At 36.4% G+C, this 142,210-nt stretch overlaps 13 protein-coding genes and 1 pseudogene across 24 annotated transcripts; 10 read left to right on the top strand and 4 right to left on the bottom strand.

Annotated features, from left to right (window-relative positions):
* Positions 1-3,097: 3,097 nt before the first annotated feature.
* LOC127804799 (LRR receptor-like serine/threonine-protein kinase HSL2) lies at positions 3,098-6,808 on the top strand. Its single transcript, XM_052341826.1, has 2 exons — positions 3,098-5,862; positions 5,965-6,808. The coding sequence occupies exons 1-2, from the start codon at positions 3,270-3,272 to the stop codon at positions 6,336-6,338; spliced, it is 2,967 nt and encodes a 988-aa protein (XP_052197786.1). The 5' UTR covers positions 3,098-3,269; the 3' UTR covers positions 6,339-6,808.
* Positions 6,809-23,396: 16,588 nt separating this feature from the next.
* Positions 23,397-29,445, top strand: LOC127804853 (tubulin alpha chain-like; annotated as a pseudogene).
* Positions 29,446-31,156: 1,711 nt separating this feature from the next.
* On the top strand, positions 31,157-34,381 carry LOC127803299 (uncharacterized). The gene is made up of 4 exons (XM_052339423.1): positions 31,157-31,453; positions 31,762-32,245; positions 32,746-32,948; positions 33,074-34,381. The coding sequence occupies exons 1-4, from the start codon at positions 31,379-31,381 to the stop codon at positions 33,920-33,922; spliced, it is 1,611 nt and encodes a 536-aa protein (XP_052195383.1). The 5' UTR covers positions 31,157-31,378; the 3' UTR covers positions 33,923-34,381.
* Positions 34,382-40,277: 5,896 nt separating this feature from the next.
* Positions 40,278-47,981, top strand: LOC127804646 (pentatricopeptide repeat-containing protein At1g05600). Of its 2 annotated transcripts, none has more exons than XM_052341547.1 (2): positions 40,278-40,627; positions 45,742-47,981. In XM_052341547.1, exon 2 carries the CDS (start codon positions 45,761-45,763, stop codon positions 47,270-47,272), a length of 1,512 nt encoding a protein of 503 aa, XP_052197507.1. In that variant the 5' UTR covers positions 40,278-40,627; positions 45,742-45,760; the 3' UTR covers positions 47,273-47,981. The 2 variants fall into 2 exon arrangements, with proteins under 2 accessions (XP_052197507.1, XP_052197506.1); XM_052341546.1 differs by having other exon boundaries at positions 40,279-40,627; positions 45,736-47,981.
* A 4-nt stretch (positions 47,982-47,985) lies between these two features.
* LOC127804645 (uncharacterized) lies at positions 47,986-51,723 on the bottom strand. The gene is given in 3 exon segments (XM_052341545.1): positions 47,986-48,252; positions 48,254-50,370; positions 51,480-51,723. Coding segments are annotated over 2 exon segments (2,127 nt in total). The 5' UTR covers positions 50,311-50,370; positions 51,480-51,723; the 3' UTR covers positions 47,986-48,182.
* A 3,742-nt stretch (positions 51,724-55,465) lies between these two features.
* LOC127804227 (cysteine desulfurase, mitochondrial) lies at positions 55,466-65,320 on the top strand. Of its 5 annotated transcripts, none has more exons than XM_052341042.1 (3): positions 55,466-57,041; positions 58,084-58,168; positions 64,928-65,320. In XM_052341042.1, exon 1 carries the CDS (start codon positions 55,596-55,598, stop codon positions 56,955-56,957), a length of 1,362 nt encoding a protein of 453 aa, XP_052197002.1. In that variant the 5' UTR covers positions 55,466-55,595; the 3' UTR covers positions 56,958-57,041; positions 58,084-58,168; positions 64,928-65,320. The 5 variants fall into 5 exon arrangements, with proteins under 5 accessions (XP_052197002.1, XP_052197001.1, XP_052197005.1 ...); XM_052341041.1 differs by having other exon boundaries at positions 64,992-65,320; XM_052341045.1 differs by lacking the exon at positions 58,084-58,168.
* Positions 65,321-65,675: 355 nt separating this feature from the next.
* Positions 65,676-66,656, bottom strand: LOC127804233 (EPIDERMAL PATTERNING FACTOR-like protein 2). The gene is made up of 3 exons (XM_052341055.1): positions 66,302-66,656; positions 66,152-66,198; positions 65,676-66,058 (listed from the first exon to the last, which is right to left on the bottom strand). The coding sequence occupies exons 1-3, from the start codon at positions 66,402-66,404 to the stop codon at positions 65,816-65,818; spliced, it is 393 nt and encodes a 130-aa protein (XP_052197015.1). The 5' UTR covers positions 66,405-66,656; the 3' UTR covers positions 65,676-65,815.
* A 4,472-nt stretch (positions 66,657-71,128) lies between these two features.
* Positions 71,129-73,101, top strand: LOC127804231 (probable xyloglucan endotransglucosylase/hydrolase protein 6). The gene is made up of 4 exons (XM_052341052.1): positions 71,129-71,394; positions 71,622-71,722; positions 72,007-72,203; positions 72,375-73,101. Exons 1-4 carry the CDS (start codon positions 71,202-71,204, stop codon positions 72,763-72,765), a joined length of 882 nt encoding a protein of 293 aa, XP_052197012.1. The 5' UTR covers positions 71,129-71,201; the 3' UTR covers positions 72,766-73,101.
* A 704-nt stretch (positions 73,102-73,805) lies between these two features.
* On the bottom strand, positions 73,806-79,793 carry LOC127804229 (uncharacterized). 5 transcript variants are annotated; one of them, XM_052341047.1, is made up of 11 exons: positions 79,721-79,793; positions 78,755-78,826; positions 78,318-78,388; positions 77,590-77,668; positions 77,444-77,518; positions 77,225-77,339; positions 77,086-77,143; positions 76,930-77,001; positions 75,260-75,390; positions 75,062-75,185; positions 73,808-74,518 (listed from the first exon to the last, which is right to left on the bottom strand). In XM_052341047.1, the coding sequence occupies exons 1-11, from the start codon at positions 79,775-79,777 to the stop codon at positions 74,443-74,445; spliced, it is 930 nt and encodes a 309-aa protein (XP_052197007.1). In that variant the 5' UTR covers positions 79,778-79,793; the 3' UTR covers positions 73,808-74,442. The 5 variants fall into 5 exon arrangements, with proteins under 5 accessions (XP_052197011.1, XP_052197007.1, XP_052197008.1 ...); XM_052341048.1 differs by having other exon boundaries at positions 73,809-74,518; positions 78,755-79,640; positions 79,721-79,789; XM_052341049.1 differs by lacking the exon at positions 79,721-79,793 and adding an exon at positions 79,455-79,714 and having other exon boundaries at positions 73,809-74,518.
* Positions 79,794-84,288: 4,495 nt separating this feature from the next.
* On the bottom strand, positions 84,289-85,786 carry LOC127804232 (homeobox-leucine zipper protein HAT22-like). The gene is made up of 3 exons (XM_052341054.1): positions 85,160-85,786; positions 84,937-85,016; positions 84,289-84,803 (listed from the first exon to the last, which is right to left on the bottom strand). Exons 1-3 carry the CDS (start codon positions 85,625-85,627, stop codon positions 84,515-84,517), a joined length of 837 nt encoding a protein of 278 aa, XP_052197014.1. The 5' UTR covers positions 85,628-85,786; the 3' UTR covers positions 84,289-84,514.
* Positions 85,787-93,608: 7,822 nt separating this feature from the next.
* Positions 93,609-100,434, top strand: LOC127804226 (uncharacterized). 2 transcript variants are annotated; one of them, XM_052341040.1, is made up of 11 exons: positions 93,609-94,157; positions 94,370-94,556; positions 94,697-94,830; positions 94,929-95,041; positions 95,169-95,292; positions 95,999-96,148; positions 96,286-96,441; positions 97,408-97,487; positions 97,575-97,624; positions 99,160-99,203; positions 100,216-100,434. In XM_052341040.1, exons 1-10 carry the CDS (start codon positions 93,759-93,761, stop codon positions 99,171-99,173), a joined length of 1,407 nt encoding a protein of 468 aa, XP_052197000.1. In that variant the 5' UTR covers positions 93,609-93,758; the 3' UTR covers positions 99,174-99,203; positions 100,216-100,434. The 2 variants fall into 2 exon arrangements, with proteins under 2 accessions (XP_052197000.1, XP_052196998.1); XM_052341038.1 differs by lacking the exon at positions 99,160-99,203 and having other exon boundaries at positions 93,610-94,157.
* A 512-nt stretch (positions 100,435-100,946) lies between these two features.
* LOC127804225 (protein CROWDED NUCLEI 4) lies at positions 100,947-107,667 on the top strand. 2 transcript variants are annotated; one of them, XM_052341036.1, is made up of 7 exons: positions 100,947-101,416; positions 101,909-102,118; positions 102,204-102,457; positions 103,118-103,388; positions 103,519-103,602; positions 103,820-105,439; positions 107,167-107,667. In XM_052341036.1, exons 1-7 carry the CDS (start codon positions 101,228-101,230, stop codon positions 107,296-107,298), a joined length of 2,760 nt encoding a protein of 919 aa, XP_052196996.1. In that variant the 5' UTR covers positions 100,947-101,227; the 3' UTR covers positions 107,299-107,667. The 2 variants fall into 2 exon arrangements, with proteins under 2 accessions (XP_052196996.1, XP_052196997.1); XM_052341037.1 differs by lacking the exon at positions 107,167-107,667 and adding an exon at positions 105,777-106,301.
* A 3,037-nt stretch (positions 107,668-110,704) lies between these two features.
* On the top strand, positions 110,705-132,455 carry LOC127804228 (branched-chain amino acid aminotransferase 2, chloroplastic-like). The gene is made up of 10 exons (XM_052341046.1): positions 110,705-110,983; positions 111,112-111,197; positions 113,399-113,576; positions 122,809-122,985; positions 123,086-123,217; positions 128,115-128,213; positions 128,996-129,112; positions 130,673-130,768; positions 131,890-132,002; positions 132,172-132,455. The coding sequence occupies exons 1-10, from the start codon at positions 110,840-110,842 to the stop codon at positions 132,284-132,286; spliced, it is 1,257 nt and encodes a 418-aa protein (XP_052197006.1). The 5' UTR covers positions 110,705-110,839; the 3' UTR covers positions 132,287-132,455.
* A 4,623-nt stretch (positions 132,456-137,078) lies between these two features.
* LOC127804202 (transcription factor RAX3-like) lies at positions 137,079-138,722 on the top strand. The gene is made up of 3 exons (XM_052341007.1): positions 137,079-137,296; positions 137,454-137,583; positions 137,767-138,722. The coding sequence occupies exons 1-3, from the start codon at positions 137,161-137,163 to the stop codon at positions 138,491-138,493; spliced, it is 993 nt and encodes a 330-aa protein (XP_052196967.1). The 5' UTR covers positions 137,079-137,160; the 3' UTR covers positions 138,494-138,722.
* Positions 138,723-142,210: the final 3,488 nt, after the last annotated feature.

The raw sequence follows: 142,210 nt of genomic DNA on the forward strand, positions 1-142,210 counted from the left end.
ACTTTTAATAATTTTCTTTTATTAAATTCTTGTATATAGAACTATCAATTTATATATCGTTTATTAAAATGAACAAAATAAGATTATGTTAGATATCGTTTTTATTTTTAAAAAAAATTAAAATTTTTATCAGAATGTTTGTTAAATTTTTTAGAATACATTAGGGTGGGGCCATATGGGTCATTTTTTCTTATTTGTAAGATACAAAATAAATTTATTTAAAGGAAAAAAAATAAATTTATCTAGATAATCTAAAATAAGAAGTCGCGTGACTTCTTTTTTAAAAAATATTAGGGCCTGTTTGATTGGCCATATTTTTCACAAAAAATAGTCATTTTCCATTTAAATTCCTATTTTGGTGGTGTTTGATAGACCATATTTTTTAGGTAATTCAAATTGCCATTTTTGCTCACGTGATGCCCAATTCTAACTTTTACTGGAAAACCAATTCTTAGGGGAGGTTAAAAAAGAAATTCCAAGTATTTGGGAAAAGAAGAAGAAGAAGAAGAAGCTAAGCAGCAGAGGAGCGGAAGCACAAAGGAGAAGAAGAGGGGAAGCACGACCAACAGTCGCGATGAGAAGGGGAAGCGTAGCCGGCGATCGCGATGAGGAGGGGAAGCGTGGTCGGCGGTCGCGAGGAGCAGGGGAAGCGCGGTTGACGATTGGGCATGGCAGCCACGACTAGTGATGGCAGCGACGGACTGAGAGAGAGAGAAATGGCAAGGACGATGAAAGCATTTCGAAGCATCGGAAGTGCTCTGATCAACGCCGCTAGGCTCTTGCCTCGCGCTGTTCTGCTGGAACTTACTTGGTTGAAGACGATGCTGCCATCATCGCCTTTTCCCTCTTCTCGGCTATGCTCCTATGTATGTATGTATGTATATTTGTGTATATACATACACACACAAAGCTGGGTGTGTGTATGTATGGGTATGTGTGAAGTGCTCTAATCGACGCTGTCAGGCTCTCGACCTCGCGCTGTTCCGTTGGAACTTGTTCGATTGAAAACGATGCTGCCATCATTGCCTCTTCCTTCTTCTCGGCTCTGCTCCTATGTATGGGTGTGTGTATGTATATTTGTGTATATATATTTTATTTTTTGAATATTTTGTATAGTATATTTGGTTTTTTGAATATTTTGTATAATATATTTGATTTATTTTTATAATTTCTAGGTAGAAAATTAAGTCAATCAAACGCCTTCAATTGATATTTTCTCTAAAATTTAATTCTAGATAATTTAATTTTCTGGAATTCATTTTCTTTCTGTCCAAATTCCACCCTTACAATCAAACGCATCGTTAGATAAATTTAACAAATACAATAGAAAGTGTTTTTGTCTTGAATGTTTTCCATATTTCACTTTTTTCAACTCATATTTTAGTTAACAAATACTTCCATGTACATTTTTTCTAAAGATTTTTATTAATTTAGATAGTATTTTTTAATCAAAATACATAATGAAAAATATAAGATATAAAAGACATTTAAGACTTTTTGTCATTTTTAATGTATTTGTTAAATTTATCTGACGATTTATGAAAAAAAAGTCATGTGAGTTCTTATATAGTATTTTCTAAATATGCTTATCTCTTCCATCTCTATATAAGCATATTTGAACCTTACTGATAAAAAAAATTACACATATATCATTCAGCACATTTTAAAAAATTTAATATACAGTTTGATAAAAATATTGAAATATTTCTCAACCTTATTTTAATCATTCCATATTTTGTTCTGAAAAATATTATAACCTTATTTTGATATAATTTTATCTTTCTCATTTTAACAAACAATACCTTAAAATATTATATAACTTAGAATAATTTTAAAAAATTTAAAACCAAAGAAAACCTTAAACTCTTTTTAAAAATAGACCTAACATTTGTTAAGATAATATTTGTTAACTAAAATAAAGACCGAAAAAAGTGAGATTTAAAAAACATTCCAGATAAAAATACTTTTAATTATATTTGTTAAATTAATTTGATGACCATTAAAAAATAAGTCACACGATTTTTCATTTGAGTTTTTCTAAATAAATTCATTTTAATCTTTACAGATAAAAAAAAATTATCCATATGTCTCTCAATACATTCTAAAAAATTTAACAAATAATTTAATAAAAATTATAGAATGCTTCTCAATCTTATATTGATCATTGCATATTTTGGTTTAAAAAATATTCAAATCTTATTTTGATACAATTATAAAGTCTAAAATAAATTTATATAGAAAGAAAGAGATAAATTTATTAGAATAATTTAAAATAAAAAGTTACGTGATATTTTTTTTAGAGAGTTGTTAAATAAGTTTAATAAATATAATAAAAAATATTTTTATCTGTAATATTTTTTATATCTTATTTTTTTCAACACAAATCTTAATTAATAAATACAAACTTAATAAAATCTGAAATAAATGACTGCATTTACTTAATTTTTAAAATACAAATAAAATGATAACCCCCACGCAGTTCCCAGATACCCCACATGCACAAGTGCGCCAAAAGATAGCCAAGCCAAACTCGCCTGTGTCTTTCTCTCATTCCAAGGAGCAGGTACCCCACATGCACAAGTGCGCCAAAAGACAGCCAAACCAAACTCGCCTCTCTCTCTCTCTCATTCTAAGGAGCCCTTGCATTGTACTTGCTATATAGTCCGTGAGGTCCGTGTTTGAATTCTTGGTCCTAAGTTCTATCATTAATCTCTTTCGTAGAAATTTTGAGACTGAGCACCCTTAAGATGAAGAATTTCACCATTTTAAAATCTAAGAAGCCAAAAGGCGCATGTAAAGTACTTAAAATTTTGCACAAAATATCAGAATTTAAATTAATATAATAATTTAAAAAATAAAATTATTATTAAAAGACAATGATAAGACAAGTTTTACATGAAATATTGTAAATGTTCAATTTTAAATATATATAGAATATCATCATATCTAAATTTATCTCAAAATACGTCAAAGAAAAGTCATCTGTCCAAGATTAATCTAGTTTCGCGAAACTGAGACATCTCAGATAAATAAATAAATAAATAAACAAAAAAAATTCTGTTCACGAGCAGTCCCTGTAATTATAATTCCTTTATTGATCTCTTCTTTCTCGCGAACCACAATAATCATTTCCATGCGAACCACAATAATCACTTCTCGCTCCTGCTTCACGCTCACGCTCACTCCTCATCTGTTACTCTGTCCCTGTCTCTGCACAGGATGCTTCTTCTCCTTCTTTAACAGTTTGTGTTTCTCTTTCTGACAAAGGAATGGCTTCTCAGATATTGTCCCTCGTTGGTCTGGTTCTTACGTTCTTCTTGCTTGCGGCTTGTGTTTCGGTGGCGAGCTCATCGAAAAGGGACGTCGCCGTTTTGCTCCGGGTTAAGAATGAAGATCTCGAGGACGAGGACGGTCTACTCGCCGACTGGGTCGAGACGAGTCAATCTGCTCCTTGCGATTGGACCGGCGTTACCTGCGATCTGCAGAACGGCGTCGTCGTGTCGATCGACCTCAGCAACTTGAACCTCGCCGGGAAGTTTCCGGCGGGTTTCTGCCGGATTTCGACGCTCCGGAACCTCTCCCTCGGCAATAACTATTTCGGCGGTTCTCTGTCTTCGTCGTCCATTTCTTTCTGCTCTCATCTTCAAGTGCTGAATATCTCTTCCAACCTCTTCGTGGGCAACCTTCCGGAGTTTGTTCCAGAATTCATCAATTTGGCCACGCTTGATCTCTCTTCCAACAATTTCACCGGCGGAATCCCAGCGAGTTTCGGCCGGTTTCCGGCTCTCCAAGTTCTCACGCTGTCCCAGAACTTTCTCAATGGCTCAATCCCCGAGTATCTGTCCAATCTCACGGAGTTGACTCGGTTCGAACTCGGTTTCAATCCTTACAAGCCAGGTCCACTGCCTCAGGAAATCGGAAACCTGAGAAAGCTTGAAAATCTATGGGTTCCAAACGCGAAACTCATCGGAAACATTCCAGACTCGATTGGAAATCTCGTTGCTCTCAAAAATCTCGATCTCTCCACTAACAATCTCTCCGGCAAAATTCCAAATACCATTGGTGGATTGAGAAGCGTAGAACAAATCGAGCTCTACGGCAACCAATTATCAGGCGAATTGCCTGATAGTTTATCAAACTTGACTTCTCTGCTCCGACTCGATGTCTCGCTGAATTATCTGACCGGGAATTTGCCTGATACTGTCGCCGGTATGCCTCTCTTTTCACTCAACCTCAACGACAACCGTTTCGAAGGCGAAATTCCCAGGAGTCTGACGTCCAATCCCAATCTGTCACAACTGAAGTTGTTTAATAACAAGTTTTCTGGTACATTGCCGGCGGATTTTGGTTGGAACTCCGGTGTAGTAGACTTTGATGTCTCTGGCAACGAACTTGAAGGTCCATTGCCCGCGAATCTCTGTCACAGAAACAAACTTGAACGCCTAATCATCTTCAAGAACAGATTCTCGGGTCCTATTCCCAAGTCGTATGGTGACTGCAATTCTCTTAGTTACGTCCGTATTGAATATAACGAATTCTCTGGACCATTACCTGTTCGTTTCTGGAGCTTATCCGGAGTTAAATTTCTTCGACTGGATAATAACAAATTCGAAGGTTCGATTTCTCCGACCATTTCAACTGCTCGAGGTTTAACGGACTTATTGATTTCCGGTAACAACTTATCTGGCGAACTTCCATTGGAAATTTGTCGATTGAAAGATCTTGTAGTTTTTGATGCAAGTAGAAATCAATTTTCCGGAGAATTGCCTGCTTGTATAACTGAATTGAGTAAGTTAGAGATTCTGGAACTGCAAGAGAATAAGTTCACAGGTGAAATTCCAAAAACTGTTGTTTCCTGGAAAGATCTTACTGATCTGAACTTGTCCAGAAACAATTTGAATGGTGAAATTCCTAGTGAACTGGGAAGTTTGCCAGCGTTATTGTACTTGGATCTCGAAGGAAATTCACTTTCCGGTGAGATTCCAGTAGAATTGACAAAGCTGAAGCTCCACCTCTTCAATGTCTCCAACAACAAACTCGAAGGTCAAGTGCCTCACGGTTTCAATAATGAGTTATTTCTCCAGAGCCTAATGGGAAACCCGGGTCTCTGTAGTCCAAATCTCAAACCACTCCCTCCATGCCGGAAGCTCAGACCCATTAGCATTTACTTGATAGGATTTCTCGTGGCCTTGGCCTTGGTATTAATTGTATCACTTATCTGGCTCCTCAAGTCCAAAACTTTCAGAATAATCTTCACCAGAAAACAGCCAACATTAAAGATTACCTCATTCCAACGTGTTGGGTTTAGGGAGGAAGACTTATTGGTTTCACTGACAGAGGAAAACCTAATTGGATCAGGTGGGTCAGGCCAGGTTTACAAGGTCAAGCTCAAGAGCGGACAGACGGTAGCAGTTAAGAGGTTGTGGGGAGGTAACCAGCAAGTAAACACTGAGGCTGTGTTCCAATCAGAAGTGGAGACTTTGGGAAGAATCCGGCATGCTAATGTGATAAAACTTTTGCTGAGTTGCATTGGAGAGCACTTCAGAATCCTAGTTTACGAGTACATGGAGAATGGGAGTTTGGGAGACATATTGCACGGAGAGAAGGATGAGGTGGTATTAGATTGGCCTAAGAGGTTTTCAATTGCTGTTGGGGCTGCTCAAGGGCTAGCCTACTTGCATCATGACTGTGTGCCACCAATCATTCACCGGGATGTTAAGTCAAACAATATTTTAGTGGATGAAGATTTTAGGCCACGGGTGGCTGATTTTGGTCTGGCAAAGACTCTGCAGCAAGACCAAAATGAAAGCTTCAATGGAGCAATGTCAGGTGTTGCCGGATCCTATGGCTACATTGCACCTGGTAAGTTTTGCACAGTGTTCCTGTCTTCTACTATTTGTGCTTAATCAGTTTTACCATGTATTTTACATCTTGTTAAAGTTCATCTTGTTTTGCTGAATGCAGAATATGCCTATACCCTCAAAGTGAATGAGAAGAGTGATGTTTTTAGTTTTGGTGTGGTCCTCCTGGAGCTCATAACTGGTAGGAGGCCCAACGACCACTCATTTGGAGAGAGCAAGGACATCATCAAGTGGGTAACAGAGGTTGCAATATCACCTCCAGAAGACAGAACTGGGGTAGCTGACAATCTTTTCATAGATTGGGGACAGCTTTTAAGTTCAAGGTTGAAACCATCAAGAAGTGAATATAGAGAGATTGAGAAAGTTTTGAATGTTGCACTTCTTTGCACTTCAGCCCTTCCCATGAACAGACCCTCCATGAGAAGAGTTGTTGAATTGCTAAAGGCTATAAAAGTTAGCTCGTCTAGAAGTGATTAGTGTTCTCAGATCATACCACTTGCTAGGTCTTTGCCTCTTTTTGGGTGGCATCCAATTTTCTTGCGATAGAATTATGCTAATTTGGCTACTAGAAGCTCAGGGGAAGCTGTTTTTGTGGTTTTTGACGGACGGAAGATTGAATAGCTTAAAGCTCTTTGTGTCTTGTTCACATTACATTTAAGGAATGTATAACACCCCAGTAGTCCAGTTATGACAACTACACACTTGTTCTTTTAAGGGTTCTTATATGTATACACATGATGTAATTTCTTATGCATATCATGGATATTTAGTTGCACATAGAATGTATGTATAGTGGTGTAGAATCATTTGACTGGCACGAGTGACAAAAATCTCACATTCTAATTGTAGCGCAGAAGATCTAAAATGCACCCCGATTTGGATGCATCCATGACATCATGTAGTTTAATTTTTCAATGATAATGCCATTTTCTCTAATGATTGAACCACACACTGGGACTTGCAGCGGTTGATCAAGTAATGGTTCTGGAAGTTCCCTCCTTGGGAGAAACCATATTTTCTAATTCATGAATTTTATGTGCAAGATTTTCTACGTCTAAGCAGGCATTGTTCATGACCACAACAAACTTACATGGTTTAGTTGCATGAAGTCTTACCTGGACCAGATTGCTTTTTCTCTAGTGAATTCAATAAGCAATTTCGCAGTCCTCATTTTGATCCCCCCTCCCAAGGAGCAAGTTATGCCATGACGCGGGTATGTTCCAGTTGCATCTAATAAATTTGAAACATCTTACAGTAGCTTTGGACGTGAACTACCCTAATTAATATCGAAGCAAGCATTGTTATATTTGCCGCTATTGTGGTTTCAATCTCACTGAATGGTGCAGAGATTTGCAAACTGTTATTTTTAATGCCTTGCATCAACCATTTGCGTATCGTGTTGTGGCCTATAATTCAATACCTTTTTTTTTCACCTTAGTTTAGAATGTCTTTTTCAGTTTAAATACTTATGTTGAATGGTTAATCTACATGAGGCACATCCCCAGTTGTATGTGTATCATGTTGTTTTTCATCAAAATGGGTATTTATTAGGTGGGTTTTCCTTTAATGTCGTTGTGGCAAGCGAAGTGACTTTTTCTTAAGACTAGGGAAGTCTTGGCTATTAAATCCAGAGTTCAGTTAACCAGTGTGAAAAATTATGATAACTGGAAGTATTTCAAGTATGAGACAAAAGCTTAACTACATTCTTTCCATTTGTTTTGCTTCATGTTTATTCTTTTCATTTTTATATCTGCCGTTCTGTTCTTCTGTTTGAAATATTGAAAGTCAATTGAGGTTTAAGGATTGTAGTTTTCTACCAGTCGATTATATTATTTGAATTGTGACTTCATATAGTTTGATGAATGACTTATTATTCACTACTTAATTTAACTGCACACTAGTGGACCACCCATGCGATGCATGCGTGAATGGATATCGTAAAAAAAAAAAAAAATTATTAAAGTGAAAATTATATAATTTAGTAGTTACAATAAATGAAAATTACAATAAATAAGTAAAAAATAAATAAAATAATTATGTTACAATCATGAAAATACAACAAAAAGATTATAGATTTTAAAAGATTTCCTTATATGCATTCAAGGGTAGACAAATAATTAAAAACACATAACTTTATCTCGAAATCATGTAAAAATAAACCTAAATTAACATGTAATACAATAAGTAATGCATAAAAAATAAAAAAATTACACAATAATAGGAAAAAAAAAACGATAACCAACCTCTTTATTTTGAAATATGCATTCAAGGGTAGACGCTTTTTTGGGGAGAATTTTTACGTGTATTTGTCTCATATGTGCATATCACACGATCTCTCGAGGTTTAATTTTTCTTAGTTGCATTCACATCACTCACTTGATAGAATAGTGGTGCTATGTTACACCAGAAGACCAAACTAGGTAAAAAAATACGATTAAAATTTACTAAATAAAAGTAAAGAAGAAGAGAAAATTTGAGAAGAATAATCGAGAAAGGAGAAGAGAAGAAATGAAAGGGTTGAACGGGAATGGAGAGGAAGAAGAGAGAGAGATATTTATTTTCTTTTATTAATTTCTCTTTCTTCAAATTCTCCTATTTCTCTCAATTTATCAAATCACATGCCACTATTAAGTTTCTCTTTTTTCCCACGCTTTGCCACACAATTTGAATCTTACTCACTTAACATAATTTTCAAAATACAAATTTAATTTGTATTTAATTTCTCCAAGTCCAACATATAACACATATTCAGTGTAGACTAATGGGAAAAAGGAGAATTAAATAAATGACAATAATCAATTAAGTTAAAAAAAAAAATTATGACATTTAAAATTATAAAAAATAAATTTAAATTAATTAAATTGTATGTAAAATAAAGATAATTTAAATAATTAATTAATTATATAAAATAATAATAATCAAATTTTCAAAATTGATTATCCATACATGACTTTACATATTTCTCCTAACAATAAATTATCACATTTAAGATAGGTCAAATTTTTAAGGAAATAAAAAAAATTAAAAATAAAATTATAACATTTAAGTTATATATGAAATTATAATATTTAAAATTATAAGAAAAATAATTTAAATTATTTATAAAATAAAGATAATTTAAATAATCAATTAATTATATAAATGATTATAATCAAATTTTCAAAATTGATTATCAATGACTTTACATATTTCTCCTGGCAATCAATTACTACATTTAAAATAGGTCAAATTTTTAAGAAAGTAACAAAAAAAAGTTAAAAAAATAAAATTATAATATTTAAATTATATTTAAAATTATAACATTTAAAAATATAAAAAATAAATTTAAATTAATTAAACTATATATAAAATAAGAGTAATTTAAATAATCAATTAATTATATAAATGATAATAATCAAATTTTTAAAATTAATTATCCATACATGACTTTACATATTTCTTCTGACAATCAATTATTATATTTAAGACATATCAAATTTTTAAGAAAGCAACAAAAAAAAAATAAAGTTACAAAATAAAATTATAACATTTAAGTTATATATAAAATTATAACATTTAAAATTATAATTTAATTAAATTTAAATTAATTAAACTATATAAAATAAAGATAATTTAAATAATTAATTAATTATATAAATGATAATAATCAATTTTTCAAAATTAATTATACATACATGACTTTACATATTTCTCCTGCAATCAATTACCACATTGAAGACATGTCACATTTTTAAGAAAGCAACAAACAAAAATAAAGTTAAAAAATAAAATTATAACATTTAAGTTATATATAAAATTATAACATTTAAAATTATAAAAAAAATAAATTTTAAATAATTAAACTATATATAAAATAAAGACAATTTAAATAATTAATTAATTATATAAATAATAATAATCAAAATTTTAAAATTGATTATCTATACATGACTTTACATATTTCTCCTAACAATCAATTATCACATTTAAGACATATCACATTTTTAAAAAAGTAACGAAAAAAATAAAGTTAAAAAATAAAATTATAACATTTAATTTATATATAAAATTATAACATTTAAAATTATAAAAAAATAAATTTAAATTAATTAAACTATATATAAATAAAAATAAAATAAAAAATTTACTTGACAGTCGGTATTCAACAGTATTACCTAATATCTCAAGATTTTTCCTGATTTAAAAAAGTCTCATTTTTCTGTAATTTATTTTAATTAAAATTTTATGCTAATATTTAAAAATGAATAATATGAATAAATTAATAATATTTATCTTGACTTTTCATATACCAGCATGATTACACATTCTCCAAACACTATTTAGTTATGAAAAAAACCATTTACATGTTCCAAGAACTACATCTCCAAGACTTAATTAATGACCTATAAAAATTCTATTTCGGGTAAGCAAAAAAATTAAAAAAACATAATAAAATATCAAAATAGTAACTGGAAATGAACAGGAAAAAATTTGACGGCTGTTTTGTTATAATATATATATAGATTTGTGGTGTAATGTCTAGAATTGAGGGGAGTGTTGCATATTTACATTGAAGGAATAAATTTATGGGTCCACTGCTACTTTGATTTTGGCCTGGTGTTATTTTCTCAACAATTGTTGTGGTTTGTGGACATTAAATTACAGATGTAGCTATATTGAAATATACTTTTCAACATCTTTTTTGTGCCCATATCCCCTTTTTCTTCTCAAATCACCAAGTCTTTATCTTGTATATGCACCTGTCTACACATTTGTATCCTTGCTTTTATGACAGCATGAACATTATAGAATTATCCTATTTAGATTGGTGAACGTAGTAAAATAATAGCCAGATATTGTAGATGAACTCTAGCAATTTGGTTGTTAACAAATCATCTTCTGTTATGGAAGTGTTCAGACTGCAAATGAAGCCATCTCAATATATAAAAAATGGCACAACTCTGATATGATATTTTAGAATAATGCCAAAATTATTTCCTACTTCCTTTTGGTTAATGTGGGTAGAAATTTTCAGGCTTAGGGTATTTGTCCATGTAGTCCAAATTGTCCAATGAGACCATGAAAACTGTAACTCAGCATATTTAGGTTGCGGAAGAAGCTATTGAGTTGTCCAATGTCTAAGTGGAAGTAAACGTAACGAACAGAGCATCCTGCATGAATGGTTTTGAGTTACTATGCTTCTTGTGTGGTATATTTTATCGTTTACAATAACACATTCTAACCACAGAAATACACTAGATTTGCAGTTCTACACAAGTTTGACTATAATATGCATCACGCTTTCGTGCTATTTGTCCTTAATACTTCTATGGTTCCTTTCTTGACCTGATCTTTTCTGCCTTGTGATCATTTATATTGTTATTTTTAGGTGAGAACAACACTAATTCTCGTTATAATTTGTTTGTTAATTTGAATGAATTCTCTTTACAGATGGATAGGACTTCTTTACTGGGAGACCTGCTAGAGAAGCTCTACAGGAGGCTCTGGGCCTTGAGATTCTGTGTCATTAGTTGGTTCAATGAATTTGGAATGCAAACTTCCCGCTCGAGGTACATTGAAAAGTGAGATAAATTCTTATAAAATTTTTATATAAAATGATCCAACTCTTCCCTTGATCTCTTTCATCTTACATCTTCACTTATACCTTTATTCTGCTCTTTCTGTTTCTGCTAATTCTTTTCACCACTGCTGGGCGAAATTTTTGGTGGTTGACTACTAATCACTCAAAATACTATTTTTGCACGTTTATAATGTTGACAAGTTTGCTTCATGATTAGTGTTAGTGCGTGAAGTCTAATTATCACCTTAGCGCATATTATTCCTACGCAAAATCAGTATGTAGAGCAATTTTGAGTTTTCGCATGTATTTGTGTTGTCCTAATTTTGCTTATATTAGGGTGATTATTAGAGAGTGTTGATGTGGATTTTTATAATCTTCAATTCGATTATAGTAAAAAATTTACAGTGAACCACAAAAAACCTTGTCTGTTCTTTGTGATTGTTTTGATTATTTTCTCTTCTACTATTTAGGAATAGGACTTAAATCCTAACAATTACTTGCTTTGAGGGGGCTAGGTAGGGTCTTGGATTAATGGCAGATTTATATAATTATATTTTTCTTATCTTTTGATTAACATGTGACGAAGTGTGGAAGTTGTAATTTGATCATCGGATTGTATGAAGAGCCAAGACTAGTTTGTACTAATTTAGGTATTAACCTTTTATAATGAAACATGTACTTTTGACATTTTGCTTCTATTTAAAGATTGGTGCTATTTGTAGATACTTTTGGAAAGTTTGTATGTTGAATCAATTTTCAAGTGCTTATTTTTTGCATTATAGCACTAGCATCACAATTATTTTAATAATTCAAAAATATTAATACACTAAATTAAAATCACTATAAAAATAGCCATCATTAATAACAAATTTAATTAACTTTAAATACATAAAAAACAATATTTGTTGGCCATATTTTATATTATAGCATTTTTTGCCTTAATGTGAAAAATTAAGGACAAAATAATTTGTCTCAAAAAGTATCAATAGGAATCGATTCATTTGACAGTAAAAGTGTAACTAGACACATTAAAAGTCACAAATAAAATTATAAGACTAATATAATTATTAGTGACAATTTAATATGCCTCTAATGATTTTTGTTGCTGAAAAGCATTTGCAACTAATAGTACTTTTTGTGGCAAATTTATTAATACTTTTTTCAACAGAATTTTTTGTTTATATATATGTATTTGTGTGTTTACCGTTTGATATAAATTTGTCAGCCGGTATATATTCTTTTTGTGTCAGATTTATTAATCGATGTATATACTTCTTGCAATAGATTTTCCAGTTGGTATATATAATTTTTGCAATGACAAATTATTATTAAAGATACAACTATAGATGTTAACATTGTGGGTGCATATAATTATCTCTATAACTTTTATTACAACGTAATAAAATTATATGATGTGTCTCCCTACATTTATACAAGTAGCACTTGAACAAATATCACATATGTTATGTTGTCTTTCAAAAATTTTGGTGCACGCAATTTCTTGTATTTTAATTAAAACTGACTACGATAGTCACATGTCAAGTCTTAATTTTATTATATGAAGTTAGCACTACATGAATCATTTTCTTTTTGTAAGGATATTTTAACTCATATGATACATAAGAGTCCCCTGCTGAGTTTTTGTTTTGGCTAGATTTCTTTTGCTAAGTTTTTCTTGATATACAAACCACTTTTGCTAAACATTTGTTCTATTCTATCTACTTCTCTAATAGCCTCTGTCCATATACTTTTTATATGACTTAACTGTCATAAATACATCTCTCGCAATCTAGTTAAAGGTTATTAGATGGAAGAAAATTGCCAATTTTCCCCCTCAGCTCAAGAAATTAAATGATTATTTGTCTTAAAGATATGTCATATGTACATCTTAGTTTTAATAAATGAAATTAAATTATTCGTCATCCAGTAACTGATGTAGGCTGTGGTATAATTCAGAGATGATGGTAACTCAGTGGTAAGGTTCTAAAAGTTGGAACATTTGCCAGCCTCAAACATAGTCAATCAGAATAGAACCCCTGTCAAGTGGCCGAGGACTTTATATTTTAGGTAGGGAATGACGTCCACTGGAAGTACCATTGACACCAGAATCATGAGGTATAGGGAAGGGTCGTTGAAAGCACAGGAATGGAGACCTTGTCCTTGAAAGTTTGATTTGTCATAAGAACTTCACGAGAGCACGAGCATTTTTAGTGATCAGGAAATTCTGGAATAGAACAGAAATCTGCAAGTAGTTGAATGGAGTTTTAGAGGACAAATGCAACGGCACGTGACTGACGGCAACCCATTAGTTTGGGATGTCAAAGATTTTCTGTTGATGAGGTGCCTCTTAGGTACAACATAATTTCTCCACATTTAGCTAGCTCAGCCTGCTGCTCGCTAAGCTGTTGTAGACGAGCCTGATCTGGTGTATATTTTATTTTGCAGAATTTTTCAGCAAAGTTTACCCCAGGTTAGCTCGGAGTTCAAAAAGGAATATTGCGTGAGCCGTAGCCAAGCGAAGATCAAAACTTCAGATCTGGAAACAGAGGACAAAGACACATCATGGGTTGACCCTGCATTTGAAGAAATGGAATATATTCTTTAGAGGCAGATAAAGGAGTGGAAGAGAAAGAAGAATATGATACGAGAGAGCATAGGAGGAAATGATAGATGAAGTGGCTGCTGTTGTATGAATCCGACCCTGTTCCTGCCCGGAGTGGCTATAAATAGAGGCTTGAGATCAAATGGGATTGGCATATAGAGGAATGGAGAAGAGGCCTTGCATGACTACGAGAGTCTAGCTTGTTGGCCAAGAATGACTTGCCTGCATCACGCTTCGCTCAAATTAAGGGGACTGACTACTAATTCACGCAATGCATGCATACCCCTTTCTTGGCTCGCGTTGCGGGCAAGTGCTTGGCCTGCTCGACGGGCTCTGGATCTCTCGTGCAAGGCCCCTCTCTCTCTCTCTCTCAGCAAATTACGGAATGCACACTGTTCCGGGCTGCTAGTTATTTCTTTCTGAGGCTAGCGTTCAGTTAATTTGACTTGGCCTGCGGATGAGGATGGCATTGGCCATTGGCTACCACTTCTTAATCCTCTTCCGTGTTGTTCTTGTTACAGTGCCAATGCGGATTTAAGACATTGCTGGCTTTAGTTCCTAATTCACGAGCATGACAGCCACAAAAAAATTATGTTGCATTCTTATATGCGCAAGGCAACGGCAGGTTGTTAATATGTTATAATTGTAATCTGAAATTTAAATTTGATTGTAATTAAAATTTTAAATTTAATTGTGATTGAAATGTCAAATTTGACCGTAATTGAAACTACATTTATAATTGAAAATTTATCTTCTTCGACTCCCACCAAAATTTATTTTCTTTGTAACTCATTTTATTTAACTCATTTATAAATTTTTTGTAACTCAGTGTCTTCTGCCAATCACCTTAGCAACGACCGTGGAACAGGTTCCACCATCGCCTCGCGACAGTTGGTTCTTCTCCCATCGTCGGCTTTCAGGTCGCCATCGCCGTCAGCCCTCCACCATTGACGTATGGTTCAAGCTTCAAGCTTTGCCCAAATTGCCTCTGCCCAGATCCGGTCCAAACTAGACTCGTCCAGTCCGATCCACTTTAGATCTATTCAGCTCTTGACCCAACAGACCATATTCCACCCCTCAGATCTATCTAGTCCAGATTCACCCAGATTTACTACACATATCCACTATCATGGTGTCTTAAGGTTTTATTTATCAATTATTTGGTATTATTTGGGATTGTTTGATTTTTGTAATAAGTATGATATTTCATTGTTAGATTAAAATATTATGTTTTTATCATGATAAGTTAAGATGCATGCAATTTTTACACAAATAAATTTATATGAAGATTGAATCATTAAGGTAGATTTATATTAGTGAACATGGAGTTATTAAGATCAATAAAGATATATTGAGATTGATCTTGTTATCTATACTTTGAATATAGTTGGAGATATCGGGCCTGTTTGTTGCAGCTTAAAAGCTGTAACTTTTAGCTTCTAGCTTCAAAAAAGTTGGGATGTAGTGTTTATTTTAGTTTATAGAATTCTAACTTATAGCTTCTACTAGCTTTTAGAAGGGGTAGAAGCTGGCTTTTTCAAAGTTGGGGTACCCCAGCTTTTACAACTTCTGCTTAAATGATTACATTTTTATGACAATTTTGTCCTTATTTTTAACAAAGAATTACCTTCTTGTCTACGCAATTATGGGTTTTTCTTTTCTACCACCATCTCCATTTTTAAATCTCTTCCTCTCTCTCGCCATCTTCCTCTCTCTCTATACTTTAATTAATTTTTTTATAACACTTGAAACTTATACATATACACTAATTAATTTTTAAATTATCATTCTATAACTACTAAAGGTATTATGGACAATTATACAAAAATAAGTTATTTTACAGTTTATGGTATTAAACACCACAACTACTTAACTACAACTTCTAAGAAGTTGCAACAAACAGGTTCACAACTTATTCTAAGTTTTAGAAACTATAATCTAAGAAGTTAGAAGCTATAATTTCTTTAATTAAGCTGCAACAAATGGGGCCATCCACTATAGTGAACATTATGTGGATTTAGTTGATATTATTCATGGTGTGGATTTTGGTTGGTATTCATCTAAAAAGATTAATTCTTCTTGATTTTATTAGAAAAGAGAATTATGAATAATTTTATATTTAAATTTTGTGTGAATGTAGAGTTTGTTATAATTGTGATCTATGATTCAAATTTGACTACGATTGAAAATCAAATTTAATTGTGATTGAAAGTACATCTCAAATTTGACTACGATTGAAAATCAAATTTAATTGTGATTGAAAGTACATCTACACTTGAAAATTTTTCTTTTTTGAAACTCATCAAGATTTATTTTTTTTGTAGCTCATCTTCTAATTAGAATATGGATTTGTTTAAATATTTTTTTTCTTGTATAAAGTGGTAGATCTATAAATAGGTACTCAATACCCGAAAATTAAGATAATTATATAACTATTATTGTACCAATATCATTATAATAATATTTTATTCTTTTTATTCGTAATTTTTTCACATTAAAGATTGTATTCGTTTGTGTGGTTATTGGTTAATGTAATACCCCAAATCAAAATAAGTAATATCCCATATTTCGTAATGTTATGAGAGTTAAGTTCATAGATTTAAAAGGTAATTTAATAATTTTAAATAGCCGAATCAATGGAAGAGAGTAGCCTGGGAATGTAAATGTCTAAAAAAATGGTATATCATTGACAAATGTCTTGAGACAAGATTTATAATGCTGGAAGCAATTAAAATGGGGACAATTTTCAGTACAGTTAAGACACAATTTGAAAAATTGAATGGTTGTAAGAGATTTTTGAAAAGTCAACAAAATTCTAAAGGAGCTCCGATTTTATGTAAGAATCAACCCTGAAGTAATAACATGATGAAACAAAGGTCATGTGAAGACATTGGGACAAAAATGTACTTACTGAGTAATTTGGAGTTATTAATATTAGATTTTAAGTATTTTGATGATTATTTTAATATTTGCATATTGTGCAATGTCTAAAATAGGATTATGAAATTAATTAAGATTGATTGTGAGGGTATGACCTTGGTTAATTATGATGAGTAATGAAGTGAGATGTTAAGAATGAAAAAAAGTAAGAGATAATGAGGAGTAATGAGATAAAGTGTTAGAAATGAGAAAAAATAAATTAGTTCAAGTAATGATGGCATAAAGGTATGGTGAGGTGAGGTATTAGGAATGAGAAAAAGTAAGAGGTATGGTTGAGGATTTAAAAAGTTATTCTATTATAATTTTGAATTATTTTGGAGTCCAAGCCTATAAATAGGGTCACGGGATTGTTCTAAAAATCATTACATTTGATATCCACTTGAGAGGTTGAGGTGAGGGAATTGTGCTAGAGAAATATGAGAGAAATCTACAAAAGGAAAGAGAAAGGTTGGAGCAAAATCAAGGGAGAACGAGTTTCGCTGGAGTTTTTGAATTATCGCTCGAGTTTGTGCCAAATAGTTAGAAAAATGGCGAGATAAATTCTATTTCTTGTTATATTCCTGTAAAAGGGGAAGAGAGGGACTTGTAGGTTCAAACGGGTTGAATTGGAGTTAAAACGATGGAGTTATGGCCGAAATACGAAAATTGCGCAAAGCTATGCGTTTTTAAAGGGAGGCGCGTGTAGTTCACGTGTAGGGAAGGGGCTACGCGTGAAGGCGCGTGGGTCACTTTCCCAAGGCACATGTGAGGCCTCATTGCCTTGTAATTTTTCAGTTATGTCCCTCATTTAATGCTCTTCAACCCTATATAAAAATATTTGAGATTTGGTTTACCGAAACTAGTATCTTCTGTATAAACCTAGGCTCGCGTGCGACGAAATAGTAGCTTGCAAGGGTAAACCTTCAAGGTAAGTGCTTCAACCTAAAAAACAAATTTTATATAAATAATTTTATCATGTTATCATGACTTGATGTGAATATGTCATGTAGATTGCATTTACATATTATGATGAAATGTGCATATGTTCACGATGATATTGTTGATCATGCATTATATCTGTTTGAGAGTACGAGTCGACATCACTGCTCTACTAAGGATGCATCCATACACCTTAGCTTAGTAAGGAGGTCATAAAAATGGGGAGTAGCATTAAGGTGTGGTCGGGCCAAACGAAATGAAAAGGAATAAGGACATTTTGCATATTGCATCAATACACGAAATATGAATTTTATACCCTTACCTAGATGATTCATCATCTAACATGGGTTTTGCATCAATACAAGAAATATTGTTGAAATATTTTAGATGGAGATTGTAGCAAAAATGAGGATGAAAGAGACATATAATGGCACTTAGCAAAAGTGCATGATATAATGGCTATGTATTTAAGTTTTGCTATTTCATTCTAAACGTTTGACGTATAATGATGTATAACCTTATATTATGGTTAATGTTAAAAGATTAAGATTCGATTATTAGCTTTCGCATATGATATTTATGATGATTCTCATTCGAGATAGATGAATGAAAATTTTATGATAAATATAAGGAATGATATGGTTAATATTAATTTTGAATAAAATAAATTTATTATCACAGAATTATCCAAAATAATAACACTTCTAAAAAACAAGATGTTACAATTAATACTTTCTTTTTGATTTATTTTTAATCCAAAATCCCAACAAACGATTAAGAGGCTATGCATTGTCAAAGGGTGCAAAGTTCGGCTTTTGAGAATGCTCAAATGGTAAAATTACATATAAACTGAATCAAAATCGAGCACCTCAAATGGTATCTCAATCAATCAAGTCTCTTTTTCTCTCTCTTAATTTGCCTACATTTTGCTAATCAACTAAACCAATTATATTTATCGAGAAGGTTACGTCATTCAAGCCATCTCCAACGCACAACCAACATCCTCCCCAAGTCAAAATTTGGAGAGCATTTGTAATATTCTAGTATTTTGAGAATAATAATAATTAATTTTATATTTTAAATATTTTTGACATCAATTAGAGATCATAATTGAGAAAACTAATGGTCTTAGGGTTAGTGGACTAAGTTGAAAAAAAATAAAAGCTAAGTAAATGGGTTTAGAGTTAATGGGCTAAGCTAAGTAAATGAGCTTAGAGTTAGTGAGCTAAATTGAAAAAAATAAAAGACTAAGTAAATGGACTAATTGGTAAGCTAAGAAAGTAGATTTAAAATTAATGAATTAAATAAAAGAATAATCTATTTAGAAAAAGATTTTGTGAAAAATAATTAAGGTAACAAAATAATTAAAGATAGTAGGTAAAATAATTGAGAAATGTTGGAGACAAAGTAGGGTGTGGACAAATAATTAAAGATTATGAGTGAGATTTAGTGAAAAATAATTAAGAAATATGACAAAATAATTAAAGATAATAGGTGAAATAATTGAGAAATGTTGGAGACAAATTAAGGTGTGAACAAATAATCAAAAATAATGAGTGAAATAATTGAGAAATGTTGGAGATAAAGTAGGGTGTGGACAAATAATTAAAGATTATAAGTAAAATTTAGTGAAAAATAATTAAGAAATATGACAAAATAATTAAAGATGATAAGTGAAATAATTGAGAAATGTGGGAGACAAAGTAAGGTGTGGACAAATAATCAAAGATAATGGATGAAATAATTGAGAAATATGGGAGACAAAGTAAGGTGTGAATAAATAATTAAAGATTTTTAGTGAGATTTAGTGAAAAATAATTAAGAAAGGTTACAAAATAATTAAAGATAGTGGGACACTACAATTATGCTAAGTTTAACTCAACCATCTATAAATAGAGGAAACTTAAAAGGTTTGAGCACTTAGATTAGAAGGAGAAATGTTGTAAAAAAGAAAGATTTAAGAGTGAGAGAGAGATTGAAAAAAAAGAAAAAAAAATAGAGAGAGAAAAATACCAAAAAAATTCATAGAAAAATCCTATAGGTTGAGTTTAGTAGTTTGTGTGAAAATTTGTGGCAAGAGGCATTGTTGGATACACAAATCGAGATTTTATCTCAATATTGAAGAATACCGAATCGCTCTGCGGGAAAGTGAATTATCTTCAAAAATTGATTCAAAAATTTCAAAAATATGAGAATGATATTTTAGAATTTTTGATGATGAAATTGGAAGAGAAATGCATGATTAGTATTTATTATGGATTTTTTAGGCAATAGATGCTTGAAAATCAAAGAGAAAATGAGAAATAAATAGAACATGGATTCTAAAAATTATGAGAAAATTTATGAGGTTTAGGAATATTGTTTTGGGAATTATTGAGAAGATAAATTGAGAAAATTTTATGAGGAAGTATTTATTTCATAATCTTGAGGAAATAATAGAAGGAAATGAGAGAAATTAGGAAAAATAGAGAAAATTAGAAATCTGATTTTCTTAAATAATTATGATGCCCAGAGTACGTCAAGGTTCATAATTGAGTAAAATTGGAAGTCCGACGCGAATTTTGAGGCAAAATTACACTAGGGGCAAAATTGTCTTTTTGCAAGGTGAGTGGTACTTCCCGACTGAATTTAGTTTTATAAAAATATTTGGTTTGTAAGTGGTTCTATCCAAAACCTGATATTACGTAAATAATTTTATCATGTTGTCATGCCTTGATGTGAGTATGTCATATAGATTGCATTTACATGTTTGATTTATGAAATATACATATGAGCATGATGAGATTCACGATCATACGTTACATGAGTTTGGGATTAGGTACTGGCTCCGTTACTCTGCCAAGGGTGCACCCATACACCTCGGTCTGGCAGGAAGACTGAAAAAATGACGGGTAATCTTAAGATGCAGTCGACTCAAACATGAGAGTTATGATGTTATGTGCATTGCATACATACATGAGCATTAAATGTTTTGTATCCTTACTTAGATGATTCATCATCTAACCTGGGCTTTACCCCTGGAAAATTCAAACGTTCCAGATGAAGATAGTAGCAGAAACAATGATGAATGAAGCATGTAATGGCACTTAGCAAAGTGCATGATGAGTTATATGATCAGTTGAACGTATGTTATGTTGCTCATGTATTTAAGTTCTGTTACTTCGAATTCTAAATGTTTGAGAAATGATGATGTAAAACCTTATTTAGAGTTAATGTTAGTTGGGAACTTATAATTAAGTCATGTTGAATAATTTATATTCTCGTGATGTAAGAGTTGATTTTTTATTAATGTTATGATATTAGATTCGATTATAGATTTCGCATTTAATGTTTATGATAATTCTCCTTGGAGATAAATGAATGGAAATTTTGGAACGTATAAGAGTAATGATATGGTTTAGTCTTAGTTTTAGTAGTATAAAAAAAAAAATTATCCTAGAATTGTCCTGAGTTATAACGTGCTCGAAAAACGGGGCGTTACAGTATTTCTCAAAAATGTTGCTCCAACGCTACTCCCTATTTGTCAAATCACTTCTCAAATTTTTGTGGAACTTGAAATGGCTCTCTACAATTGATGAGCCATATTTTGCTCTTGATATTTCTCAACGGCTCTATTTGTTTTTAAAATTTGAAGATCAATGGTTGTGTTCATTTGAAGAAGAGCAACAGCAGCGGAGAAAACCAGAGTCGGCAGCGGTGAGGAGCAGTAGCGGCGAGGCGCGAAGAAGAAGGAGCAGGTGGCAGTGCGTGGAGAAGAAGGAGCCGGTGGCGATGTGCGAAGAAGAAAGCGTAGCGGCGGCGCACGGAGAAGAAGGCACAGTTGCGACGAAGAAGTTGAAGTAGGCCACTAGATCCGCCTACCAGCGGTGGCGCTTCCTTCCTATTGTAGCGATGATAGTGGTGGCTTTTCCTCCTGTAGCGGCCACGACGACGCTTTCTCCTCTAGCAGCGACGACTAGTCCTTCTCCCCTATTTGTGGGTGGGTTTGTGATTTGTGGGTGGGTTTGGATTTGTGGGTTTGTGGAATTGTATTGTTTATATAGTGAGTTATATAAATTATTTTTTATTATTTTTGTTTTATTTATTTAGCTTCTATTATTAAGAATATTTTGGATAATTTTTAATTGTTCATTCCCTTGCTTGATTTTAAATTAAGACGTGTTTGGTCTACTAGAAGAATGCTTAGATTTTGTGTGTGATGTATTTTTTTTTTGTGTATTTTATTATTTATTTTGTATGTATATTTAATTATTTTATATATTTAATTATTAATTATGAATATGTGTATTGCACAATTTCAATGGATATCTAAATTACTTAATTAGATTATTTAACGTTGTATTTAAAATAATATTTATTATATCACATTGAGAGTATTTATTAAATTATAAAATAATTAATAAAATTTATAGTAATAAAAATTATAAGTAAAGTAAAATAAATAGAATTGAAATTTATAAATAAATAAGTGAGATAAGGGGCGGGATAAGGAGTGTGGTTGGAGCACGCATAATTTTTTAGGCAAAAATTAGAATAGGAAATAAATTATTTATAATATAACAGAGAGTAAGATAAAGAGTGTGGTTGGAGATGGCCCAATAATAAAAATACTGAGCATAGAGCTTTTGAATTGCCTAATATATTTAGTTTTTTTTAATACATAACTAAAAATTATGTTAAATAATACACAAATCATAAATAAAAATAACATAATGTTGATATAAATAAGGTGCAATTTGTATGTACAAAATTCTATTACCTTTTACAATAATTTACGTAAACTAATTATTTTGTTTCTTTCAACAATTACACCCAAAGCAACTGAACTTTAAATTGGGGAAAGGGATTTGAAATTAGTTCATATAAAATTTGAATCTCAATTCTACAGTTTCAGTGATTCTAACATAATTAACAGTTTAATATAATATAATGAATTAAATTTAATAAAACAATTTATAGCTATTGCATACAATTAACTGTTATTATAGCATATTATTAACATTACAATATTTTTTTTATAAATGATATTATTACTCTCTAAATTATATATTTTATAACAAATTAATTTTTATACTTTATTTTGTCTTATAACAACTATTAAATTCTTAATCTCGTTATAATTTAATTCTTTGTTAAAAATTTCATCAAAAAATTATAACGTGATAAATATATATAATAAAAAATAAAAATATAAGCATAAATATAAAAATAACGATTGTCATTGATGCTACAGAGCTAGTTGATAGGAGAATCCATGTTGGGTACTTACTCTATTTGTCTATTAAAATTTTATTATAAATTTCATACATGATATTATGTATATATATTTATATAAAAAATTTAAAATATTAATATAAAATTACGTATATATATATATATATATTTGTATGGAATCATTAAAATTGTTAAGAACCGGCGGACGGCGGTTAACCCAGCTCGTCCCTAAGATATTTTCTAATTGCTTCACCACCTTCACTCTTATTTAAACCCAACCAACAGCCTTCGCATCCTGATTCTCAGGGTTTTGAATTTGGGGGCGTCTTTATACACGCCACCAAATTTATATTATTCCCTTCGTCTGTCAGCTTTTCGATTAATCGTTCTTGGGTTTCACTTTAAATCTGTAGCAAAAACAAGAGAGTGCATTTCGATTCACATCGGTCAGGCCGGTATTCAGGTCGGGAATGCCTGCTGGGAACTCTACTGCCTCGAACATGGCATTCAGGTATATTTTGATCTTTTTCTATATTACCTAGTTGTCACTACCGTATACGTTTGTTTGCGTGTCAATATACGGGGCGTAATGAGTATTGGTATGCATGTGTAGCTCCAGTTTTATGCTACAATTTAGCCAGATATAGCTTTTCGATGAGTTGTTTGCGCACACTTTCTTGATATCATCTTCTAGATCTGAGACATCTGAGAAATATCCTTGTTCGTTTTCGTTGTTCACTTTGATTAGTTTGTCCGATGATTTCTCAACCTTCCGGCCTGATTTAGGGGTTTCTTGACGCGTGTCATTTGATCGGAATGAACAGCAGGCGGGATTTCTCATAAATTTTTGTATCAGTTCTGCGATCTGTTCAGTATGAAATCTTTTGTTATTGCTGCATTTTCGTTAGATAGAGTGAGATTTTCATTACTTCCATGGAACTTTCATCTGCCTACTGCGGTTGCACAACGATCCTTGTCATCGATGCATGATAGAGGGTTGGCAATCTGGCAGATCTAGGATTCTGGATGCATGCTAACTGGCAAGTCCTTGTATGTCTTCCAAACGAACAAGTTCTTAAAGACTTTGGTGTTGAGATAGGGTTTTATATCCATGTTCCTATTCCTGTTTGTATCCAATATAGAATTTAGAGGTCTGGGCTTTTGATGTGTTACTGCTATGCATGATGGTTAGAGCTATGATACCGTTAAAAATGTAAGTGCCTGTTCTATTTGATGTTTTTAACTCATTTTGAGTTTTTCAGTTTTTCAAAATATTGAAAACGCGTTTTCTTTTCTGTTTTCAAAAACACATTTTTAAAAACAAAGCAAAAATTTGTAAAGAAAATCCAAAACAACATTTTGTTATTTTGGGTGTTTCCTGTGAAAACACACACAAAAATTGAAAACACAAAAAACGCACGCACAACACCCCTACCCCCAACCCTCTAGTCTCGCATCTCTTCTTTCTCTTTCTGTAACAGCCGGGGTCTACATAACAACGTATTGTCCGGTTCAGGTCGCAACCAATCCTCGGTTTTATCGCTCTGAGATTTAATCCCAAAATGTGTGTCACTATGTAGAACACTCTCTGCACTTATATGTCCAGTTCCCCCCATTTGCATGGCTAATGTGGGATTCGCCTAAGGTGCTTACACACACACTCTCTCTCAAGCCTCGGCCAAACATTGTGTTCGCCATCTCCATCGCTGCCGAGCCGCCGTAGACCTCGCCCACCACCGTCAACCGCTCGCCTCCCCCCGCCATTCGATCTCTCAACCGCCGTCGACTGCTCCTCTCATGTCTCATCTTTTCTTTCAACTGCCCCCCGCCATCTCTGTCACCACCGCGAGCCGCCATCAACCATGCTTGCCTAAAGCCACCGTCGACCACTCCCCTCCCCCCACCATTAGATCTTGCTGGTTCGATCATTTCTTATCTTTTCTCTCAACCGCTCTCTGCCATTAGATCTAAGGAGATTTGGTCATTGGATCTTGCTGGATTTTGGGTATGTTGGTCGATGGGGCCTTGGGTGTCAGGTGGTTGCCTCTGATCGTCGGAAACCATCGGCCACGGTGGTCAGTGGCGATTAACAGTGTTGAAGATGTAGGGCGCCAGAGGAGAAGAAGAACAAGAACAGAGAGAAAAAAGAGAAGGAAAAAAAGAAAAAAAAAATAAAAGGAAAAAAAATCAAAGAAGGGAAAAAAGAATTAAAAAATTTATTATTAAATTTAAAAAATGAAATTATATATTTATTTAAAATTTTAAAAATATAATATATCTATATTATAATTAAAAACATAAGATAGGATATATTATATTATTAAGTGTATAATTTAATATAAATTATTGTTAAGATGTATGTTAATAATTTATCAATTAAATTTATTAATTTATTTTAATAATAAAATTTTATTCAAAAGAGTTAATTTTATTATTTAATAATTAAATGCATTGAATAAAATATCATAATAATAAAAAAGAAACAATTTTTTAAAATTTCAAAACAAACGCGTTTTTTAGTTTTTTTGTTTTGTGAAATAGTTTTTCAAAATGATAAAAAGAATACGTTTTTAAAAATCTCAAAACAAACACTTAAAACACAAAACTAAAAATAAATTGAAAATTCAAAACTCAAAATTGAAATACAAAGAGAACACCATCTAATTGTTTCAGGAATAGATTATTTTTGTCCCACTATGTTTGAGCCCTACTATCAACGAAAGAACATTGAAATAAAAAAAAAAAAAAAGGTCAATTTAACCCATGAACTTCTCAATTTTGGTCAATTTAGTTCCTGAACTGTTTTTCAGCTCAAATTCACCTTTGAGCTTTTCAAATGATTTAATTCAAGGGTGAATTTGAGCTAAAATAACTAGCATTTTAGGGTTAAAGTGGGCAGAGCGAGCGCAACAAAGTTAGGAGCCTTAGGCGAAAGGATTTATTGAGACCTTTGAGTACTAATTTTTTTTATAAAATAAAATGCATTTTTTTACACAAATATTTTATTATTTTATTAAATAAAAAAAAATTAAAATTCAATCAACTACAAAATATAATAATCTCTTAATGATAATAAATTTTCAACTAAAATATAATGTCTTATAGATAAGAAAAAAAAGCCAAACAACTTATAACAATAAACAAAACTAATTTTTCTTGAAACTCTAAGAAGGTTAATGCGAACAAAAAATTATACATTCATGATTCTCTTATAGAAATAAACAAAACAAAATATTAAACTGATAGCATTAAAAAGATAAAATTCACCAATAATGAGTAACTTTTCATTTTATAAATATGTGGGTTTTATGGGATATTGGAATTTGGGAACACCACAACAACGGTTAAAAATTGAAAAATTGTGAAGGGAAGTTAAAAAAAATTATAATGTTTTGTATTTAATTTTTTTAATAAAATATTAATTATTAAAAAAATAAAAAAATATATATACATAAATATTACAAAATTTGGGGCCTTATAATTTTGGGGGTCTAATGCCATGGCATACATGGCTTAAGAGTTGGGCCGACCTTGAAAGTGGGCCAAAACCTAGCTTTGCAGGGGCAAAGTGAACCATTTTGAAAGTTCAGGGATGAATTTGAGCTTAAAAACAAGTCTGGGGACTAAATTGACCAAATTTGAAAAGTTGAGGGACCAATAAAAATAGAGAAGTCAAAGAATGGAATGGAAAGTCAATGTTGTTTAGCTCTTCTGGAAAATTAGAGGAAAAATTTAATTAAAGGTTTTAAAGAAGAATTGATCTCTGTTAATTATTTAAAGATGGAAAATAAATAATTTTTCTCACAATACCCAATTTTATTTTCATAATGCTTTAAGAGTAGTAAAGCTTCTTTGTACATGACACGTGCAAGTTTGTTATTCATTCTAAACAGTTTTTGTTTAGAGCAATTCTTCTTGGTGGGTTTGATATAAAATAATCAAATAAGTAACTCAAATCAAATAAACTCAATAATAAAGTGAGAGCAGCATACCAATAGATAGCGGGAAATTTGCATATTCCAATTTGTGCTTTAAATTTAGCTATCCGTGCAAGATGGATCTGTACAGTGTAAGTTGATTTCTCCAAAATAATTTAGCAGTTTTTTTTTTATATATATATATGCATTGTTTAACATTTCACTGTGTCAATAATCTAAAGTGTGTCTCTGCCTGTTCCTGATGGTGCCCTTTGTGTTTTGAGGAGATTATGTGTGGAAATGTATGAGACTTGTTTAGGACCTTGTGAGTGCTTCTGGTTCTTTCCTTTATACATGGCTATAGTGACATTGGACCATCGCGAGGGAGATTTGGGCAGGTGTATTGCAGGTGTAGAAGTATATTTTAAGAAGTGTTTATATTTGTGTTTATGTCTTGGGACTTGTTTCTTTAATTTCTTGTATTTGTGGGTAGTTTTTATTATATGTTGGATGTATAAATATATATGTATATATATGTATGTTTGTTTTTTCAATTCGAAGGCAGTTAATGGTCAGTTTCTCAGTATTTCTGCTCTTAATTGCTTTCCTCTGTCTCAATTTTCTCTGTTCTTCCTTATTTTTCTCCTCTGTTTCTTCTACTTCCTTCTTCTTCTCCTCTCTGTTTCTTCTAGTTCTTTCACTCATCTTCTTCTCTCCTTCTCTTCTTCATTATCTTCTGTCCTACATCATATAGACCTCTTAACTTCTTTTCCACATTTCTTGTGATTTTTTGAATTTGTATTCTTGTTTTCTCTAGCCTTGATGGTCAGATGCCAAGTGACAAGACCGTTGGGGGAGGTGATGATGCTTTCAACACCTTTTTCAATGAAACTGATGCAGGAAGGCATGTTCCCCGCGCGGTTTTTGTAGATCTTGAGCCCACTGTCATTGATGAGGTGAGGACTGGAACATACCGCCAGCTCTTCCACCCAGAACAGCTCATTAGTGGGAAGGAAGATGCAGCAAACAACTTTGCCCGTGGACACTATACAAGTAATTTTGTAGTCCTTAATTCCATTTCTGTATTTTGAGCTAATTTTTCTAGGAGTCAAATACTGATACCATCTATTATTGTTTCAGTTGGGAAAGAGATAGTTGATCTCTGCTTGGATCGTATCAGAAAGCTTGCAGACGACTGCACTGGTCTCCAGGGTTTCCTGGTCTTCAATGCTGTAGGTGGAGGCACCGGTTCTGGTCTTGGTTCACTTCTGTTGGAACGATTGTCCGTTGACTATGGGAAGAAATCCAAGCTTGGATTTACAGTCTATCCCTCACCACAGGTTTCAACTTCTGTTGTTGAGCCCTACAATTGTGTCCTCTCTCCCCACTCACTTCTTGAGCACACTGATGTTGCTGTGTTGCTCGATAATGAAGCAATCTATGATATTTGCAGGCGCCCCCTAGATATTGAGCGCCCAACCTACACCAACCTTAACCGTTTGGTTTCTCAGGTACCACGTATGGCCTTTCTTGGCTTCTGTTATTCTTGGCTGAAGCATGCTTTTTGATAATCTTCTACCTCAATATGCAGGTGATTTCATCCTTGACTGCTTCTTTAAGGTTTGATGGTGCATTGAATGTGGATGTGACAGAGTTTCAAACCAACCTTGTCCCATACCCCCAGGATCCATTTCATGCTTTCATCTTATGCTCCTGTAATTTCTGCTGAGAAAGCCTATCATGAGCAACTTTCAGTTGCAGAGATTACCAACTCTGCATTTGAACCTTCATCAATGATGGCAAAGTGTGATCCCCGCCATGGCAAGTACATGGCTTGCTGTTTGATGTACAGAGGAGATGTTGTTCCCAAAGATGTGAATGCTGCTGTGACCACCATTAAGACGAAGTGCACCATTCAATTTGTTGACTGGTGCCCTACTGGATTCAAGTGTGGCATTAACTACCAGCCGCCAACTGTTGTTCCTGGTGGTGATCTTGCCAAGGTGCAAAGGGCTATTTGCATGATATCAAACTCCACCAGTGTTGCTGAGGTGTTCTCCCGCATTGACCATAAGTTTGATCTTATGTATGCCAAGAGGGCTTTTGTGCACTGGTATGTTGGTGAAGGGATGGAGGAAGGTGAGTTTTCTGAAGCCCGGGAAGACCTTGCTGCCCTTGAAAAGGACTATGAGGAGGTTGGAGCTGAGTCTAATGAGGATGACGATGATGTGGAGGGAGATGACTACTGATAAGGTGAATGCGATTGTTGCCTGCGCCCTATGGTTCTAATGTTGTGCTCTGTGGTTGGTTTATTGTTCTCATTGTTTCTGTTAGTATTTGTGTTGCTTAACAATCTTTGGTGGTGTTGGCTTGTTAAGGATGTTCTTGTACTGGACTTACTGATGATACATGATTGTGGGCTTGCTTGTTTTCTGTTGTGGCACGTATATTTTGAATCGATATTTTTGAAGATTTTTAGGTGGCATGGTGGTGGGAAATTCACAATCACACAACGGGAATGCTTGTTTTTTCCTTTTTGGTCTATACGAAGAACTCCATCCCCCTCCTTCAATGAAGAAAAAGATACGTATGATTTGTACTGAGTGCAATTTTGTTCACCCTCAAAAACGGGGGTGACTATCATCCCCAGTGTTTTTGAGGGTAAAAATAACGGAACGGTTCGAGAATAAAAATAACGGAACGGATTGTTCTATTATTTTTATCCTCAAAAACACTAGGGGTGATGGTCACCCCCATTTTTTAGGGTGAACAAAATCGCACTCATTTATACTTATCTGGTTTATGGGGTTTCATATGTTTACGGCAGGGAGTTATCTTCTAATAAAGTAGAATTTCATTAACTATAGTTGATTTTTTTTTTTTTTTTGGGGGGGGGGGGGGTCAATGGATATTTACACATTCTAAGAGGTTATATATCCTTGAAGTGGTTGCGTCTTCTTGTGGATGGTTCAAGAACGTACGTACATTCACATGACATTCCATCCCGTTAGAGGCTTCCTGTTGTGTGACGTTACTACTGACGTTGAAGCGGGATTTTTGTGCGTTTGATCCCCCTCATATTATTTAAAAGCATAGTTGATAGTTCTCACCCGACAGGCATTAGCTTTAGGATAGGGCAGATAATTATTCAAAATATATTTGTAATATACATTTTTTTTTTTTGTTGCTGAACTCGGTCCCCGAGCAAATGGTACTATTTATCTGTGTTTTTTTGTTTTCTTTCTTGAATTGTTTGGCATCTCAGAGAGACTGATAGTGAAAGTGAAGTCCCACTAGTGCAGTTTGAGTTTCCAATCGGGTACACCTCTCCATTTACTTATTGGGAATGGAGCGTCCGAATGGGAAATTAGTCAGCAGTTGTCAGCACGTGGCTTTACACGTGCGGTTCAATTAGATGGATGGAAACGTTGTTGGAGAAAGGAATAATAAAAAATTATTATTATTATTTGTATTTATATGGTGATGTATACGGATTATATTACAGAAGGAATACAGTTAAGTAGTAATAATAATAAAATTAAAAAAAGGAGAGCAGAGAGGGAGGGAGGGAGGGAAGGCGTACGTAGAGGATGGGTTGGTCTTCTTCCAAGCATTATAATACGTTGGTTCGTTTCCATGGTCTTGCACTTGCACTTGCTCCCCTCTCCTCTCGCCTCCAGAATTGCCATTTTCTTTAGTTATCTACACATCAAATTCTCCAATAAAGTCAGTTATGTCAGTTAACCACTACATCAATTTATTTTATATTTAAATTTGTTTGAAATATGTATATATTATATTTTTTTTATGTAAAAACGGATGGAGCATTATTGAAAGAAGACCATGCTTGATAATAAAGTTGATGAGGCACATTACTGTTGTTAAGGATATTATCGTCCTTCCACCAACTCTTGACCGTACACTCTATAGGAGGGGTCTGCACGCACGGCGTGATTTGTAAGGTAATACAGCGTCGTCGGATTTCTTCATTATTATATGCGTATGCATTGTTGTTCTCTTTCCGTTTATTTTTGAAGCTTTGGCATAAACTAAAATAAATATAAATATATAATAATACCGAGGAAGATTTGACTTGACTCCAAACATGAACCAGGAACAAGAAGGGAACAGAAACAGCTATCAAACAGAGAGACTGACAGAGAGATTTAAATATAAATAAATCGAAATTCCTTGTAAGGGGTCTTTATTCTTTAATGGCGTCTCTCTCTCTCTCTCTCTCTCTCTCTCTCTCTCTCCGCGCTCTGCATAATATGTCCTCCTCTTTCTAGGATGATGTAGCTACTTTGCTTCAAAGAGAGGAGAAAGGAAGAGATTAAAGGGTGGGTAGCTCTGGAAAGCCAAGGCCATGGAAAAGAAGAGGAAGGATTGCAAGCTTGTTTTTGCTGCATCCGAAGAAGCGAATGGGCCCAATGAAATCTTGGTGAGAGCCCCTTTTGATTCTTTACTTATATTTTCTAAAGATGGGCTCGTCTCAAAAGTTCTCCTATTTGTTCGATTTCTGCTCAACTCTGGTCGTTGCAAAAGCAGCCAAATATCCCAATCTGCTTTGTTGGGTTTTCTTGTGTTTTCTGAATAAACATCAGAGATATTTTTCATCGAACAAACTCTTAAAGCATATATCACAACTGGAAAAAAAAAAAAATAGTTGAAACTCGTTTATCTGCTCTATTGAGAAGCAAGCTGAAAAGTGAAAACCATTTTCAAGTAGTTTTCTGTGTGTTTCTATAGAGAAAGGAAGATCTGAATCAATCTAGTGTTGTACATGCTGCCGGGAAAAATGTGATCACCGCTAGCTCTTCACAGGACAATGCACCGTCCTTGAACAATCAACCCCAACCGGTTGTTCAATGGCAACATACAGCCCAATGTGTAATGGACCACCAATTCAATTTGATCCCAAACCCTTGTTTGCCTACCCAATCACCCTCACCTACATTCATAAGCCAATGGCAGCCACCACATCCACATTATCAGCAACAGAATCCCTCAACCCATCAGGTCCAACACAGCCAGTTTTCCCCACATTTAGCACAACCTGTGGTGCCTTTCTTGCTGGCTCAGCGGCCTGGGTATCATTCAGTTGCACCTGTTGGAACAACGGAGATTAGTTGGCAAGGTCCTACAACAGCTGGAGGAGGAATTTCATCCGGCAACCAGCCCCAGATTCCAAGCTTTTGTTACCATGTTAATTATCCGTATCCAGGCTTTCCAGGTAAGTTCATGGGTTTTATCTTCAGTGCTCTATGAGTTTTTCTGCTCAAACATGTCAATTTTTTCATATGCTAAAATGTCTGAGCATTATTCAATTTCTTTAAACTTTGTTTAAGATAGACATTATCACTTCATTGTATGTATTTTGATGGTTAACTTTGTATATTACCGATCCTTCATGGTAGAACTAATAATTTGGCCAGCAATGATTCGACTCTTTCTGAGCAATTTTTAGCATAGTGGGACCAAAAAGACTGGCAAGGTAGAATTCATTTAGCCGGGCCTGTATAGTGGAATAAAGGATTGATATTTTGTTGAACAATTTTTGAACATCACAAATTGCGGAGAACCCTCTAAAACTTTTCCCCCCCAGTTGGCCTGTTATCTCAACAGACCTTGTGAAAAGTGTAGGTACTTAGCTCTTACTTTACCACTATACAGCAAAGTTTATTTAACTTGAGTCGTATGATCTTGAATGGTTGAGGTTCTTCTCGGTAACAGGTCCTTGGGATCCAACATCTTGGTGGGCTCATGCTCAACTGCCCGCTTGCACCTATGCTATTCCAGGAGGATGTGGCTATATCTCTTCATTACCATCATTGATGCCTGGTTGCTCAGCTCCCTCAAGTCAGCTCTCACAGAGGGGAATCATTCAGCCACCAGAAAAGCTTTCACAGAAGCACCAGCGGCTGTGGGAAGCTCAAGTAAGATTCTTTTCTTTCTTTCTCCCATCTTAGTTTTACCTTAAGATATTCCATTCTATGCACTACCATTTTAGAGACTTCACATTGTGGAAATAACAGTGAGATTTATGCTGTTGAGGATGCAGTCAGCAGAGAATATTCAGTTATGGGCTGTGGTTGGTCGGTTGCAATCAGAATTGGCAGATTACAAGAGCCGCTTAATGAAGCTTGAATCAGAGGTCTTCTTATCTGTTAAACCAACAGTTGCAGAGTCCAAGGCTCTTGGCACTGGTACTCACTTAGCTGGACGATCATCAAAGAGGGGTAGACCAAAGAAACCAATTGCTTCTGCTGATGCTGTTTGTTCCCCGGATGACTCTCGTCCTCGAGCTCGTGGTCGAAAGCCTGCGGTGCGCAATGTTGCATTGGAGATAAAAGAAATAAATTTGAGGAAGGAGAGCATAATAAAACACAAAGAGAATCAGTGTCACTCTTCCATCCAGCACCAAAATGACATAAACATTGAAAACAACTTGACAAACTGTTGCTGCGGGATGGAGATTTCTGGAACAATCCCCACATTTGACAGTCGAATTCACCAGCATGTTCCCGGGCTCAACCCTTGTTCGTCCTCCATTTTCAATAACAAGATTGGAGACCCCGGGCCTGAATTTTCAATTTTGCCTCACCGTGTTAAAGGGGTTGAAAGAAAAGGTGCTCTTCTCGATGTCCCAGGGACCATGGGTAGTGAAAGTTTCGTATGGACCTCAAATATCTCCTCTGAAAACTGTAGAAGAGATCCGGTAAACGTTGGCACTCGTGATTGTTACAATGAGGTTAATGTCGTGGGAGAAGGAAGGAATTTCATGGTAGGATGGAATTTTAGGAATGAAGAAGGTGCTTCTGCAGCTACTCAAAATGCTGCAGCAGAATCTCCCAAAGATGAAGAAGAGATGGAGGATGATGGCAGCTCAGCGGCTGAAGATGCTGCTTGACGGATTGGATTCTCCTACTGGTTTTAGGCTTAGAGTCTGTTTTCAGTTTGGTTGAAAAGCTGGTGTGAAATTTCAGTTTTTCTTGGCGCATCAGCCGGGTGTTGCTTTCCTCATTTTTGGATGATCACATTGAATGCCTAGCTAGGAGCTAGCTCAGTTGGGCTCTTGCTGTAAAAGGGGGAAGAAACCAACCCAAATTTTGCAAGGCTGCAGGGTGCATAAAGAGATATTTATATCAAAATTTCTAAGGCAGCAGGGTGTATAAAGAGATATTTAGATCAAAATTTCTAAGGTAATGCAAGAATCGCCTTTGTTCATCTTTGCTTTCATTTACTGTCGAGGAAAATTGTCGACAATTTGTCATGTTTGCGTTTGCAACCACTTCATCCAATCCAAAGCCTCAAAACTCTGCTAAAAGGCAATGTTGAGGCAAGATTTTGACCAAACATAGATGACATAAAATAATTAAGGTAGTGGGATGAATTGAACCAACTTGGTATAGTGTCACAACGAGATGATCCGGTCCAAACTGTGTAAATGAGTTTTTTTTTTTTTTTTTTAAGATTATGCATTATCACTCGAGTCTTTATCGAACCCGCCCTAACGTCGTGTAAATGAGTTACTTGCGTTGAGATGAAATGGTTCTGCAAAAGTTACATTAAATATTTTCTAATTTTAGACCAAATCCTTGACTGTTGTTGGTAACAAAATAATACACGTTTTTCTTTATGATTGTTAGTATGCTAGGCCGGGCCAACACTCCAACACTTAAAATCAGGAATATGTTTGTCAGTACCTAGGCTGGACCATTTGTCCCTTTATTATTATTATTATTATTATTATTATTGTAGAAGAATTATCATTAAGTTTTGAGAAGAAGATTTGGGGGTTTGTAATTAGTTTTATATGTAATGAGTGCCATATAAATAAAAATAAAAATTACCAGTGATTATATGAAAAGACTATAATAATAATAATAAGTTTATCAATTATTTGATACAAAATGAAATGATGAAACAATAAAATATTATACTACTTTGATATGAAATCCTTTTTCTTCATGTATTTGTCCAGTCAGCAACTTGATTGTAATCTGCCCGTGCCTGCCATATGGTGAATTAACACTCGCATGGAAGTTGGAACAGTGTATGCCAACTGAACAGCTATTTCACAAACTCAACATATTAATTAAAATATTGAAATTAATTATTTATGTAATTTATTTATAATTACGTACGTAATTTACCTAACAACACACTCCTTCTTAATGTTTGATCGCAAAACTTGTTAGTCAAATTAGAACTCCAATCCCTCTCCTCCATCATCCAAACGTTACTTTGATCTCTCGTTGGGTCCAAGCAGTTTGGAAGGGCATGCTTGAATCATTCTCGCAGAATCCGCAACCAATCTCTACAACCTTTCACACCCCCCAATGTATATACGCACACACTATTTTCTGGTTCTGTCCTTGAATCTGAAATGGCTTCACCACGAGCTGAACCATCCATCGATAACCGGCGCCGGCGCCGCCTCAAACCAAGGCGAGTCTGCTTCTCGTTCGCGGCTTATGCCAAGAGCATTATAGACCAGCTCAGGGAATGCAACGTCCCCGTTGAAGCCGGTCTCACCGACGACGAATTCGCCGCCGTCGAGTCGGCGTTGAACTTCAAATTCCCTCCGGACATCCGCTCCATCCTCCAAGAAGGCCTCCCACTTGGTCCGGGCTTTCCCAACTGGCGATCGTCGTCGTCCCAACAGCTTGAAATCCTCACCAACCTCCCAATCCTGGGCATTTCCAAAGAAATCTCGCGGAACAAGTTCTGGGTCGAGTCTTGGGGCAACATGCCTCCAGACGCCGACGAGGCGGTGGGATTGGCGAGAGAGTTCTTGAAGAAAGCTCCGGTTCTAATTCCCATATACCGGCGGTGTTACATCCCTTCGGCCCCGGAATTGGCGGGAAACCCAGTGTTCTACGTTCGGGGCAGCGAGGTAAGGCTGGCGAGCTTTGACGTGGCAGGGTTCTTCCAGAACGTAGATGTCCGGTCGAAGGAGGGGGTGAAGAGGGGGGTGAGCGGAAGTTTGTGGAATTTGATGAATGCGCCGGCGTGGGCGGCGACGGAGGCGCGGAGGATAGAGTTTTGGACGAAGATGGCGGAGAGAGAGGGGACTGGCGGCGAGGGGCGGTGGTGGTCGAGTGGGGTATTGAGGAGCACAATGGAGGAGGCGTGTGGGAAGCTTAGGGAGGGAGGGTGGAAGGAAGAAGAGGTGAGAGAGATGACCGGCGGCGTTGGGGGGAAGGGGCGGAAGGCGGTTAGAGACAGGGAGGCGGTGGCGTGGCAGGTGAGGATATTGTCGATGAGGATGTTGCGTGCGGGGTGGAGCAGGGAAGATGTGGTGGACTCTCTTGGTTGTCAGATTGAGGTTGCTGCTCCTCTTCCTTCGTCGTGATCATCATCATCATGGAGACGAATGGCTCTACTATGATATACCTTGGAACTAATGCCGTATATACCCAATTAATTAATTATCCATAACAGATCCAATTCGACTTTTCTTGTGCCTAATTATTCATACATATATATATATTCCAATTAATGACTTGTAAGGCCCATTTATTAATTCAAGAACTCTTTGGTGATGTTATGAACTCTTTGCGATAAAATTTTAAGCAGTTGGTTCCATTAATATCAATCGCCCGCCTGCGCCTGCGCCTGCCTCATCATAAACTACAAACAAATTGCTGTATGTATGTATGTATGTGATCTTGGCTTGTTGGGCGGGTCGCCATTACCATTACCATGACATTAGATTAGGTCTGCATCAACTCAATAGTCAAGACCATTGAAAAAGTCACACCCGTCACTGCCGAGGTCGCATAGAAAGAAATAGCTCCTCCTCCTCCTCCTCCTCCTCCTCCTCTGACCTTTTCCTCTTCTTTTAGACTTACACTTGGAACGCTGTCCTTTGCTTGCTTTTGCTCCCTTACCAATTGTCTATTCGTTCTTACTGCCCCGTGATTTACTATTACGAAAAAATATTCAATGTAACTGTTGACATGATATTATTATTTAATAACAATTTATATTTTAAATACATTACTGTAACGAGGTGGTAATTACCGTTTTTACCATCCATATTTACTGTTTTTCTTATGAAATTATTATATTGTTAGTTCATTATAATTTAATACATCATACTCAAAGGTACATATTTCAATTCAGTATGATCTCAAAAGTACTGAAATATGTGAAGACATCAGACATGCGAGTGTACGTAAGAGAGCTACATAAGTGTACATGAAAATAAAAACACAAATGTCATGTAATGCATGGTAACAAATGCTATCAAGTATCAACTCATTGTGGTAGTTTGAGCATAAAGTTACAGAAATGTTACCTGGACCCCAACAATCAACTTCTTCATCTATCCCTCTGTCTCTAGGCCCTTTCTTCGACAGATTCCTCGCCAGTTCGTCTCTAGCCTCTCTCGCCTCACAAGTCCAGGGCCGGACCTATAGTGGGGCCTAAGAGGTGGTTGTCTCAAGGCTCATAAATTTTGTCATTCTTGGGGGCCTATAAATTTTTTCCAAGCCCACCCCCCAATCAGTGCCTTCTGCAAACCCTTCTCCCTCTCTAGCTCTCTCGCCCTCGCCCTCACCCTCGCTCGCTGCCTCGCCCTTGCTCTGGCCCCTCACCCTCACCCTTGCCCTCGCTCGCGGCTAGCCCTCGCCCTCATTTTAGCCTCTCGCTCGCGGCTCGCCCTCGCTTCTCGGTCGGTAGCTGGGGAGGTTGCATCTGTGGCTACTGGATCTGGCTCTACTCTTGCTCTCGCTGGGTGACTGGGTCGCTCGCTTCTCTGCATTGCCATTGGGACACTTTGGTTCAATCTTTTGAGGTTTGGTTCAATCTTTGGTGTTGTGTTCTGTTCGGGTTCAAATTCAATACCAGCGACAAAAAAATCTTTTGGTTCAATCTTTGCTTTGGCGTTGTGTTCTTGTTCTTCGCAGGCAGGCAGGCAGGCAATGGCTACTGGCCAGTTGGTGGGCATCTCTTCATACTCCAGAGACCAAGAGACTAGAGGTAAGTTAATTTATTTGATTATGTTCTATTTAATGTGTATTTTATTTTATTTTAGGTAATTTAACATCTATAATGAGTTTAGGAATTATGACTTTAGGTTTTTTGCTAATTGTTATTTGACTACTTCATTTAGTTATGAATTGTTGTGGCTGAGATGTGTTAATTGTGATTGAATATTTGAATTGTCCATGCTAAAATTGTTAATTTTTTTATTTTATTTTTTGATATGATATGAATATTTATTTACTTTTTAATGTTTTATTATAAAAAAATAAAATTTAAATGTATGTACATTATGATTTAGGGGCTTATTTTTACATTTAGACTCAAGGCTTCAAAATCTCAGGTATGCACAAGTCACAACAGCTTCTGAGTTTAGTGCCCACAGCATCTCCTTCTCTTCTTTGTTGATCACTCGTTAGCCCTCCTCTCGCCCCTTGTCTCTTGTCACTTATGGGTTTTGCTCAGATCAGTGCTCACCATCTCACAGCATCTCCCTCTCTTCATCACTCGTCAATTTGTTCCCTCTCTCACCCCTCGCCGCTCATCAGTTTGTCCCTCAATTCAAGGCTCACAGTTTCAGGTAAGGTTTGTTCATATTGTTATTTATTTGATTTAGATTTTTTTAATTTTTTTTAGGGATTTTTCTGATTTTATTTTAATTTTGATGGAAAAATACATATTTTAACTTGTACATACATGTTTTTTTCATTTAAACACTCAAAATTTTTGTTATTTCAATTACACTTTTGAAGTATACAACTTCGAGTCAATTGCTCACCTTGTCACAATTGATCTAGTGTGTGCAATGCATGTGCACTAAAATACCAAAATTACCTCTCCTAACCACCATCACCGCCATAGTTTTTGGTCGATGACAAGGCAAGTGTAAGTTGTTGGGAGGTGGTAGGCGAAGGTGGAAGACAAAGGGCTAATGGTAGGTAGAGGCAAAGAAAGACGGGACGCGTCGACGACAAACAAAGGCAAAAGGCAAAACGCAAAAGGTTGACAGTAGGCTAAGGCGGATGGCAAGAATTGATGGCCGACAAATGAAGCCATTATCGGTAATAGAAAATAGAAGGCAAAGAGGCAACTTCGTCAATGACTTCGCTTTTTTTCTTTTTGTCTTCCTTGATCGACGATAGCTTCGTCTGTTGGTTGTCAGTGCCTATTGTCGACGCTTTCGCTTATCGCTTCTTGGTGGCTTTCATCTACCTCGTCGTCAACTAGAAGTTGTGCCTGAGGGGTAATTTTGGTATTTTAGCACGTGTGCATTGCATGCATTAGGTCAATTGTGGCAAGATGTGCAATTAATTCAAAATTATATAGTTAAAACAACAAAAACTCTTGAGTGTAAAAAGTGCAAGTACATGCATTAAAATATGTATTTAGTCGACTTTGCTTTCTTTCTTTACAGTTCACATTGGTTTTGCAAGTTCAATTACTTCAGTCAATCTACATTTGATTTCAGCAAGTTTTTGTGCCTAGATTTGATTACGAGTTCTAGTTCAAATCGTAGTCAGGATATAATAATAAATTTGTAACTGCGAGAGAATGTTCATTTTTAGTCTCTAATATCAAGAAGACATAAAATAGAAGAATGTCAAAGACACGAGATGTCTCTCTCGCGTGCTCTTTGATACTTAAGTCAATATTAGTTGAAAATTAGAGAAATATTCAAGTAGTTTATGTACAAGTTCTTGCATATTTCGATCGAAAAGATTACCAATATTTATAGAGATTAAGACTATCAAGTGAATGACTCATTCATGTTTTTTGAGATCGCCTATTATAGATTTTCAAGATCTCAGAGCTTGATGTATTCTTGTACCACGAACATGAGAAAGGCTCCTGAGAGGGTTTCTTGAGGCCACTCAAGAAAGGACCCTGGGAGGGTCTCCCAAGAGGTAACCATTAAAGGCTCTTGGGAGAGTCTCGTGGAAACAACCCTATCAAGAAATTTTCTGAGCCTCTTCTTTGGGCTTTTTCCTCTCAAGCCTATTTTTTTTGGGCACGATAATAATTAGTATTTTTGCCAAGAGGATTATTTATGTTAATCTAGTAATTGGTCTAATTTATAATTAAAGACAGTTTTAAAGTGAACATTTATTAGTGAATTTTTAATCCAGCACTTTAGCTAAATTGATTCCAATAAATTGTTATTTTATTTTTTGATTTGGGTTGAAGCTTCTATTGTGTTGGACCAATTTACATTCTCTTTTGAAATGGGCCCAAAATTGAAAAATGGGTTCAACTTCTTACAGCTGAAAGAAAAGCCTCCTATTACCACATTTCTGCTTGCATTCCCGGTTTGAGGTGCTTGGGCATTGCTGAGTAAACGAAGATATGCTGGAGGAGAAAAGGGTTCCAGCGGTCGCGCTTTCCTAAGCATCTGCAAGTCAGTTGTCGCAGGCAGGGTGATTCTATTCACAACTCCGATTGCTTGGTGCCGCCATCAATTTACAAACACGAAGGGCTTGGCTGAGTTGGCTATTCGACCGGCGACCGGCGGCGACCATCCAGCTTCTCTCTCTGATGGGCAACCAGCGACGGCACTTGAATAAAGAGGATGGAATGGCATTTTTCACATTTCTTGATGGGCAAGAAGCAACTCTTAAGTAAAGAGGTTAAATCTCGAGTATTTCTTTCTTGATTCCTTTGATTTTGATTGTATTTGCATATCTGTCTTCTATTTTTATTCTGCATCGAGTTTTTTCTCCACTTCTAGAGCTTTGTGGTTCTGTGTCATTTTATACATTTATTCAAATATATTATAAACTCTTTTATGTTTATAAATTTTACTCTTTTGAATACTTTTTGCACCTCCAACCATGTTGCTTGTCGAATTTATATATATTTTTGCTTCATTTCTGATATATCCTCATGGCAATATTTCGGCTACCGGCAATCCTCGGCCTCTAATACCATTTCTTAACTATATATTCCTTTTCTCAGCTCTATTTATTGAATAAGGTAGTGTTTTTGTTAGGGGTGAAAAATGTTAAATATGAAAATATTTGTCCTTTTCAATGTGGTTGTTAAACTTATCAGGCCTTCCTCCGAAAAGCCCTCATGTGACTTTTTACAGATAAATTTATCTAACCCTCTCCAGATAAATTTATCCGATATTTTATAGATAAACTTAAAATATCTATATGCCCCTTGTAGAATTATTAATGTCATATATTTTTAAATTTTAAATTTCTCTCTCTATATATATTTTATTATCTAATATAAATTCCTTTCACTGATTTTTTAAATTATTTTATTTAATTTTATATTTTGTTATCTATTATGAAAATATATTTTGACAATTTTTAATTATCTAAGTGGAATTATTGTAATTCCACCAATAATTATTTCTACTTTTTGAGTCTTTTTAAAATTCATTTTTGAACATGGATTTAGAAAATAATACACTATTTTTAATTTTTATTTTTTGACAATTCACATTGATCATAAAACACTATTTTAATTATAAATTTATTGTTGATGTTAACATACAGTATTGAATGAATTTGGTAATAGAGATTTTGGTAAAAAAAACATTTATATCAGTACTTATCTTTACATTTAACAAATATATAGAAAAAAAATTATAATTCTTAATGTATTCCAAAAAATTTAACATAGTCTGATAGAAATCTTATAATGCTTCCCAACCTTATCTTGACCATTCCATATCTTTGTCCGAAAAACATTTTAACCTTATATTGATACTCTTTTATCTTTCTCATTTTAACAAACGCCACATGAATAAACATGATGGATCTTTAGAAAATATTCTATTCCAGTCTCTTTCTTCTCTATTTATGTATGTTTTTTAGTAATTATATTTTCAATCTTCCATGGTCTGAGGCTATGAAACTTCAAGTTTTATTTAATGTTACATATTATGTTCAGTCTCCAATAGAAATATGTATATGTTCCTTCTTTCTTTCTTTTATTTTGATGCGGCAATGGTATTAGGATGGTAGGCCATAGCTCTCACCTGTCTCATCTTCTTATAGAGTAGCACTTTTTTGGTCATTGTATTTGGAATAGGTGAAAACATACTAGGTATTTGAAGAATCAGAATGGTTTTTAATTGAATCACAGAAAAATAATATGACCCAGAACTTGTTCCACGAATTTTTTTTTTGGAAAAGCGGGATGGGGGGAGGAACTAAATGCAATAAAAGCCCATATAATAGGTCCTCGTTTATTAACAGGTCAATAAAGCTGTTGTCTTATGGACAGGTTATAGCTTCTTTCATTTGTTAAAATTTGTAAGAGTAATATTTGATTTGTCCCAGTAGAATTTTCCAAATAAATTCTTAGAAGCCAGAGCTGTATCAAAACTGCCCTTCTCAAGACCCTGCAGATACGCTATCCGGATCCTATGTGTTTCGTACAGTAATTTGCAAGTGCTTTTCATTAGGTTCCATACAGCTATTCTTTATTCCCTTAAGTTTTAATTAGCCACCAAAAATGTTCTATACATTTGCATTCAATTTAGGGGTGGAACTAGATATTTTAATTTCCTTGCCCAATTATCAAAAACATTTACATTAGAAACAAGAATAAGTAGTTAATGAATAAAAAACAATATCAAAGTTACAAAAAATTTTTATCACGGACTTACAAAATACATAAACAAAAAATCTACTGTGCTCATGAATGAGAGTTAACGGCTACCTCTAGACTTGAAATAGACCCATTAATTTGGAAGAATGTTTGGGAGAGACAGAGAGAAAAGAAGGAGAGAGAGAGAGAGAGAGAGAGAAGTAGTGAGGGGGATTCTGATTTTGCATATTCGATCAGGAGTCATCATTCCCAGCTGAGGCCACATATATAGCTACCAGCTGCCATGACTAACTGGGAATGTACACCCGGTACAGCAAGGCTCTAAGCAACTAGGTACAATCAGCTCATATACTATAGCTATAATTACTATTCTGCCCTTAGGAATGTGACAGTCGTCTTTACCAAAACAAATAATGACCTGATTACCACTTCAACCCTACCACATGAAAACTTAATTACAAGCATCGTGTGTTAAACTATTGTGATAATGCGACAGCATAAATGAAAGGAAACCCGAAAATAAGATACCTTAAAAGGCAATTTATAGAAGTAGCAAATCTATTAGAAATGACTCAAAAAAGGAACATAATTAATTGTTGCAAAATCATAAAGAACAAAATGAATTACCATTGTACTGCCCTCAGTAAGGCTTAGAGAATCCCCACGGAACTCCTTGTTTTGAATGTGCAGAGATGGGCATGGCTGCATTCACAGCTATAACTAGTAAGAAATTAGAGCACATAAAAGAAGAAGCATTGAAAGAAGTAACAAAACCCTCAATGCTCAATAGGCTATATGGGCAATGGAGAGATCATTTTATATAAAGGAAATGAAGCATCAAGTACAGAACTCTAGATGGGACAAAAGAAAGCTTACAGGAGGCTCTTTTTGATGATGATGACCCTTTGAAAGATTGTAGATTGCCAAAGTAGTGCTTGTGGCAATGCCAGCATAAGTAATCTTCTCCCATTCTGCTGTTTCATCTGAGCAGAAAACAATTTATCAACAACTTTCAGAATCAAGCTTTTTTTCATGCTAGAATTTTTATTTTTTTTTTGGGGGGGTGGGGTTTACCCGCCCCGCCGTAAGGTTGACTGCCTAATTTGTTGATGCCATACGGAATATTTTGAGGTAACATTTTGTAAGCACAAGAAAATATTTATGCTACTCTTGATGTATTGAAGAGAAGTTTTAAAAAAGTAAAGGAAAATAATATGAAACTTAATTAATTTATGAAAATAATTTAAGAATTTGATATTCTCATCATAGATGTTGAAGGTGCGCCTTAAGGCGCCAATTCGGCTCCTCTCTTGGGCCAAGGCGACGTGATTTATGGGAGACCCTCACCTTGCACGGTGAGACGTCGGGGCGTGAGGTGCGCTTCATGAAACCTAGGTTTTATTTAAAACTTGGACAGCCCAATTCGCTCCTCACTCCATCTTCCTCTCCTCTTCAACTGCGCCCGCCTCCTCTCTTCCTCTCCTCTCCAGCCGCGCCTGCCTCCTCTCTTCTTCTCTACTCACGCTCTTCTCCTCTCTTCCTCTCCTCTGCTTTTCAAGCTGTCAAGCAGCCTGCTGCCCCACCAAAACCAGCTGCCATTCTCGATTCCAGCCTCCCCTCTTCTCGGTCCCAGCTCACGCTCTTCTCCTCTCTTCCTCTCCTCTGCTTTTCAAGCTGTCAAGCAGCCCGCTGCCCACCAAAACCAGCTGCCATTCTCGATTCCAGCCTCCCCTCTTCTCGGTCCTAGCCTACTCTCATGAGTTCTTTACTTGTTTTATTTTATTATTTCTTGCCTACTTGATCTCCTTGATGATGATTGATTAAAACTTCTTTATTGATTATGGACTTATAGTGTTTATTGATTGTGGACTTGTAGTGTTTATGTGTTTGTTTAGAACTTTGCATGATGATTGGTACTTGTTTGAGTTTGAGACTTTGAGTTTGAACTTTGATGATGTTTCTAGTTTAGAATTTGCATGATGAATGAATCAACTTTGATGTTGTTAGTTTAGAATTTGAAGATGATGAATCATGAATGATATGCATGTGTTATTATTGATAATTTGATAGTTGTTTATGATTTTACAAGATTTTGAGTTTTTTTTCTAAAAAGCGCGCCTTATTTCGTACATCTCGTGCCTCAGACTCCAGGACCCTTTGCTCCTCGATGCGCCTATCGCCTCTCAGAACTATGATTCTCATTAATTGTCATGTTATTGTTTAAGTTTCAGTTTATTATCTACTCTAATCTATTAAAGTATTTGCAGTAAGGATATCAGTTACAGTATAACACTTTAATTACTCAAAAAAAGATCCTATTTATCAACTAAAAAAACGAAAATCTATTGAAGTATTTGAGTAAAATTTGCTAAAATTTTTATTCACTAAGGCAGTAGTTCCCTTGGGATAATTTTTGTTTTATCTAATTTTGTTCACCTTAGTTGAGTTATAGTGACAACTATATATTGACCTAATCTAATTAATTTGGAGAAGAATTATGATATTCCTATAGCTTAATTTATGTATATATGTATATAATTATGGGAAAATGATTCTTGGTCCAAGTCAGTGTGGAAAGCAAGGGTGGGAATTCATTCTTGTCTGACTCAGACCAAGAATCACTTTCCATAATTTTATCTTTAGATGGCACAGATGATAATAAGAAAAAATTTAGAGTATATGTACAATTTATATTTTGAGCACTCAAGTTTATTTAGGTATGTACATAGTTATATGAGGTTTTAGTAATTGTTTCATTGTAAACTATGCTGTCATAGTGAAATTTTCTACGCTTTCAATTTTGGATATGTTGACACTTGACGTGAAATAAAATTACACAAATCTGTCTTTCTGTTTCTTTAATGCATTTATTTATACAATCTTCCTACCAGTCATTTTTGTTTTAATTCCTACTAATGAATTAGTTTCCACTTGCTATTTCTTGTCTTTTTTTTTTTCTTTTTTCTTAATAGCATTTAATTGCAAAAGATCTATATTAGGATGCATGACCTTCATTGGATCAGCTAACAAAAGATCTATTTTTACGTTATTATTGCCACCTGGAAATATTTTTTAAGGTTCTCCTACACATTGACATATACTAGTTGTACATAGATATGCTTATCATTTTTGTGGTGGCAGTTCATATAGACACACTGTTTGTTTCAGCTGCAGGCTAAACAGTTTTGAAGCTATGAACATTATATGGCCAAGGCTTCTGGCTCCTACACAACTCATTCAGCTCATTAGGAGACAGAAAAACCCATTGATATCTCTCCGAATCTTCAATGAAGCAAAAACAAAATTCCCCGAGTACCATCACAATGGTCCTGCCTATGCCACCATGATCAGTATCCTTGGAAGCTCTGGCCACATAGCTGAAATGAAAGAAGTCATTGGGCTAATGAAAAATGACTCCTGTGAGTGCAGAGATTTGGTCTTTGCAGGTGCGATCAAGACCTATGCAAAAGCTGGGTTGTTGGATGAAGCCATCTCCCTTTTTAGAAGCCTTCCCCAATTTAATTGTGTAAATTGGACGGTGTCTTTCAATACCCTTTTGCAGATAATGTTGAAAGAATCTGACTTAGAAACTGCTTGCCATCTTTTCTTAGAGAATTCTCATGGATGGGAAGTGAAGTCACAGATCCGTTCCTTGAATTTACTTATAGAGGCTCTCTGTCGGAGGAATCGTTCTGATCTTGCATTGCAAGTTTTCCAGGAAATGAATGACATATGCTGCTATCCAGATCGAGAAACTTACCAGATTCTGATGAGAGGTTTGTGTGAGGATGGGAGGCTAAATGAAGCCATCCATTTGTTGTACTCCATGTTTTGGAGAATCTCCCAGAAGGGCAGTGGTGAGGATGTTACAGTTTATAGAATCCTGTTAGATGCTTTATGTGATCATGAACAAGGCCAAGAAGCTATGAAAATTCTTGACAAGGTTCTAAGGAAAGGCCTGAAGGCCCGTAAAAGATGCCGCATAAAGCTTGATCTCAACGGGTGCTATGGTGACTTGGAGATCCAAGATGCTAAGGTTTTGATCCACGAAGCTTTGATTAAAGGCCTGGTTCCCAACTCTGCTTCTTACAGTGCAATGGCTGTTGATCTGTACTCTGAAGGTAAGATGGCGGAGGCCAATAAAGTGATCTCTGAAATGAATGAGAAAGGCTTTAGACCGTCGATTGTGATTTACAAAGCTAAGCTAGCTGCCCTGTGCAGAGAAGGCAAGGTCGATGAAGCAATAGAAGTGATTGAAAGGAGCATGGGAGAGAGCAACTGTGTTCCCACGGTTGAGCTATACAACATGGTGATGAAAGGCCTGTGTGATGAAAGGAAATCTGGTTTGGCTGTGAAGTACTTGGAGAAGATGGCCAGGCAAGTAGGCTGCGTTCCTAACAAGGCGACTTACACTATTCTTGTGAATGGCCTATGTCATGAAGGTAGATTTGTGGAAGCCAGCCGCATTCTGGAAGAGATGTTGGTCAAATCATATTGGCCCAGTCTTGCCACTTATGACGTGCTTATTCACGGTCTTTGCAACATGGGGAGGCCATACGAAGCGGTTGCATGGTTGGAAGAGATGGTTAGCCAGGGTCAGATGCCGAAAGGGTGTGTCTGGGATTCATTGGTGACTTCCATTTGTTCCGGTGGCGTTGTTAGTGACTTCTTCTCTGCCATGCTTGAGCAACTAAGGGGACCTTGAGGGTTGCTCTGGAGCAGTCGTGCTCATTTTTGTTTTTTCTTCTTGTGAAATGGAACATGCTCACATAATCATACAATATATGAGAAGAGGGAATAGACATGCCCTGTTTTCACCTTCTTTCAGATTTAGTGAGTTTCTTTTCTTTCTTTCTTTTTTTTTTTTTTTTGGTTCTTTCTTAACGTTTTGGATATATACTGGGTAAATTTGTGGAACGAGTAATAATAGCTCATAAATTACTTGCATTAGGTAAGCATATAGAGTCTATGTGTGGGTTGGCCGTCACACAAGGTTTTGCAACTAACCCTTGAGAGGGATGTCTTGTGAATAGTTGTCTAAGCCAACTTAAGATAAAAGAGTAGAATGTTCAGTCTTCATCTTGTCTTGAGAGGGATGTCTTGTGAATAGTGTTGTAGAGCCTTGATCTTTGTATTGCATGTTCAGTCTTCATCTTGTGTTGTATCTTCTTATTATTAGATTGTTTCCTAATGGGCAAGTAGCCGTGGTTCCTTGATTGTAGCCTGCCATTCCTATATCTATGATAAGATTGTTTCCTGTACTTGGCCGTGCTAGGCACAACCAAGTACCCATGGCCCAGCGTGGCCCGCATCTGCAGCCTAGGCTTCAAGTGCAATGAGATGTCCCTTAAAAAATGCTGTATCAGATTGGTAAACAGAATTCACAAATTAACTAATTGAATCATATGAAAACTAGTGGTTTCTTAATTTATTGCTCATGTCAAAACTCGATGACTGTTATAGACTGGTGTTGCAAAATGGAACAGAAACACAGAACAAGCCACAAAGCTTATATTTGCTTGTCCGCGTGTGTTAAAAAATAAGAAAATAGTTAGGTTGGGAAAAAATAACTGAAAATGATAATGCAACTAATGTTGACTAGCTCATAAAAGATGTCACTTAGCAACTGCATCATCTTCATTGTGTCTGTCAGTTTTCATCTCTGGCAGGGTTCCCAGATCCATGCGAGTCTCTCTCTTCCTGTGGTATTGAAGAATCAGAAGAATCAAGTGGATCGTGCTGAATGCCACTAGCTTTATCATCTGTGTCTGATATGGCCTTTTTCTTGTCTTGAGAGACCGAAGAATCAGAAGGATCAAGTGGATCATTCTGAGTGTTGCCACCGTTTTCATCTGTTTTTGAGGAAGCCTCTTTCTCCTTTTGAGAGACCGAAGATTTAACTGCATCCTGCCTATCATCAGTTCCTCCATCGTCGCTAGAGATTGTGGCATTTTCATCTGCTCCTGCTCCAGACCTATTATCAGATTGTTTCCTTTGAACATGTTGATTATTCTTATTTGTCTCTGTCCGTGCAGATGTACTCAATGGAACATTTTGTTCCCCTGAACCTGAGGCAACAGACTCATCATTGTTACTAGACGAACCTGTAGCATCTCCATGTCCTTTATCCATTTTCTCAACTGTTGTGGAAGTTGAATCAGAATATGATGTTTCTCTTGCATTCTCATTTTTCCTGGAAGGAGTTGCATTTGAATCAGATGCTTCTGTTGTTTCTGTTCTCTCCCTCAACACAGATTGCGTCTTATCTCCACTAGAAATTGAATCGTCTATTGTCTCATTTTGATGTGAAGTAAAATTGGATCCTTTGTCTATTCCATTATGTTCGTGTAGACTGGCAGTTCCCTGACTAGATGCTGAAGTGCTGTTGTCCTCTTGCTGGTTTTCATCAGATCGTTTTCCTGTTGAACTGGAATTAAGGATGTCCCCTGTCTGCCAGCGATTGATCTCGTTACTGTTCTCATCATTCACCATAACATCCGAAGAATTATTATTTTGAACTGCTTCGCTTTCTGCTGTTCTATCAGTGTCTGATCCATTCTGATTTACATTGGTCAGGTCGGATTTATTGTCGATGCTCTCCAATGATTTGTTCTGCTCTTTGTTCTTAATCTGCTCATCCGCATTTGAGCTTTCAAGTTCTCCTTCAGTTGCAGTTTTGCTTCGAGTGTCTTTGACTACTTCACTGGAAGCAGCATCATCCTCCCTGTGATCTTCCGCTCCTGCTCCCACCTTGGATCCATCAGTTTCATCATGGCTCTGATCCTCTGATGAACCTGAATCCTCAAGCTTTTGTTCTTCTTTTTGGTCATTTTCGTTCACCTCTTCTTCGTTCTCCAGCTTCTTGCTCTCTTCCATCGCTTTTTCAGCACTTCCCGTCCCACTGTTCTCATCCTTCTCTTCCTTATTGATCCTTTCTTCTCCATCTCCTTTTGTCCCCTCAATTTCATTATCCTGGGCTTTCTCCTCTTCCTTTTCATTATCATTCTCTTCCCTTTCATTTAATTGTTTGTTTTCTCCATTCTCTTCCTTCGATTCCTTCTGCTCACTCTCCTCTAGACTCTCCCCCTCTTTCTTTTGTCTCTCCTCTCCAGCTTGTTTTTCTGTATTTTCTTCTCTCTCTTCCTCTTTGGTTTCCTGTTCTTCACCTACACTCTGTTCATTGTCCTTTTCTTTGCTCTCTTCTATCTCTTCCATTTTCACTTCATTCTCTTCACCTTCCTCCTTTTCGCCACCGTCACTCTCCTCTTTGCTATCATTCTTTATGGTTTCCTCCCTCTCCTCAGCTGCTCCATTCTCATTGCTCTCTTCTATTGCCTTTTCCATATCCAGAAAATTCCCCCTGTGCTCAGTTTCCTCTCCTGCTGTTTCTTTATTACTTTCACGTATTTCATCATCTGTAACCCCTTTGTCTTCACCGTCACCCTCAATCTTGGTTTCTTCATGGAATTGTTTGTTCCCTGCTACTTCTTCCTTGTGTCCCTGATCCTCAATGGTTGTCTCCTCCACTAGAGGATGGAGGTCCTTTCTCCCTAGCTTTATAATTCTATTCCCTACCTGACCCATGAGTTCTGCATTTTCCGCAAGTGAAGCCTTTTTGTTATTGGAGTGCTTGACCTGGTAAACCAGCCATATACAAACACCAAGCAGCAGGCATATCTGTAGAACATGCTTCACCTTGAAACCTTTAGATCTTTGGTGCCTACGCGGTGATGTCTTGAACATGATAACTTTGCTTAAAATCTTAACAAGAGCCGTACACAAGTTTTGTGAACTCTGCAGCTTCTGTTCAAGAAGGGTAAAAAGAAAAAAATAACAAGATGTATTAGAGAACCTCAAAATTCTAATAATGTTCACACTGAAGAAATAAATATCATGAAACTATTTGTCAAGTAAGAACGAGGAAAAACCAAAGCCACCTCACAGATAATCATTCTTATTGATAGTATTATCTCCATTAGATCATCTTTGCAAAAGAAGGGGAGGAGGAGGGGGGGGGGGGGGGGGGGACCAAATCCAAAAAAAAAAAAGAAAGAAAACCTAGAACTGTTCTCAGTAGGCGAAACATAAAGAAGTCCAGATATTGAAAGTTACAGCCTTAATTCCAGAACTGAGGTACACCTATGAGATAGAAGGTAATTGAGGACAAGACCTCCCTCCCTGCTTGAGATACCGGAAAAGGGGTAACAAGAAGAAGATATTAACATGATACTGAAAAAACAAATGAAAATTTCAAGAATGAAAAATTCTATTTGCTATTGAAATAATTTAGATCTTATTTAATGTTTTATGACGTCAAATAATTTTCTTGAATGCAAATATGTCAGCGCCTCAGCCTGATCCATAATGTATGATCAGTAGAAATCATAACAAAAAGTTACTGAACTAAATGCGAATCTACCGTCAGGCCTCAGCAATAAATATATATATATATATATATATTCACACAAAATAGGGAAGGTAAAGGTCCCATCGTCTGAACTGGAAACCATATCAAGCAGTTGTGATAGCATAGCATCTATTTCCAGAGGAAATGAGGAAAAACAACTAAACAGCAGACATGCAATGTAAATTTCCCTCGGGTTGTATAGGGTACAAGACCTTCAAATCTTGAGTTCATCCAGCGAACATCATCATCTCAGCATAATCACAAGATAAAAAGCTTAACCTAATCACGTAGCTTGTATCATTCTGGAGCGAACCGAGGATGGAAAATCAACATTGCGTGATCATAAATCGCGATAACAGTATAATGCACACAAACAGAACACAGAGTAAAGCCATAGAGAATGGATCGAGACAAGTGCACAAAAAAGTTGAGGATTGGATCGAAGCCGCATACCAGAGAACGAATATTGATATTGTGAATGACAAAAGAGTTCTGAAGAAGGTACCTCGTACAAATCCCGAAATTGTGAGAAATTTTGCCGTTTAAACCAACGAAAAACACAGTTAGGGAAAATCAGAAATAGTTGCTTCCCTGGTAATTCAGATAAGATTTTCTTTGGATATCAATCAGGAAGGTGAATCAAAATTGTCAAGAGCGAGCGAGCGAAAAATGCAGTTTGTTTCTCTCTCTCTCTCTCTCTCTCTCTCAAGATCGGATCTGCAAATTGTTCAAGTCTTCCACGTGTGTCAACCCGGTTCCCACTCAGCCGTCTAAGACTAAGAAGAGTCGGCCACCTTCCATTGCATTTTATTTATTTATTAAAATAGAACCTTCCATTTGCTTCAAAATTCAAATGCAGCTCCGCTTTGGAATTGGGGCGCATTGAAAATGGAATGGAATCTATCAATTTTCATCTTCAGGCTTACATTTTTCCCTCCTCGATGACAATTAATTTTGTATTTTTATGAATATTTTTTTTGAGGATTTAAATTTGTCAGGCATTTTTATGTTTTTATTAAAAGGTATAATGAAAATTTGATTACTGAAAAATAATATTTTATATTTTATTCCTCTCATTTCATTTCATTTAAATTTATTTTATTTAGTAATGTTCCTGGGCCAAGGAATTGAAGTGCTCTATGGGCCCTCTCTGTGAGCTTGTTTTTTATGAGCTTAGTGGGTATCCTAATGGGCCCCATTGCTGGTTAATCCTCCATGCATCTCGATCTATATTCTTCTTTCTTTTTCTTTTTTTTATTTATATTTTTAAAATAAAATAATCAAATTTATTATTTTAAGGGGTTAAAAATTTAATAACAATAATAATAAACAATAGCGTATAATACCTCTTACATGCTATTCTCGCATCATTCCTTATAGGCCAAGCTCAGTTCAATGGGCTGGCCCAATCGCCCAGAACCCAGAACAGCGCAGGCGATCTCGTTAAAGAAATTTCATAAACCACCGAAATTCGAAGCTCATAAAGCAAGTATTCCGCGAGCTCCCGGTGAGCCCCCCAACGAGCTCTTAACGATCGTCTGACGAGCTCTCAGCAAAACACTTAGTTCGTTGGATCGTCTAGGTCGCTGGCCTAAAACCGCCAGCTCGCATAAGTGATAAAACTGTTGAGAAGTCAGAGATATAGACTATTCACTTTATCTACAACAGCCCATGTCCCTCGTAATGAGGATCTCACTCTCGATTTTATGTAGACGATAAGGGTTGTTTGTCCCCCATTATGTAATCATTGTATTTCTATATGTTATCTAAATTGTAAAGGCCTCTCAGTATAAATAAGAATCAGAAATATCATGAGGGGCAGAGATAGACAGAATAATCAGACATCGCCATTCTGATAAAATAATCAGAGTGCGGTCGTGAATTAGGTATCATTCTGGCCGAACTACGTAAAAATTCTGGTGTTGACTCACGTCTAAAATCTTTGTATTTTTTTTCTTGACACTTTGGACTTACTCACCGCAGCTCAAAACAAATCAAGGTCGGTTGAAGTTGAACGTCGACAATACCATAATAAAATAATGTCAACTAAAATGTTCAGCTTTATTGAATTTTTTTTTTTTTTTTTTTTTTGGGGGGGGGGGGGGGGGGCGGCGGCTAGAATGTACAGAATGTACAGTTTTTAATAAAAAAAATAATTCCTCATTAAAGAGTTTCCATGATCTGAATCCTTGCTATTCGTTCTAATTAAGCAATTTGTTGAAGAGCTAATAGATTGTTGTTTCCAACTGTTTGAATGCAATGAACACAGAAAACAAATGGCTCGGTGAAGCTTGAGGTGAGGAACCAATTTGTTCTCAATGTAGTGTGTACAATAATGAATTTTGAATTGAATAAATTTTATTTTATTTTTACATTTCTTTTTCTTTTTCTAAATGATAATTATTGTAAAATATAAAAACATAAAATATTTTCTTTATATCAAACAACGTTTTTAAATAATATTTTGCATGCAAATTAAAATTTGAAAAATAAAATATTTATATTATTTCACATTTGTATGCAGGAAATTTGTAAAGATAGGAATTCTGATAAAGAACTTTGCAAAAATAAAAATTTTAATTTTTTTTTGTAAAATTATGACTTTTGAGAGTTTAATGAATAAAAATGCCCTCGCTTTAAATTGGCTCTAAGATCTTTTCGTCTTCCTCTCGCACGCACATCCCACCAGAACATCTTTCCCGCTCATCCTCTGTTATCTGCATCTAGGGTTGCTGCTTCTTCATCGATCGTCACCTTCAAAACCATTACAAGTATGTATTTGTTTTCTTATTTTTGAAAACCTTTAGTCAAAGACGATTGGTATTCCCTTTGGGTGATTTCAATCTCTTTCCTTCTTCAATGTGATTCTTTAAATGACTACGTAATGGATTTACAAATGAATGTAGCTCTGGTTCCGCATTCTAAAATTCGATTGAGTGACGGGTATGTACTTCACTGGTTTGAACATATATCGGTTGATGTACCGGTTAGATATCGATATATATCAACCGATATATATTCAAACCAGAAGCATCCCAAAAAATGTTTTATATCAGTTCGGTTCATATATTGATTGTGGAAAGATATATAAGGATATGTATGTATGTACCGACATCCTATATCGAAATATTTGTATCGATTTTAATTTAATGTAAACCAATATATAGTAATCGATATACATCCTATAACAAATGCTATATCGGTATACTTGTATCGGTTTTAATATTACGTAAACTAATATATAGTAATCGATATATCCTTGGGCGACCGATATTATGAAATCGAATTTTGCTACAAGAGTGCAAATAAGGAAGGCTTTTGCTTCAATGTCTTCTTAATGCCTTCAACAGTGTGACATGGTAAAACTTTTTGATCTCCACGTTATCATCTAATTAATGATCCCTAAAAGTCGATTGTCTTCGCCCCTCTCCCACCTTTTTTATCTATCATTAGAAGTAGGGCGGTCGTTGATCGATGAATTGAGAAAAATATGATCGGGGATTCCATTTTAATAGAGAAAGCTATCAATGGTCACATTGGGACGGGAACAAATGGGAAGTGTGCCCTCGGTTCTATTCATGTTTGGATGAGATGACAATAATTAGATGATAACGTGAAGATCAAGAAGTCTTACCACGTCACACTGTTGAAGGCATTAAGAAGACACTGAAGCAGAAGCCATCCTTATCTGCACTCTTGTAGTAGAGTTCGATTTCTTAATATTAATCACGCAAGGATATGTCAGTTACTATATATCGGTTTACGTAAAATTATAACCGATACAAGTATACCAATATAGCATTTGTCATAGGATGTATATCGGTTACTATATATCGGATTACATTAAATTAAAATCGAGACAAGTATACTGATATAAGATGTCGGTACATACATACATACATATGCTTATATATATTTTCATAACCGATATATGAACCGAACAGATATAAAATATTTTTGAGGATGCTTATGGTTTGAACCTATATCGATATCTAATCGGTACATTAACCGATATATGTTCAAACTAGTGAAATGCATACCTTTCACTCAATCAAGTTTTATAATGCATAATCAGAGCGACGTTCATTTGTATACCCATTAAGTAATCATTCAAAAAATCACATTAAAGAGAATAAAAGACTCTGAAATCACCTAAAGAAAATACCAATCGTCTTTGGACAGAGATAAAAAAATAAATACATGCCTACAATAACTTTGAAGGTAACGACCGATGAAGAAATAGTAGCCCTAGATGCAGATAATAGAGGACGAGCGAGAGAGATGTTTTGATTGGTGAGAGATTGGGGATGTGTGTCCGATAGGAAGACAAAGGGATCCTAAAGTCAATTTAAAGTAAAGATATTTTTATCTATTCAATTCTTAAAAATCTTAATTTTATCGAGATTTTATAAGAGCCTTATTTTTACAAAATTCTTTTTCAGAAGTCCTATTTTTACAAATTTCCCTTTGTATGTAGTCGGCAGTCGCAACGGGGCCTTATTATTTGGCTTTGTTGTACGCTCATTTTGGACTGTTTGCTCTTTTGGGAACTCATCAATCCATCGCTGATTTACACCGCCGCATCAGCTGAGACTACAGCCGCGGGAGACGATAAGCCTCCATGGCCTCGAAGCTTATGGCCGCTATACTTTGCCGCCGGGCCTCCCATCTCCGAGCCCTCTCCTCTGCTCCAGCAGCCCTAACTACTCCTCCGCCTGCAGCGGAACCCTACGAGGACGCCACCGGCATCTCGACGAAAGGAGTAAAGATCTCCGGCCGGCCGCTCTACCTCGACGTGCAAGCCACCTCGCCGGTGGACCCTAGGGTTCTGGACGCGATGCTTCCCTACTACCTATCTCGGTTCGGAAACCCCCATTCTCGGACCCACCTCTACGGCTGGGAGTCTGATGACGCAGTGGAGCGTGGACGCGCTCAAGTGGCCGCCCTAATCAACGCCTCCCCCAAGGAGATCGTCTTCACCTCCGGCGCCACGGAGTCCAACAACATCTCAATCAAGGGCGTCTTGCACTTCTACAAGGATAAGAAGCGCCACGTCATCACCACCCAAACGGAGCACAAGTGCGTGCTCGACTCGTGCCGGCATCTTCAACAAGAGGGTTTCGAAGTTACCTACCTCCCTGTCCACTCCGACGGCCTCGTCGACCTAAATCAGCTCCGTGCCGCCATTCGCCCGGACACGGGACTGGTCTCCGTGATGATGGTCAACAACGAGATTGGCGTGATCCAACCGATGGAAGAAATTGGGAAAATCTGCAAGGAATTCAACGTTCCACTCCACACTGATGCGGCGCAAGCTTTAGGGAAAATTCCGATTGACGTGGAGAAGATAAACGTGAGTTTGATGTCGTTGAGTGGACACAAAATCTATGGACCTAAAGGTATTGGGGCCTTGTATATGCGTCGTAGGCCGAGGATTAGGGTTGAGCCCCAAATGAACGGAGGTGGACAAGAGAGAGGAATTCGAAGCGGGACCGTTCCGACCCCATTGGTTGTGGGGATGGGCGCGGCGTGCGAGCTGGCGATGAAAGAGATGGAATACGATGAGAAGAGGATCAATAAGCTGCAAGAGAGATTGTTTAATGGGATAAAAGCTAAGCTCGATGGTGTAGTGGTAAACGGAAGTACTGAGAAGCGGTATGCCGGGAATTTGAACTTGTCTTTCGCTTATGTCGAGGGGGAGAGCTTGTTGATGGGGTTGAAGGAGGTGGCCGTGTCGAGTGGAAGTGCCTGCACGAGCGCCAGTTTGGAGCCTTCTTATGTGTTGAGGGCATTGGGAGTGGACGAGGACATGGCACACACGTCAATTAGGTTTGGGATTGGGAGGTTCACTACCGAGGCAGAGATTGATAGGGCGATTGAGCTCACCGTGCAGCAGGTGGAGAAGTTGAGAGACATGAGTCCGCTTTATGAGATGGTGAAGGAGGGAATTGATATTAAAAACATCCAATGGACACAGCACTGATTGGTTGGATGCCTGTTCTGGTTGTGACGACTATTGAAGATGAGCTTGTGCTGTTTAAACATGTGGAATGTTTGCCAAGATACGGTCAGGTTTTCTCTTTAGTTCTCCTTGTGCATGCTTTTGAGTGGCAACGGTTGTTCTGATATTCAAGGAGATGAATGTCTTCTGTACTTTTATTATTTTGACAGTTTAGTAGTGCGTTCTACATGCATTATCCTGTTATAGGTGCGGGTACTGTATACAGCAATCTGAATTAATAACTTATGTTTTTTTGTGATATAGCTGGCTGTTGAATAATTATGTAAATAGAAGAGAATCAAACTGAAGAATTGCAGCGATTGGTGTCCCATTAACAGAAGTACTGGCTGGAGAGTAAACTGGGAGGCTAAATGCTGTGTGATTACTCTTATTGTGATTTGTTTGGTCTGGCAACACATTTCTAGACTCTTTATCTTCTAAACAATATAACTTTGAGCCTCTCATGCCCTGCCCCAATTCACTACTTGACTTATTTCGAACGACTTGTTAATATAGTGGAATGTTAAACATGCAAGAGATTTGGTTGAACTAACTCTTGATCTTATTATCATTCTATAACATAGTTTGTTATGAAACGCTTCTAGAGGAATATAATTTTGTCCACTTGGTGAACATGATGGGACATCTTTATTGGTTATATAAGACAGGAACTTTGTGCGAGACTTTTTATGTATTGTACAAGTTACATGGGTCTTACAGTAGAGAAGGCTATATATAGAGAAATAATTAACAAGTTAGAATTTATCTAACCGATCCCACATAGTAGGATTAAGGCTTGATAGGTTGTTGTATATGCCAAACCCATATATGTTGTAATATTTATATTGATGATAAGTTCATTATTAAATTAATAAAGCAAAGATCATGAACTTAATTCCAAAGTAATACTATTCCCTGTATAACTAAAGTTGCACATCTGAGTGAGGTTAAGGGTAGGAAGAGCATACATGTGTCTCATTCAGTATTTTCTCCATTGTTTGAAGTTCTTGATGAAAGCTAGCAGATGAATGGTGAGCATGCATTCAGTTGAGAATGGTGAATGATTATAAGGCAGAAGGTGATTAGTTTCTTTGGCTTGGGATTACAGGATCAAACCAATGTTGTGGGCACGACATTGTACAAAGTAGCAGAGTATTCCCAACAAAATTTATAAAAGAGTATGAGGTTTCGAGGTAAGAGAATACGTCTATTTGCATCGTTATTGTATTAGGAGATTAGGAGAATTTATTATTTAAGAACTCTATGACAAAATATGGTTGTAGGAAGTCAGAAGGCTGGAAAATTTGTGTCACATAGAGATTGTGTCTTCTTGGCAAGATATTAAGGCATAGAGTGGGATGAGCCCTCTTCAAAATAAAAACTTTCACTGCTTTATTTTTTCCATTGTTATTTCAAATGATGATATAGGTTCTTTATTCGTCAGTTGTTATTATCTCCTTTGTAGAGGAGGTTCATATTTCTAGAAATCTCAAGTATTGGTGTTCTGAAATGTTGTTCTTGATAGGATACTTGGCTGATTTATCTCTATCTTTTAGTTAGTTTTATCTTTTATTTATTTTGTTAATTGTAATTAGGATATTATATTTTAGGATAGGATTTCAGCTGATGTAATCAGAAATTCACACTTTCGATATTGAATATAGAAATGATTGATTATCCCCCACCCTCCCCACCCCAAAAAAAAAATAAAAAAATCTTTAGCATGGTATATTTTTTGTTTCTTTGTTAATTCATGATTATCATTATTTACTTCACTCTTTTAATGAAGCATATATCTATTCTCCTACTTAGTCTAATGTTGATGGATCACCTTGAGAGATAGTTCACTTGGAGGTCTTTTTTTCCCAGGGATGACCAGGGGGGTGATAATTTTCTTTCCCTTGGACAAGATAAAAACATGTCAATAACAGTATATCATGCCTCATCCTTGGACTGCCCTTTAGGTGGGGTTGACTGCATAAATTCTAGCTTGCCAATCATCTCATTTATCTAGAATTCGTGATTTTTGATGTTTGATGATTGATTTGACAAGTTTTACACTACCAATTGACTACCTGACTGTTGAGTTATATAGTTATAGTCTAGGGTTAATTCTATGTTAGAGCCCATGGCCCATTGTATTTGTGTATATATATATATATAGGTGTATAGTTTATGAATTTAATTAAGTGGTATATACATATTAAAAACTAGGTTTTCTTCCTAAGTTTCACATGGTATCAGAGCCAAAATACAAACCCTAGCTTTTAATACAAACCCTAGCCACCGCCGTTGCTGTTGCTGTCGCCGCCGCCCACATCACCAACGACCACTGTCAGTCGCGTCGCCACCAACCGCCGCAGCCTGCCATGCCACCACCGTCGCCACCCACTGCGTTTCACCCACGCGCGCGCTATTGGTCAGCAGCGGGTCTTCACCGTCCGGCCACCGATCACGCACACCACCACCACCGTTGCGTTCGCCGGCCTCTGATCTGTTGACCCCCGGAGGACTGTCGCCGTTGCCACCGCCACGCGCCGCCTCTCTTACACTGTTCACGAAGGCGTTTTTGCTCTGATCTCTCTCACCAGTGCTCCGATCGCAACGCCGTCTTCACCATTGGACTCGCCTCCTTCAGTCCATCCTAGCCCTGGTGGTTTTGTCGCCATCCGCGGTTGCTGGTCACCGGCATCCGCCATCTGCCGTCGCTCCAGCGCGCCTGTTCTCTATGCTGGATCATCCAGCCTTTATTTTTTGGCTTATTTAACCCTTTTGTTTCAGATCATTTGATCTTGTAGGGCTCCCTGGCTGGTACTTGTAAATCTGGCTCATTCTCTGGTATTTTGTCTCCTTCTCTAGCCATTGCTACTGAGAAGTTGATGGACAATTCCAATTATATCTCTTGGTCCAAGGCGGTTGAACTATGGTGTATGGGTCAAGGTTTACAGGATTATTTAACTACCAAGGCCGAGAATGTGACCACAAATAAACCGGAGTGACAAAGAGTTGATGCTCTGTTGTGCAGTCTCCTATGGCAGTCAATTGATCTTTCTCTTCATCCGATCTATACTAACTATACCGCGTGCTTTGAATTGTGGGCTCAGGCCAAGGCGTTATACACTAATGACATTCAACGCCTGTATTCAATGGTGTCTAATCTACTCAGTTTATGACAACAGGGTTTGACTCTTCCTGATTTTCTTGGTCGGATGACCTCTATTAAAGCTGAATTTAACTCCTTGTTACCTGCTGGTAAGACTGTTCTAGAGGATCTAGCTCAGCGGGATAAGTTCTTCATGGTGTGTATTTTTGCTACCATTGGTCCTGAGTTTGCTCCTGTTCGTGATCAGATTCTTGCTAGTCCTATTATAGCTACTATGGATGAAGTGTATTCTCGTCTTCTTCGGGTTTCATCTGTTCCTACAGTGCCTCCCTCTTCTGCAGGTGATCATTCAGTCATGGCTTCACAGGTTCAGAGTAGTGGTGAACATGGAGGAGATCGTGGTAATCGGGGCAAATGCCCCAAGTGTAAATACTGTCACAAGTGGGGGCATACTAAAGAACAATGTTATAAGTTGCATGGACGCCCTCCTCGTGTTAATGTTGCTCATGCTGATAGTTCTTGATTTGATGGTCATCCACCATAATCTATCCTTCTTACTGGGGCTGACTATGATGAGTATCTCAAGTATAAGACGTCCCTGAAAACCTCATCCACAGTTGCTTCTGTCGCCTACTCTGGTGATTCCACTGCCTGTTTCGCTCAGTCATCCTCTTTGGGACCATGGGTCCTGGACTCAAGTGCTTCTAACTATATCTCTGGTAATCCCTATTTGTTCTCTCATTTTACTAATTCTATTTCTTTACCTTCTGTAATATTAGCCAATGGGTCCAAAGCGGTTGCTAAAGCTATTGGCATTGCCAAACCCTTACCTTCTCTGCCTTTAGATTCTGTCATTTATCTTCCTTATTGTCCCTTTAATCTTGTCTCTGTTACTAAACTTACGTGTGCCTTAAATTGTTCTATCACCTTTGATGATCATTCTGTTACTATCCAAGATCGCGGTACAGGACAGATGATTGGCGTCGAATGTGAGTCGTAGGGTCTCTATCATCTCAACCTTCTTGCATCGCCTATTGCTTGCTCGGTGACTGAGTCTCCTGCTCTTCTCCACAATTGTTTGGGACATCCTAGTTTGGCTAAGTTTCAAAAGATGATCCCCAATTTATCTAGTTTGTCGTCTTTTCATTGTGAGTTTTGTCAACTTGGAAAACAGTCTCGCACTTCTTTTCCAAAGCGTGTCAATAATCGGGCTGTGTCCTCGTTTGCTTTAGTTCATTCCAATGTCTGGGGTCCTAGTCGTGTCGTGTCTGTTTTGGGTTTTCAATATTTTGTAATGTTTATCGACGATTATTCTCGTTGCACATTGTTATATTTAATGAAAAATTGTTCTGAGTTATTCTCAATTTTTGAATCCTTTTGTACTGAAATCAAAACGCAATTTCATACCTCTGTCAAAGTATTGCGCAGTGACAATGCCTCTGAATATTTTTCTATTCCCTTGACTACCTTTATGTCTTCTAAGGGGATCTTGCATAAGTCGTTTTGTGCATATACACCACAGCAGAATGGGGTTGCTGAGCGTTTGTGCATATACACCACAACAGAATAGGGTTGCTGAGCGTAAAAACAAACATTTGATTGAAACTGCTCGCACTCTTATTCTACATCATGTCCCCTTTCGCTTTTGGGCTGAAGCTATCCTTGCTGCTTGCTATCTCATTAACAGGATGCCCTCCTCGGTTTTTCAACACCAGATTCCTCACTCTCTCTTGTTTCCTGATCAACCATTATATATTCTTCCTCCCCGTGTCTTTGGTTGCACCTGTTTTGTCCATAACCTGTTTCCCAGTCAAGATAAATTGTCTGCTCGGTCCATCAAGTGTATTTTCCTTGGTTACTCTCGCCTTTAGAAGGGTTATCAGTGTTATTTTCCTGACACCCGCCGCTATTTTCTTTCGGCAGATGTTACCTTCTTTGAGTCGTCTTCTTTCTACCCTTCGCCTCATTCCGAGTGTCAACCCATTTCTGAGGCAATCCCTCTTCCTGTGAGTCCTCCTGCTCCTATTCTCCTTGTTCCTTCTTCCACCCCATTGCAGGTTTATCATTGACGTCATCAGCCTCGGTCTCCTCCCGATGGAGATGTTGTTCTTGCGCCTTCTCCCGTATCTCTTACTACTTCAGCAACTCCTGCTGCCTCACATCCTGCTCTAGTCTCTCCACCTGCTGCAGTCTTGCCTTCTGAGGATCTGCTTCCTATTGTCCTTCGGAAAGGTACCCATTCTTCTTGCAATCCTCACCCCATTTATAATTTTATTAGCTATCACCGTCTCTTGTCTCCTTTTTGTGCTTTTGTGTCTTCCTTATCCTATGTTTCAGTACCTAAGACTATTAGTGAGGCACTTTCTGATTCGGGGTGGCGACAAGCAATGGTGGATGAGATGACTGCTTTGCATTCCAATGGTACTTGGGATTTGGTTCATTTACCCTCAGGGAAATCTCTTGTCGGCTATCGGTGGATCTATACTGTCAAGGTGGGTCGTGATGGGCAGGTTGATCGCCTTATGGCCCGTTTGGTTGCCAAAGGGTATACTCAGGTTTATGGCCTTGACTACTATGGTGACACTTTTTTCCCTGTTGTTAAGATGTCTTTTGTGTGTTTGTTTCTCTCTATAGCAGCTATGCGCCATTGACCGTTGTATCAATTGGACATTAAGAATGCCTCTTACATGGTGAGCTTCTGGAAGAGATTTATATGGAACAACCTCCTAGGTTTGTTTCTCAGGGGAGCCTGAGTAGGTTTGTAAACTCCGTCGCTCACTATATGCGTTAATGCAGTCTCCTCGAGCCTGGTTTGGTCGTTTCAGTGCTGTCATTCAAGACTTTAATATGACTCGTAGTAAGTTTGATCATTCGGTTTTTTATAAACACACATCACAGGGGAGGTGTATATACTTGGTTGTCTATGTAGATGATATTGTTATTACAGGTGATGATCAGGATGGTGTTATTCAGTTGAAGAAACATCTTTTCCATCATTTTCAGACTAAAAACTTGGGGTTACTTAAATACTTTATTGGCATAGAAGTTACTCAGTCCAGTTCTGGTATTATTATCTCTCAACGAAAGTATGTGTTAGACATTCTGAAAGAAACTAGGATGCTTGATTGTAAACCTATAGATTCTCCTATGGACCCTAATGTAAAGCTCTTACCAGGATAGGGGGAGCCTCTTGCTGATCCTGAAAGATACTGCAAGCTAGTCGGAAAACTTAATTATCTCACTATTATTCGCCTAGATATTTCTTTCTCAGTGTTATCAGTCAGTTTTTACAGTCTCTTTGCGATGGCCACTGGGATGCGGTAGTCCGGATTCTCATGTATATTAAGGGAGCTCCAGATAGAGGACTATTGTATGAGGATAGAGGTCATACTCAAGTAGTCGGATATTCTGATGTTAATTGGGCAGGTTCTCCTTCTGATAGACAGTCTATTTCAGGATATTGTGTTCTAGTTGGAGGAAACCTAGTATCTTGGAAAAGTAAAAAGCAGGAGGTTGTTGTTAGGTCAAGTATAGAAGTAGAATATCGTGCTATGGCCTTGGCAACGTGTGAATTTATCTGGTTAAAAGAATTGCTTCAGGAGCTCAAGTTTGGGGAGATATCACATATGAGATTAATTGGCGACAATCAAGCTGCATACATATTGCTTCCAATCTAGTCTTTCATGAGAGAACCAAACATATCGAGATAGATTGTCACTTCATCCGAGAGAAGATTTTATCTGGCTGTATTACCACAGATTTTGTCAATTCTAGTTAGCAGATGTCTTCACTAAGTCTCTCAAGAGGTCTTCGAATTGAGTATATTTGTAGCAAACTTGATGCATATGATATATATGCTCCAGTTTGAGGGGGAGAGTTGAGTTATATGATTATAGTCTAGGGTTTATCCTATGTTATAGTCCATGGCCCATTATATTTGTATATATATAGGTGTATAGTCTATGAATTTAATTAAGTGGTATATACCTATTAAAAGCTAGGTTTTCTTCCTAAGTTTCACACTGACAAAACTCTTCTGCTTTATATAAGGCTTGCGACTGCTTGTAAGTAGCAATTCACAAGTTGAGTTTATACACTATAATTTTAACCAGATTTATAGTCTTGTGATAGAGCATAATCAATAAGAGGTTCTTTATACCCTTTTGACTAGTGTAAACAACACTTGGTTGAATGAGAGAGAGAGAGATATTTATTTGACTGTACCAGGAAAGGAATCTTGATAACTGCTTGTTAGATGGATGAGAAACAGCATGAAGCTGAGAAGTTATGTTGAGTTCTTCAGAAAATTATTGGGAAAAAGTTCTTGATTACTTGCTTTTCACCGTGCATGAGATTTTCCTTTGCATACTCAACTAACAGGTGTGTGGAATTTCATGTGTATGACATTATTGAATGAATATAAAATTTTGCAAATATTAGTCTTAACATCTTGGGATCCCATTTTACAGATAAGTAGTTACCGTGACATAGAAGCCTTGAAGCTATGTATAGAAATACACAGAAGTCTTAACATCTGGAGATTACAGGGTTTCCACATTTAATTCACAGCTAGATTCATTAGAAGTATTTATCAAGGCCCTTAAGACAAACGTATGTTTGATTTATATGAATGGACCTTTTCAAATTGATGTTAAGATTACTTTGTTTAGACTTTTACTTTTTTTCTAAGAATGTAGAATGTGAACAACAAGAATTTTTCCATTTGGATATAGTAGAAATGTTATCTAGAATGTAAGCATGTATAATGTGAACAATAAGAATTTTACTATTTGAATATAATATAAATGTTATATATAGAATGTAAAAAAAAAAAAGTGTAAAATTGCAGGTTTATTCGTGGCATTGTCTCTTGTCCTTAAAGTTAAAGGGCATCCCCATTCTTGCTTTGTCAGGTTGTCTCTGTATGCAGATTTAACCAACCTTTGGCAAAGAAGCTATTTGCAAAACTCGAACTGTGAAGTCGTAAAAGATTAATCTTACTAATTACTATTGTTCTCAATGCTCAGTGAAGTTGCATGAAAAAATTCTGTGCTGGACCATCGTGCAATATTGAGTCTTCCCATGTAACTGACTATTCGCAAAATGTTGATTTGTTCTGATTCTGGGAATGTAGTTTCCAAATGAAATCAGCTGACATGGCTCCTACAGCTGGAAAATGTAAAAGGATAACTGGGCAGGGGCAGGGAGCTCTGTCTTTGATATGCTTCTAGCTTTTTTTGTATCTTTCTTTTCCCGCAAAGTATATGCTTCAAGCTTTTTAATTGCGGGTTGTTTTTTACAGAATATACGAAGCACTAGGCTGTCACTTTATTCTGCTAAAAATTCTAGCTAAACTTACGTTTATAGAGCCCTACAATAAAAGAATTTCAGCCGCCTCCTTTTCTAGCTGTTAAAGTCTCCCATGTCTTAAGCATTTTCTTTATTTTGGCGGCTGGTTCAATACTGCAGCATTGTGCATAGACAACTTGATACATTTGTACCGCGACATGGGTACAGGTTTGCATATTTGCTTAACGCATGTTTGTATTTATGAATGCGGAGAGACACACTGTCCAATGATTCAGGCGTTGCAGAACTAAGGAAGAAAAATTAGACTCCAAAAATCCCTAGTAGTCAGTGAAATCTAACAGGAAGACTGAAGTGATGCGGAAACTAAACAATAGAAATTATCACTCTTTATATACACAATTCGAATAGTAAAAGATGGAAATACTGATCATGGGTTGAAGATGGAGTTCCCGCATTTGCATTTCCAGCTTATAGGCTTATAGTCGGAGCTGTCATCTCTACTGGCATACCCATTTCTGGACATCCATGCAGAGGAGTTTTTGCTTCCAGCTGTAATTACTTGAGGTTCAGTGGGCACCTGAATGGCCTCACAGTGTCCGCATGAACTGCATCTCCGCTGGCACCGTGGAGGCCTGGAACCAATCTGGGAATTCAATAAAGCCTTCCCTTCCTGAAATCCTCACCCAAGGCAACAAAACCAGAAAGCGTTATGTGACCCATAGTGACTTTAATGGAAGAGGGACGGATGAGCTGCTGGGCTCACCTGATTGTAATGGCCAATTGGTCTGATCGGAATAGTTCTACTTCCACCTGGAGCATGCAGTGTGTCAAAGAAAGAGGAGAAATTTAGCTGGGAAGGCAGTTTCTGAGGACACGTTTATAATCATGTGTTAAAATAACTGCAGTTAGCTACCTTGAGTAATAAATCTGAACTGTGTCCATGTTGCAATCAAGAGGAGAAACATGGTAAGATGGTGAAGTTTATGACCACGAAACGAGTTGCAACCAGAACCCATTTCTGATTCCAAGGAGATAAGAAGTTGGCGAGAGAGAGAGAGAGAGAGAGGGGGGGGGGGGGGGGGTTTCTCTTTAAAATATAAAGAGGCGAAGGTTAGCAGGAATTGGAATGGCACCAATATATAAGGTCCATAGATCTTTGTGGTGCTCTGTGGCTTGGGAGTGGTGCAGAGTTGAGATGATGGAACATAGAAGTATGAAAGGGAATAACGCGTCCTCGTTTCTTGAGCACCGTGAAGTAACAAAAATACACAGATTTAATCAGAAGAAGAAAAGAAATGAGTGTAGTAGGTGGCAAGAACAAAAGGGGGGAGAGAGGTGGCGGTGTTGGATTGGAGCAGATACACATGAAGAAGAAGAAGAAGAAGCCACAGCAACGGACATCTTGTTTACAGCTTTTCGATTGATTGATTTTCTTCCCTCTCTCTCAGGATTCTTTGTCTCTCATCTGGATCTTGCTTGCTTGCTTTCAGCGGTTGAGATTTCTGCAGTCCCACCTTATCACGCTACATGCTCTGCTTCTTAGCTGGGACGTGTATCTCCGTACATATCCATCCATGTTTAAGAATGAATGTCAGTGTGTTTGATGGACTGACTGACTGACTGGATTTACGTGGGAAGCAGAAGAGATGTGGACGAGTGAGTGAAAGAAGCACCAATGGCTGGCAACTATTTCATGGTGTACCATTAGATTATCAAAGCTGCATGGTCTCGTCTTCTTCATTCTGCTGATTGCAAGGCTACCTCCTCCCCATTGCATGGCATGCCCTACTATAAAGCTGCAATTTCTTTGTAGCTCCAAGCATTTTAAAATTGACAATACAAGTTCCCGAGAGAAGAAAACAGAAAAGACTGCGAAAGAAAGTAGAAATTGAAGATCCCCGTCACAATTGAACGTATACTACCAGTGCATGCAAACAACAGGCCAATTACTGGGATGGGTTGGGCTGTGTGTGTAGAGTAAGAAAATGGGCCTGCTGCCTGTTGGGTGTGCGAAATGGCCAGTTAGCTAGGTCCATAAGGGCCTATTGGATAAGGTCAGTAACACTGTAAATAAATGATGATGATTTTTTTATCAACCGTCGAAATGATTGGTAACGCACCCACCCACTGTCGCGTCGGTAGCTAAATTGAGTGAGTTACACGTTTAAGTAAAAGTCACTGTTAAACCTATAATTACGAACGATTTAGATGGGTCGCAGGAGAGCCGTCTTCTCTTCCACCCCAACAATATTATTCAATTCAAGTGCTTATATAATTGTTACATTCCCCATCTCTGCTTTATATATACTTGATGAATAATAATGTCTATGTATTGTTTTAAAACTTTGATTCTATTTTATCACGGCACTGTAATGTTTCAAATGGTTAAAAGTGTTTGAATCCACACATCATATAGAGAGAAGCTGCAACCTCATCCACATTGCGCCAAGACGTGGACGCATTACCAAAACATGATTACTATTATTATTATTATTATTATTATTATTACTATTATTATCATTCATTCATTCAGCTCAATCTATATACAATTTGAAGTGTTGTGACAGGCCTGCTTTCTGGACCACTCTTTCCAGTGGCCATTTGCATACATAAGAAGGGATATAGGAGTTGACTGTCTAACCACTCTTCTAACAGCTACGTTTACAAGTTGGATCTGGAAAGCTGTGTGTGTGTGTGTGTGTGGGTGTGGGTGTGGGTGTAGTCATCGTTATTTGGCTTGTGTATGGTATCATTACTACATAAACTAAATAATTGCCAACATAATACAGGCACATAAAACCACCATCTTAATTAGTAATAATGTACTGGGTCGGTCTTAGATAAGAGTTATATTGTCCACACATACATATATATATATATCCTAGTTGTATGGTCAAATCTAACAGGGCAGATATGCCAAATTAAGCCAGCCTAAACCCATTCTGTTCATTTTCCTAAATTTTAAGCCAGCTTAAACCTGGCTTTGCTACCACAGTAAATGTGATTGGTGACTGAATGCTTCCTGCCTGTTCAGTCTCCTTCTCATGGTTATAAATTTAAAATTTTGTTTAGTAAGACGTATATGAATTTTGATCGAGAGACAAATACAAGGTTTTTGGGTTATACCTACATGCACGTATTAATTAATATCTATTTTTAATTTTATTTGGCATGCTAATGGTACTACTGCATTTATGTACAAACCTGCTATTAATTATTGTTATCTACTACCTAGGCCAAACCTGCTATTAATTATTGTCACTCACCAACTTGTAGTTAATATTTAACTAATTAGCTAAACAATCAACATTCAACCACCCTAAAACCCTACATTTTGAGATAAAAAATAAAAAATAAAAATGAATCAATATAAAATTTTAAATTAAATTGAATAAGTACAGGTATTTTCAATAAATATGGGAGGCTAAGTATATTACTTGATGAATATGAATATTAATACAAATATTACCAACAAGATATAAATACAAATACAAATAAACGTACATGATTCGTATCTAATTTATAGTCACACTAACCTTTTTATTGCCTATTTTTTTTTTTATTTTAGAATGGGATATGGCATAATATCAAACAAAAAGCATAGGGATAATAAAAGTAAAATCAATTTTCAGTCATATATCCAATTAAAAAGCAATAATAAAATATTATAATACACGGAATCGTCTCAAGAGTGTCGTTTCAGCATTTTTGAATCGTTTCCATTTCTAAAGCTTTAAAAAATTTCAAAAAAACGTTTTTGGGCAATTTGTTCATTTTTAGAAATATTTTGGAACTATTTTATAATATTAGAAAAATACAAAATACGCGTTTTCATACATAAAAATTTTAGACTGGAGAAATTACATCTCTAACTTAATTAGAAACGAATTTTTAAATTTCTAATTCAAAAAATTTAAATTTATTATTTATTTTGAAAATACGTAAAATTTTTAAATTTATTGTCTGTATTATATTTGATTATTTTTTTAAAAAATCATTATTTATTTTAATTAATAAATCATTATTCATAAATAATATAATTTATTTTTATATTTATTTAAATATATTATGAAATTTACGTTTATTTTTTATTTGAATAATTATTTTTTATATAAAAATTTATATTTATAAAAAAATATTTATATTTTTAAATTTATCTATTTTCTCTACATTTTTATTTCTTATTTTTTGAAAATATTATTTTCTCAATTTCATTTCAAATCGTATTGATTCTCGTGTTTTTCTTTCGTGCAACTTAATTGAAACAGGGAATTGTGCATGGGCCCAACGGGTCTGATTCATATTAACAACTGGGCTGGGCCCCAATAATTAGTAGACCACATTACATCAGGCCCCGTCATTTGAAAGCCCAATTCGTGCCTATTAGAAGCCTATGGTGTGCTAACACGTGTTACGGAAAACGAAATTGTACTGCAGTTGGGGCACGCCAATCCAAGAAACACGTGGTTGGGTTCCCAAAGTATCTTTCGACGTGGCATGTAGTGATTGGTTTGGGACGAATTATTCCCTTTCAGAACTTTCCATTTCAACTCGAGCTGCACAGAAAGAGCGATCCCTCTGTCTTTACCCACGCCCCGTCCTTCCATCCGACTTAACTCCGTGTTGTTTGGTAGGCCAACTCAAATGATTCCCCATTCTATTGCCACGCAAAATATATATAGATATATATACACAATAATAATAATAATAATAATAATAATAATGAAAATTAGTAGAAAAAAGAAAAATATCATGATTTCAATTTTACATCCATTATGACGTGTGCCTCACAAAATAAATATTTTTTTTTAAAAAAAAATCTAGTTGTAAAATAGTTTTAATTTAAAGATAAATAGTGTTATGCTGTACCTATCTCGTAATTATGTATAATATTGTTTTAGGTATAAATGGATTTATTACTTTTATTTGCTTGGCCTTTTAAATCTTTGTTTAGATTCATTTTCAATGATTTAATGTAATAAAAATGGCAATTTACTGGTAAACTAAGGATACATACAAATATCGATCACACATGATATAATTGGAAAGCAGTCATCTTAATATATTTGTGTGATTGGTGGGTGGACGTCCACGTGTCGAGTTTAGGTCCAACTGGACCTAAACTGTTGGGCGAGCTTTATCCAAAAATTATGAGGCTGGATCCTGTGTGGCATTGTGGGCCCTGATGCAGCCAACCTCAGCCCCGATTGACGACGATGTGAGGCGCAATAATATCAGCCAGGGCTCTTCTCTTCTTGGCGGCATTCGCGTCCGCACCTGTTCATCAGGTCACCATCATATCCGTCGTCGTCTTCGCCTTCCACACTTGCACAACAAATTTTGATTGGACCTAATTAATTCAAACCCAACCATCCGCTGGAATTTATATCTTTAATTTTGCCGTTGGGAGTGAATTACAGTATTTGCATGGGCATAACATCACTTGAAATTAAGGGTTAGATTATTATAAGTTAAAATAATTGAAGAGTTAGAATTCATGAACGAGAAAAGGGCAGAGCGGCCGGGGAGATAAAAAAGAAAACAGCAACAACTAATAATGGAGAGGGAAGGGATTGGGGGGGGGGGGGGGGGGGGGGGTCCTATGACGGCTTGCCATTAGCTGTATGAAAAGAAAACCTGTGATGGCGCATTCCCGGTCCCTATCACTATTCCCTCTTCCCATCTCTCTCCTCTCAGCTCTCTGTGTGGTGCGTGTATATATATATACGTGACACCATGGCCGCTCTTTCTTATAAATTAAACCATATACATACAGACACACACACACAAAAATACAAGTCCAGAGAGACAAAATGGCCACATTGGCATGGAAGAACAACATTGTTGTTGCATCTATTTTCATGCATGTGCTAGTCTTTTATTCTTATTCTGCTTCAGGGCGACCGGCCACTTTTGTTCAGGACTTCAAAATTACGTGGGCTGATTCGCACATCAGGCAAATCGAGGGAGGGAGGGCCATCCAGCTGATTCTTGATCGAAACTCAGGTCTTAAATATATATATATATATATTTCTTTATGTGTGTCTCTTTTTCTGGTTATATATAGAACAATTAATATTGGGTTAGTTTTATTTAGGTTGTTAGAGATAATCAGCAAATCAGAATTAGATTAATTAATTAGTTTGATTATCTCTATTTTACATATATATATATAGGTCAAGACTAAAATTAGCACTTACTGTAATTGCATGCACATGTGTGTGTTAATTTAGGTTGTGGGTTCGCTTCCAAGAGCAAATACATGTTCGGACGTGTAAGCATGAAGATCAAGCTCATTCCCGGAGACTCTGCCGGCACTGTCACTGCGTTTTACGTGCGTTCATCATCCTTTAAATGAATTACTTAATTGTGATTAAATATATAAATTTTCATTTGTGCCAAAACCGGCAACTAATTAAAAAAAAAAAAAATAACAGTAATGATGAATAAGCATGTCTTTCCAGAAATTGCAAGCATTTTTGCATTTTGCTCTTGTTTTCTTGAAGTGGGAATATATTATATTAAATTATATTAGACTTCTCCGTCCTTCTTCTACTGATAAGTCAAGTCATTGATGATGGATCCATCTTGAACTGCATGCAATGGATATGGGTGCAGATGAACTCCGACACGAACACGGTGCGAGACGAGTTGGACTTTGAATTCTTGGGAAATAGGAGCGGGCAGCCATACACAGTGCAAACCAATGTGTATGCGCATGGCAAGGGTGATAGGGAGCAAAGGGTCAACCTCTGGTTCGATCCCGCCACCGACTTCCACACTTACTCCATTCTCTGGAACCACCATCATGTTGTGTAAGAAAAGTTTCTTAATCAGTTACCCCCAAATATATGTAATATTCTTATTCTTAATTTACAGTTTACGCCTAGAAAGGTTGGTCTTAATTTGGTTCTCAACGATCAGTAAAGCAATGTAACAGTGCCATTATCGAGCATAATATAATATGGTGCTTAATTGTCATGTAGCTTTTACGTGGATGAAATACCGATCAGGGTATACAAGAACAACGAAGCGAGAGGGATTCCATACCCGAAGTTCCAGCCCATGGGAGTGTACTCCACGCTGTGGGAAGCCGACGACTGGGCGACGAGGGGCGGGCTGGAGAAGATCGACTGGAGCAAGGCCCCATTCTACGCCTACTACAAGGACTTTGACATCGAAGGGTGCCCCGTGCCCGGACCTGGAAGCTGCCCTTCCAACCCCGGAAACTGGTGGGAAGGGGCTTCCTGGCAAGAGCTCAGCGCCGTCGAGGCTCGACGCTACAGATGGGTTCGCCTGAACCACATGATCTACGACTACTGCTCCGATAAATCTCGCTACCCGGTTACCCCACCCGAATGTGTGGCTGGGATCTAACATCTCTCTCTCTCTCTCTCTCTATATATATATATATACATACATACATACATATATATATGTGTGTGTAATTAAGTGCTTGCATGGATGTTAATTTGTACACGCTTTAATTTACGTGCATGCCCCTGTAAAGAGCCTCGTCTGTTTGGCAGCCATGCATGGATATCGGCATCGAGGGGTATAGAGGGAAGAACAAGATGTTTTATTGTGTATAGAAAGTGCATTAAAATGGAGGTACATGATGATCATGATTGTGTCTGTATTGGCTGCGCATATTCTGTGCAAATAATGCTTTTGTTTTGCATGATTGTAATAAAAGAAAATATATACTTATTCCGTCGAGGCGTGTGTAAGGCCGCCAGTGCATAACATTGTTGTTTGGTGCAAAATATACCTTCAATTTTCTCTTTTTTCTGGGTTAGTTTTAATCTTTATTAAATTTGTGTCATGCCAGGAAACAGCATGCAGGAAAAAATTTAAAGTATGATTAAAATCATTCAATAATTATATTATATTTACCCAAGCAAAAAAAGAAAAGTATATAATGATGCCTTAAAATAAAAAATATATATATTAATTTCATATTAATGGCCATGTAACGAACCACAATCTCAAAAAATGTAATGTAGAAATAAGAACTCAATAGTCAGTCAGTCACGCATGCAAGAGATGAATGAAAGTCAAAACAGATTCCCATAGGCCAGAGGTGTCGACCTATAAGTCTATGTTGTACGCTATTGTCATATTCCCCAATCCCAATCATGTACATTTCCATTCCATACCCTCCGGACAGAAGGAGTTTCTTCTATTCACTCCATCTCAATCTTTACGTCCAAAATTAGGGCAACCATTTCCATTCCTTCTGTCCAAAAATAAGACGGGCTAAATCAGCCGACTCAGTAGCAAGGGTGAATGAATCATTTCACCCGGTCGGCAGCCGTTAATAAATACTACGAGCAAAACTGGATTGGCTTGACCTAAATGCATTAGTGCAGGGGCAACTGCAATGAGCTTGATTTATAGGCATTGAAAGGAAGGGATCACGGATCTTGAGGGGTGTGAAAACACAAGGATCTTGCAATGAACATTCATTCACTTTCCAGTAGCCGCTCACCATAATATTACCGCCATTAAGGGATGAAAGATACAACTTTAATTGGCAAGCAAAAGAAGATACATCTGCATCTACTCAATGACAATAAAATAGTTCGAGCTCAGATGTGGAGATTGATTGAATCACTCTGTTTTGTCCTGATAAAGTGTCTAGGACTAGTCAAGACAATGTACTAAAACAGAAAAGGTACATTCAAGACCGCACAGTAGGCAAAGATGCGTATCACCGATGGGTGGCGTTGATGAATCAGTAGTATAGTACCAAAATTTGGAAGAAAGCGATTGAGCAGTGAGCTTCCTGAGGGTGCCATTTAAACCTAAATTAATTGTCCCTAACACACTTCAATCCAAAAAAAGCTTGGGTTGTCCACGGAAAATGGCGAAAGCAGACGTCGCAGTTGCTTGAAATCCATATGCACCTGCCGCGAACTTGAGTTCTAGACATGCCAGGAACAAATGGTGTCTCACACACACCAAATGGGATTCGATTCCTAGCTCGTCCTAAGGGTGTATCCAAGAAACAGAGGTCATCTTAAACCTTTGGCCGCAATAAAGAATAATGAATTACTTCTTAGAGTTAATTTTAACTGCAACAGGTCCTGAACAATAAGGACAACTCCCAAACAGAACATTGAAGGACCTGCATGCAAGCACAAACAGCATAAACCAAGCAGTTATGCAGATGAAAGGCGTAGTCTAGAAGGTTGTGTGTGTCATGGCCATAGCCCACACAGTGCATGTAAAACACTATGCGGCTTAAAAATAATCTTGCATACCACAATTCTAGCAATAACCCAAGTAGCTATCCAGAATAAACTTAGGATCAAAACAAAGTTTAAATAGGCATTCCAAGAATAGCAACTAACTGAGGGCGGGGAAGCAATCTTTTGTTAATCTAAACAAGGTTGTAACTAATTCAAAAAGGAGATTGGGGAAGTCCACAAACAATATTAACACATTGAATAAACTTCATAAAGAATAGAGAAAGAACACTGGCTAATGAAGAAAAAAGAAAAAAAGAGGGTTAAGATCTCCTGAATCAAAATATGAGGTGCCCACCGTCAGCATGCTTGTCATGTCAGATGAGAGTAATGCTAAGATCTAAGATCAGAAGTCCATTACTACAACAGTAGATGAAAAATTATGATCATCAAGAAACAGAGACGAGATTTTGAAACCATACTGCCTTGTTGTAGTGATTGAACGTAACCAATCCCCAAGACAAAGACTGTGGAAAGCCCTGCAGCAATTGCTATTTTCACAAGTATAATCAGTCCCACTTCCACTTCTATCTCCAAGTTCACCATCTGTATTGGCACTCAGCATCAGCAAACAAATGATGCGTAAATTCCATGGCATCTGATAAAGTTCAAAGTGTTACCAATGGGAAGACATTGCGCATAACAAATTCCACATTCGATTTGCTGGTCATTCTTCTGGACAGTTGGAGGTCCAGGAAGCCGAGTCTCCAATACGACTGCTAGATTTTCAGGAAGAGGTTTGTCTTTCATCCTATAGAATTAAACATAGTTCACCAACAATATAGTTCAAAACAAATAGTAGTAAAATGATTTGGCAGAAATTATTCAAACTGCACCACTCTGGGCACCATGTGGAAGGCATTATGACAAATTTGCTCTTGAGTTTTTTTATTACATAATATCAGGACTTGGGATAAAGTCTTCTTGCCCTTATTTTCCAGGTGAAAATAGTACACATATGTGTGTGTATGCATTTATATATATAATATTAACGAATAATGTAAGTGTTTGAGACAAACCTGCAAAAGCATTTTCATATCCTGATAAATTTTTGCAAGAAAAATAATTACACTAATATAACAATAATTATAACAACCGAAGGTATATCTACAAATGAAACCAGTTCATAGGTGTAAGTAATCTAGCTAGCAAAACACTTAATTTTGGATTCTGTACCTATGTTTGACACATATTTGACACAGATACTAGCCAGACAGTTATGTGATGGACATGCCTAACTTTTCATTAGTACTTTCTTTTTTTATATGCGTTGGCCTTGGAACAGACACAGGCCATGCATTAGGATATAATGGACCAGCTTTAAACATGATGAGATCTTTATAGAGTACCTAATAACTTCTGGGAGCAGAACCCACAAGCACAATAAGTTTTTGGGTTAAAAAGAAATTGCAACTGAGGCAAATCAAAACTCCTACAAAATAGTATTTTTTATGTTAAATAATGTTTACGTTATCACTATTATGAATTTAGTTAAATCTTTATGTTGGGCTAGTGGTACTTTTCAGTGGTAAATGGTATTTTAATATTGGATTAGTAGGAAAATTTCAATATTTTCAGTACTTTTTGGTGGTTATATTCATGAAGGCTACTAATAAAAACATATTCCTGCTATTTTGGATCTTTCTTTTTCTAAATTGCTGTATCCCATGTCCATTCCTCTGTTTTCATGTCTGTACAATACCTGTATCCCCTAGAAAATTGTGTATCACTTCTATATATATGAATAAAGAACACAAATTAAAGAATTGACTGCAAAGTGAGAAAATCCAAATATCAATAGTGTTGTGTGGTATTCCTATGCGTGGAAAGCAGCAACAATTTCCCAACCTATAGAACTATTTCATACTCAATAAAACCAACGATTCAGTCACCTGGGTGAAGAAGGGCATAAAAGGATCTTTGTTGTTGCACATTGTCATCAGAACAAAAAGAAATTTGTAACTTTTAACAAACTTGCAAGTTATGTTTTAAACTTTGCATGTGTTAAATTTCAATCACTTTTCAAATGCAATCAGTGCACAGAGTTCACTGAAATTTACAGTTCATTTGACAATAAGATATATCAGTTAAACCTCAAATATGGCAGAAAATGAACCAGCTTCAGAAAGTTTGTGAATATTAGAAGTTCTAACTGAGTGTTTAATTGTTCCATATCACAAGTTAATTTTCCCATATCAAAGCCTTCACACAAAATTTAAGAAAATTACTGACATGATCAAAATTAAAAGTGGAGTGGGGGTATTGCCAGAAAATGGGTTTGGGACCATACCACCATTTACAGTTTCTTCTCCATATCTTTCTTAAAGTGTTAACTTTTGCATCTGAACCTATAAAACGACATCTGCCGCAACTTATAATCTCATTGCTGCATCATAAGGAAAAACTAGCAGTAACAGCACAAGTAGATAGAAAAGAAGATTCTCACTCTGGTAAAGAATTTGGATCAGCAGAATCAATAAATAACATGAGAAAGCAATCATTCCCTGATATAAAGAAAGAAATAAAAGTTCTGATTAGAGAAAAATAAAGAAATCATGTGACATGCAACTTAATAGATAGCTAACCTATATTGATCAAACGATGTGTTGTAGAACAACATCCCAGTTCTGGATCAACTACCCAAAGAGATTGATCAATGCTATCCAAGGTGGACCATAATTCATTAAGTTTCTCCAGATGCTACACGGAATGCAAAATTTGAAAAATGTGTTATGTAACATGTGAAAGCAAAATTACACAAGCCATCCCCCCCCCCCAAAAAAAAAAAAGAGATGCACAACTACCTGTTGAAACTGGAGCACAACATCTTTCAATCTTGATTTTATTGACCATTCCAAATTAAATATGCAAGGGACAGCCTGGGGAAAACCTCCATTTTAATCTTTTCCTGTGAACAATTATAAAATACAAAAGCTTACAAGAAACCAACCGCTGAAACTGAAGGTGGACTTCTTGGATAGGTTTCATCCAATTTAATTTCCATTATGTGCGTCCTTCCCATCTTGTCTCTGGCACTCAAAATCAAGCCTAAGTCACTATCAGCTCAAGACGGTGTACAGTTAATGAAACTACAAAATCAGATGAAAACAAATAGCAACTGAAAAATCCATGAGAATTGGAAGGCCTAGAACATCGAGAAAAAAAGAGTTATGGTTTTGTGTTTTGGTTCGATTTCATAAATGAAAATGCTGTAAACTTTGGAAACATCTTTGCTTTGACATAGTTTTAATTTTTGTATGGTAAGATCTTTTAAAAACCAAAAAAAATATCTTCTTGATTTTCTTTTCTTTACTGAGATGTTTTGAGGTCAATTCCCTAAAAGCAGTTTTTAAATCTAGTCCACCAAACATGTTCTCTTGAATTTATCTAGTTTAGAAACACATTGCATATTGTTGTTGTATTTATCTAGTGGGACTAAGGCTTAGCATATTGTTATATATATATTGCTTCGGAAAGGGGTAGTACCATAGTAGAGCATTAGTTCCTTTTACAAATAATGTATAGGGCAAGGTAATAATGGAAGCAATAACGAAAAAGAAAGAAAAATCATTTTTAAGTTGAAAATACATAAATATAATACAGCAAAAGAAAGGTAGAATTCCCCTATCTACAAAAAACAATTGCAAATAGATGGCATTATAAGTAAGGGCATCTCACAAAACTCGAAAGCTAAGATACGTTAGATCTTCGCCTAGCCTCACCAGATGCTCCCAACCAACCTCTTCTATCTGCATGGTTCAAATCAAAACAATTGAAATCATCAAATTGATTTCCAGAAAATTAACTTTTGTCTAGCAATTGCAAATCATCAAATGAAATTACTAAAAGTACACAAACTATTTGCACAAGCTAACTTAACTCACTAAACACTATTGTTAATGTTTTTCACATGAGCAAAGTGCTTAATCCAACAGCTATTATTTTATTTTATTTTTTATATTTTTTATGAGTCTTAATCCAACACATGTAACCGTAAAACATATTTCAAGAAAAGCTAATCACGAACTTTACATGTTGGCAGAAATCATGATCCATGCTATCAGATTGACAAAACAAGCATATTAGTATAATAAATTTTTGGCAATTCAAATCACCTCGGAAAAAACTGCACGGTAGAAAGAAGACGACAAGTTCAGCTCTCTGCTTCTAATCTGCTCCATTGATTCCTACAAGTGAGAGAAACTAAGAGGGACAGAAACGTCTCTACAATAAAGCAATTAATACATAATCCCAAAAACACGATGAACAGAAAAATGAGAACTAAGAAAATGCCAGCTACTAGTGACGCAGATAGTTCAGGTATCCTACCAACCAGCTCTGTTATGGGATTCCATCTCCTTGAGTACTTCAATTTTTCAACCCAAAGAATTATCATCCTTCATCTATGAAGTTAATTGACATTCACACGCTAATAGCTGCATTTAAAAGTTGTAAGCTAAATTATATTTTTAATTTAAGCTCTAGCCTTGTTTCTCTTTTGATTTATAGTAAAGGCCGTTGGGCATTCCAGGAAAAGGTAAAATTGTTGTCTTGGCTTCCCTTGCAACAGAAGCATTCACAAATGTCCAAAAGGGTATGCTCCAGGCAGTTAAATGCAATCCCAAATTGTCGCATAATCTAAGTAGGAATGTTGCGTTAATGGAAAAAGTAAAAGCCAGTTACCTTATAACCAAAGTAGAACAAGGTCGTTGCAAGTCCCTAACTACATTGAGTTGTTCCTCCTACTCAACAAGATAACCAATCATCTTATAGAACTATGGTCGGTAGTGAAAACCCTAGGGCAGGAGTCATCACCTATGTAAAGAACAGCGAAAGGACAGAATCTTGAGGTTGATCCAAGAGGCTACTGCCTATCATTAAAGAAGTGGCTTGGTCCAGATATCAAACACCTTATAGGCATCGGTCCTAGCAGAAAAACGAAATGATACATATGCTGACGGACCCAACCAGGCGTTCAGGAACTCTGATATGTTTGATCGCCTGTGCGAAAATCCAGACAGTAAAATAAAAAACTAATGCATTACAGTGAGAATCGAATGGAGGATGAAGACAGTTCATACACCATAGCCGTGGTCCGTGGAAGAAGTTGCGCTTCGGGTCGGGGGCACCCATAACATTCTCGATCGAACTTGAATTAACAGGCGGTTTAAAAAGGAGAAAAGGACAAAGTGCCTTTTATGGCCAACTGGACATCACAGGCAGGTGGTGCCGGCCCAAGACCATGAGGTTTAGGGCCCAACTCTGGGTTTGACCTAGGTCTGGCCCATTTTAGGTCCAAACTCCTTTTCTTGCTATGAAAAATAAAATATACATATTATTTTGCAAAACCATTCACATTTATTAGTTGTTAGAATAGCACAATTTGATATAAATCTAAACTAACAAATATGAATTTATGAGAGAATCGAGGATTTGGAAAGATTAATTGAAGGTGAATTTGATGAATTGGAAGCTAATTGTAAATTGAAAATGCCCTTTCTTTTCTTTTTTTTGTAAATTGTAAAATGAATTGGTGAATTACTCGATAACTCAAATTTAAAAATAAAAAAATATATATAAATATCCATCCATTTTCTAGTAATATTTATATTTTATGTAAGTTCAAGAAACTTAAGGATTAGATTAATTGAAAAAGAAAATAAAGTTGTTAAACTTGAATAAGTTAAATTGATTAATCTCAGGGATGATTATTTAAAAATTAGTTGATATATGTTATATTTACTAATTTAGTACTTTAGGATATACTTTTACAATATTAATTAGATTTTTTATATAAATATCTAATATTTTTTTGTTAAGTAATATGTGATTCGTGTTTGAATTTTATATATTATTTATTAACTTGAATTTTTATTTGATTCTCAAATGCAATTAGTGAGGAATAATGAATCTTGATTTTAACAACACATGCAAACATAATCATTATGTCATTTGTCATGTAACGTATTAATAAGAATATATAATTAAAAAAAAAAAAGAGTAAGATGCGTCGATATAAATTGTAACTGTAAAAAAGTATCACTATTATAAAATTTGTATAGTTTTTATGCAAAAACATTATAAGTATATCACTATGTACTTGTTATAGAAAAAATTGCCAACTTTAATGATGCGATAAGAATAAGTTTTATTTTTTATATATAAATATAAATCAGTTAGCTTTTATTTAAAAAATTATATAAAATATGTTTGTGTCAAATTTTTTTTTATCTAAACTTCACTTGGATAAAACTACTTAGAACAACTAAAATTTACTACTTTTAGCTTAAGGATAATGATATATATATATATAGTTATTTATTAGTTTAGAATTTTGGTGACATGATACTCCGTGATTAATTGTATAAATATTAAATATATTAAAAAAAACACTAAAATTAATAGGGTTTAGAAAATCCAATGAATTCCTATATATTTTCTCTTTACCTAAAATATGACCACATGAAAAGTGAAAACACGTAAACTGATCAAACCTTGATTCTGCTACTACGTGGAACGCTACTGTACTGTCTACTTGGTTAGATTGGAAGATCCAAAACATATATGGTCTCAGTTTGCTGGGTTTGGTCCAGGCACCAGACACCAGATAATTTCTCCGAGCTATTATCCTCTCCTCTGGCCTGGCAGCCTGAGCCTGCTAGCTAGCTAACTGATCATGATACCGTTCTACAGGACAACAACAAAGCAACAAATGAATATATATATATATATATATATATTGGGCGGACGCTAATTAAATTCATTGTAGCTAGCTAGGCACCGTCGTGTGGGTTTGGCAACAACTACGGGGACGGGCTTAATTAGCCTCTCTATTAATTAAAAGCCATGCTTTCTAATTAGCAGCATGCAGACTCTTAAGAATCACAGTTTAAGGTGGCCTGAAGAAATATATATGATGCTTGCTCTCTTGCAATATTTTGGCTGCAGATCTCTAAACTTAATCCCTTCTATATGTTCTCAAGGGAATAGGGGACCATACTACCAGCCAAACTAGTCCCAACACATGTTGTGCTTTCCCTACCTATTGCATTACATATGGTTTCTGTGGTCAATAGTAGAATTTAATTTTCTATTATGGACCTCTACTGCCTCCCTGCCAGCCCTCATTCAATGTTGCAAAAACAACATTATTTTATAAAAAAAAATATCACTAAAATATTATAACAGCGATCTTCTGGTCTTCTATATATTAGCTATATTATTTTATATAAAAGCAGTAGTAATATATCATTACTATATTATTATGAAGCCAGCCATAGTTTTAGCTGAAAATTGTTTGCACGCTGAGATAATGGGTAGGTGTCAAGTTATGTTCCAACAGTATTCGCAGTTTCCGTAGCCACAACTAAGTGAAAGTGGTTGGCTCAATATTTAATCTCCTAGAAGGGCAGCCCACATTCTTTTCCTAGAAGGGCAGCCCACATGCTTTAAAAGAAAAGGGTGGCAGCTTTTTGCTCCCAAATATTCTATTTGCAACCATTTCTTTTACTCTTTATAGACATTTTATATAATTTCATAAATATTTTTTAAAAATACTGTAGTATGCAGCCATTCCACTTGCATATCGCCCATTGACTATCATTGCGTCTGACCATTATCACCCATAATCGTTGATGGCCCAAACTTTCACCGACGATCAGAGATAAATCAAAAAATTTATATTGGAGGAGATTAAATTTTTTTATAAGATATAAAATTATACATCACAAATTTTGAGGTGAATTGTAATTTTTTTTAACTAATTTATTATTAAAAAATAATTTTTATATTAAAAAATATTTTTAATTATGGGTTGCCTTGAGTTTGGCAGCTCAAGTGTAGATCTACCCTTGTCGTCAGCTGTCATCAGCTCGTACCTTTTATCCATCATTGCACCCACTTTTCTCTCTCTCGTCGGAATTTCTCGCGAATGCCAAGGTTTGAAGATGTTTCCAAAGCTCTCAAGAATTTGAACGCCTTTGAACCCTGAGATTTGGGTACGATGATGGCGGCCATAAGGAACATCAACAAGAGAGAGAGAGAGAGGAGGGAAGTGGGTTCAAGAGGAGTGACGCCGACGAGGGAGATAGATAGAAAGAAAAGTGAGTACGATGATAGATAAGAGATAAGAATTAATGACGATTGTTAATAAGAGCTTGGGTGATAATGATGGCTAGAGATGACAAGCGACCGCGAGCCACGATGGGTATAAAGAGAAAAAAGAATGATTGGGTGTAGAACTTCCCTGAGTTGGGACAACCCTCATGCAACCAGAATGGGCAACCTGTGGACTATATAGCCTTTGCCAAACCTAGCCGTAGCCACCATTATGGCACTTATTCACTAATCCTTTTTAATGTGATCCGTTCGGTAGCTCTGTTGACACATTGGTTTTGGACGATGTTTGACGTCATTAAAACCGAAGCCGCGTTGCTTTCGAACATGGACGATGACGATCAAACCCATTCCATGGTGTACACGCATGATTGCAAGGAAGCTCGACGGTCCGACAATTTATCAAACACATGGCGTGCATCCGGTGATTCCCATTTGATACCGCAGGTTACGTGGGGGCCGCGGAAGGCAATGAATCCACCGCCATCACAAGTGCGCTTCGAGAGAAGATATGTAAAAGGGATTGATAATTGATTACTTAACCATCAGCAAAACAATGATGATGGAAGAAAAGAAACCACGGAAGAAGAGGAGGTAGCTTCCTGGAAAGTCCTTGGGTAATTAATAAATGTAAGTATGCAAGCGAGAGCATGGAGTGGAAAACGGGTCCTCAGCCAGCAAAGGCTTCGCCTTTCTTGGCCTAATGATGAGTGCGTGTGGGGGAAGCAATTGCAGCCCACATGTTTGCTTGTTTGCTTAATTGGACACCCACCGATCAGGGCCGTTGATTTGGGCGAATCATCATGATTTGGTTCGCAATTGGATATTGAATGAATATGGAAGGTGGGTGAGGAGTAGGGTCCACCTAAATGGAAGTGGAAGTCCATCCTCATAATGAGATTGTTTGAGAAAAGTGCCCATGAAAGAGCGAGAGGAACATCACGTGGGGCGTGACCTACCAGTGTCCCCTAAAAGTTAGGGCATCTCACGCGTCCCTCACTTTAAAACGCACATATTTTTACTAAGCAACATTGTCATCTTATTTATTTTTTTTATCTGTTCAATTAATGTAAAACATTTTCATCATTCAGGCATGGAATGGAACTGTTGTAATTTTTTTGTTTTTTATTGGCCATTGGGCTCCCACTCCCAATCCAACTCCCTTTTTCTTTTTCTGGTCTTTTTTTCTTTCATACTTTTGATATAATTTGTGAAACCCGAAAGAGGTAGAGACAGGTGCACGTGAGCCAACCTCCCCAGGCCCCTTGCCAACATGCAGCTTTCTTTTCATACATATCATCATGCTTCTCATAACACCCCCCCCCCCCCCCCCCCCAACTGACTTATCGTTATCCTTTACTTTTGCACACTCCTTATTTTTTTATTTAGAAATTCCCAAATAACCCCCCCCCCCCCCCCCCCCAAAAAAAAAAATATATATATATACAGACGGTAACCGGAAAATGCAACGCCGGTGTCTTCCCCTAAAAACCAAGATTAAAGGTAGCAGATAAAAACAAAAAAAGCAGATTGTTAATTGTAATTGCTTCTTAGATAGATATATATATATATATACTTGTTTCGTAATTTACAAACATGATTAGAGAGAGAAGGGGGGAAGAGATTGATTAGTAATTCCTATTTTCTATAAATCAACTGCATATCGTTGCCCTTAACCAACAAAAAGATATGGGTTCTAAGGGGCCTGTGCCTTTACTAAATAATAATACCAACACGCAACTGACTCTGATGATAATCGGTCAACAGGCTGCCGATGGATTGGTGAAGGGGTTGAAGAAGTGGGGCTTTGGAGCCATTGTAAACGGGCTCTTGGATGTGTTATCTCCGCCGGCGCCGGCGCCGCCGATCCTCTCGCACGACGGGCACATGGTGAGCGTCGCCGCCGGCAGCTGCATGTAGAAGGGTTGGGCGAGTTTGAGCGCTTTCAGTTCTTGTAACTCCTTCTGTAGCCTCCTGTTTTCATCCGTCAGTGTTTCGCAGCATTTCTTCAAGAACTCGCAGTCCACTTCCGTTTGCTTGAGCTTTGTCCTATCACATCAGGAAGAAACGAAGTTCCATCAGGATTTAGGATTTAATCATGGAAGGATTAACTGACTTACCGAACAGATAAAGGAAAAGTTCTGAAATCAGACTAAAGTATTATTAATATATATGAACAAACCTGGCTCGCCGATTCTGGAACCAGACTTCGACTTGTCTAGGCCTTAGATTCAACTTCCTCGCTAATTCTTGTTTCTGCTTCTGTAAATTCAACGAAGCGTCGTCAGTTCTGGCTAATTATGAAATCCAAAGAAAGGGGAGGAATTTCGTTAAAAATTAAAGCAAATTATAAACTTGGTCGAGAAAGAGAGAGATCTTATATATATATATATATATACACGTACGGGATTTAGAGTGCTGTGTTGCTTGAAGCTTTCCTCCAAGACGGCAGATTGATCTTTATTGAGCCTAAGCTTCTTCCTTGCATTGGAACCGTCATCGTCCTCGTCGCCTCTCTCAATTTCGGCTTCTTCACTGCCCAACTCTCTCTCCCTCTTAATAACAGCATTATTGTTAATATTAGAGAAAGACGAGGTAACGCTGTCTTGACGATACAACAACCCAGTACCCGTAGGCTCGTTGCTAGCTCTCTGCAACTGGTGATCCGTCGTCGTCCCTTTGGGTACCTCCCCGTAAGCCTCTCCACAGAGGGCCAAAGTCAGCGACGGCTCAAAAGCCCTCTGGATGGCCCCCTTTCCCTGATCGACGAGCTTGAAGCATGGCTTAATATTATTCGACGACGGGTTCTCGGCGGCCGGCATGAAACCTAATCCTAGGTGGAGAAACGTGTGAGAAACATCGTCAAAACCCATCTGACTAGCGTTTCTTGCTTAGTTTTGTATGAAGAGATGAATGAATGAGGGGGATGGAAGGGAAAGAATAAGAAGGGGACGGAAATAAAGAGAGAGTGTTGGGGGTGGGTGGGGTGGCTATCTATCTATATCTATCTATCTATCTATCATGTATGTATGTATGTATGATTAATAATCAAAGGAATGAATGAGTAGTGAAAGGAATATGGTGTGGAGGAATTATGGAAAAGTCCGTCCATCTCTCTCTGCATAGGTTGACCAATTGAACCCCACTACTATTATCTCCATTATAATATCAAACAAATAAGGAAACTACCTCCTCTCTCTCTCTCTCACTCTCTCACGCACACAAGAATCAAATGTACAGTGCATGAGAGAAGGAAAGATAAGAGTACGTGGATTCACATGGCAGGGGCAGAGACATATCAAGAGAATGATTCGCCCACCTCCCGCCACCCATTCACCCACCAAATTTAACTATTCTCTCTCTCTCTCTCTCTCTCTCTCTCTCTTCACATCTTTTCTACGATTCTTTTAATTGGATTTGGCTATTATGCACACAGAGACACGGCATACTTGATTCAATTATGACCCAACTTTCCAATTATTATTGGGATCCTTTTTTCCTTTTTATATATTTAGCTAGCGAACTAGAACAGGGTTTTTACCAATTCCCTCTGCCAATGCTTAATAATGGGCATGACAAAGAAAGAGAGAGGAGGGGGGAGGGGGAGAGAGGAGGGGGTTAAAGTTAGGTGGAAGACACCATGGAAGTTTCAAAAGGGTTATAATGGTGCCAGAATATGATTCATCAACAAGAACTTGGATGTTTGCTTAACTAGAAAGTCGAGGGGGGGGCGTCTCCACGGGGCCTACAATTATGCGCACATATTCAATAATGGATTGTCGGCTATGATTATGATGATGATGAGGAGGAGTTAGGTCGTCGTCACCAATCGATAAACCTAAATTATTAATTAAGCCGAGGAGAGGACGAATGGCATGCAACTTGCTGGCTTTCCATTCTATTGCTTTGCTGGTTAATTAAAAGGTTTGAGCAGTGGTGGCAATATTTGTGGAAACTATTGGCCATATGGTTCCGGCGGGGCAGCAGATAGCCAGCCAGCATTAGCAATTAAGCGCACCAATCATGAATGCGGAAGGTGTGGTGCGCCCTGCCTGCCCACAATAATGAGCTTAGTTTTTTAGGCTGCTGTTGAAGTCAGAAAAGTAGATGGAAAAATAACAAAAGGTTGCTGATTCTTCCTTCCAAAGCATTCAAATCTGCCTGTCCTCCTCGCTTTCCAAGTCCTTCAATATGATGCTAAATAGCTAATCTCCCCCCCCCCCCCCACCCCTCTCTTCCCCCTGCTTCCGCTTTTAACATATTAATTAATAAATACACTTTTTATTTTTATTTGTGAAAATAAAAAAAAATAGAAAAATATATGGTTGGTTGCGATGTGGTGATAGAAATCACTTATGGAAGTGCTTTAATTAAGGGGCTGGGTGGATAGATTGTGGCAGCACCATGCATGGCTCAACAACTCCAATAATATTCTTAGTATATCTGATGGCTTTAAGTGTATGTATTATGTGTGTGTGTGTGTGTGTGAAAGTAGTGGTGGAGATCTAGAAGGAGGGCGTACATATAATTGGTTTTCTTGAATGACATGATTATCCATATCTTTGGTGATTGAGTGGGCAAGTACCAATTAAGGCCAAATTGATAGGCATTGACTTTGACACAGTTGAGAGAGTCCAACCGGTGTGTGCAACTGCACTCCAATCCTCGAATTAATCCCATAATAATAATAATAATAATAATTAATATTTGGTGTCCCCCCTCAACTGATCTCTCACTTTTGTCCACATGATTAATTAGGGATAATAAAAAGAAATGGGATTAAACTAATTGACCCTTTTTTTAATTTTTCCCCCCCTTAAATTAATCAAATGTCTCCTCCACGCATAGAAAAAGAAAAGTGTAACAGATATAATATGAGTAAGTAGAGAAAGCAAGGAAGAAGCAAGTGGTGGTTCCTATGTCATGAAACGAAGCCTTATCCCTCAATTATATACACACATATTTGCAACCCATCAAACAAAAGTGGTCCACGGAGAGAGACAAGGTAGAACCCACCAATGATTTGGTATGATGGGCATTTGATTCCGTGGGGGAGTGATGATTGTGGAGCGTAGAAGTTGGCAGCGATGGAGGGAAGGTAGGGCAGAAGCAAGGAATTTTCATTCTTGTGGGGATAAGGTTTTTCCCCCTTAGCTTGCTTGGTGTCCCTGCCTTTACGGCCAGCCGACCAATGTTGCTTTCTTCTGTTGGGTCTTTGTACCCATAATTTGCGTGCCCCTGTTTCAACCCTAAACTAATAATAATGAACCCCTCTTCAGTCTTGTCTCCCCCTCCTCTTCTCAGGGGCATTTCTAGAGTACCCCAGCTATATATTCATCAAATTGCATGTTGCATTTTCTTTTTCTTTTTTTTTTCACACCAGCATCATTTTGTGTTATAATGTATCTCTCTATTTTTATATTCATACGACACGTTTATTATTACACTTCTCTTTTTATTTTTTATTTTTTACACTTTACCTTTATTTATTATGTGTACCCACAAAGCATTGTATCAGTCTGGAAAATGGCGGTGTGGCATGCTCAGGCAAGGTAGGTGGGCAAGCCATGCTCTTGCCTTTCAATTTGCCAACCAATGATCCAAAAATCCAAAATCATCATCATATTCACCTTCACCTTCACCTTCTGGAATCACCAAATTAATCACCCCGTCTCTGTTGGGTTTTGCCTGACACTGGAGGGGGGAAGGAGAACTGCAGGCGTGATTTATGGGCTCAATTTTAATTTGGGTGCTTAAATTAAATAAATAACACCAAAATCGAAATTAATTTTAGGTGGAATATTCTTCCCAAGTTGAGTAAGGGGAATGGGCTCCGAAATGAATGTATATATATGGTGGTGGGATTGGACAAGACTTTCAAGTCAGATCTAGAAATTCATATCTTGCTTTTGATTTTTTGTTTTTGTTTTTTAGGGCAGGAGGGAGGCATCATCATCATCATCATCAGTTCATCATCATGTGCGTGTATATATGTATCCACATATATCTGCACCGACTTTCACTAAAGTAAAAGCTTTTGCTTACCCCACCTGCAGGCCCCCCTCTTTCTCTCCCCCTTCTTACCCCCCCCCCCCCCCCCCCCCCTCGCTTAATATTGCTTTGTTAGACTTTTTTGGTTAGATGGATGATGAGGAGGCTTTCAGATGGAAGCATCATTCTTGCGTTTGAAAGTAGCGAAAGGGTGGCACCCTCTCTAAAAGAGCCAAAGAGCAAACACAAATATTATAAAAGTGTGACTAACCCCATATCACTTACTTTTCCTCCCTGACTTCCCATCACCTACAAATTAAAGCTTGGTAGACTAACCCCTCCATCATCATACCCAGAAAATTAATAATTTATAAAACAGTCATTTTTAGTCAATTTTTTTTTTTTTTTTTATCTTTAGAACATATATGTCTCTTTCCAAAAATTTAGAAAGTTTTTTTTTTTTAATTTATAGATGAAAATGTAAAATAACTTACAAAATTCTTAGTATATGTAATAGTTCATAAAACATGTTTAAAAAAAAAAAAACTACTACATGAAAAAATATTTCGTAAACTCATTTTCAAGACTATTTAAAATGCAAAGTCACTTTATATTGTCAACTGCAAAAATAACATTTGTCACGGATGGATGGCGATAAACCATTTTTATCAGCCAGATAGCAAAATTTCTATGCAAATTAATTAATTGATGCATAAAAATATTAGAATTGAGCATGTCAAGAGAGGCGGAGGTCCCACGAGGCACAATTGAGAGGTGTGGACGAGAGCATAAGCCTAGAACTTTGACTTGGTAGTTGGGGGGGGGGGGGGGGGGGGCATTTAGAGTTGAGACTTGCCGGCTCTGCATGTGGCACAAAGGTGAGGCAACAAGGGCCCCCCCTCCCCCCATTCCCCACCCATTTCAAAGGATCAGGTGCAAAATGGGTTGTGGTGTTGATGTTCATAATAATATGGTCTCACGGCTACACCACCTCACCAAATCAATATTCAATGTGATGGAGATACTATACATTGTTCATGCAATATCATCATTAATTTAATAATATACTGTTATATATTACGATATAATATGTGTGGTTTGATAATGTGTTACAACAAATATGTTTGTTGACCCTCCACCCCATCAGAAAAACACTCTTAATTTCTTGCCATTGTTAATTAGTTTGCAATCAATACTATGTTTCATAGTCTACCGGGGAATGATTTGCTTTTGGTATACATTTTACTTGAAGAAATCTTTTTGGTGTAAAATCCTTGCGGCAATGCCATCTTATGAATAATAATAATAATGCTTAAAATGGTAAATATGTTTGGCGTGAAAAAAACAAAATACAACATTCCACTTTACATTTGTGCATAATTAATGATTAGATGGTACTATACACGCAAAATTTAATTTGCAACAAAATATAACTAAAATAGTTAAATGGTATGTACCCCACCCAGTAAAAAACAAAATCAAATATATCATAATTAATTGTTCATAATTATTATGACAAAAAATGATTATTGGAAACTTTCAATCTCATTCTTATTTCCAAAAGCGGTATTAGTACGTAAATTGATGGTGTTAAATGATTTTGTGCCTTTGATTAAAGTTAGATTAGAATTATTAGAATGATAGGTTGATGGGAGAAGAAATGTACATAAATGGAGAGGATGTCCTTATTGCGTGATTTGGGCAGGAAGCAAACCCCTTATAATTATATGGTATCTTCGTCAACTCAATTAGAAATTTAATAATATGCAATTCAATGCTACCATACTGAAGAGGAAGAAGAAGAAGAAGAAGAAGAAGAAGAAATGGTCTCCTCTCCTGGTACACCCTACGATTCCTTGAATTGGGATTTGGTGGAATAAATAATATTTGAAGGGTTGATGCACGCAATAATATACATACATTTAATGAATACACTAGCTATTAGTAGAAATTCTACACGTGTGCATATCTACTGATCTAGATGTTTTATTTTTGTTCTCATGTTTTTTTGACTTTGTTACAAAAGAAAAAGTAAATGGAATTTTTATCCTCACAAGTAAAGGAACGATGGATTTCAAAATTAATTAATTATAATGTTTTAAAATTAAAACATTATTCTAGGGTATCGGTTTCTTAATTTCCCAAGTGACACACTCACTACTTTTCACTTGCTTTCCACCATGCCCAACATTATATACATATATTCTTCAAGAATATTTCATTTCATATGATTCCCTAATTATAGAGCTACCTTCACACTCTTACTCGATCCCCCCCCATTCATGCATGTTAAAAGGCTCTCGAATATTATTTTGATATCAATGATTTATTTGTAGAATAATATTATTTATTTATTTTTATTATATTAATTTAGCACGTATTGAATAATTATGTGATTATTCTTAGTTGACACCTTAATTATTCCTCAATCTGTGTTCATTGCATGTTAATGTTCAACAATTAATATCACTCAATTTTTTTTTTTTTGATGTTCCAAGTTTCATTCCCTTGCAACATCAATTATCCTTATTTCTTATTATATCATCATCGATCTCTAAGGTTATTTTATATTTTATGTTATGTTTAAAAGTTTTTTTTTTACAAAAAGAATTAATTTTTTTTAAATTTTTAATATTTTTGTATAATGATGGATATTATTATATTATCAAAATGATTCAATTGCGTTATTTTTATAATTATTATGAGCTAGTTTAACATAATAACATATGTTTATTCTTTTAATGATAATTGTACCAAAATATATACCTAGTTTGATTTTATAGACAATAAAAAAAATCTTGAATTCTAAAACCTCACACCATAGAAATGAAAAGAAAAAAAACGAAAACACCTCATTCTGCCTAATAAAGAAAGGGATAGGTAGTAAAAATGATAAAAATAAAAATAAAAATTGTAAGATATAATTTAATAGTCAATCACCCAATACAATCAATTCAAATTTTAAATTACAAATCCATAAACTACATCAATTACAAATTAAATGAAACAGACAATAAATTTTTAAAAAAAAAATATTCCACACAATATATATGAATTTGAGTCTAAACACTAAAAATTATAAAACCTTTACCTTATCATTAAAAAATGGACACGTCATCCGTGCAGAAATGACAGGCCAAGCGAACAAACGGGGCACCTGCTACGACTAGGCTACTAGTTTCTGTTTTCAAGTGACTTACCTACACTGCATTTGTTTGGAGCATGGGCCATGCCCCGGACCCTGTGGGCGGCACGCTACACCCACAAGCGACAACCTGCCCACGTGAACTTGGGCCCTCATTCCGCACCAGTTATTTTCATAGCCACCCGCAGTAGCCAGTAGCCTCTTCTCTCGTTGTCCTAACAATCCACGCTTACGAAGGAAGGTTACTGTAGTAATTAATCTACTGGGTGTTGGTAAATTTAATATTCATTAAAAATTTAACATAAATCTTAATCGGTGGGACTGGGTTTGGCCCAAACTTTTTCCCACTCTTATCATTCTACTTACTAATCAAACCAACTAAAGCCCAATCTAATCATCGTATGATTGTCCTTTCTTGATCTCTTTTATCGTTTTCTTTCTTTTGATGCTTCGCAATATCAGATCAACACGGACATGACTTGTTAAACATGGGATTCAATGTACCGACGATGCAGCAATCATCCCCTTTTTGACGCCCGCCCATGTTTCCACCTTTCCTTTGTCTGTATATGTATATGTTCGATCGTGCCATACCCATACAGCCAATTTATCGTGAGGCTGTTATTTCACCTTATTTTGGTAATATTTTTTTTATTAAAGTTTTGTTATAATATTATTATTATTTTATTGGGATAGTCATTTTGAGAGTTATAGCTATTGGACTAATCCACTTTATACTAATACATCAAATCATGTCTACCTCTCATTAGCTGAGAAATTTATTCTATTATTTTTTTTTACTGAAGCCATAACACGAGCTCAATTAAAATAGCCAGATGCCCAACTAATGGGAGATTCCAATTCTTCGTAGTTTTCGGCTTTTAATTTTTGACTAAATTCTATTTTTTTGTCCGACTTGAATTATTGGTACAAAACTTATTCATGGTTTAATTTTTTTTGGAAAATTTTACTAACTTATATATATTTTTGTTATTTTTAAAATATATCTACAGTGGCAATAACTGAGATAATGATTATCCTTAGACTTTGATAAATGCATCGTATTTTTAAATAATATATTTTTTTAATTTTATAATAATTTTATTAGAACGGGATACATTTATTATTAATTAATAAAATTATTTAAAAGCTTAAAATTGTATATTGTTTAAGAATTAGATCGATTTATTGAAACATATCTGAGTAATGGTTAATATTTTTAAGAAAAAAAATTTAAAAAGTTTTCGAGATATTTTTTAACCATTCATAATTTTTGTATAAATAACCAAAGTCGATGTCTAATTTTTCTACTGCACTCCTGAAGATTAAGAATATTTAATATACTTTAATTAATGTATTATACCTCAATTATCTAGTTTTACTTGATTAATTATCTTGTATTGATTCAAATATATTAAAAATTTCTTATTCCATTCACTTGAGATTGAAAAATTGGGTTAATGTTAACTGTTATTTATGATTTTTGATAGAAAAAAAAGTTAAAAATTTTATAATTACAAATAAATTTAAAAAATAATCTTTATAAATTGATGTGATATGTATAACTTTATATTAATTTTATTTAAAATTAATTATTTAACAAAACTACTATGAATTTGTAAGGATTATAACTTATTTGTGAAATAACATTTAAATTGAATATTTAAAATAAGAAAAGAAAATAGGTGGTCACGTTGGAGGCACGGGGGCAACCAGAGTTGAGATGTCAACCGAACAGGTCGGTGACGGTAACGGTCAAGTGGAATTATCGGCTGTGTCTGTCCGGCGGTTTCACAGTTTAGCTTCGTCGACGAAGCACCAAGCAGCCACTCATACACAGTCATACTGCCTACTGACCAAACTCGGAGATGGCGACGCAGCCGATCACCATCTCTTCGATTGTTATATTCCTGCTCTTCCTCTCCTCATCAGAATCGTTGCCCTTCCGATCCTCCGCCAAATCGGTCCCTCGCTTCCCCAGAAACTTCTGGCGCTCATTCAACAAAGGTCCGTTGACTAGTACGCAGAATCAATACCAATACGAGACTCGGTACTTCGAGCAGCGACTCGATCACTTCAGCTTCGCCGATCTCCCGACGTTCTCCCAGCGCTACCTCATCAACACCGATCACTGGTCAGGCCCAACTCGCATGGGTCCGATCTTTTTCTACTGTGGAAACGAGGGTAACATCGAGTGGTTCGCCGAAAACACCGGTTTCGTCTGGGAACTGGCCCCCCGCTTTGGCGCCATGGTCATCTTCCCTGAGGTAAGATCATAAAAAGAATTTTATCGAGTGCATTTGTTTGGTCTAGGGTTCCCAGACCAGACAAATTGATTGCGCTAATTTTATTTCTCAATGTTTCAATTCAAGCCGTGCCTATTTATTTAGTCGTTTACGTTGTTAGAAGTTGCAGAGATGATTTTTGCCGTTAGTTACTCTGGGGTGTACTTCATATGACTTGGGAATTTTATTGGCAGCATCGGTACTATGGTGGGTCAATGCCCTATGGAAGTGGAGAGGAGGCATATAGGAATGCTACTACTTTATCGCATTTGACAGCCGAGCAAGCGATTGCTGATTTTGCCGTGTTGCTTACTGACCTGAAGCGGAATTTGTCCGCTCAGGCTTCCCCTGTAGTGTTATTTGGTGGTTCATATGGTGGAAGTAAGACACTATTCCCTCGTATTTTAGTTGTACAGAGGACGAACTCAAAATAGTTCCTTTTCCCCCCTTCTTTTTCTGTCCACTTGCGTACAACAGAGGGGTGTGGTATATTTTGAATGTTTGTCTCGTGAATGGAACAGTGTTGGCAGCATGGATGAGACTCAAATATCCACATGTGGCGATCGGTGCACTTGCTTCTTCAGCACCAATTTTACAATTTGAAGATATTGTACCTCCGGAAACATTTTATGACATTGTATCAAATAGTTTCAGAGTCTGTTCTCTTCAAACCTTATCCTGGTCCTTTTTATCTTCTTTTGAATTGTGTGCAAATCTTCTGCATTTGAGACTGCTTTGCTGTTACCTGGACAGCGTGAAAGTAATAGCTGCTTCAACACTATAAAAGAGTCTTGGAATGTAATTGTACTTGAGAGTCAGAAAAATGATGGCCTTCTGGAACTTACCAAGACTTTCCACTTTTGTCAGTAAGAACATGCTCAAGCAGTTTTGATTGTCAATCCCATATTAATGGGCATGCTCTTGCTATACCAATGTCAAATTGTTTTCTATTCTCTGTTGATCAACACTGATCCTGTAGAAAATGAATGGCAGGAAACTTGGAAGCGCAGATGACCTTCTTGACTGGTTGGATTCGGCTTATAGTTATTTGGCAATGGTGAACTATCCATATCCAGCAAACTTTATGATGCCTTTACCAGGAAACCCTATAAAAGAGGTTAGTTGGGGCATACAGAAACTTTATGATGCCTTGGTAGCTATGGTAAGGTTGCTTGTTTTTTACTAGAAGGTCACTAGTTCAAGTTCTGGAATCAGCCTCTTTACATAAAAAACAAGGGGAGAGTTGGGTCCAGTTATAACCCTTTCCCCAACCCTCACAAAGCGGGGAGCACCATGCACTAAGTACACCCTATTTTGGTACTATGATTATGCACTTGATACTAGTCATCCTAAGAAGGGCAAGAACTCGATACAGGGCCCTATCTACTTTATATTATACAGTGATGCTTACTGGTAATTGAGGCTGGTCTAATTGACACCATGGAAAAAGTTTGAGTTTCTTGTGCATGTATTTGATTTGTCATTATTACTGCTCTTATCTCTAAGAAAAACTTATTTTGTAAAGATAGCTGAACTTGATCAGTAGGGGCCAAGTTAAATTAACGTGAATTTTAGGGGGGGGTTGTTCCATATACTATTTCTGTTAGCAGTATGTTTTGTTTTTGTTTCTTTTTTATTTTTATTGGGGGGTGGGGGGATGTTACCCACTCCCTGGTTAAATCACTAAGCGAAAAGGCAATTCTTACTGGCCAGTATTTAGCATTTCTTAGCATATCTCTTGTTCATCCACCTGAGCGGAAAGTGCTTATATCCAATTCCTACTACATATTTATTCACCATCACTCTTTTTTTTTTTTTTCTAGGTTTGCAGAAAGATTGACAATTGTCCTGAGGGAACTAGCATTCTGGAGCGTATATTTGAAGGAGTAAATGTGTATTACAATTACACTGGAGAAGTCGACTGCTTTCAGCTGGATGATGACCCACATGGCTTGGATGGTTGGAACTGGCAGGTCTACAAATTCTGTGATATCCATATAAACCCTCTAATCAAATGAGAAGTGGTTTTTAATTATGGTGTGAAAAAATTTTGCTCACACAGGTCACATTGATCCAAAATATTTTAGTTTCGTCTCTTTTTCATTTGCAGGCTTGCACTGAGATGGTTATGCCAATGTCTAGCAGTCAACAGACTAGCATGTTTCCAACTTTTGACTATAACTACACTTCTTATGAAGAGGACTGCTGGAAGATATTCCGTGTCAAACCAAGGCCTAACTGGATAACCATAGAATTTGGTGGACATGTAAGAGAATAGTGGTTTATGGGTTTCTAAGTGGTTTGGAATTTTGCATGTATTGTGATTAATTAACAATATTTTTTTCTTATCATCTATTACCACCAAGGTCCCTGCATTCTACTGACATCTATGCTAAACCTAGCTGTTATGACTCAAGGTTCCTGTGTGAGGCAACCTTCACAATATCCTTTTTTTTACTTTTTCTATTTCTCTTTAATTAGGTGATATGATATGAGTTTTATGAGCCTTACAGAAGATAAGGTTATAGATAGAATGATTAATGAGTTAGGATTCATGTAGTCGACCCCACATAATAAGATATGGATTATAGTTAGTTTCTATGTTGGGTCAATAAAAATAAAAGAATCATTTATTAAACAAAAGAGTTGATAGAAAGTGAAGATGGCTTATTTCTTCCTTCATATTGAAAAAAAAGAAGAAAAATTGTAACATAAATACTTTTCCACTTGAATTCTTGATACTTAACCTCCTTCTATAGCTTATAATTTCATACTAGTAACAATTATCTGTTTCGGAATCAACTTTCAGTTTGGATTAATTTTGGTTCTAGTTAATGAGGATAGGAAATTTTATGTGCAGGATGTCATTTATTCCCTAAATGGAATTGATTGGTAAATTTTATTTGAGGTGATGTCTCAGGACATACTTTTTAGAATCAGAGACAGTCTAGGAGCAATAATGTCTTCATTGGTTAAATTATAATATCCAGTTCCTATCGGCTATACTTTATTTACCAGTTTATAAAGCCCTTTCTGAACCCAAGAGGAGAGAGAGGAGGGGGGGCAGGGAGTAACCATTTGTGCTGCTGTTTAGCAGTGACTTTTATATTTTTGTAGTTCCTCATCATTGAGGTTGCCTTTAATCTTGTATTGTATTCCTCATCATGCATGGATATTTAAGATTCTTGAATCCTGTACTTTGAGCTTGATGTTTTGTGCTTTCCACGTGAAGGATTTTAAGACTGCCTTAAAAAAGTTTGGGAGCAACATCATTTTCTCAAATGGCCTATTGGATCCTTGGAGTGGTGGCAGGTAGTCTCTTGGTTGTTTATGTGATAATAGTGCCGTCAAAATAGTTATCATGTAGGTTTTCATCATGATGTGAAATTTCTGTTGCAGTGTTCTGGAGGATGTATCTGAAAGTATCATTGCTCTTGTCACAGAAAGAGGTAATTCTAGAATAATGCCATCTTTCTCTGGAATTGCATTTTCATCTTCTCTCTTATCAATTGTTTATGATATATAATGGTATCATAAAAGAGAAGCTCCATAAAGGAGGTAATCCCTGAGCATATTAAGAGCAAAAAAGAAAAAGGAAAACCTATATATTTACAAAGGAAGCAAATAAGACGAACAGGAAGCTTTATGTTTATAAACCCATCTAGGAAGTGAATAAAAGAAGAAAGGATAGGAGAACACCTTTCATTGGCCGCAAAGAATGAGGAAACAAAAAATAATCTCTTAAAAGTAAATCCTATAAACCCTTAAGGCCTACTATTTTCTTGCACTGCAAAAATTACATAAGAAAATAAAACAGAAGTGACCAGTCAAGTATACCGCCTGATTAACTCCTTTCCTGCAAAAGCATGAAGTTCAAAGATTATTTCTAGTTTCTATGGTGCATCATATTGAAGTCCTTAATCTTGGCATGTCCATGGGAACTGTATGCTGTATGATATTTTAAACAAAATACTCTTTACTTTTCAAAAATGTATTTGGAATTAACTAACTTGATATGGAAAATGCCTAGCAGGCAAACAGTGGAAACTATATATTCGTTGAGGCGCTTGATAGAAAGGGTATAGAGATAAACAAAATGATTTACATATGGTGTTCACAGCTTATGACACTGTTTGTAGAGAAGTCTTATGATGGATTTTAGAGAAGAAATGAGTTTGAATTGCTTATATATAGGTTATTAGAAACATGTATGGAGCAAAAACTCACGTCAAAACTTGTGGGGAGATATTGATATTTTTCTTGTTACAATGGGATTTCATTAAGGATTTGCATTAATTTACCTATTTGGTCTAGTAATTGATGAACTCACTAAATATATCCTGACAGGGGTGCCATTGTGTATGCTCTGTGAAGATGACATTGTGTTGGTATCTGAGACAAAAGAAGGCATGAATACTATATTTAGATATGGAAGAACACTTTAGAATCTAAAGGTTTTATGCTAAGTAGGCTGAAAGCCAAATGCATGGAATCTAAATTTAGTAAAATAAAAATGTGGACGATGTTTGGTAAAACTAGAAGATTAAGTCGTACTAAGAAAAGATTAGCTTAAATATCTTTGGTAATGCTAACCATTGCCCTTAAGATGCAATAAAGATAGTTTTGTTCAATTAGTTCCATTGGCACCTTCCACCGCAGTATTAAGACAATCAAAGTGAATGCAAGCATAAGAATCTTGATCTATGGGTGGTGCATCCATATCTGGATCATGGCCTAACTTTTAATTCATTTTGGAATGTGTAACTTCTCATATTGCTGGTAGCCGAATGTTTTGCTGTATGCCTCTCATTTGTTATGCATTTTCTTTATTGCATAATATACATCATTCATTCATTTATAATGCTATTCTTCTGTTCTTCCATTCATCATGCTCTTGTTGTCCACATTTATCAATATATTGGATAATATTGTTGATTAATGGAAATTTAGTAACTCTTTGGTTGTTCATTGGGCCTATCCTCAGCATACTGTATTTGAGGTGTTGTTCATCCAACTATCTTTATAAAGGTTAGTTAGCCACTGGCCATATATTCAAATTCAATTCAGTGTATAACCATGTGAAAAATGTTTCATCTATTAACTGGTTCTTCAACTAGCTTTGCGTTCTCCTGACTCCCATGGTCTAACCCTTCAGTGACTTCCATTTCCATGCGATAAAAAAAAAAAAAAAAAAAGAACTTTCATTTCCATGCTATTCCTAATTATCAGTCCTACATGTAATTATTAAAAATTTGGCTTAGAATTTGGGTGCAGAGCATTTAAGAGCTTGTGTGGCCAACCAAATGGGTTGTCCAGTTTGGTGAGCAACTTGCTAAATGTCTTTACCTAGTAGTTCAGTTTTGCAATTTGTATTATCCCAGCAAACCTAGGTTTTTGGTTTTTGTCAAGAAAAAAACATATGGATCTAGTTTGTGTTGAAGTGAATATGGACTATGCCGTCAAAGGCCAAGATTAGTGATGCTGCTATTAGGATTAGCTGTACAGGTGGCAAAAGTTAACTGGTATTTGTTGACTGAGAGAATCATTCCTTGTTTTTCTCGGTTCACATATTCTATTTGGGGAATTTTTTTGAAGATGATTTGATATATAGAAATTAGGGATTGATTGATTGTGCGTATACATATATGCAAAAATAGGAGATCGACTGTGTCTTTGGTATATGAGCTTCTTCGTTGTTATTAGCTTTGTGAACTCTATGCAGCCATACTATTTGGGTCTTCATCATGGCAGTTAGATGATTGGTTTGGATGACATGGCTGTTTTTTTCCCCCTTCTTGATAGGCCGCTAGAACTAGAAAATATAGAGGAAATGACTAAGAAATGAGCCAGAAACTAAATAGGAATCTTATAAAAGATGACTTGTGCAGTAAGTAGTAGGCCATCAACGTACACAGTGCAGCTTTCCTGAAAATTTATTTTCTGGTACAAGGTTTTGAAAATACTTGTTGCTGGTAATTTAGCCCAGCAAGTCTTGTACTGCTGAGAGAGATTCACTTGGTCGTTTCCCTCACCTCCTCAGGTGCTCATCACCTGGATTTGCGAGCAGCAACTGCGGAGGATCCTGACTGGTTACTGGAGCAGAGGGCATCTGAAATCAAGCTGATCGAGGACTGGCTAAGTGACGCCTACCGGAAAAAGAAGGAATTTTCCGACCTATAGAGCTTTTTTTTTTTTTATATATTTTTTAAATGTTTTGTACGAACATGGCCTTCTGTGAATGACAGATTAATTAATTTCACCGCTTTGGCGTTAAATAATGTTGGTTGGTTGGGACTTTGCAATGTCAAGGGTTGTAAATAAAATTTGAACGAGGAGGAGTATATTTATATTTATATATTATAATGGAGGAGAGGGAGAGACTAGAGAGCATTGTACATGTCCACTTGTACTCTTTTTTTTAACAAAAAGTAAAAAACTTTCTAATAATCTTATTCGGTTCCGTTGATTTTGGTCACAGCGAAGCTCTTGCTGCCTCATTCTTGCTCAACAAAGCAAGAAGTTTTAACTGCCAAATTGGAGTTCGATTGCAAACGCATGCCCCCCCCCCCCCCCCCCCAAAAAAAAAAAAAAAAAAAAAGAGAAAAAAAAGATCTTTTAGATTTTTAGGCATCAGTCAAGTCGATCTTTATTTAACCCTTGGGAAGTTGAGACATGAGAACCAGGGCGGAGAAAAGAGAGCAAAGTCGATACGACGTCGTTGGCCAGCATCGTGTTTTTTAATTACGCAATGGTGGAAGCCGAGTTCAAATTCAATTGCGCTCCCTGTGTGTCTCTCTTCTTCTCTCACTTGGGGGGTGGGTGGGGGTGTCAAAGAAAGAAGAAAGAAAGAAGTAGAGAGAGTGAGAGAGATGCGAAAGTAAAAGAAAAAAAAGGTTCGGGGACGAGAATAAAGAAGTGTGAGAGAGTGGAGAGGAGGAGTTTCCACTTTCTGGCTGGGACAGATCAGAACTCCCACAAATACAAACCCATATAGAAAGTCTCCCAAAGCTTGGAGGAGAATCTAGGGTTTCTTGATCATCCGTCGGGAACTCATGGCCAGTCCTCCTCTCTCGGCCCGCTTGCCCATCACTCCATCCACACCTGCCTCCGGCGCTTTGCGGACCCCTCTCTCCGACGACGCAATCTGGAAACGCCTCCGAGACGCCGGCTTCGATGAGGACTCCATCAAACGCCGGGACAAAGCTGCTCTCATCGCCTATATTGCCAAGCTTGAATCTGAGGTCTCTCAATTTCCCTCCTGCTTCTTCTTTCGCAATTGATTGACTGCTTGCCAGTAAACTAGCACATTGACTTCTATATTCGAATTCTTTTTGTCTTTTTTGCTGCCTTTTGTTGTCGGAATGCTAATGGTTTGGAGGTTTAATTGTTTCTTGACTCTCTATTGGGCCCCTTGCTTTTGATAAAACGTACTGCTTTAGTTAATTTTACTGTTTGTTCGCATCCCCTTGGCGTGTTACATACAGTTTTGCTTTTATCACTGATATTTTGGAAAAAGGGTAAATTAGCAGGAATCACATGTCATTCTGGAGTATGGCTGTTAATAACCTCAAATGATTAAACATGTTTCCATGCACTAGCCAATTTGTTTGGTTAGTGAATGTGAATTGCTTGGAAGTTTTATGAATCCTTAGCAATTTCCCAATAGGACTTAGTTTCATGGTGGTTTTTGTTTTCATAGCTAACCGTGTATGGGCCATCACAATTTGTTGTAGATCTATAACCATCAACACCACATGGGTCTTCTCATTTTGGAAAAGAAGCAATTGGTTTCAAAATATGAGGAAATTAAAGCCTCTGCTGAATCCACTGAATTAATGTATAAGCGGGAGCAAGCTGCACGTGCATCTGCTCTAGCTGAAGCCAGGAAGCGGGAGGAGAATCTGAGGAAGACTCTTGGAATTGAAAAAGAGTGTATTGCTAATGTATGCCTGTCCAAATAGTCCTTCCACAAGTTCCATGTGTGTTCTGTATTACCTTTGTTTCTAATTTAGTTTCCTCCCCCCCTAGATTGAGAAGGCATTGCATGAGATGCGTGCAGAATGTGCTGAAGCAAAAGTTGCAGCTGATAGTAAACTTTCTGAGGCACGAAATATGGTAGAAGATGCTCAGAAGAAGTTTTCTGATGCTGAGGAAAAGCTGCGTGCAGCAGAGTCTTTAGAAGTAGAAGCCAACCGGTATCGCCGAGCTGCTGAAAGGAAGTTACATGAAGTGGAAGCACGCGAAGATGATCTCAGGAGGCGTATGATTTCATTCAAAGCAGAGTATGCCTTTTTATAACCCCCCTGTCTCCTAATTATATCACTTTTGCTAAAGTTGCCCACATCGCTTCCCTTGTTCTGTTTGGTTTGGCCAATACATTTGTGGCTTATTAAAAATGGAGGCCTGACATTTCAAGATAGCTGCCAGACACTTGCAAAGGTACAAAATAATATAATAACAACAATCACAAGCCTTCCCATCAGGTGGGGAACGGGACAAAATAAAACAATGGAAAAATAATTAAAACTAAACATTACATATATAAAGAAAAAGAAAAGACAAAACTGACTAGAACATAGAGATGAATGGAAGGCATAGCAGACCTGAATCCTTCTAGTTCAGATGAACAACACATGTTGTCATTATTGAGTGGAAGTCCTCTGTTTGTATCCATTTTCCCTGAAGTACACTTAAAACTGTCCATTAGAGTGTTGCTGTCATTAATTGCTATAACTTGTTCTCTTTCTACCATACATGTGTCAGGGATTTGGTTGCAAAGTTTTTATGTTTTAAATGGTTTCACTAACTACTGAATTCGGTTTACTCATTTTGATGTCTTATTTACTCATTTTGATGTGTTAATGTCGGTTTTCCTGTGCAAGTAAAATGGTTGTCCTTTTTTTCTGAATTGTATGTATTTCTGTGCACTCTAAATGGTTCAGATGTGATGCTAAAGAGAAGGATGTCCTTCTTGAGAGGCAGTCTTTACTTGAGAGGAAGAAAACTTTGCAGCAATCGCAAGATGGATTATTCGAAGGACAATCTTTACTGAACCAAAGGGAGCAATACATTTTGAATAGATCTCAAGAATTAGATCAACTTGAGAAATCGATTGAGTCATCAAAAGCAAGCATTGAGAAAGAAGTTCAAACACTAAATGAGGAGAGAACCACTTTGGAACAGAACGTAGCGTCTTTGTCAGCAAGGGAAGAGGTATTTGTACTAAAGTTTCTTCTGATATTTCTTTCTGTCTGAAATAACATTAGGTGTAAGTTTTTTTATTGAATTACTATTTTTATTTTATGGACTGTATTGAATTAACATTTTTTTTAATCTCCCACAGGCTGTTATCAAGAGGGAATGTGAGCTGAGAAAGAGAGAAGAAGAGCTTCTTGTTCTACAGGAAAAAATTACCAGCGAGGAATCTGTGAGTTTGTTTTTCTCTTTACTGTCAGTTTCCTTCATGCTAGTTGAAATATTATATATTCAGTGCAAATCCAGTTGTGATTAGCTGATTGCTGGTGTTCTTGAATCCTCTCCGCTGCATCATTATTAAATATTTTATGACAATATCTATTTGTAAAAGTTTAATATGGTTTTATTTACTATGTAATTTTCTTCCTTCATTGTGGTGGACAATGTAGGATGGAATAAAGCAAGTTATGGTTAACCATGAAGCTTCTTTGAGATCAAGGAAGTCTGAATTTGAAGCAGAGTTGGAGATGAAGCAAAAGTTGGTGGAGGAGGACATAGAGACCAAGAGACGTGCTTGGGAATTGAAGGAGATTGACCTTCTTCAACGTGAGGACCTAATCTTGGAAAAAGAACATGACTTGGAGGTGCAATCACGGTTGTCAGCAAATAAGGAGAATGATTTGTCAGAGAGGACAAATTTACTTGATGAGAAGGAGAAAAATATGCTTGCTGCTGAAAGAGAGATTGAAGTGACCAAAGAACTTCTGCAGAAAGAAAAAGAAGTTGTCAACAATTTGAAAATTGATCTTCAGAAGTCTATGGGTTTACTGGAGGACAGAAAGAAGCAAGTTGATCATGCAGAAGAGAAAGTGGAGGCCATGAAAAGTGAAACAAATGATCTACTTGTTCTGGAAATGAGACTTAAAGAAGAAATTTATGCCATTAGAGCCCAGAAGCTGGAGCTTGAGGTTCAGGCAGATGAGTTGAAAACACAGAAAGCAAGGTTTGAAACTGAGTGGGAATTGATTGATGAGAAGAGAGAGGAATTAAGGAAGGAAGCGGAACATGTTGCAGAGGAGAGACTAGCCATTACTAAGTTTCTCAAGGATGAGCGTGATTGCCTTAAATCAGAGAAGGATGCAATATGGGCTCAGTATAAATGTGATGTTGAGTCACTTTCTCGAGACCGGCAAGACTTCATGAGCGAAATTGAGCATGAGCGTTCAGAGTGGTTCAGCAAGATTCAGAAAGAGCGTTCAGATTTCTTGCTGGATATTGAGATGCAGAAGAGGGAGCTAGAAAACTGTATTAAAAACAGGCGTGAAGAAATTGAAAGGTATCTTAGGGAAAGAGAGAATGCATTTGAGGAAGAAAAGAAGAAAGAACTTCAGCATATTGCTTCCCTTCGGGAAACAGTGGTGAAAGAAATGGAAGAAGTTAACTTAGAAATGCAAAAGCTTGATACTGAGAGAAGAGAAATCAATTTGGACAGGGAAAGAAGGGACAAGGAATGGTCAGAATTGAATAATTCAATTGAAGAACTTAAGGTGCAAAGACAGAAGTTGGAGAAACAAAGGGAGCTATTGCATGTAGATAGAGAAGAGATTCTGGCTCGGATTGAACAAATGAAGAAGTTGGAGGATTTGAAAGTTCTCCCAGATCGAATAGTTGCATCTGAGATTCAAGAATTGGACCTACATTGTCGGAGGCAAAAAGTTTCTGCAAGAAGTATGAAGCAGCAGACTGCTGTACAACATGCTAAATTGGAGTCAGATAACGAAATCCATGGCATTGAACTTGATCTATCACCTGCAAAGGGATTAGATATTGCTCCTCCTGCCTCTGCTCCTTTCTCTTGGCTTAAACGATGTGCTGATACACTGTTAGAGCACTCACATATTAAAAAGAAAAGGAAGCAGCAAACGGATGTTGATGTAACTGCTGAAAACGAGCTTGCATCGGACCAAATTCTGGAAGGTGACAAAGAAACCACAGTGTATATAGATAAGATAATAACTATTCGAGAAGTAACCTCTGTGGATGGAAGTCGAGTTATCGAGGACAGCCAGGTTAGCAATTATTTTAAAATATCACATTCCACATATGTTTCATATTAAATGAATGATTTTATAGGTGCTATTTACATAATTTAACAGCCTGACTGTTCAATTGCTTGTTATCTTATTCCTGTGGCTGCTCCTCTTTTCATGTTCTTTACATGAGCCTCAACTTGTTCAAACATATTTGTCTCTAATGTTTGCCATAAAGACAAAGAATTCTGACTGGTAGAGTTTTGTGGAAATGCATATTAAGATAAGGTAGAGGAGCTTTAAACATTTCTGTTATACAAATTAAAAATGCCATTTTTTATATTGTAATTGACAATCATTTGAATTTTTTTTATAGGATTGAAATCATCAGTCCCATGGCCAAATGGTTTGATTACTCGTGTGTAAATATTATTTTTCAAGTATGCTTGAAGTTGGAAGCCATGGCTTCTTGTTGTGAACATAGCAGAGGGAACATTGGAGGCTGATATTACATTTCTGAGTGTATGATTACAATTCTATTTGTAGCCTAAAGGTTTTTGTTAGAGCCTTGTGGAAATTGTCTCCGCTTGCAATTTGGTTCGATTGAAGGGTTGCTTTGGAGCAATTGTTTGAAGGTTGTCTGATTGCAACCTGTGGTTCATTGCTCTGGACCAAATCGGCATTCTCTCCAGATGTGGGGATAAGGATGCATGCTTCTATGGCCTCACCAGGCCCCAAATTGCGAGATTCTTGTGCATTGGGTTCCCATAATTTATTACTTTAGATTGATTAAAGATACTTTCATCTTAGTTTTTGACCTCTTCAGTTAGTAAGATGTTATGCTGGTTTGAGCTGCTAATTTGATTTGTACCTCTTTATGCTGTCCGTGACTCCATGTTAAAATTACTTCTTTTTTTTTTTTGGGGGGGGGGGGGGGGGGGGGGAAGAGAGTCATTTTAAAACTACTTTTAACCAGAAGAAAAGGGGCATAAATGAATTACTAGTGTCCAGTTTCTATCAACTTTTTTCATAACATGTACAATCAACTTGTACTTAATGGATGTAATCTATCTTGAAATTAATACTTCATCAAATGGAAAAATTAAAATTGCACTATCTGAGAGGGACAGTCTGAAATTTGGTGTTTGATTTTGTTGGATGTCTGTGACATGCCATGCCAATAACCCCTTCAAATCATTTTATATATCTGTGTAACTTGAACCTGCATTGATGCAGCCAGTTCACATAGAAATTGTGGTTCATACAATTTTTACATTAAAATCATTAGGGTGTTATACTGGAGAAGAGTACGTGACAGGTAAATGCTTGTATTGTGTGAGTTGTCAATATTCTGAGGAGAGCTACATTTAATGGAATATAATAATAAACTTTTAATGGAATGTAAAACTGAGTTTTCTTAATTTGAAATTGAATTGTAACTTTTGCAATGTAGTACTACCTTTGTCTGTTTCATCTCCACATTCGTTGCTTTAAATAGTTGTAATTTGTTGGAATCAGACATTTTGAGTATGCATCTCTTGTCTCCACCTGTTAAATTTTCTTGAAATTTTCAAGGTCAGTTCCTGTTTCCAGATGCCAATGACTCAAAAGTCACAAGAATACCAGAGCACATTAAGAAACTGTTAATTGTTCTCCGTTGGTGTCATGATGTAGCTTTCCTGTTTTTTGTCCGTTGCTCTTCATCTTAACTTATTTATTTCCTTCTAATTAAAGACCAATTATTAATTTCTATTTTATCTCTGTAGTACCAAAAAGAAATCATCTCCAAGGAGAGTGAGGAGAAGATTGAAGATCGTGGCAACTCCAAATCAGATGAAAATGGGAAGGGTGAGCCAAGTACAGTTGGAAGGAGGACAAGGTCCAAACTTAAGTTGTAAAGCTAGTCTAATGGTGTGTTATGGCTGGTGACTTTTGATCAAATCAGCTCAATCATGTAAATGATGATAGATTACATGGTACTTAGCATGACGTCTTTACCTGCGAGGAGCCTTGTACAAAGGCTATTTCGATGGTCTTGTTTTTGTTATTTCAAAAAAAGAAGAGAAAAAATGTTAGGTAGCTCTTGATCTGGTTGTGAGTTTCGAGTAAATATGGAATTAGCAGTGTTTTGGGGTGTTATAACCATGTTTGTAGGGGTGGAGTTTGTTGCATTGACTGTTTGAAGTAGTTGGGTATGCAGTGAATTATATTTGGCTGTGGGCGTATTCGTATTGGCTCAATTAAATTTCCTCGTGACGCGATTCTAACCATTGCACATGCATATTGCTGAACTGCCTGGGAATATGAAAAAGTTGGCGAGTGAAAACTATGTGAAATCAAGCAGCAGCAGCAGCAAGTTTTTGTTTCCGAGATATAGAAACTTGTACTGGATTTGCATAGACGTCTGGTCTGCATGAATATAGGACCAAGACCACACAATCCTGATTCGTGTTCTTTTTTTGGACCCTTGCCATTGTCTAGCAACAGACCAAGCTTCGTCCATCGTCCTCCTAGGCCTCCACCATTTTGGTCTTTGGATATTATTACGTACTAATACTGATTATTGCAAAATGAGCTCCACATGAATGCATTTTCTAATTTCATTATTCTGTTTGGTCATCGTTTGAAACACAAGTGTGTCGGTTAGCTTTATTGATCTCCTCGCCTTCTTAGGCCTCCTATTTTTAGGGGCATAAATCACATCCGTGTACAATTATTCATGGTTCTGGGGTATATGGCCCTTTGTAAGGCTTGGGGGCATAAATTTTTCTTTATTCCACTTCAGATATCTTATTCCGTTTGAGCTAAATTTTAGTGCCCAAATTTAAATTAAGAAATAATTTTCAAGTTTCGAGAAACACTTTAATTTTTTTTTTTTTAAAAAAAGAGTGATGTTAAATTGTTTACTATTTGGACATTATTTAAAATATTTAATTGAAATACTAAAAAAAATCAAAGTATCCTCTTATTTTATCTTTTTCCTTTCTTTCGACAAAACCTTTCTGTAATTGATGGAATAATACTTGGTAAAAATCTCCGGACATCCCCCTCAATCTTCACATTTACCTTTTTTCTATATTTGACTTTAACAAAATTCAGACCTAATTTCTTTTTTCATCTGTTCGCCCACATCTCGATTATGTTGAACTTATATTTGATGTTGTTTTACTTTTGGATCTAGTTCGAATTGGTTTTCTCTACTTGATCACTTTACTTTTTTTTCCATAATTTTTTGACCAACTAAAATAAAAATATAGAAAAATGTCGCGTAGAACACGTTGGGCTTCTTGCATTGGCAATCAAGCCTGATCCCCTAACCAACCCTTCAAAACTTTAGAGGTATCAATTATTTGACTGTTTTACTAAAATAATAATGTAGCATTATGAAATATCTTAATCGTGAACCAGTCTTATTATTTTATTATAAAAAAAACTTAGAATTTAGAAGTCATTAACTACCCAACCCAAATCGAAACCCACCCAATTGTCGCTCATTCTTGGGCCAGACTCACTAAAAGCATAAATGGAGAGGGTGTTTGGCGGCCCGTTTTGATCATTTATAAGTTGTTATTGAAGCTTAAATGTTGTATATCTTATTTTGTTACATGTTTAATAAAAATTAAAAAGTTTAAACGCTGATAAAACTAAACGCTGTTTGAATAGTATTTTAGAAAAGCTCATCCCCACCTTTTCCAAAAACTTTGTTGGGAGTTTATTGCATTGAGCAAGTAATTTATCATTTTACCTTCCTAAAACTTTAATTATTTCTTTCTCTGTCCTTTAAATATTATTGCCTCCACAATTGTTCCTCCCATTTATTTCTTGTCGCCACCTCCATCAGTTCCATCTCGACCACCATTTACAACCCCATCACTATTGTTGTTGTCTCCATCTCCTCCTTCACCATTGCCTCCAACTTTCTTCATTACTATTGCTTTCGTCGTTGTTAGTCATGGTTTCGTTGTTATCATTGTCTCCATTGTAGCCTCTACCTCTAACTCCATCTTCACCTATATTGCGGTTGCTGCTTTTATTGTCGCTCTGCAATTTTTTATATAATATATATATTTAATATTTTTATGAATTACATTTAAATTTAAATATAAAATATTATATTAATATATTTTAAAACAACTGTATATAATTTATAATGATAAAATTTTTATCACTAGATATTATTTTATAATTTATTTTTATTAAAAAATAATATTTTTATAAAATTTATTTATATTATTTAATAACATATTCATTTTAATTTTTTATTAGCTCTCATAGTTTATTAATTTTTTTAAATAAATATATAATTATATAAATAATAATTTAAAATATATTTATCTAAATACATTATTAACTTAAATGTTAGTTAATTTTTAATATTTACACAATTTATAAGTTGAAAAGGGTAAGCCAAACAGTCTTGGAACCCCAATTGCCACTCTACCTAGTTCAAAGAGGTTGTTTAGCTTAGTGTTTTTTTCAATAGTTTTTAAGTAATTTAACTTTTAAATTAAAAGTTAGATAGTATTTAAGTTAATAATATATTTAGATAAATGTATTTTAAAAGTATCAATTATTAGTTATGTATTTTGTTTGAAATAGCTGATAAGTTATCAAAACTTAATAAAAAAATTAAAATAGACATAATGTTAAATGAAGTAAAATTATATCATTAAATATTGATAAATTATATATAATTATTAAAAATATATTAATACAATATTATATATATATCACACACACATATATATATATACATGCAGTGGCCGATCTTGTGGGAATGGAGGAAATGAGGGTGGGGCCAATGGTCGACGGGAAGCGACCGGTGGGGTGACACCTATGGCAATTATGGAAAAGGGGCCACGATGGCTTATCGTGGTAATGATAGAATAGAAGTGGTGATAGCGCGACCCACCAACACAAGGCTTATCGTGACAGTTCAACTGGACGACGGCAACGACAATAGCTTCTGGAGAAGGTGATGGGAGAAGAGAGTTCTGAAAAAAAAGATACAACAGTAATGGTGTGGACACACATGTAAATATGAAAAATATTTAAAAATAAAATAGTATTTTTCTTGATAACTCTACCTTTTTTGGCCAAAGCTGAGGGCACCCATTTTGACAAACGCTGGCATAACAACTTTAAAATTATATAGCTTTAAAGCTATTAATGGTTGTCAAATATTTAATTATAAAAAAATATATAATTTTAAAACTGCTTATGCAGCTTATAAGCGGTCAAACCGCTGAGCCAAACAGCCTCTCAATCGAGCAGACCACACCGCCACTTGTGTTGACTCTTGACTACTCGCCGCCGCTTCAAAGGATTCTAAAACCTAGAGTTAAAAAGGAAAGGCAAGGCAAGGGGAGGGGTTCAAAATCACCTTTCTTCTGTGCAGCATTCAAGAGGCGGACGACACGGAGGCTCTGGTTTCGGGAGATGGAGAGCGCAGCAGCGTTGCCGGGGCTTCATCCAGCCACGAATCATCTTTTCTGTCCGTCACGCAGCGCTGTCAGGCTCCTGCTTCTGCCTCCGAATAGTTCCAGCGCCAAGAGGCAGTTGTTTCGTCCTTCGCCCCTCAAGGTCTTGCTGTTGTGCATTTGATTTGTGTTGAGATGATTGGCCTTCGCTGCTTGATTTCAGAGAATGTGCGCTTCCAATTGTTTGATTGCGTATTTTAACGGCTCCTTTGCATCCTCATGTATTGGCAGGGCATGTCGACGATGCAGTTCCGGACGCAGTCCCTTTCCTCTTATAGCATATATAGCAGCAGTTCTGGAGTTGTCGCTCCCACTAGGTGCGTCCGTTTCGGGTTCCTTTTTCTGGAACTTTCTTGGAATCTCGATTATGCTTTCTTCTAAGAATTTTATTATTTCACGTTCCTTAATACCGACGGTTGATACTGAAAAGTGAAAACTAATGGTCTCGCTGTAAAGTGCACTATGGAGAAAAGAATCATTGGCGCCCTACCGTTGTGTTAAAATCCCCTCGGTATCTCTGGCAGAGATGACGTTCTATTTGCGTTATTTTGTTTCTTGAGGTGACAGTGAAAGTATTTAGTTTCCGCAATTGGATGTGCCACAACTGTTTCTTGAGGTGACAGTAAGTATTTGCATTATTCTGTTTCTTGAGGTGACAGTAAAAGTATTGTTCTGTTTCTTGAGGTGATAGTAAAAGTATTTAGTTTCCGGAATTGGAGGTGCCATAACTGTTACATGGATGTAAAAATTAGCAAGCAATCAAACGCTGGTGTCATGCCACATGGATCAACATTTGTTGGTGGCTTTGATAAGGTTAAGGGTGAATGATTTCAATCTCCGCTGTACATGCATTTTTGTTGCCTGTAATGCACGCACAACTATCTGATATGATAATAATAAGTATAAGAATATTGAGTCATTTATAGGTACATCAACAACTTGGATTGGTTCACCTAAGAATGAGTCCTTGCAAGTTTTTCTTGAAGTGGGGTTATGTGTCCTATTGCCAGTCTCAAATTAAATGCCACTCTCTCTAATTTTACTGATTTGCGAGTAAAATGAAGCTAAAAAATTTTCTATTCTTTGGCTCTCACTGTAAGATACAATTTCTTCTTTTCTTTTTGAAAAATTTATTTCACTTTCAAGTACAATCAAAATAATATCATATTATTTTAGGTTATTGTAAATACTAAATATAGTTTTATTTAAATGTTAGGAGTTAGGATATGTTTCAAACTTTTTGGTAGCTATTCTATACTGTAAACTTCAAGGGCATAAGGAGCTCCACCATCTAGAGATGCGTATGCTTCCACTAGTCATATACAAAATCCTTGTTATATAAATGCTATGACATTCTCTCAAATGATACCCATATTCTCAACCAATATTATTTTTTATGTTTGAGATATGTTTGTGAGCACTGAACTTGTTAACTTCTAGTTGGCTACTGTTGGAACTTTGGCATCCTACTAGAATATTTATAATATGCCCACATAATTGAATTGATAATTTGTCTATTTATCTTGATTTCCTAAAAAGTGAGGATTTAATAAGGTTTGCCATTTTGGATGCTGGCAATTGACATTCATAGTTGAGTCCAGGTCACAATAGGCAGTTGGATAAGGGTAGGTCTCTGTTAAGTAACCTCAAATCCTGAAAATTGTATTTTTTTTGTTTTTTTGGGTTCAGAACAGGTATTTGTCTCCTTCATTACATTTGAAAGAGAACATGTCAAGGAAGTATATAGAAGGAGATATTTGAGAACTTTGATAATCAAGTTAACATTTTTGAAAGGAAAGTATATCATATTCCATATGTGCTCTCTAAAATGTAAATCATAATTGTGATTTTTTTTTGGTTTCATAATCCCCTAGTTCTAGTCATTCAAAAGTGCTTTTTCTTGTTGTACGTTAATTCTATTAATTTGGCAACAATAGCCTAACAGGGAGTAATGAGAACCAATGTGTAAACTACATGGACGGGATGTAGAAGTTGAAAATCTCAGAAGGTAGATGTAATTTACTAGAAAAACAGTAAAAGTAAGTCTAGCTAAGAAACAAACTGTTTCCTCACTCCTAGTATGATAATGTTTATTTTGGACAACCTTGGGCCTTACAGTTTTAGGAGGCTTCATACTATGGTGAGAAGCCCAAATTTCATAAGCTTCTTAGGATCTTCCACACCCTCCAATGTGGGATGGGTGAATGACCCCCTTGCTATTGCAGAAGTCTTCCACTGTTTAATGGTTTCACCGAAACAGTACTTATCTTACCCTTGCACAATTGGGTCTAGAAATCCACCCCTCTCAAGGGTATTCATTCTCGTGTGGCCATACTAGCAAGGTGGGTTGGTTTTGATACCACCTGTAACAACCCATTCACAGTCCTAGTATGATATGGTGTGCTTTGGGTGAGGCGCTTCTCACTTTTAAAGGGCATTTATTGAGGAGCATGTTAACTTGCTGATTCCTTGTGTGACTACTTTTTGTTTTTCCTTTCTTTTTTCTTATCTGAGACAGTGATGTATCAGAGGACTTAGCTGACATAGATTGGGACAAGCTTGGATTTGCTTTCATGCCAACTGATTATATGTACATAATGAAATGCTCACATGGACAAAGCTTTACTAAAGGTGAATTACAACATTTTGGAAATATTGAGTTGAGCCCATCATCCGGGGTCTTGAATTACGGGCAGGTTAGTTCTTCATGCCTTTATTTATTGTACTGATATTCTTTGATAATGTAAATGATACATTTGACTTCACCTTCTACTTGTTGTTCATCTAATAAACTTGTTTGCATGATTGCATCTTTATTTTGCACATGTTGGAGCTCTTTCTTCTTCACCGTATTTGACTGAATATTCTATTGATATTAATACTGTATCCCTATCAAGAGTGCATAAAGTGGAAGACTTAAAAGTTGAATTGTCCCTAACTAAGCCCAAAGCTAATGAGATTTGATTTGTTAAATTGACAAAAAGGAGGAAAGAACACAAGCATTTGATGCAACAAGCTCTTGAGTGTTTACACTTTGAATTTCTCTGGTTAGTCTTTTGTACTTGGTTTTTCTCATGGTCTTGTGATGATGCTTCCACCATGGTGTTTTAAAAGAGTTTACAATTTACGCATTGATTCCTTTGGATGCTTTCTGACAATTTGGAATGAGAGGTCCCAATGCCTAGCTGCTGCTGCTGGTGGGACTCATTTTCAGTTTTACTGTGGATTTGAGTACGGTGTGCACACTGATCAAACAAGCTCAATGAAGGAAGGTAGGAAACATGCACAAGAACTCTTGATCAACCTAGTATTGTACTATGGAAGATATGGATGCTTCTCTTAAAGAGTGCTCTGATGCTCTAGCAGAAGCGTGTAGAATTGTATGAAAGCAGTACTCAATCCAACAACTCTATTCCTTATATTAAGGGAATCCTAGTATATGCTTACTCTCCTTGATTGATTGCCTTCCATAATGGATTAGGAGACATTTCAAACATATTGACTTCCCAGCTTATCAGAACAACATTCATTCCAGTCCAAAATTTTGCATATTGTGGTCACAAGAAAGTCACAGTTATGGTACAGTAGCTGTAATGCCCCGTTTTTCTAAATACGCAATAACTTGAATTATAGTTAAGAAGACATCACCTACGGGCGTTATGAAAACCCTTACCAACAAAAGTATTGGATCGAAGCTGAAAGCTTAGCCCAAGCTAGATAAAGGGGTTTCCATTAAATTTTCCTTATAAGTACAAGAAGTGTATAAGACTCTCAATGCTCTAAAAAACACAACTTATCATTGTAGTACAACTGTAGGGCACCCTTATACTTATTACAAACTTGAGTACCCTAGCTGCTATCACAATACATCACTGTTGTATAATTACACGGGTACATAATAAATTAAAAACCCAAAGCTAGCGAAGTTCCACCTCCTTGCCCACGCTTTGAATTGGAACCTGAAACACTTGATACTTTTGATATACTTAGAACGTGGAACGTTCCAGGGACATCAACCCAAGTTAAATATTACATCTAAGTGAGTGAATCAGAAAAGGAAAAGTATGTGCGTGCAAATGCAATAATGCTATTATGAAATTCACCCCTGTGGTAGCAATGCTAGGGTGTTGCAATTACCCCCGCGATCATCATAGTCACTCCTAGCTCATCGTAAGAGCATGAGATCTTCCATGATGTCCCAACAATTAGCCACAGTCACCAAAACGAATATGATATATGACAAACCAGAAAGAATATGCATAAACAAGGGAAATTATGACATGTAAGTCAACACCCTTACCCAATGAAGCCAAAATGACTAGAATGTAGCAAAAGTATGCAAGAAATACTCACCTTGTTGGTTTGGGGTTGCCAGAGCACTATTCACAGCATGGTTTCGAGCACTAGGGGTTGTTTCTGCAGAAATCACACATTCCAGTGAACCAAACCTCAAATATTTTTACATGGGGTTGTAGATACTTAAGATAGGAGAAGAATGGTGAAAATTTCAGGTCAAACGAAGGTTGGACGCACCCTCACGAGTCGTCGGAAGTTGGCTGACGTGTCCACACACGTAGCCCCTTGCCGGCGCGTGAGCTACATGCGCCATGCTTCGAAAAATCCTAGCTCTGCCTTCTTTTGGTTTTTCGGCCATAACTCCCTCGTTTTAGCTCTGATTCGACCGCCATTTGAACCTACGGACTCCTCTTTCATCCCTCTACAAGATTGTGAAATAAAATTGAACTTACCTCCAGGTTTCGATGGCATTTGGCATGCTTTACGATAGAGACATGAATTTTTCGACAAGCCTTGTTTCCTCTCCGATTTTCTCCCTCGATTTTGGCAGAACCTTCTCTATATTTTTGTAGCGTTTCCCCTCTCCAAAATCTCTTTCTTTCCCCTCTTGAAGAATGTCCAAATGAAGGCTACAAAGGCTTTATATTTATAGAGTTTTCCGACGAATCAAAATCCGTTATGTGTTGCGAAGTGATAAGGTTTCATCCTCATGTGCTTCCAACCAAAACGCGCCATGTGTCCCAACTTAGAGGCTAAGCAAAACAAAGATATTTTGATGAGATATTTTAAAGTTTTAAGAAACAACGCTTTGGCCCGAACTTTCTAGGTAACTGCACATAGACCCTTTGCAACTTGGTTCCCGGGCCATTTTTAATTGCACTTTTTGGTCCCCAAAGAATGGACTTATTACGCTAATACTCCAAGGTTTTGAGTAAATTACATTTTTACCCGAATTTCAATATTTACGATTTTGCCCCTGATTTAGAAATTGAACCTTTGACTCAAGGTTTCTATAATCTCTTGAAATGACCTATTTTCTCAAGTATTAGAACCTAATAATATCAGGTATTACCTCATATTTGAGTTTGAAAATCTGGGGGTATTATAGTAGCCATTATCTTGCAGGCATAACTTGTCCATGTTTATGTGACAATTGCTTCTATTGTTTGCCTTTGGACTATTCAACATACTTTAGCCACAGGCATGAATCAAGGTGGTCAAGGATGAAAGGTGCTCTTAAGGCGCTATGATGATCATATCACCTGAGGTGCTAGACAACCAAAAAAGTGCTTGCCCGAGCAAAGTGAGGCGCTAAATTAATAATAAATATATTTAATATAAAAAAGACTTATCAAATAATGCGTATAATATAAAACATCTAAAACATTCATAAATACAAATTCTTTTAATATTTTTCAAGCAAAGACCTATAAAATGTAGCAGCAGATAGATGAGGTTGAGTTTGCTTTTCTTTGCTTGATTTCACATTCTTTCTCTTCCTATTAGAATCCCTGGGCCTTCGTGAGCCTTCTCTGGTTTTCAAAGGCAACAATCTTTTATATTTATTTATTTTTCCTATTTTTTCTTTTGTTACAGCCCTGGTGAGAGCCTGAAGGCCTCAGTGCCTCTGATGAGGCGCTTGCCTAGGTGGTGCCTGAGTAAAGGAGCCTCACCTGGCAGCATGCAAGGTGCCTCTATGGTGCCTTGCATCTTCTGAGTGCCTAGGTGAGCGCCTCTCTTACCTTTTACTACACTGGCATGAACAGGCCATGATCTGTTCACACTTCTCTAGAATTTTTCATGCAACTTTCTATGCATGGGGCTTGTTGTGGGCATGATCTGGCTATCCATGTTTATGGTCTGTTCTGAAAATTCAAAAAAGGAGGCTTCAAAAACCTTGTACACTCACTTGGAATATGACATATGGAGTAAGATACAATTGTAGCAAAAATAAATAGGCTGAAATACACTAGTCATGAAAATATGTGAGCGTATGACATATGGAGTCCCTTGAATGGTACAGAATTTATGTTTTAACTAAGACCATTATGTGTTAACTTAGGAGCACTTAGAGTTGGATTTCTTGATCCTAAAGACAGGCTCTGATACCAATGATAACAGAAAACAAATGAATGACAATGAAAACAGAATGTATATGACAGAAAATTAAACCAAACCACAAGAAGAACACAGCCGATTATCCTGGTTCGGATTGCCCTTAGGACAACCCTACATCCAGCCTCTTAAAGCCTCCTGATAGCAGCCTCTTTAATTCAGAATGATAGCTGTACAACACTCGCCTCACGATTACAAGTCACTCCAAGATTACAAAGACTATTTCTTGAACACAAAGCCTTTACTCTTGAACTTACTCGTGAGAAAATGAGCAACCTTACAAAAGCCTAGACCCCTGCCCTATTTATAGAATAATAGGTGATAATATCTAAGGCTTATAAATAGGATTAGACATTCCCGATTTTACCCTCAAACTTAAAACTAATTACAAGCTGAGAAACCGCCTGACTAAACCCATAAAAACCGACTCATTTGACTGCTTTAAAAACTGGATCTACTTGAGACAACATTCTAACAAATCTCCACCATTGTCTTGAGTAAGATACACTCCATTCTTCAATCATCAAAGCTTTAACCTGCTCTCCTTCCTGGCTTTAACATAATATGAACCTGATCACCAGCACAAACAAACATTAAGAATATTCAAACAATGTTGTAATTTGGACAAAGGAACCGGTTTTGTAAACATATCAGCCGCATTATGTTCTCCTGCAACTTTAACTAGGTTTACCTCTCCTTTCTCAAGGATCTCCCTAATAAAATGATACCTAACATCAATATGTTTGGTTCTTTCATGATGGGATTGATTCTTAGCCAAATGGATTGCACTTTGGCTATCACACCTTAACTCTACCTTGACATTTCTTCCTAGGAGTTCACCCACAATTCCTTTTAACCAAATACCTTCCTTTATTGCTTCAGTGACAGCAATATATTCTGCCTCAGTGGTGGATAAAGCCACCACAGGTTGCAGGTTGGTTTTCCAGCTTATGGTAGAATTCCATAGCTGGAAAACATATCCAGTTGATGATCTCCTTTTATCTAGATCGGCTGCATAATCAGCATCCGAAAAACCTAAAATGCAAGGTTCTTCTCCTAGCTTTGCTCCACCATAAACCAATGACATATCTAATGTTCCTTTTACATATCTCACAGTCCATTTTACAGCATCCCAATGAGCTCTCCCTGGTTTGGCCATAAATCTACTAGATACACTCATAGAGTGAGCCAAATCAGGCCTTGTACAGACCATGCTGTACATTAAACTGCCCACTACATTTGAGTAAGGAATCTTACTCATTTCTTTCATGCTTGACTCGTTGTTTGGAGACTGCTCATGCGAAAGTTTAAAGTGTTGTGCAAAGGGGATAGAAACCTCTTTTGCATCCAGCATATTAAACTTCTTAATCAGCTTACTAAGGTATGACTTTTGGGATAAACTCAGCTGATGCTGCTGTCTATTTCTCTTAATTTCTATGCCTAATATCTTCCTAGCTTCTCCTAATTCTTTCATTTCAAAGGCTGACCTTAATCTCAGCTTTAAATTTTGGATTTCTATGGCTGATTGACTTGCAATCAGCATATCATCTACACATAGGAGAAGATATATAGATATCTCATTAGACATATGTTTGAAATATACACAGCTATCATATGCACTCCTTTTGAAACCTTGGACAATCATAAAAGAGTCAAATTTCTTATACCATTGCCTAGGGGATTGCTTTAATCCATAGAGAGACTTCCTAAGCAAACACACTTGCTCTCTATTTCCTCTAATCTCAAATCCCTTTGGCTGCTCCATAAGAATATTTTCTTCCAACTCTCCATGTAGAAATGCTGTTGTGACATCCATTTGATCAAGCATTAAGTCTAAGTGTGCTGTTATGGCTAATAAGATCCTTATTGAAGTATGCCTTACAACCGGTGAGAATACTTAATTAAAGTCTATACCGGGCACTTGAGTAAAGCCCCTAGCCACTAACCTAGCCTTATACCTAGGCTTATCTTCTTTCCCAGCACCTTCCTTAATCTTGTATAGCCACTTACAGCCAACTACCCTTTTCCCTAAGGGTTTATCTACTAAAGTCCAAGTTTCATTTTTTATAAGGGACTCCATCTCAGATTTCATGGCAGTTTGCCATTTCTTGGAGTCTTTTGAGTGCATGGCCTCTTCAAAAGTGAGAGGCTCATCACCAGCTTCTTCCATTGCACTTGAAAGTGCATAGGAAACCAGATCCGAATATCCATACCTAACTGGAGGCCTTACAGTTCTTCTTTGCCTATCTCTTGCAACATTATACCTCTCATGGTCTAACTCACTTTCTATACTAGATGGCTCTTCAATCTCTCTACTATAGTCTGAATCCTGTCCTAGAGAACTGTCTGGAGAGTACCCTGGCATCTCTTCTTCTGGATTTAAATTCATAGGATTATCTAAGACATTTTCTGAAGATTCTAACTGCTGTTCAACTTCCACAGCTTTAGATTTCCCTTCATTTCCCTTAGATATATCTAAGTTTATGTCTTTTATAGTGGAATTTTCATCAAAAGTTACATCCCTAGATACTATTGTATTAGGAATTCCTGATTCTAGACTCCACAATTTGTACCCTTTTACACCAGAAGGATACCCTATGAATATACATCTTTTAGCCCTTGGTTCAAGCTTCCCTTGCTTAACATGGACATATGCTAAACATCCAAACACTCTTAAGTGATCTACACTAGGTTTATGTCCAGTCCACATTTCATATGGAGTCTTAAAACCTATAGCAGCTGAGGGGGATAGGTTTATTATATAGGCTGCTGTATTTACAGCTTCTCCCCAAAAAGATTTGGGTAACTTAGCATGAAAAATCATACATCTAACCCTTTCTAGCAAGGTCCTATTCATCCTCTCAGCAAGACCATTTTGCTTTGGATTTCCAGGGGCTGTTAAATGTCTTAGGATCCCATTTTCTTTACATAGATGAGAAAATTCTTTGTTACAAAATTCCAAACCATTATCAGTCCTAATGATTTTAATTTTGCTACCTTTTTGGTTTTCTATCATGGTTTTCCAGCTTTTAAAGGCTTCAAAAGTGTGGTCTTTTGTCTTAAGAACATACACCCAAACCATCCTAGAAAAATCATCTATTATCGATAGAAAATATCTAGCTCCACCATGAGTTAATGTTTGGGCAGGACCCCACAAATCAGAATGAATATAGTCTAAAGGTGCTTTAGATGAATGTATGGCAGTTTTGGAGAATTTTACCTTGGTTGATTTCCCAAATATGCATGACTCACATTTATCTAAATCTGTAAGTTTCCCTAGTATCCCTTGCTTAGATAGTTCCCTAAGGCCTTGCTCGCTAATGTGGGCTATCCTATAATGCCAAAGCCTTGTCTTATCACAGGCTTTTAATTCAGTGGCAGAAACTTCTCCACATACTGTGGAGGCTTGCAGAACATAAATGCCATTATTTAGGACCGCTTTCATACTTATTAGAGAGCCTCTAGATACCCTTAGGACTCCACCATCTCCTCTATAGGAGTACCCATTCCTATCTAACTCTCCAAGAGAAATTAGGTTTCTTTTCAGTTCTGGAACATATCTTACAGAATTTAATGTTTTGATAGAATCATCATGCAGTTTGATCTTTATATCTCCTATACCTTTAATCCTACATTCATGATTATTTCCTAATAACACCTTACCTCCTTCTATTTCTTTAAAATTCAAGAACCATTGCTTATGGGGAGACATGTGGAAAGAGCACCCGGAATCTAATACCCATACAGATTTATCTGTATTTCCAGATATTATAAGTGCATCAGCACTATCATAGTCATATTCACAAATAGATGAGGAATTTTCAGTCTTAGGTTTATCTAGAAAATCCTTCTTTTTCTTAGGACAATTTCTCTTAATATGCCCTTCCTCATGGCAGTTATAACATTTTATAGTTTTCCTACCATTCTTGGATTTGGACCTAGATCTTCCCTTTTGCTTAGAATCCTTTTTATCTGACCTAGATCTGACTGTTAAGACATCCCCAGCTGTGCTCTTCCCATCTACCCTATGTTGCAGTTCCTTTGAATTTAATGCCCCTATTACATCATCTAGGGTTAGGGTATCCCTGCCATGCTTTAATATATCTACAAATGTCTCATATGATTTTGGAAGAGAGTGCAACAAGACTAATGCCTTGTCCTCATCATCATATTTTACTTCTATATTTTCCAGATCTAGGCACAGCTTATTAGAACTGTCAATATGATCTTGAAGCTTCTGTCCTTCATTCATTTTAAAAGTAAAGAACTTAGCCTTTAAATACAATCGACTTGATAGGGTCTTGGTCATATAAAGGCTTTCTAACTTAAGCCAAATCTCAGCTGTGTTTTTCATCTTTGATACTTCTCGCAACACCTTATCCCCTAGACTCAATATCAAGGTATTATAGGCTTTCTTGACAATCTCCTTTTTCTGTTCATCCGAGAATGACTTAGGCATTTTTGATTCACCGTCTAAGGCTTCTTCCAATCCTAAGTTCCCTAGTAAAGCTCTCATTTTCATTTTCCAGAGGCCAAAATCATTCTGGCCATCAAACTTTTCAATGTCATATCTAGTGGCCGACATTCTTGACACTATTCCTATGACAGAAACTTTAAACAATGAGAATCTTGAGCTTTCTTGATCCTAAAGACAGGCTCTGATACCAAGTTGTTAACTTAGGAGCACTTAGAGTTGGATTTCTTGATCCTAAAGACAGGCTCTGATACCAATGATAACAGAAAACAAATGAATGACAATGAAAACAGAATGTATATGACAGAAAATTAGACCAAACCACAAGAAGAACACAGCAGATTATCCTGGTTCGGATTGCCCTTATGACAACCCTACATCCAGCCTCTTAAAGCCTCCTGATAGCAGCCTCTTTAATTCAGAATGATAGCAGTACAACACTCGCCTCACGATTACAAGTCACTCCAAGATTACAAAGACTATTTCTTGAACACAAAACCTTTACTCTTGAACTTACTCGTGAGAAAATGAGCAACCTTACAAAAGCCTAGACCCCTGCCCTATTTATAGAATAATAGGTGATAATATCTAAGGCTTATAAATAGGATTAGACATTCCCGATTTTACCTTCAAACTTAAAACTAATTACAAGCTGAGAAACCGCCTGACTAAACCCATAAAAACCGACTCATTTGACTGCTTTAAAAACTGGATCTACTTGAGACAACATTCTAACATTATGTTATTTTGCATGTTCAGTTTACGCAGGATTATAATTACTTCAGTTAAGATCTTCACTAAAGTTTATATTAACTGTTTCCTAACTTAATGCTTTGTTTTCTTGCTTCCAGTTATCGCTCCTAATTCTGATGGAAAAGAGAAAATAGATTCTTGCTTCTTATTTTGCAAAACATAATGTGCCGTTGAAAGTTTCTAAATTTCCTTGGTTGTTGCCCAATTATTTTACTTGTAACTTGATTATTTGTTTTAGTTGCACCTATTAAAGCTTGAACTGTTTTTTCTTCTTTGGTAAATGGGTGTAGGGATTATTCGAAGGTCTGAAAGCATATCGAAGGCAAGATGGTAATATTTTGTTGTTTCGGCCTGAAGAAAATGCATTGCGGATGAGGATGGGCGCGGAGCGGATGTGTATGCCTGCACCAACAGTTGAACAGTTTGTGGCTGCTGTAAAGGCCACTGTTTTAGCAAATAAACGATGGGTAATGTGCAACTTTAGTTTTGGTATGCCGTTTGTTGATAATTACTAGATTTTGTTGGACTTTAAGTCATTTGGCTTATTTCAGGTTCCTCCTCTTTCAGGTTCCTCCTCCCGGCAAAGGTTCCTTGTATATCAGGCCATTGCTAATGGGAAGTGGAGCAGTTCTTGGCCTTGCACCATCTCCTGAGTACACCTTTCTGATTTATGTTTCACCTGTTGGGAATTATTTCAAGGTCTGTTTGTATCTGTAACTGACTGCAGGTTGCCTCTTCAAAAGTTCAAATAATAAGCCTTTCTTTACCATTTGATTGTCTCTTTAGGACTTATATGGTAGTTTTGAGGCAACATGTCTTTTGAGCCAATCTTGGGTTTGTCGGAGTAGTATAATGCTGTTTTGTTTGCTTGGTGGCACTTTAGACTTTCACAAGCCACCATTTCTGTTTCCGCAAGTTAAATAATGAACTATTGCTGGATAATGCCAGAAGCTGCAGAGCTGATGAAAACTGTTCCATACTCTACTTGTATTTGACATGTATGGTTTATTGGACTATTGGTTGTCACAATACTGATTGACAATTGGTATTCTTACGAGGTAGAGCATACAGTTAACGGATAAATCCATTAAGTGTATACACAATTATGAGCTAATAAATCCATTTGGGTATATTCATTTCTCAGCTTTTATGCAATTTTGAACTAATAAATCCATTGGTAAAAAAGTAAAAGAATAAAAGAAATGGTAGAAACTAAGTAATGCAGTGTGTGGTCTGCCGTGACCCATGAATTTCATTATGTGGAGCTTAACTAGCCATGCTAACAATCATAACTCAACAACAACTGGATGCCAAATCATTTACTGGGATATTAATATTATCAGGCCATAATATGATTTATATGATGTAGAAATGAGAGTGATTGAGCCATACTGTAAAACTTTGGGAGAGTGATTGAGCAAATATTAAGAAGAGAAACTAAGGTATCTGAAAGCAATTGAATTTCATGCCTAGTAGGTCAAAAATGAAAGATATATACTTGCCTAGGCACTTAATGAATATTATGGTGGGAGTATATTTTGAAGTAACTACTTGCACTTCAAACCACGACTTCTTAGTTGTAGACTTCTTGCAGAAGCTACCAGCAGCATATGAGGCTCATTGTGGTTGTTAAATATGTGTCAGACTTTTGTTTGTTGTACCAGAGAGAAAGAAAGGACCAATAGATTAATAACTTTACCTATCACTATGTGTGGAGGAGTGAATCCACAAAAGTTCCTAAATTATTTCAGTGCCTTTTCCAGGGAAGGGATTTTATTTACTAGTAATTATTGATTTAACATGTCAAATGTTATAACTAGGAGCACTATGATCTTCTCAATTCAATGCCAATCTCACACACTCTCTCTCTTGATATCAAACACAACAGAAATGAAAAACAGTATATAAATCAGTAAGAGAATAAGGGAAAGAGACAACCAAACCACAAAAGAGACAAGAATTTATCCTGGTTCAGGCTGCAGAAACAGCCCTACATCCAGCCACGGTCCGAGAACAATTCCACTAGAAATCCAATCAAGAATCATTTCTCAAGAAACCCTCTCTACTCTTCTACCACACGAGTACACTGCCTTCACCGAGATTACAAAGAACTTGGACACAAGCCTTTCCTCTCACAGCAATTCTCTCGTATTTAGAAAGTAAAACGAATGATCATGATGATCGCAACTGTCCGCCTATCCATCTATTTATAGAGAGTTGGGGCGGAAATTACAAGGGCATTTAAAACCAACACAAAGTCTATACTACCCTTACATAACCAATTTAATTAGAACTAACCTAACTAATTCATTTCCAGTTATATCATCGATCTAACTAACAAGTTTCATCTGATTCTTTCTCATCTTCTAGAATATACTTAATGCAAAACTTCAACAAATCTCCACCATTTTGCATGAGTGACTTCTAGAATCTGGCTCCACCAATTGCTCTCCTTTAGGACCTGCAAAAACAAACTGATCATTCACAAATACAAATGTGTAAGAGTCTCAAACAATGATGTAACTTAGACATAGGGATTGCCTTAGTTAACATATCAACAGTATTTTCCTCTCATACTACCTTTATCAAATCTATTTCCTTCATTTCAAATACTTCTCTGATAAAGTGATACCTAACATCAACGTGCTTTGTTCTTTCATGGTGTGTTTAATTTTTAGCCAAGTGCATAGCATTTTGGCTTTCACACTTTATGATAGCCTTAACATTTCTCCCTAGGAGTTCATTTACTAAACCTCTCAACCATAGGCCCTCCTTTATAGCTTCTGTAACAGCTATATACTCAACTTTGGTGGTTGAGAGAGCCACTATCGATTGCAAGTTAGTTTTCCAGCTTATGGTTGCATTCCATAGCTTAAATGCATACCCGATAGATGACCTCCTTTTGTCTAAATCTGCTGTATAGTCAGCATCAATGAACCCTAGTATATTAGGCTTATCTTTTACACTAGTTCTACCATAAACTAAAGCCATATTCATTGATCCTTTAAGGTATCTAAAAATCCACTTAACAGCAGCCCAATGTTCCTTAGTCGGATTAGCCATGAACCTATTTGCAACACTCATGGCATGAGCTAAATTCGGCCTAGTACACACCATACAATACATGAGGCTACTTACAACACTAGAGTAGGGTATCTTGATCATTTCTCTCATGCTCGCTTTATCACTAGGTGATTGGTTGTGGGATAGCTTAAAATGCTGTGCAAAGGGAACATTTACCTCCTTTGCATCATGCATTTGAATCTCTTAATCAATTTCTCTAGGTATGCCTTTTGGGATAGCTAAATTAACCTCTCTTGTTTATTCCTTACTATTTCAATCCCTAAAATCTTCCTAGCCTCTCCTAATAACTCCATTATCTCAAAAGCTGATTTGAATTGCAACTTTAATCTATCAATTTCCTTATCTGATTGACTAGCAATCAATCTGTCATTCACATAAATGAGGATATAAATAGAGATTTTAGATGAAATATGCTTAACATAGACACAACAATCAAAGGCACTTCTCTTGAAATCTTGGTTGATCATGAATGTATCAAATTTTCTATACCATTGCCTAGGGGACTGCTTAAGTCCATATAAGGACTTCTTTAGCAAGCATACTTGCTCTTTCTTCCCCCTAACCTCAAATCCCTTAGGTTGATCCATTAGAATATCCTCTTTTAACTCACCATGAAGGAATGCAGTGGTCACATCCATCTGCTCCAGGCTTAAGTCCAAATGGACGGTCATAGCAAACAATATTTTAACGGAGGATGTCTCACTATCGGTGAGAAAACCTCATTAAAATCCATGGTCCACCCCAGCAACTTAGGTGAATCCCCTTGCAACCAACCTAGTTTTATACTTAGGTTTTTTGCTCCTTACCTGCCCATTCTTTAATCTTAAAGAGCCACTTACAGCCTACCACCCTTTTATTTAACGGTCTATTGACCAAAACCCAAGTCTTATTCTTATTTAGAGATTCCATTTTTGATTTCATGGCTTTCAGCCATAACTTGGAATCCTTTGATCTCATAGCCTCTTCATATGAAAGAGGTTCATCTCCAACTGTATCTTCTGCACTTAACAGTGCATAGAAGACTAAATCAGAATATCCATACCTTGTAGGAGGTCTAACCTACTCTCCTTTGCCTATTCCTTTCAACATTGTACATTTCTACACCGTTGTTAGAATCATACGATTCACGATTCGAATCACACGATTCATACTGAAATCGATTCGAATCTATAGGGTGAATCGAAAATCCCTTAGAATCGACCATGAATTAGATGAATCGATCGTGAATTGCACAATTCGTCCGACTTCATTTGCATGTGCACTTTAATAAATATTCATCCGATTTGGCTATGTTTGAAGATGAAGAAGATGATGATGCTCTTGAACTTGAAGATGAAAATGATTGATAATTAGTGAAAATTATGTACAATGGAGTTTATCAGTAGCCAAATAGTTGTAGGGATTTTTTTTTTTTTTTTCTAGCTTGTTATTTTGAAAGTGGTTTGGTTTGGTGCAATTTGAATTTAAAGGTAACATGAATATACTTTTGCCTTTTTGTATAATTTTAAACTTAACAAATATATTTAAAAGTATTATCTAAATATATTTAAAATAATTGATCATGGTGGGCACATTATTTATTTTCTATGAAAATATATTATTTATAGTTGAAATTGAGAATGTGTACCGAATCTTACAATTCGATTCGATTCATAAAATAAGGATTTCGATTCTTGATTCGAATTTTGATTTAACAACTATGCCTTTCTAAACTAGGGGAACTATTCGAACCTGAAGGTTCAGCACTATCAGAAGGCTGGAACCTCTCAGAAGTTGAGGGATCATCGCTGCCACTTTGCTGAAAACTATCTAAGGTAGGGGAATCAGGATCAGCACCATGCTGGTCCATAGTCATAGGGAAATCAGCACTATCAGTGTGCTGATCTGCTGCCAAATCCATGGGATTATCCATCGCAGCATCATGGACTTGCTGTTCCATCTCAACAGCCTTGGCTTTTCCCTTCCTATCCTTTTGAAACTCTACCTTACCATCCTTTAAGAAAGAATCCTCACTGGATGTCACATCCCTACTCACCAAAGTCCTTGGCAATCCTTCTTCTAGGACCCATAACTTATATCCCTTAACCCCAGTTGGATAACCTATAAATAGACACTTTTTTGCTCTAGGCTCCAATTTCCCTTGTTTAACATGTGTATAAGCAATGCAGCCAAATACCCTTAGATGCTCTAAGCTTGGCTTATGGCCATATTTTCTGTTCTTTGAGATTGATTTTGGGTGAGGAGTGTGAGTGAATTGGCAACAAGAATCATTGATTGAGTTATCTAAGAGCGCTCCTAAACTTAACATCAAACATGGTGTGCGAACTTGCATTTTATTTTTGGTGCTTTATAATCAATCTGATTGTTTGGCCCTTTTAGGTGAAATGCATTTCATACTTGTTTGCATCTCCTTTCCTTCTTTTTCCCCTTTCAATGTAAACATGGTGATTAGAAACCATTTGATATTTGTTTGTCTTTCTCTTTTTTCTTTGTGTTCATTTTCCTTATACAGGAAGGTATTGCACCAATTAATTTGATTATTGAAACTGAAGTGCATCGAGCAACCCCTGGTGGCACCGGGGGTGTAAAGACCATAGGAAACTATGCTTCGGTGAGCTCACATTCCAGCTTTTGTTTTTTGGTTCTCTGCTTTGTCAGTATGAATTCTTAATTTCTCTTTTACAAATTCTAGATATTTAATTTTATTTTGTTTGTGATCTCAGCCAATACTTGAGAGCTTTTTTTGGATTACCCCCATCCGTTTTCTTTTTTGCTGCTGTTCTTATATATTTTCTTGTTTTAGTTTATGTTCTATGTTGTACCTTTTTCCTTGTATTTTTGTGAACTGATGTGCTTTTGTTTTGCTCTTTCAAAATTCCAACTTTTGAGTAGACTTTGAAGCTCAAATTTTCCCAAAGCATTTTGCCTTGGTTAGTTTCAGTCTCATGCTTCATGGAGAAGTACATAAGATTAATTGCTTCTAAGATTCCCATTTTGTTATGAATTTATTTCTCAAACAATGTTGGCTTCTGCATCCTACATAATCATGAAAAATGCAGATGTTAATTCACTTTTCTTTCACAATTTCTCTGTACTGCGGCTAGGCTTTGCCCCAAGATTTTGCATTGGCCTTGGTTACTAACTTTATGAAATTTCTTTTTGGGCTATGTTGTGGTAATTACTAATTAGGTGAATATCTTTTTGGAAAAATTGAACAAAACTTATTCCTTTTTATGAATAAAAAATGGATTTTTTTACAAAGCCAAAAAAAAAAAAATCTTGTTATTAGTCATGTCTAGTATTATTTTCAAGGGAAACCATCTTCAAGGTCTTTTAAGGCTATATATCAGAGTTTGTAACATATCTTTTTTCTTTTTTGATCATGATTTGTAGGTACTGAAGGCACAAACGGCTGCTAAAGCCAGAGGCTATACAGATGTTCTGTACCTTGATTGTCTGAACAAGAAATACCTGGAAGAGGTCTCCTCTTGTAACATTTTTGTTGTTAAGGTAAGTTGATTATGGCCTGGTCCTTTCTATAAGTTATTCTGTCCATTCAGAGTTTGTTCGTTTCGTTATAAAAAAGAGTCAAATAATAAATTTTCATGCAGAGTTGTCCACCTGGCCATCTTTGGATTCACTTTTTTATCCTTTAGGATGCCATCTCTCTCTCTCTCACACGTAAAACTGAAGATTGTTGAACTCTATCTTCTTATTTCCTAGTCTACTAAAATTTCTTGGATCGTGATTTGCTCCGATGACATTTTTGGTTCTCTAGCAAAGCAGTACCAATTGTATTTATGGGCATCCACTTGTGAAGTATGTTTAATAACCAATAGCTTGCACTTTCTGTAATGGCATGTTTATCTTTATTAATGGTGGCCTTTAATGCATATGGTAGACTTGTTGAAATTAGCATAGAACATTCCTCTTATGATCCTTTTTTTTTAATTATCATTAAAGTTGGGATGGGCTCTGGATATGTAACCTAAAACTTCATGTCGGGGATGGTCCTTCAGATTGATTTTTGAATCACCATCCTAGTCCAAAAATGAGTTTACAGTAAAATATTTGAATTTCTTTTGTTTAGGCTTAAAGATTCTAATTTACTTTTTTATGCAAGATTTAGAAGTGGCTAAAGATATGGGATTAGAATTGCATTCACCTGTATACTTTTAAGTACTTTCACCATCTTGCATTTTTACACAATCACCTATTAGCAGACCATCATGGTAGGTATCTGCTGCTAGAACCATCTTTAACTAAAGGGCTTGTAACTCCTTTGTTGGAAAAATTCCAACCAGTTCATCACCATGCCAAGCCATTCACTGTCACCTCCAGTTTAATCCAGTTTTCGGCATCTTAAAATGGCCCTCAATGGCGATACCCAGCATTGCTGTAGCCATTGCTGCAAACAGTATCTACTGGCATTACAAATCCTGACAGGCACATGTCAAACTGGAACTCCACACCAACTCGACATCCAACTTTTCTTGAATATCATTGTTAATTCAGTTTCAAATGTGGGTTGGATGCTTGTCTGATAATAGAATCTCATTCCCACATAATTTTGAATTTAAGAATCATTGTCCTTAAGCTGTTCTATCTTAATTGTTCTGCTGAATGAGTCTTTACTATTGAACTATTCATGTAAGAATTGCAGCTAAGAAATGTTTTTTATGTGCACAAGTGACTTTGGGGCACCTTTTCCATTCGCCATGCATTCAAGGTCTTGGCCTCATCTCATTCTGTTTCTATACAAGGGTCCTGTTAATTTAGTCATTCAGAAGATCTACTTCATGATGATTTGGTGGGGGATGATCTCTCATCTGCCATTAAGTCTTATGAGATAGATGGTTTTACAATGCTGTGATTGTGCACTTTTAAATTTAATACATACTGGAGTCTTAAAATAATTGGTGGAATATGAAGATTTTGATTGAAATTGCATACAAGCTCTGGCACACAGTACACAGCAATTCTTTCCTGTTCTTGCCATGCAAGTCTTTCCTTCATCTGTTAGAATTGATATTTTTGTTGTCTAAATCTGTTGATTGTTCTGTCTCCTAGGGTAATCTTATCTTGACCCCTGCCATAAAAGGGACAATCCTGCCTGGCATTACTCGTAAGAGTATAATTGATGTTGCTCGGAGCCAAGGATTCCAGGTACTTCTCCATATGCATGAATAGATTGGTGATGTTAGACAAGTGCAACTAAGATTTTCCTTTGTGCATCACTTTCCAAATCAGAGCAGTTAAATGGATAAAGATAATTCTCCTGCTTTTTGAGTGAATGTGATATAGAGGGTTGCCTGTTTAAGGATCACTCGTCTGTACTGTGAGCCATTTGCTTGTGCATAAGCTCTTTAGGTATAACAAGTCTGTTTCAGTAGTCCACTTGCATTTGCTATCAACTTAACTTAATGGTTAATTCTTGTCCTCAATTCACCTGTATCTATAGCCATGTATTATCATATAAAAAAAAGGAAACTGAAAAAATAGAAATCTATGACATAGCTTGGACTAGTACTATTTGCCAACCTTTTTCTGGTTACCGCTACTATCTTCCGACCATATGGAAGAGCTGATCTGTAATATGTGACATTCTCTCTCGTTAGAATCATAAATGTTATTATTGTTGTTTGGGTAATGGTTATGTTGTGGATGAGCAGATGGAACCTCTAAATTGGAGACATGGTGCTTCATGAGTCACTAACGTTTCTGCAGAGACTTATGTGGGTATGGTGTCTAAATAGGCCTGATTTTCAAATATGATTGTGAAATGGATGGCCTTGGGTATTTACGTGGTTAGTAACAGCCGGACTTATTCCTAGTTCTTAGAGTGAATTTTGTCATAGACAGCATTTACATCATGAAGGAATACCCAAGTTTGTACGAGCTTATTTCACCTGTTAAACTGTTGGAACTCTTAATGGGACTCCTTGTCCTATTTAGTGATTTGGCAGAAATTTCTCTTAGCTTTTCAATACTTGAGAACTTAAGTCTAGGAGAGGAAACTGTATGATATGTACTCCGTATCATGCTTATGCTTAATGAGTTCAAGTATCTGGTTAGTTTAATAATAATGGAATTTAGTATTTCCAGACATAACGGCCAGGTTTCCTCACTTGATCAAATTTCTGGGATCAGTAAGGTGTCATTTTTCTAATAGCCCCGAGCCATTGCAGTTCTTACACTTGAATGGTTATGTCTTATCTTCTGTGGTATTTGACGTGCAAATGACCTCTGAAGTCAAATTTTCCTTTTGCTGATGTGGTCATTTGTAGGTTGAAGAACGACTTGTAACGGTAGATGAATTGCTTGATGCTGATGAAGTTTTTTGTACGGGAACAGCTGTTGTTATATCACCAGTTGGCAGCATAACTTATCATGGTAAAAGGTATAATCTGGTTTTGTCATATCTAGTGTTACTTCTGAAATTGTCTGAAGCAGCATTGGAAGTAATTAATAGATTGATGCCCTGAATTATTTTAGGTATAATCTTGTTTAATAGTATGTAAAGAGTAAAGGGTCCTCTTACTAATTCAATCCAGGTTCTGCTGTTGCAGGGTGTCTTTCAGTAATGGTGGAGTTGGTGTCGTGTCACAGCAACTATATCGTGCACTCACTCAACTACAAATGGGGCTTACAGAGGACACTATGGATTGGATTGTGGAGTTGTAGTAGACTTTCTGAAGTAGTTTTTGTTCTGGTCTGGTGTTTTGTTGAATCTGCTAAGGCGGGCCTCTTGCTTTATTTGTATTTCGGAGATTGTAGACAGGATTTTAGTATTTTGGAGATTGTAGACAGGAGTTAATTATGAATAAACTCGTTGCATGTGCTACTACTTTTACTTTTTCTTGGTACTTGTTCTTTACGGTAAGAAGTTTTCTCCTCTGCTTCCTTTTTCCACATTAACGTACTAATACATTATGCATCTAGAAGACCTACTGTAGGGAAATCAACCTTTTTTTTATTACAAGAAGGGTTCAAACCACTGAATCGTCGACCATCAATTTACCACAATCTGAATGTAATAGAACGGGGACTTTTGGTTCACGTGCAGGCTTGTTTTTTTACTGATTCAATCTGTTTCTTGTTAAGGACCCTTTGTGTCAGTATCACCTGTCTTTCCCCTGAATTTTTAGATCATCTAACATGTCACTTAAAACAATAATATAACTTAACATGACTTATTCGCTATATCAATTAGTTTTTTTTTGGCCAATTAATGTAGAAGCTACCATAGGCAGTGACGTTTTTTTCTTTGCCTACCTTAAAATAATAATGCACCTAGCAGACTATCTAGGAAGACACACACATATACATATGATGTGAAGGAGTTTTCGTGAGCCTAGTATGAAGTTCGACTCTTGTAAATTTTAATTATTCACCTAATAAATTTTAAGTGATATAATCTTTACTAATCGGAAAAAATTTTGAGGCAGCCTTATTATATACAAAAACACTAAATCATTGTATGGCCCCTCAATTCGCTACAACCATAGTGTAATAGAGAAGGAAATTGATCTTTGTTCGAGAATATATAGTAGTCTTAATACTTTCTATTCAATTTGCCATCTTTTTTTTTAATGATACGTTATTATTATACATACATACATATCCTACATAAATTTGCATGAGAAGAATTTAATGAAACTCCTATGTTATTTTTCTTGTCAATATATATATATATATATATAGAGAGAGAGAGAGAGAGAGAGAGAGAGAGAGAGAGAGAGAATAATCAATCACGTGCCAAGAATTGTTTGCTCGGCATGCATGCAGGGTCAAATGGTGTGACCCGTCCCAATGCCATGGCTTAGCCTGATTGATGAGCCATTGTCGTACAATCTTCTCCATTTAAGTTACTCTTGACTATATATATAAGATATATATATATATAAATAATATTTCTCAACTTTTGACCATTCTAGCTGTAATTGACACGGGCTTACGAAAATCTAGATACGAAGCTAACAGGAAAGAACTGGGGCATGCAGTCAGTAACATTACTGCCATAAAGTTAGAAAAAAAAAAGAAAAAGTTAACTTTGAATAGGACAGAAGATGAATTTGTATACCATGCATCCACAGGAACAGACGGTTGAATGCATCATAGATAATATTTAAAGCATTTGGAAGAATCGACGTACTTTCTCAATCAAGAAACGCCCAGAGAAGAAAGGGGTCCGATCGAGCTAGCTAGCTGTCCTCCTTAATAGATCTCCACAATGAGTCCAAATCGAGTAGCCCCAAAACGGCTTTAATTAACAGCAATATTAAGCGTCAAGATAGATATCGCAGGAAATTACGACAGCAACTAACAAAAAGATGTATGAACAGCGAGATAAAGAGGGCCGACGCTGACTTTGGCCCTCCATAGAGCTAACAAAGTCAAAGGTGGCATTATTTTATGGTTTACTTGGATTTGGGCGTTGAATTTATAATTAATTCACTGCCTCTTTTCTGCATATAATGCGCTTAATTATAGTAATTAACTAATAATGAAGTTGGTGTCAGATTACGAAAGCAAAGAGGGAAGCAGTCTTCTCGGTTGGCCACTTTCTCTTACCGTAATTATTAATTTTGTGGCATTCTATATATATATATATATATATATTCCGCTGTCTGTCCTTTCTTCGGAAACATGCAACTCGATCTCAGTGCTCCATTTGCCCACAAAAACTTTCTTAAATGGAACGATCAATATGCATGATTGGATATACATTGCAATTATGATGAGTTAATGACGTCGCAGGTTTTTTTCCTTCTCATTTTGATTGAAATTTTAGCTTGAATTAACTTAAATTGAGTCCTCTACGTACGTACGTACGTACTACATAGATACTGGATGTATGTTAATATAATAATTGATAATTGTGCAGCAGCAGGACTTGGACCCTTTTTTTTTATACGTGCCGCTGACTGTCTGGCTGCTTGCTGCATGCCATGAAGCTTCAATTAGAATGTATCAAACTGCAACTTCTCTTGCTGTCTTCGATAGAATAATTAATATATCTGTTGATTTTTCCCAATGGATCTTCAAAAATGCCGACGTCACCATGAATTATATATATATATATATATCTTCTCTCCTAATCTTGGAATCAGGCCCTAGCTAATTGTTATCTCGGGCTGGCTGGGCATGCATCTTCCCTGCAGCTTCGAAGTGACGGTTCTGTGAATTTACTGTTTCTCGTTTGTTTGTTTGTTTGTTTCTTTCTTCCTCTCCATTTCTGTGATGCATATAGCTAGTTTGCTTAAAATATAGTGGCCAATGATCCCAATTCCCAAACACAGAGCAAAGAAAGAGGTCAATTCCATGGCCTTGTGTTGTGGATGTGACTTTATAAATCTAGCATTTAATTAATTTTGATAACCCCTCAAATCTCATGTGGACCCTTAATTATTGGAAATTGTCATGCAAGGCTGCCCATCGATCCCTCCCATCTTTGCTTGGCAACCATATAGCACTATTGCTCGTGATTGTACACGTTTTAAAATTTTATGTAGTAGAAACTTTTAATTAGATGATTATTATTTTTTAAATAAAAAATACGATTATAAATAGAAATAAATTAAACGATAAAATTTCACTTAATAAGATAAAAGTAAACTTGCATGATTGATTAATTAATGATATATGTATATATAATAATAAACTTTTACAAGTACTATATATATATATACACCCTTTTTGAACAGAGATTTTAATAATTAATAATAAACTTTAAAGTCATTTATTTTTCTATAATATATATTCATATATGCAACAGTATACTTATATGGAGGTGATTTCCAGCCATCACTAACTTGTATATTGTTTTGCAGTTTTCTTTTGGTTGGTCATTCGGTCACCTACCCAAAGAAAAAGGGCGGCATTAAAATCTGATGTGATTGTAATATTTGCAACAGTTTGGTGGTTCAATTAATTAGAATCTAGATGACTGGATCGTTTCTTAATTAACTTTTGGCAGGCTAGCCATGCCAGGACAAATATGTGTCTCATCATTACAGTTTAATGCGACTCAATTTTTTTTCTCACCTGGAATTAATTGTGGCATATTTAACCAATACAAAAATTGAAGCTTGGTTGGGTTGGGGGAACACCTACGTACTATCTATAGCATATGTAGCAAACCTAGCTATCCCAGAATCCAATGCTTGATTTAGTATCCCAGAAAATCCTTTTTTGTTTTTCTTTTTTTACCATAATACGTTAATCATGCCTAGCTATATAAGATTTGATGTCACTTTTTTTTGTTTTGTTTTGAGATAAAAATTAAATTTTTACCATTTTCAAATTAAATAAATCACACATGTACGTACACAACAGTATCATCGGATCAACTTTTATATATATATAAATCATTTTATGTGAAAATGTTTTATATTTTTCTCCTATATATAAAAAATAAAACTAATATTAGTTTGCATTTGCATTTGAATACTGTGGAGAAAGAGAAAAAGGTTGCAAAAGAAAATAACCTTTTTTATGTCTATAAATACGATTAAAAAGTAGTAAAATTGTCTATTATTTTTTTTAAAATAATGGGTCCCACAAAATATTTTGATTCAAAACTTACTTTTTATTTAAACCAGCTTGTTATTTTTTTTTTTTTTTGGATTTCAATAACAAAACATTATTTTTAAACTTTTTAATAAAAAATAGCTATGTTTTAAATATAAAATAATACCACAAAGAATTGGACCAACTCATATTTTTTTCTTTATACTTTTGCTTGTTTTTCTTGCAATCATTCAAAAATTTTGTTGTTTTAATTATATTTTTAAACTTAATTTTTGAGTCATTTTAACTCTTACACTTTCATATTTTTTTAATGTGATAATTTGAATTTTTTATTATTTTAATTAAATTAAGTAAAAAATATAAGTTTAAGAATATAATTGAAATAATAAAAAAATTTAATTTAAAAAACATAAAAATAAAGAGAGAAAAATAAGTTGGGCGAAAAGTATAGTGTGCCACATACACTGAAATAATGAATGGGAGGGGACCCGAGGCAGCCACCTGAGTTGAGTTGATTGCGATGAATATGAGAAAGGTGTTGAGTTTATTACAATAAATCAGATAATGGAGTTGATTAATAATTAGGAGTCAGGTCCTAAAAAAAATATATAATAATGGGGTAGCACATATACGTATTATGTGTATATGATAATGGGGGAGTGGGATATTGATGAATTATATGATATAGCTACATAGATTCTAGACTAAGGAAAGACAAGGAGAAAAACCCGAGTCTTCTGTTCTACCATTTCACCATTTCAAATCTCTCCACTATTTTATTTTTATCCATGGAGGCCCATCCTTTTCTTTTCTTTCTTTTCTTTAGTGTTTTTTTTTTTTTCACACTCCCACCTTTTTGAAACCAGGGTGAACGTTCCATGTCTCCCCTCCAGCTATTATACTCTCTCTCTCTCTCTCACCATTCAATATATATATCATATAGAATCATCAAGAAGGTGGGGTGACAATAAAGAGAAAGAAAGCAGCTAGCCCCAGCAGCTTCACAAGAGTACATAGTCGACAACATGGGGAGAGCTCCTTGCTGTGACAAAGCCAACGTCAAGAAAGGGCCATGGTCGCCGGAGGAAGACGCCAAGCTCAAGGCTTACATTCAGGAGAATGGCACCGGCGGCAACTGGATTGCCTTGCCCCAGAAGATTGGTACTCCCTCACTCACTCATATCGATCTCACACATCCATCCAAACTTTCCATATGATCTACTAATTCATAATCCTTTTTTTTTTTTTTTTTTGCATCTGACGAGACAAAAAAGTAAATTATAACTGTGTTTTAATGTATATATGGCTTAATTATTAGGTCTTAAGAGATGCGGGAAAAGTTGCAGGCTTAGATGGTTGAATTATCTCCGGCCCAACATCAAGCATGGAGGGTTTTCAGAGGAAGAAGACAACATAATTTGCAGCCTCTTCTTGAAGATTGGCAGCAGGTATATATATAATATAATTAAGCTTCTCTTCAGTACTACCAAATTCATACTTCTTAGCAGCCTCTTCTCCTTTTTGTACAGCCAATGGTTAGTCTGCTTGATTCAAGGTTTTCTATCTAGCCAAAAAAAAAATCGTGCTGGATAGGCTTTTTCATAAAGATCTAACATGTGTTCTTCTTGAAGGTGGTCTATTATTGCGGCGCACTTGCCGGGGCGCACTGATAATGATATCAAGAACTACTGGAACACCAGGCTGAAGAAAAGGGTCATGGGCAAACAACGCAAGGAACAGCAGGCCCGCCGAGCCAGCGGCTTCCACCAAGAGAACAAGACCAATTCCATTGTTTCTGAGGTGGTGAACCCAATTCCCTACTGGCCGGAGCTGCCTGTATCCGTACCAATGGCGAATCCGATCCTGCGAGATGGTTGTCTCAACAAGGATCAAGCATCTATACGGAAAATACTGGTTAGCAGGCAACAGCAGCTCATATTCTCATCCAAGCAACAACAGCTCATATTTGGTGATGAAGATCGTAATCAGCCAAGCAACAACAGTTCATATTCTCAGTACCCTAATTCAGATATTATTCTCCCCTCACAAGATCATATTAGCTACGATAATCCCATCAACCCATTTGAGTCTTCAGTGGCCATGAGTTCCATGAATAGTATGTTTGAAGGATTCAACAGCTACCAGCAGAATATCGGGGTCGGTGAATTTGGCTGCAATATTATTCCTCAGCAAGTAGATGGGTTAGCGTTGGAGAGTATTGGTGGGGTGCAGATGGTGAGTGGCAGCAGTGAAACTAGTCCTGCAGAAAGTTCTAACTGGGGAGATATGAACTTCCTCGAGTATCCCCCTGTGGCCTCCAATTTTGAAGCGTTTCAGAAGCTGTTGTTACAAGATTGACAGAGGAATTGAGGTAGTTGGGCTACAATTGCGTTGGTGGTGTATATTAATCCTAAAATTAAATACCTTTGGGATTTAGCTTTATTCACGTTTCAGCATATATGTTCTGTCGTCGAACTTGCTCGGAAATTTGTTTGTTTGATTTATTTGCACTATTACTTTCGTTCTGACATATATGTGAGTTTTCTTGTATTTTCTTGATTTGAATATACTAGCTCGTCTGCTTGTATACTCTGAATTCATTTTACTGTAAGTTCTGGGCTGAAATTTTTTCTTTCATCGATGAAGAAATAGAATCTTGTTTAAGAGCTTATATAATTGGAATCTGGAACTGGGGGACATTATTGTTACACCGCCACCCCGCCCAATTCTACTGGGGTTTTATTTTTGGTGACATATATAGAATTTTTGAGGAAATTAGGAGCACAAGAACAAAATTAACCTCAACTAGGGCATACCTAGGAGTACCTTAATTCCTAAGCAGGTCTTTAATCAGCGCTTGGGCTGCCCATTAATGCTAGTTCAGGTTCCAATATTAGACATAGCGAGACATAAAATATATATATTCATGAGCTAACTTGGCACTATCTCCTAATCAAAACCCTAAAGCGTGCTTGATTACGTTTCTTCTCTATACGCGAATTGAATTGGGTATTATAGAGTTTTTCAATCTGCAAAGGGTAATAGGAGTGATCGAATAAAGGAGCCCTTGAAGTTTCGGCATCAACTCCCTTGGCTATATTATATAGCGTGTAGAGTATCCCAGTGGCTCCATTCCTTTATTGTTATCTCCATGTCTGCAACTTAATTATAAAAATAAGTGGAGGAAATCAACAAATAAATAAAATAAAAAAGTGCACTCCCACATGAAGGTATTTGTATATCGACTGGATGAGGCTATATATGATCTCAACAATATTGTGTTGGCTTCGTAGCAGCTTTTCTGTACTGTAATTGACTAAGGATTTTTGCTTTTGAATTTGCAGAAGTTGTAGGTTATTGTCTCCAGTGTATATGCAGATAGGTTGGACTCTTGTTAAACTCCATATCCTAGTGATTCTCTTCTTTTCATTAACTTTAAAAAGCTTGTCCAGCATTATGAGACAAGAGATAACATCGTGCAAATGATATAAATGGTAGCTGGTCCCATTGAAATTAATTAAATGAATTCTAGCTAGCTACACAGTATATATTGTGACGGCAAGTGAATGCCTTTATTGAGTTTGATTCCATTTTCCTTCTGAAATCTGTGGATGAAATCAAACGAGAGCCATTTGGTGCCAAAGATATATAAACGGATATTCAGATAATCGCTCCTGGGTTTTTTGCTCCAACAAGTACTTAATTTCCAGGTGTATGTATATCAAGCTTTGACATTGTTAGATCATAATGATGATGAATTAATCCTACTAATTATTAATATGAAATTAATTAGTGACAACTAGCTAGTTTCTTCCTGCAGCTGGTTTTTGCAGAAGTTGACCGTTGTGGTTATTATTTATTCTAGAGTTGAATTATCATCATTCTTTTTTAGGTAAAGTAACATTTAAAAGAGGTGATCTACCCAACAATTTTATAAAAGAGCTATAAAACCAACGAGGTAATCTAGCCAACAATCTTACAAAACAATTATAAACCAACGAGATCCAACAAAACTTACAACAATCCTCTCAAACCAGACTAAGGATGAGAAAATATATATCTATCCATATATATATATAAGTTCTAGTATGGAACTAACACCAAATTGAGCCTTTTGGGATTACCGCTATTGCGCGTTCTTTTGTCGCTTGTGCCCTCGATTTTGACAGAGAAAATAAATCGTAGATGGAGAATTTACCTCATTGCATAACGTAAAAAATCGAATCCACGACTTATTGGTGCGAATTCTAATTTATCATGATCTAATCACTTAACCTATGTGTTGGAAGCACCAAATTGAGCTTCTTGAAGGCATAGAGATAAGCACAAAGAGCAAGATATGGAGGAAATAATGTTTCGACAAGAAAAAGTCACCTATCCCTTCAACAGTCTTATTTGCAGTTCAAGGACCCTAGACAAAAGTCTATGAAGAGGAACTATAACAACTAGCTAGCTGTAAAAAAGCTATACAAAATACTGATTCTTTGTTCGTTACATTCTCGATTTGTAAGACAGATCAATCCAATGACCACTCATATTGGAAAAGGGAAGGGTGATCAGAGGCAGGTTAAATCTGCTAGGTCACTAATCCATTAATAATAGCTTAAAGATCAACTATCAATGTTGCTCCACCGGCCATGAGTTGTAGAGAACACCTTGAAACCTTACTGATCAAGATTGAAGAAGTCCTTTTAAATACCATTGAGCAAAGATTTGAGGCTACCGGCTCTTAGGATTAAATTCATAATCCTAAATAGTAGAAGAGAAATAATCAAAATAAATATGAAGAATACATGAAATTTATAATGATTCATTCTTAATGTGAGAGTTACGTTTACTGTTGTCGCTATATGTTTTTTGTTGTAGTTATGTGAAGCTTCAAACGACATTGTTTATGGAGGGGGCAGGAGGGTCTTTTGGCAACCCTCAAGGCAGCCCAAAATGGTAGCGTTTTGGGCCCTTGGGCGGATGGCCAAAACGGCAACTGCCCCTACTGTTTCACTTGGCGTGCTTCATCTTGTCTTTTAGCTTGCCTATTCGCCGATAGTCGATGCTGCTTGCTGTGCCTTTATACGATGCAATCTGCACCGCTGATGTCCCTTTTATATGATCAACAGTCGCCTCGAGATTAGTAGCGGACAACCTCCGATTTTCAGCCTCAGTTAGGGTTTGTTCAGTTCATTCTCTGTGTTTTATATCTCTCTATATAACTTATATGAATGTTTATTTTTTCTCTAGGGTTTGTGCCTCTAACCTGTAGTTATGTGGTTATGGGGTCGATTTGAGTTGAGAGTTGTTTTGTACAGTGAGATTTGAGAGTGAGTCTGTGTATCTTGAGGCTATAATTGATTTTGTCCCGATAGTGTAGTGAGTTCTCTTTGCCGGAGCTCAACGTGGATGTAGCCCTCATTAACGGGTGAACCACGGTAAAATCGCTTGTGTTCTTTGCTTTGATTTGTTTTACTTTTCTGTGTATGTTTTTGGTTGTCTCTGTCGAATGATTTGTGTATGAAATCCGTTTGTTTATTTTAAAGGGTTGAGCTTCGTCTTTTCCCAATAGTGGTATTAGAGCCCTTATACTTACAGTATCCACGACTGAGTTTTTTGTTTTACCTCAGTTATGGTTTACTGTTGTGGTGTCATTTTTTTGTTTTTCTGGGTTTACTGAAAGTCTCTCGTCAGTCTATTATTTTTTGCTGAGTGAGTCTTGGTCAGTGTCTAGGGTTTCATAGGGTACCTTCGTGCAAGGCGAAGATGGTATCAACTAGATTTGAAATCGGTACATTCGGTGGTAAAAGCGATTTTGGTAGTTGGAAAAAGAAGATGAGAGTCCTGCTCTCTCATCACAAAGTGCTTATTGCACTTGAAACCGATGAACAAAATTGGACAGCAGAACAGCTCGCAAGAGCTGATGAGGTAAGGGAAGAAGCATTCAATCTTATTTTTCTGCATCTTGGTGATAGTGTTATACGTAAGGTAAATGGCATGAATACCCCTATTGAACTATGGAATAAGCTTGAATTATTATACTCTGTTTTGTTTTCTCCTAACTTAGTTTATTTAAAGGGTATGCTA

This window comes from Diospyros lotus, chromosome 6 (genome assembly GCF_014633365.1).
Source record: "Diospyros lotus cultivar Yz01 chromosome 6, ASM1463336v1, whole genome shotgun sequence".
In the NCBI taxonomy this organism is placed as follows: Eukaryota; Viridiplantae; Streptophyta; class Magnoliopsida; order Ericales; family Ebenaceae; genus Diospyros; species Diospyros lotus.

Bases quoted from the DNA above. Each gene is read 5' to 3' on its own strand.
- LOC127804799 (XM_052341826.1), top strand. From the start codon at position 3,270: ATGGCTTCTCAGATATTGTCCCTCGTTGGTCTGGTTCTTACGTTCTTC. The intron at 5,863-5,964 runs GTAAGTTTTGCA...TGCTGAATGCAG, and splicing joins CTATGGCTACATTGCACCTG to AATATGCCTATACCCTCAAA.
- LOC127804233 (XM_052341055.1), bottom strand. From the start codon at position 66,404: ATGGGTTCTGGTTGCAACTCGTTTCGTGGTCATAAACTTCACCATCTT. The intron at 66,199-66,301 runs GTAGCTAACTGC...TGCATGCTCCAG, and splicing joins GTTCAGATTTATTACTCAAG to GTGGAAGTAGAACTATTCCG. The intron at 66,059-66,151 runs GTGAGCCCAGCA...TGAGGATTTCAG, and splicing joins CAATTGGCCATTACAATCAG to GAAGGGAAGGCTTTATTGAA.
- LOC127804227 (XM_052341042.1), top strand. From the start codon at position 55,596: ATGGCCTCGAAGCTTATGGCCGCTATACTTTGCCGCCGGGCCTCCCAT.
- LOC127804202 (XM_052341007.1), top strand. From the start codon at position 137,161: ATGGGGAGAGCTCCTTGCTGTGACAAAGCCAACGTCAAGAAAGGGCCA. The intron at 137,297-137,453 runs GTACTCCCTCAC...CTTAATTATTAG, and splicing joins TGCCTTGCCCCAGAAGATTG to GTCTTAAGAGATGCGGGAAA. The intron at 137,584-137,766 runs GTATATATATAA...TTCTTCTTGAAG, and splicing joins TTCTTGAAGATTGGCAGCAG to GTGGTCTATTATTGCGGCGC.
- LOC127804232 (XM_052341054.1), bottom strand. From the start codon at position 85,627: ATGGGTTTTGACGATGTTTCTCACACGTTTCTCCACCTAGGATTAGGT. The intron at 85,017-85,159 runs GTACGTGTATAT...TTGAATTTACAG, and splicing joins AACACAGCACTCTAAATCCC to AAGCAGAAACAAGAATTAGC. The intron at 84,804-84,936 runs GTTTGTTCATAT...CTGATGTGATAG, and splicing joins TTCCAGAATCGGCGAGCCAG to GACAAAGCTCAAGCAAACGG.
- LOC127804229 (XM_052341047.1), bottom strand. From the start codon at position 79,777: ATGTTATGGGTGCCCCCGACCCGAAGCGCAACTTCTTCCACGGACCAC. The intron at 78,827-79,720 runs GTATGAACTGTC...TCTCACTTGTAG, and splicing joins CCACGGACCACGGCTATGGT to GAATCAATGGAGCAGATTAG. The intron at 78,389-78,754 runs GTGATTTGAATT...TGAACCATGCAG, and splicing joins ACCGTGCAGTTTTTTCCGAG to ATAGAAGAGGTTGGTTGGGA.
- LOC127804646 (XM_052341547.1), top strand. From the start codon at position 45,761: ATGAACATTATATGGCCAAGGCTTCTGGCTCCTACACAACTCATTCAG.
- LOC127804228 (XM_052341046.1), top strand. From the start codon at position 110,840: ATGGAGAGCGCAGCAGCGTTGCCGGGGCTTCATCCAGCCACGAATCAT. The intron at 110,984-111,111 runs GTCTTGCTGTTG...ATGTATTGGCAG, and splicing joins TTCGTCCTTCGCCCCTCAAG to GGCATGTCGACGATGCAGTT. The intron at 130,769-131,889 runs GTACTTCTCCAT...GGTCATTTGTAG, and splicing joins CTCGGAGCCAAGGATTCCAG to GTTGAAGAACGACTTGTAAC.
- LOC127804226 (XM_052341038.1), top strand. From the start codon at position 93,759: ATGGCGACGCAGCCGATCACCATCTCTTCGATTGTTATATTCCTGCTC. The intron at 95,293-95,998 runs GTTAGTTGGGGC...TTTTTTTTCTAG, and splicing joins CAGGAAACCCTATAAAAGAG to GTTTGCAGAAAGATTGACAA. The intron at 97,625-100,215 runs GTAATTCTAGAA...TCACCTCCTCAG, and splicing joins TGCTCTTGTCACAGAAAGAG to GTGCTCATCACCTGGATTTG.
- LOC127803299 (XM_052339423.1), top strand. From the start codon at position 31,379: ATGGAAAAGAAGAGGAAGGATTGCAAGCTTGTTTTTGCTGCATCCGAA. The intron at 31,454-31,761 runs GTGAGAGCCCCT...GTGTTTCTATAG, and splicing joins ATGGGCCCAATGAAATCTTG to AGAAAGGAAGATCTGAATCA. The intron at 32,949-33,073 runs GTAAGATTCTTT...TTGAGGATGCAG, and splicing joins AGCGGCTGTGGGAAGCTCAA to TCAGCAGAGAATATTCAGTT.
- LOC127804225 (XM_052341036.1), top strand. From the start codon at position 101,228: ATGGCCAGTCCTCCTCTCTCGGCCCGCTTGCCCATCACTCCATCCACA. The intron at 103,389-103,518 runs GTATTTGTACTA...AATCTCCCACAG, and splicing joins CTTTGTCAGCAAGGGAAGAG to GCTGTTATCAAGAGGGAATG. The intron at 103,603-103,819 runs GTGAGTTTGTTT...TGGACAATGTAG, and splicing joins AAATTACCAGCGAGGAATCT to GATGGAATAAAGCAAGTTAT.
- LOC127804231 (XM_052341052.1), top strand. From the start codon at position 71,202: ATGGCCACATTGGCATGGAAGAACAACATTGTTGTTGCATCTATTTTC. The intron at 71,395-71,621 runs GTCTTAAATATA...GTGTTAATTTAG, and splicing joins GATTCTTGATCGAAACTCAG to GTTGTGGGTTCGCTTCCAAG. The intron at 72,204-72,374 runs GTAAGAAAAGTT...ATTGTCATGTAG, and splicing joins TGGAACCACCATCATGTTGT to CTTTTACGTGGATGAAATAC.